General features: G+C 41.6%; 5 protein-coding genes across 6 annotated transcripts; 3 read left to right on the top strand and 2 right to left on the bottom strand.

Annotated features, from left to right (window-relative positions):
• Positions 1-19,113: 19,113 nt before the first annotated feature.
• LOC133450594 (zinc finger SWIM domain-containing protein 6-like) lies at positions 19,114-63,485 on the bottom strand. Of its 2 annotated transcripts, none has more exons than XM_061729341.1 (14): positions 62,973-63,485; positions 40,384-40,740; positions 39,008-39,156; positions 35,526-35,676; positions 33,898-34,077; positions 32,814-32,996; positions 32,578-32,724; positions 31,225-31,371; positions 30,439-30,699; positions 29,227-29,362; positions 24,727-24,884; positions 24,482-24,645; positions 23,009-23,090; positions 19,114-22,913 (listed from the first exon to the last, which is right to left on the bottom strand). In XM_061729341.1, exons 1-14 carry the CDS (start codon positions 63,403-63,405, stop codon positions 22,048-22,050), a joined length of 3,414 nt encoding a protein of 1,137 aa, XP_061585325.1. In that variant the 5' UTR covers positions 63,406-63,485; the 3' UTR covers positions 19,114-22,047. The 2 variants fall into 2 exon arrangements, with proteins under 2 accessions (XP_061585325.1, XP_061585326.1); XM_061729342.1 differs by having other exon boundaries at positions 32,826-32,996.
• Positions 63,486-68,889: 5,404 nt separating this feature from the next.
• smim15 (small integral membrane protein 15) lies at positions 68,890-72,288 on the top strand. The gene is made up of 2 exons (XM_061729340.1): positions 68,890-68,972; positions 71,573-72,288. Exon 2 carries the CDS (start codon positions 71,604-71,606, stop codon positions 71,826-71,828), a length of 225 nt encoding a protein of 74 aa, XP_061585324.1. The 5' UTR covers positions 68,890-68,972; positions 71,573-71,603; the 3' UTR covers positions 71,829-72,288.
• Positions 72,289-73,137: 849 nt separating this feature from the next.
• Positions 73,138-87,351, bottom strand: ndufaf2 (NADH:ubiquinone oxidoreductase complex assembly factor 2). Its single transcript, XM_061729339.1, has 4 exons — positions 87,152-87,351; positions 77,259-77,348; positions 76,249-76,289; positions 73,138-73,748 (listed from the first exon to the last, which is right to left on the bottom strand). Exons 1-4 carry the CDS (start codon positions 87,264-87,266, stop codon positions 73,506-73,508), a joined length of 489 nt encoding a protein of 162 aa, XP_061585323.1. The 5' UTR covers positions 87,267-87,351; the 3' UTR covers positions 73,138-73,505.
• Positions 87,352-87,449: 98 nt separating this feature from the next.
• Positions 87,450-102,540, top strand: ercc8 (excision repair cross-complementation group 8). Its single transcript, XM_061729345.1, has 12 exons — positions 87,450-87,799; positions 88,986-89,081; positions 91,289-91,390; positions 91,623-91,746; positions 95,188-95,269; positions 96,074-96,142; positions 96,753-96,819; positions 97,364-97,467; positions 98,274-98,398; positions 98,990-99,187; positions 100,842-100,937; positions 102,149-102,540. Exons 1-12 carry the CDS (start codon positions 87,723-87,725, stop codon positions 102,212-102,214), a joined length of 1,206 nt encoding a protein of 401 aa, XP_061585329.1. The 5' UTR covers positions 87,450-87,722; the 3' UTR covers positions 102,215-102,540.
• A 799-nt stretch (positions 102,541-103,339) lies between these two features.
• Positions 103,340-107,426, top strand: elovl7a (ELOVL fatty acid elongase 7a). The gene is made up of 8 exons (XM_061729338.1): positions 103,340-103,464; positions 104,299-104,386; positions 104,525-104,715; positions 105,200-105,280; positions 105,376-105,432; positions 105,519-105,624; positions 105,729-105,865; positions 105,965-107,426. Exons 2-8 carry the CDS (start codon positions 104,323-104,325, stop codon positions 106,211-106,213), a joined length of 885 nt encoding a protein of 294 aa, XP_061585322.1. The 5' UTR covers positions 103,340-103,464; positions 104,299-104,322; the 3' UTR covers positions 106,214-107,426.
• The last annotated feature ends 3,668 nt before the right edge of the window (positions 107,427-111,094 follow it).

The following is a 111,094-nucleotide window of genomic DNA, read 5'->3' as shown; positions in this document are numbered from 1 at the left end:
GTGTACTCTGGGCTCACTGAGCTGCGCGGCTCTCCTCTACATGTCTGCTAAATGACAGTAATTATTTTCCTGGGCTGCAGGCGACTCATGCATGTTTTATTTCCACCTCCACCTCCCCCATCTGGCTTCATGGTGATGCATAGCACACATTGTAGTGGAATGAAATAATAATAAAAAAAAAGAAACACCACATCCTTTTATTTCTCTCCATACCTTCCTATGGGTCCCCATTGGGTTCTCGGGCCTCGGATCTTTCAGTGACGAGGCCTGGCTTTTTATGTTACCAGGGGAGATTTTGCGGGGACTGACAGATGCTGTTAGGCTGGTCTCATGATGGTCTAGACACAGATAAAGACGCCTAATAGTTGTTTGCGTTCGCTGGCTGCTGTTGAAAGCATTTCGCTCAGAAATGGCCAACATGTCTCAGTACATAGGCAGCCGGCGCAGTAAGCAGCAACTCCAGGACTATAAAGTGTTCCCAGGTCCTAGTCCGGGCAGGGGACTGATACAGCTCAAAGCTTCCTAGTTTTAGCCTCAGTCTTCACTATACATATTGAGTCAACTGCACTGTTACACACACATAAAAACAATAACTGTCTCGACGATACTTGACTGAATTTGGCATGCTGGTTGAAGTTTGTCAGTGTCCTGAGTGGCGTCAGAAGATTTGACCAGATGCGGGAAATTCTTTGTGATTTACCACGTTCATGTCCTACAATTTCATAAGGCCTCTCGGTTCTTGGCTCTGATCTTGGCAACAAATCGCTTGTGAAATTCATCTTTGAGGTTATACTTTACAGCCTTGCATTTAGGCGTGGTTGAGATGGCACGGAGGTGCATCCCAGGTGGAGTGCCTTGTGTCAGTTTCACCTTGCCCCATTTAATCCTCCAGCAGGGTACCAGGGGTGCAAACCAAAGAAAATATCAGTGTTGTTCCGATTAAGATGCATCGCTGGTAATGCACCTAATTAAAAGCAGGTCATAGGCAATGTCATAGTTTGCCATTTTGGGCAACTCAAACCATTTCCAGCAATTTTATGAGTGTGTCAGCTGCTTCTGTTGCTCCTCCTATATACTAGGCACTTAAACAACTTCAGACATTAATTATACCACTTCATAGAGTATCTGATGTTTGATTAACATTTTGCTCATAGGCATGATTATGGCATCATGTGCAGATTTTGAGCCTTTGGTGATGTTAATTTTAGCCTTATAATTATATCCATGGTGTTTCTACTTATAACCCTTGATTTCATTTTAAACTATTATATCATGCAACAGATTTTAGTAGTTTGTCATGTCTACAGGGATGCTCTTTCATGTCTCATCAGTGTTTTTAACTTATAATGGCCCGAAGTGTCAGTGCATGTCATGACTACATGATTCAGATAAAAAATGATGTGATCAGCTTCCTTTAAAGCATTTAATGATGACACGATTCAACAGATCTCCTTTTTGTTTTAGTGCAGTGAATAAAAAAGAAACTTCATGTGGCTTTTGTGGATCATCGTGTTCCCCATATTGATTAGGAATAGTTATATATTGGACGCCCTTTCGGACACGAACCTAACAATTTCTCCGGGCTCCATGAAAACTTTGGCTGGTGATTCCCAAATGACTCTGCAGTCTTAATGTTGACATTGCAGCGTACTTCCAGTTTCCATCCAGTGTAACTGAAAAATCAACTAAGCCCCTGCTGTCTGACACTGCAATCGTTTTCAACTTGGAGCATATGTGAGGGTTATATTTGTAATTTTGCATCTTAGGGTTTATTGTTACAGCTGCAGCTGAGATAGACACATGCTAACTGACAGTAGCTCAGTAAGTCCAGTGACCTTTGTTTTTGAAATTTGGTCTTAAATTTCACTCATATTTTGATTGAGTTAGGCACCCAAAAACTGCTTATAATTTGAAAGAGACAAGGGTCTGTCTTAGAATAGAAATGTCCCCCTTTCTCCTCATTCCTCGCTAGTTGACTATATTCAAAAAGCTGATAGTAAGACCAATGTCACGGGTTGTTTCGGTTCCGGTTTTATTTTGAAACCCGTGTCTTTATGTTTCAGTTTTGCCTTGACTTCCCTGGTTCCCATCTGCCCTGCTTGTCTGCACCTGTGTCCCCTCAATCCTTCTGTGTATATCTGCTCTTGTCTTTCCCTTGCTCCCTGCTGGTCCATACTGTTTTCTACTCTCCCCGTGTCCTGTCAGGTATTTAGATTTTGGCTCTTGTGTTTCTTTTTGTCAACCCTGCTTTGCAGCGCTTATGGTTTTGTTTTCGGGATTAATAAATCTCCCTTTTTGGAACTCCTGCTCTCCTGCATTTTGATCCTATCAACAAAGCGACGTGACAACCATGCTCCTTTGGTTCAGAAATATTGACAATGTGTGTGTCTGTGGTATGTAGAAATGTAAACATTCTCACTGAGCTCAGGACCTCTTTCAGAGTTGTTTTTAAGAGAGACAAATGCATCTGTTGAGGGTTAGATACTTCTGCACAGCTCAGATAAACCTTTGGAAGGAACTCGTTGGTCATTACACCAGTTATCTTTCAGAAGCAAGACAAAGACATTGCAGACTACTATTTTCTAATATTGTCATAAACACCTGGAGCTAAACCCACTAAAGACTGTGGGATTTCCTGGGATCTGAAGTGAAGTTTCCACATATACGCTGTCCAAAACAGTATGGGAGCCAACCTTCCCTCCGTCCCGGACGTGTACTAGTTCAGGGTTACTTTGGGTCCGACACCTTGCACACAAACTTTTCAAACTCTGCTGTCCGGTAGCTGCTACAGAGCACTGTGTATCAAGTTCACAAGTCACGGTCACAGTTTCTTTCCCCAGGCTGTCACTCTGCTGAACTTGCAGTAGTCACATAGTGTCGGAGGAAAATTTGGGCACTATTTTCATGTCTGTAAATACTCATTTTAGTCGTGTGTAGTGTACTTTTTTTTTGTTACTCTAGCTTTTATTTTTTTTTATTCATAATATTTTTTTTATTGAACCTTGAGAGACAAAGTTTGTCGATTCGAATTCCTCGTTTGTTTGCACAAATCTGGCAAATAATGGCAAATAATTAACTACACTTAAACTTGCTATTTAGGCAACAACAAGAAAGAGCAGAACAGCAACCATTTTCATTCCCTCTGTTGATGTTGCCTTATTTGTGTCATCGATCCACAGTTGCATTCATAGCTTACTTGGAATTGGTGTGCTGAGAATTTACACAAAGCTAAGCTAGAGATAAGCCGTAAGAGAGCAAAGTTGATAAAACACTGGACCCTATCACGTTAACCAATAAGCAACGCCAGTGTCAACCATGACCATTCCCATGACCTTAGAGGCACCTGTATCAACGACAACTATGATTTTCAATCTTTATTTTTTTTGTTACCCTGTGGCTTTTTGTGCCTAAACATGATAAAACAGTGTAGAAATATCTTATTAAGGACAATTAGGCCCTGTCCCAATACTCCCACTACCTCTAGTTTTCAGCCCTACCCCTAAATTTTGCGCGTTCCCGTGAGTTTTGAGGTGTCCCAATTCCTCTTTTCACCTACGGGGAGTGAAGAAAACTAGTGTAATGGCTATGAGTCTGTCCCTACGGATCGAGGGTTTTTGGATGCACCCTAGGTGAACTAGGGCCAGAAAAATTTCCCAGAATGCTTTTCGTCGTCATTTGCGGACTGAATCAAAAAAAAAAAAACATGGCGGACATTTCTTATTTTTTAGTGAATAAAATCAGTATTTTGAGTTAGTTTCTGCATAAAAATGCGTTTTGAATACATTTCTAGCGAGAAATATATATTTTACTTTCCCCGAGCTGGCAGGCAGGCAGAAATCCTGACATTTTCTGAGCAAATTTCTTAACAGGCATAGCTACAACTGTTAGATTTCATCTATTAAACCAACATTTATCTTCCTAAATGATTTATTTCAACCAGCGGTAATTCTCCACAGAGCTGCAGGTTTCTCCCCGGGACGACGGCGCAGGTTGACCCGGCGATCACGTCTGCTGCTGCTGCGGCCCGGACCGGCAGCTCTTATCATCGCCGAAAACATCAGATCAAATTTCTTAACAGGTGTTATTTGGATAAACTGAGCCCAGGTTGGGGATCTTAACGGTTACTTTTACGCCTGAAAAAATATTAAAGCTTAATAAAGTGGCATATTAACAGCGCTACAGCTGAAATTAAAACAGCTTTTAGCTCTAAGCTTCCTGGTTTTAGGGGTGGTGCTGAAAGTAGGAGTAGTGGGGGTATTGGGACAGGCCCCTGGGAAGATTTCAAGTGCCCTAAAATCTGTGGCTTCTTTTTTAGGGGTGGTGGTAGTGAGGGAGGGCTAGTGGAAGAAATAAGGGGGTGTATTGGGATTGGCCCTAACTAACACTTAAACATGCTTCAATGGGTTGTATTCAAGGTGTTACACACACACACACACACACACACACATGCATGATCATATACATACACGCATACACACATAGACATACACACTGGCTTGTTCACCTGCATGCTGGCTCTGTAGTTTTTGGGGTTAGGTAGCGGTAGCGGTAGCTTAGCTCAGACTGCGATCAGATCTCAAGATTTGGGTCGATTGCTGTTTGTGTTTTGGTCGGCTCCGTGCCAGTTTCGTGTTTTGTTTGTGGTTTTTTGTTGCAGATTTCCAGTGCTTGATGTGTTTCTCCGTGTGTTCCTGCTTCCTGGATTGGCAGTGGATGTCGTTACCCCCCCCCACCCCAAAAAAAAAAAAAAAATCACTGGGTTTGTATGTGTATATTTATGTATGTGTATGCATATGTATGCGTATATATATGTATATATATTAAATATAGTAATAATGCACATATATATACCTTTGGTTTCTACCTTCAATCATTAATATGTGTGCAGACAAGGTAAAAAAAAAAAAAAAAAGGTGTTACAAGGTGGGGCATTCAAAAACAGGTGTTTCCTTTGCTGATGGCGTCATCCATCGATGTTGAGGTTCCTTCATTTCGCCACAGCCTCCAATGGCTTGAATCAAATGACAACTTCTCAACCAGCTTACAGCATGTATCCAGCTCTGGCGGAAGAGTTGATCATTACTGAAACAATAGAAAACCAACCTTGTCAGCGCTCAGTCAAGGTTTCCTGATGAATGCATCCTATTAAACTGGAGAAGGTTGTACCCCCCCCCCCCCCCCCCCCCCCCCTGCATGATACAGTTTTGAGTGTCACACCGTCCTGTGACATGAAGCTAGTTTGGCGTGACTCAGGGGATCTCTAATACCCCTGCAGCTTTCATAATGAACATGTGGCTTCTCTCTCTTGGGCACAATTTAGTGTAATTCATAAGCAGAGGACTGGCATTAGCCAGATGGTGCCGTGGGTGGTTTCCTTTCTCTGGCCATCCGTTAGAACTGTGTTGGTGACAAGATTCCAATGTGAGGAGACAGACAAGGTATCCACTTTCATTATCCATCCAACAGCATATTTGTGTGTATGTGTATGTGCAGTAAGAATATTAAACAAGGATCAGTTGGACGTCTGCCACACTGGCATTCAAGGGATGAATGTAAAATTAGAAAAATAATGTAAATAAATACATGAATGCATGATGTTACGGTGAAAATATTTTGAGATGTATCTGCAGCAGACTTCATGCTGTGCTTTTCTAGTCTGACAGACTGCTCAAAAGGCACAACAAACCACATTCATAAATGAACACAGTGTCTCAAATGCAGAGTTGTTTAAGTATATAACTCTATGGCCTGCTTGAAGTTAAGTTAGAGGACATGTACCATCCTTGCACTGCCAATATTTGCCAGCTGGAACGAAGTGTGAGCATTTTCGCTCTCTGATTAATGTGCATTTAAGGATCTTTGTCTTCTTATGGAGATAATTTACATTGATGGGGAGTGATGGACTTCTGTGTAAAATTGCTCTTCCAATTTATTGGTTTAGGTTTTTCAGCGCACGCACAGTTGTGTAAAACAGTGGCCATATGTCGGGTTGTATACTGAACTCATTAACCATCAGAAGCCTTGTAATGTAGTTATCATCCCTTTTTTGTACTCTATTAAAGGGCCGTAGTCATTACAAAATGTGTATATTATTTTATTGAAAATAAAGTGTGTTGCTACCTATCATTTTATTGGTATTGTTATTAAAAGCCATGCAGATTCAACACAAAATGTTATCTAGTTGCAATTGCCTTGTCTTCAAATTAAGTTTGCTGTTACAAACTATAATAATATATACTTTATTAATCCCCTTGTACATTTTTCTAGCACTTGGGGAGCAGTGGGAGGGTTAGGAGCATTACTCAGGGGCCCGTTGACTGACGTGGGGTGGCGTGTCAAGGTGGCCCGGCGAATAACTGCCCTCCGAGAGTACACTTAACTGCAGGTCAGGACTAATGTTAACAGAACTAACGCGGAGCGGCGGCTCGTGGGAGGGATTCGTTCGTCACGTAACCCGAGTACAAAACACCAGGAGGGTTTTTTTTTTTTTTTCCCAAAATGCAATAAGGAAACAGTTGATGGGAGTAACAGCAGCATCGCAGGTAGGGCCTATATGTGGAAGACGAGTAACTGGGGAGACAGGTAGACCTTTTATGGCACACCAACGGGGCCAAAACTCCTTAACACGACCCGCGTTAACACAACAATAAACTTCAGCCGTGGAGACTCCATAAACCGGCATATGTCTGGAACCACAAAGGATGGTCCATCTTACGTTGCTGTGGATAATGCCTCCCGACTCACTTTCAGGCACAGGATGGAAAATAACACGCCCTGGGTTTTTCATCCAGTGATGGTTCAGCTTCAGTTTCCAAGGTGGGGATCCTGGGTCCTTGAGCCCCCAAGGTTCAGGGCCGAGCCCTCCTCTGTCACCACTTGGCTACCACTGTGAACTAGTTGTTAATAAATGTAAAACCTGCCTAAAATCAAGTAGCTGAGATAAACACCGACGGATGGTGAAGTTTGCTGCCTCTCCATGTGGATAAGTGAGTTTACTCTCTGTACTTTAGTTTCCTCCTGCAGTTCAAAAACATCCATGCTGCATTTAATGGATGTCTGTGCACTTTGTGCGTGTGTGTGTCTATCATGATTTTATTTTTCATTTAATCTTATTTTATCTTAATGAATTAGGTTTTTTTTGGTGAGCCAAATACATTTTCCTGACTCATGATGAAATCTCCTTCAGTTTTTGAACTGGAATGTTTTTTTCCCTCCCTCTCTTTTTTTTCTTTAAATCAGCTGAACAGCTTGAAGCTTAAAAAAGCCCCTGTCAGTTTCACCTGTTCCTTAAAAGTGACACCTATGACTCACATAGAGCACTGTATGTGGGCGTGCACAACCAAACATATTTGTTACTGACACAAATGCATGTGCACGGTCACACATATACACGCACTCTGATCAGCAACTCAGTCTTGCATGGCTCTCACCTCGTCAGCGGAGGTGTCAAGGTCCCCATGGCAACTGTATAATGGGGCAGGCCTAATTCAGTCCCAGGGGCGAATGGAGGGTCTGACGGGGAGACGCAGAGGGAGAAATGGTCTGGGTCTAAAACCCATTCAAGTCGGCGCTGATGTGTTTTCGCTGCCACAGTCACTGAAGAGGAAACATTCCATGCACACTCATGCCCAACTTTCACATCCACTCTTAATCTCTTTGCTCTCCACCTCTTCTGTTCACTCTCTAATTTATTTTCACCATGTTCCATCGCAGACCTTGTTTATTCACTTGCTCTTCAGAAACTACGTTCCCTCCTCATGACTGCACTTCCATGCATTTCCCTTTCCCCTCATTTCCTTCTTCTGTCTTTGTCTCGTTTTGGTCTTTATTCAGTCAATGCACTCTCGGTTTTCTCACCTTCCTCTCTCCGGCTCTCTCACATTCAGGAGCCCAATAGGATTTCATTAGTACCTCAGGATCTTGTTGTATTATTGTTATCCCTCCCTGAAGAAGGCAGGGATTAGCGCTGGGGCTAGAGACAACTTAAAGTAATGAGCTTGGATCCGAGAGTCTGCAATCACACAAACGCAGGTACACTCACACATACGCCTGCAAAAAGTGTGCAGAAAACTGGAAACGATAGGCAAAAAAACTGCAATAGAACAGAGCAGCCATCGCACCGTTCCCGTGTTGTTATTACCGTACAAAACCAATCACAAGGGTTCATACATTGCAGCCCAGAGAGAGCCAGCCTTGTAGCTTGTTATGGAGGAAGCAGTTTGTTACCGGGGGAGAACAGAGCATAACTCCTGTCACTGGTTCTGCATATAGAAAGGCCTGGGACCGGCCTGGGGCTATCTGTGTTTGCAGATGGGGGAGGGGAGGAAGGAAGTGGGTAGATTTGCATCCCTTTGACTGTATATCTCTGAGCACCAGAGGAAGAGGAGAGAGGAGGGAGTGTGTGAAAACTCAGAAATTGTACTTGCTGTTGCTGATGGGTGCCGACTGTCAAGCGCAACTCATGCGCGCGTTTAATCCAATCTGATTTGCATACTGTAGTGTTCACCACAGTTGCACTTGACATAGAGTGTTTTTCACTAATGCAAGCCACAGTCATGAGAGAGAGAGAGAGAGAGAAAGAGAGAGAGAGAGAGAGAGACAGACAGAGAAACTGCTGAGCCAAAGCAGCCCTGTTCACACAGCCGTGCTCAGGCTCAGAGACTGGCCATTACACTGACTTGAATGGATTTCTTGTGTGCATGAATAGCTCTGTGAGAAGGGGGAAAAAAACTATGTTTCCTCTCCATGGGTTTATATTGATATTCATAGGGGCTCTCCACACCGAGAGCACAAATGTCAGTGAAAACGGCCTTGATATATGCTCTCATTCTCTCCTCTTCCTGTCGCTCCATCCTTCTTTTTCTCTGTCTCTCTTCCTCTTTCTTTGTTCACATTCGCCGGACGCATGCTGCCTGCTGCCTGCTGCCTGCTGCTGCCGGATAGAAAGGGTAGGGGGGGGTGTGGGGGGGCTGACGGATGATGGAGTGAGTGGGGGGACACGATGTTGGTACTCATTTAGGCTTTTAATCGACTAGCACTGGAATGTTGAAGCTATCTCTTCCTGTGAAGTCTTACCACCATGACTGTGGGGTTGTTTATTGCTGCAGGGCGCGCCCTGACATCCTCAGAACAAGTTGCACGTCGTCTTAAATATCAAAACCTGTGGAAACCGAAAGGCCTGATTAATGCTAGGGGCTATCTGCAAGCCTGAAGGAATGTGATGGCTATCTCTACAGCATCCTTAATAAATCCTAAACCACTTTTGTGTCCTTCTACACGTGTGTCTGTGGAACATATTACACAGGGAGAAGAGAAGTCAAGTGGGTTTTTCCTACATTTCTCAGCTCTCACATTGACATTATAAACACTAGTAGACAGATTTAGAGTCTTTGGACAGGCATCCGGCAAGTGTTGGCAACAACAGTGAGAGATGAAGCTAAAGTATTTTTGGGTGCAAGCATTCAAGTTGCAGGTGCATAAATCTCTGTGTATTTCATCTTTGTCTTTGGAAACCACCAAATGACAACACTGTTGGATCAGTTACATCACTCCGGCTGGGAAGCAGGTATGGAGTGAACCACTCTTGGCAAACTGAATTGTGCACAATGAACTGCTAGCTCTTCCACATTAAGAGGAACCAGTTTGCTGCAATGTGTTTCCGAGAAAAAATTCCAAATAAAAAAAGTGCTATCATTTTAGAGACAAAAGTGCACCTCAGAAAAAATGGCTTGCATAAAACAAATACCAGATGAGGCCCTGCAGAGTAGCTGCATATTACAGGCTTCCCCCAATCTGGTCGTCCAATGACACTTGGCTGACTTGTTACACATAGCTCAGTGTATTCCAATAGCTTATAATAATTACCAATATTGGAACCAATAAAACATTTGTGGGCCAGAAATTGTGAAAGAATAAAATTAAATGACGCGTGTAACTTTGTTCTAACATTTTATGTCCCTCGGAGGCTCATTCTGTGCTGCCTGAAAACGGCAAGAATGTCAGAAGTGCTAAAAACGATGGCACCGCAGTGTGTGCTCAGGGTGTAAGTTATGGCCTTAACTTTCTCACTCTGTCAGGCGCTTTAACCGTCTGTCCTGGAGGACACATTAACTTGGTATCCTTAAATAAAGTCCTTTAAATAAAGCTAGGGGAGTTAAATAATGAGAAAGCTGCTCTCACTGTCCTTTTCTGCTTTTAAATGAACCTCTGCCTCTCTTATTAATGTGCCCTTATCCCTCATCACGGCCACTGACCCGCTGCTGTAACCCCTCTCCACTCAACTACACGAGCAGCTCTGGCAAGTGGTCGGCACAGAAGTAATTGAGGGCAATTTTCAAATTAAAATTTAAACCCCTCGTCCATCTTCATGCGATGGGTCGAGGTGGAGGAGAGGCATTTTGGGGGGATGATGGCTTGATCAGGTTTTGCGAGGCAGGCAGGTACTCAGGCTGGGAGAGGTGGGATGATGAACGAGGGGCATTAATCTCTGTGACAGAGAGAGAAGAGTTAGCAGCGGTGATAGCAGCGCTAACGGCTTTAATTAGCATTTAATCAGACGCCTCGGGGCCGATGGAGGGGGAGTGGGGAGATCAAACTCTAACGGCCTTCTGTGAGATGAGGAGCAAAGGAAGACGGTCCCTGTGGTAGCCAGGCTGATGCTGCAGGCTGCGCTGAAGAATTCATGTCTATGATCCTCTTTTTGTTCTCTTGTAATGATAGCACGCTCGATGCACCACAAAGGCCCTGGACTTTTTGTTGAGGAGGTAATGCTTAAAGAACATAGACGGCACTTGTAGATACTGTACACCTTCAGGCACGGGGCTTTTCCTAGATAGACTCTGTAAGTAAAAAGATCATTGAAAGACAGAGGAATGATTAGGGTAAAATTCTGTTAGTTTTGGGGGAAATAAAGCTAATTCACAAACTGCTGTGTACTGTATGAATATTCTTGGGAAATGCATGTAGGCCAAACATAAAAAGTGCTTTAAATTATTTTTAAGGGCCAAGAATCTGGGACTAAGAGTTATCATTTTCTGTTTGGACTGTTCAGTGACTTGAGGTAAGCCTTTTTGTGAGGCTCTCTATGCTGCCATATCAGGAAGGGGTGGGGGGTAAACTTTTGCTTTGTAGATACTATATGAAACCTACAACAACTGAAAACAAGTCTTTTTAACATCCAGATGATTCTAGATGAAGTCTGCACCTGTCAGGATGAGTGTTTCAGCTCTGACAATTTTTCTTCATAGCTGGTGGAACAAGGTCACGGGTCTGGTTTAATGTATTATTTAGTGTATTTAGAGCAGTTCTCAAAGTTTTTTTATGACTGCGAGCCAAGTTCAGGAACTAGAATGTGACCGAGGACATCATAGTAACTGGTTTTAGTAGTTAGCTGCAACATAGCTTGCCTTTGTTACAAGTTCACTACTTTACACGACTTTTGTTAAGTGATTGATATGAATCCTTATTAATGAAACATTTAACCTTATGTCTGAAACATTTCTGCATTCATTAATCTAATCCTTGTGCTCAATGTAAAGTTCATTTGATCAATATCCATTTCTAACTAATATTACTACTTTTTATTCCCTTTCCATCCAAATTAAACTGTGATGAGCTCAAAATGTGTCCAGGGTGCACCCCCCGGCCATCTGCCTGGGGAGAGCTGGAACAGGTGCCAGAATATCCCCATGAGCGTATAGATAATAGATGGGTCAATGGATGGAGCCACATTACGCTGCCTAGTTTTGCATTGAGGCTACTATCTTTTGCTAACATGTTTCGGTGAGAAAATTGTAATTCCTATCCGACCTTGTATTTACATAAATGCTATCAAAGCAAATTTAAACTGAGTTTCTGCCATACTGCACAGGCCACCTTTTGTTATGTAGCTTTGTGTTAGATGTCACGAAAGGGGAGATCATTTTGACACGCTCGTCCAAGTACACATATGTAATAATATTGCAATTGATGAACAAGATTAGAAAAAATAGCTACCTTTAAAAGGTAGGGTAAGTGATTATATGTGATTTCTCACCCAGAACACTTTTTTTAACAGAAAATATCTCCTCCCCATCCACTTGCTAACCACCTTGTGAGTGCACTCTTAAAAAATAACCGCTCTTTAGTCCGAGCTCTGGAAACTAGAATGAAACAGAGTGGGGGTAACCTGCCAGCATGTAGTCAGGAAGAAGCTTGAGATAGTTTTTTTTCTTTGGAAGAACTGTAGGAAGGCAGAAGGAAGAGCTTGTTCTCTGTGTTTTATTGATGTTTTGTTTTTCATAAACAGATGTGGCATCATCCAGAAATGCGTATGTGTAATGTGTAAATTAAAACAAAATTTGATGATACGCAATAAAAAAAAAAAAATATTCCCAATAGAATATAAACAACAGATCAGATGTTGAAACTGAGACATTTTGCCATTTCATGGAAAATATTGGTGCATTTTGAATTTGATGGCAACAAAGTCGGAAGGCAGCAATATTCACCATTGTGTAGTACCTCCTATTCTTTTGACAACTGTAAACGTATTGGAAGTGAGGAGAGTAGTTGCTGGAGTTTAAGGAGAGAGATGTTGTCACATTCTTGTCTGATGCAGGATTGTAATTAACATTTTTCCTTTTATAATGCCCCAAATATTTTCCATTGGTGAAAGGTCTGGACTTCAGTCTGTTCTCCTGTGAAGCTATTTTATTGTGAAGGGTGCAGTATGCGGTTTAGCATTGTCTTGCTGAAATATGAAGGACTTTTCTGAAATGGACCGGAGCATATGTTGATTTAAAACCTCCATGATTCGCAGCATTGACGGTGCCTTTCCAGATGTGTAAGGTGTCCACACACCGTAGGCACCAGTGCAACCCCATACCATCAGAGATGCAAGCTTTTGAAATATTCGCTGATAACAAGCCAGAAGGCTCCTCTGCTCTTTTGTCCACAGGGCACAGCATTCACGGTTTTGCAAAACAGTTTCAAATTTTGACTCTTCGGACCACGGACCAGTTTTTTACTTTGCCTCAGACCATTTCAAATAAGCTTCAAAATGAGACCCACAAAAGATGGTGGTTTTTCTGGATCGTGATCTCTTATGGCTTGCAGCTGCAAGCTGCATTTGTGGGTTGCACGTTAAACTGCCTTCACAGACAGTGATCTCTGCAAGTGTTCCTGAGCCAATGCAGTGATTTCCAGTACAGAATCGTCTGTTTTTAATGCATTGCTGCCAGAGATGCTGAAGATCACAAGCATCCAGTTTTTACCATCAGCCTCGTGCCATACACGTAGTGATTCTTCCTGACTCTCTGAATCTTTTGATTATGTTATGCACTGATGGTAGGATCTTCAAAGTCTTTGCAATTTTACATTGAGGAACAGTTTTCTGACATTCTTCATCTTTTTTTTGATGTAGTTTGTCACAGATTGGTGTATCTCTACCATCTCTACCCCACCCCTCTGAAATACTCCCTTTATACCCAGTCACGTTGCTAACCTGTTGCCAATTAACCTAATTAGTACTCAAATCCTCCGCCAGTTGTTTTTGATTTGTGCCAGTTACTTGTACATGTTTTTTGTTTCCCCTGTTCCAACTTGGAACACAGTGTGTTATGCTGCCATCAAATTCAAAATGAGCTAATATTTTCCATCAAATGGCAAACGTCTCAGTTTCAACATGTGATATATTCTGTATGTTCTGTTGGGAATAGAATATGGGTTTGTGTTTTTATTTATATCTTACACAGTGGCGCAGTTTCTTGAAATTTGGGATTGTATGTAAAAACTCATAAAGCCAAGGTTTAGAAATGTATAATCCTTAACTCCGATTATGTTTTTTGGTGACATTTTCTTTGATCTCTCTAAGTTGGAGACTGAAAATCTATGTTTTGGCCTGAATAGTCACCACTCACCAGTTCTTACCGAAGTTTGCTGTTGGTCCCACTTACCATAAACCATGATTTAGAGCCAACTGCAAAACCAAAGTAAAGTATTTTCATGGCCCACATAAGAATATTCTACTTGCAAGGATGAAATGTTAACCCAGGTAGCTTTTAAATCTAATATTACTGCAAACCGCTGTCTGAAAATATGACTTAATGCATGTTTCAAAAATATACAACCTATTTTTCAAAAAGAGCTCTACTCCAAAGATTTCCCTGTATCAGCCATGTTCAGATTTGACATGAAATGTAAAATTTTGCAAATGATTAGCTACCTTGTGAAAATGTGATACATTATTTATTATCATGTCAGTGCAAAGTAAAATAAACGGATACATAGATAGAATGGGTGATGAAGCTCAAAATAGTTTGCTTCATTTTGTAAATATATCCTCAGGCTTGATCTCCAGCATAATAAAACTGACAGCATTCTCACCACTGGTAGCTCAGCTTTACACTGCAGTAATATTAGTGGTCCTTTATGTTTTTGTGCAAAATGAAACATGTAAAAATGCAATTATACCAGCAATGTTGATAAAAAAATAGGAAGGAGAAAATACATAGTTCTAACAAAGGTTGTTTACCCTCACCATATTATCCACTTCTTTATCTAAAATTATCTCAATCGAGATGACTATGAAAATAATTCAGGGTGACTTTTAATGCTGTTGCTGCAAGAAATAGTGATAGTGTTATCTTATTTTTTCATAAAGAACTACAATAACGGAACTAGGAGAAGAAGCTTTGAATCTCCACTGTGGTGTGAAGAGAAGGGTCCTTTCTGATTGGTTAATATTTCCTTGTAGATTAGATTAGACTTCATCCAGGCCAAACCCTGATTTGTGCTTCTAAGTAGCAACTTGGTGGTAGCCTACATGTGGGAACTATGTAGATATTCCCATTAATGCTTGTCCACTGTTGTTTGTGACACTGTAAAATGCTAGGTGGTGGTGTGGGTTCTTAGCTAACAGTGCAGAGCTTTCTGTTGTTCTTCTTACTTATTATATGTAGCACCCTCACCTAGCACCATCACCTTCAGCAGGGTCCTGGAAGTTTGCCCAACCAGTCTACACGTATCTTGTGGTCTTGGAGAAGGCGTTCGACCCTGTCCCTCGGGGACTCCTGTGGGGGGGTTCTCCAGGAGTATAAGTTGCCAGAAAGCTTTATACTGGCTGTCCGGTCCTTCTACATCCGGTGTGAGAGGGGTGATCCGCATTCTCAGCTGTAAGTCGAACTTGTTTCCCATGGGGGTTGGACTCCACCAAAGATGCCCTTTGTCACAGGTTCTGTTCATTACTTTTATGGCTTCTATGCTTTTTATGGTGCAGCCAAAGAGCGGAAGGGGTCCAGTTGGGTGAACTCACAATTGCCTTTTGCAGATGATGTGGTTCTGTTGGTATCATCAGGCCAGGACCTTCAGCTCTTTATGGAGCGGTTCACAGCTGAATGTGAAGTGTCTGGGAGGAGAATCTGCTCTTCTAAATCTGAGACCATGCTCCACAGTCAGAAAAGAGTGGAGTGCCCTCTCTGGGTCGGTAATCAGACACTACCCCAAGTGGAGGCATTCAAGTATCTCGGGGATCAGTGCAGTGTGCCATGATCCAGAATTTGCATCGGTCCATTGTGGTAAACAAGGAGCGGAGCCGAAAGGCGGAGCTCTCGATTGACCAGTCAGTCCACGTTCCTGCCTTCACCCGTGGTCACGCGCTATTGGTAAGTGACCGAAAGAATGAGGTTGCAGATACAAGTGGCACAAATGAGCATCCTCTGCAGAGCGTCCAGGCTCTCCCTTAGAGACAAGAGTGAAGAGCTTGGTCATCTGGGAGGGGCTCAGAGTAGAGCCGCTGCTACGCTGCATCGAGAGGAGCCTGATGAAGTAGCTTGACCATCTGTTGAAGATGCCTCGTGGATGCCTCCCTAGTGAGGTTTTCTGGGTATGTCCCCCCAGGGAGGAGACACCAAGGAAGACCCAGAACACAATGGAGTCTCTCATCTGGCCTGGGAACGCCTTGGGATCCCCCCAGATTAGCTGGACGAAGCATGGGGGAAGCTTAGGTTACTGCCCTCGAGAGCCAACCTTCCACAAGCGGAGAGAAAATGGATGGATGGATTATATGTAGCTCAGACATAGCAGCATACGTAGCGGGATGTAGCATATCTTCAGTGAGTTGGAAATTAAATGTTGAGAATCCATTCTTTTTACTTACTGAAGTCAAGTGAATTGTTGGAATATGTATTTTATGGACAGCAAAGTCTTTATTCTTACATAGAAGTATAGTTTTTATATATTTGGTTGTGCTTTCCAATAGTAGTTTGTGCCACCATCACCCCCCAGTAAACCTATGGTTCATATCACATTGGGTTTCTCCAGGTTTTCATATACAGTCCATGGTTCCAGGCTAAAGACTAAAAGGGAAAGCTTTCAAAAGTGTTAGCATACATTACACAGCACAATGTTTTGTTATCGTAAGCCGTGTTATCATTAGAGTTGATTTAAAAGGTAATGGTACCCTAAAACCAGGAATGTTCTAAACTAATTGGAGTACTTAAACTTTCAGGGAAACAAACTATTTTTGACATAACTTATTTATTCGCTAATTAATCAGATGGTTCAGATAGCATAGACTTGTATCTCACTGCAACAGACATCAGTGTTAACTTTTTACAGTTGTTAGTGCTCCCCCTGCTCAGCTCCTATCATCGGTGCAACAGCAACTCTTTTCATTTCACTCATAAACTTTCCCCAAACAAATGAATACAATGAAATGTATTCTATTTTTGGTGGATGACAATGTGGAATGCATAATTAAACAAGAGGGCATTCTGTCAGGCTACCCAGAATTTGACGCTGATCTCAAGTTGCATTGGATTTTCGGGAATTGAGCTCATTAATACACAATTTTGAAAGGAGTCCTGTATTATCATGTTTTTATATTAACTGTAATTCTAACCTCTAATATAATGTCCATATCTACTCAGTATAAAGGTATCTATTTATTGCAAGAAAAAAGTTTTCTTTCTTCATTCAACCATCTCTCTGCCAAACATACAGTGACTCACAGAACCTCCCGAGTATTACTGTAAAATGAACAAACAAAAAGCACCTTAAAGCGCTGTAATTGGTTTACTTTGTTAAATGGGGCAGAAAAGATGTTCGATTTTGCAGGAAATCAGATTTCGGCACTCTGTTAGCTTTTTAATTAATAGATCAGACATATGGTCACTGCAAAATTCTGAGTGAGCTTCACGGCGTACAACACTCCAGTCAGGGCTATAGATCACTGGAGTCAGTCATCCAGTCTGGTGCAGCCCAGTGTATACATGTTGTTTATCTTAGTTCTTGGCAGTATGCAGCTCATTTTGCATAGCCAAGGTCCATTTTCTTTCTCTTTTCCCGTTTCCAACTTATCCCACTCCACCAAACTTTTGGCATTTTGATTTTTTTGTATTTTCTTTTGGCAAAACTAAACAAAAGCTAACCAGACAACTGCAGTGACAGATGATAGGAGAGCATTCTTCCTATGATGGTGTCCCTGTCTCAACATGTAACCCAGTGTGACACTCCACATTTTCTGCTCCTTGTGGTGTTGCAAATCAAATTTGTTGCTTTGCTCACCTGCATTATCCAGAAATACTGTATGTGCAATGAGGGAATTTATACACAACAAAAAGATTAATATTTTAAATCAATTGATCATTGAAAACCTTTAACCAAAAATTATGTATATAAATATGACCACAATACATATTTTTTCTCAGTAGCTGTAGCTGATAAAAATATATGTATTATTTTAATATGTAACTCTGTAAAATGCTACTATTTAGTCTCAAAGGTGTGCATGACCTCTAGATGTTGTTGAGGGACACAGCAGGAAACTGCACTAAAGCTTGTTTGTCTGCACGAAGTGTTACAAGCACAGCACATTTCCAACTCTCAAACTCGTAGTTTGAGTTCTAAATATGCTTTCTATGAGTGAAAAAGTATAGCATTAAAAAAAAAATAAAAGAAAGAGCCATGGTCTTGAAGTGCTGTGAAGTTGTGGCGAAGTATGTGAAAGAGAAACTGATGGCAAATGCTCTAGATAGGAGTTTTGATGCTGATGGTGAGGAAGAGGGCTTTTGGCATGAAAGAGGGCCAGTGTGTGATCATGATGTCATTAGAAGTATACGGTAAGACAGACTGGAGGAGGCTGCTGTACTGCGCTGCACCCAGGGGACGTCATTACCAACTGGAACTGAGCAGGGACCTGAGTACAGGTCAGACCCACAGGAAGTGGGCTAACACACACAAACACACACACACTCACACACACATACAAAGGCATTCATCCATCACATAAGAAATGGACAGTCCTGTCTGACATCTGACAACAGACTAGTGCTTTTGCTGCTAAACTTGACGAATTCTTCAATATCTAAGTGGACACCTCTGTAGACAAATGTACCTCATTAATGGGGACACACACACAGATGGACGGCACACAGACACACAGATGTGCAGTTGTGGACTGAAAACTCACGCTGCGCTAAGTTCCAGTGTGTACGCCACTGTAGCCGACTGCGCTTCATTACTGTTCACATACACAGACAGTTGCAGTGTTTTTGTGTCAATGTTTAATGAGGGGCTGGGAGTCTGGGGACCTTACTGCTGTCAGGAGCTCCTGTAGTCTGGAGCTACCACCTGTTCCCATTCAGTCCCTAAAGGTTTTAACACACACACACACACACACACACACACACACACACAGGCATGCATGCAAACAAGAAGGAGCACACACAGAAACATGTCTACACAAGCGCACACACACTTGACAAACTGCATACACTGATTTAGTCATCCTGTGGCCCCACCGTCAGCGCTGCATCCATGTAAACAGGTTATTGTGGTTGGCTGAGCCCGGCTGCCTGACAAGCTACAAAGGCTATGGGAATATCAATTGATACATTTCAGGTTCCTCATCAGCTCGCCTGAGATGACGGCGTGAAAGCTGCTGCCGGCGAGGGCGATCCCGCTCTGCTTTTTTCCCTTCACCGCCCAGTGATGGAGGTCTGAAACATCCCCACCGATCGTCTCTCACCCGCACGCTCACAGACAGCATCCCACAACGATCCCCGACAGACTTTCTGAGACAAAAGTGAAACTGTGAAAAAATAAAATTCTTCAGCACTTCAGAGGGTGTAAATGTACATTTCAAAAAACTAACTTTTATTAAAACAAAAAAAAAACAAAAAAAAACAAAAGAAAAACAAAAAAAAAAAATCAATTATTGACTCATTAACAAGATTATAAAACAGTGATTTAGTTACATAAATAAATCGATATCGGTGTATCAAATCTTAATTTCATAAGCAAGTATACATGGGTCATTGTAATAAATAAAAAGGGAGAGCAGAAGATTCCTACACAAACAAAAAACATACAAATAAAATAAAAACAGCTGGAAAGACTCAAGAGGAAATCATTTCGGAAGAGAACAAGAGACACTGGACAACATTTTTTTTCCACCAAACACACGTGAGGAACTGCTTTGTTAAAGCATGAGTTACACAGCCATTCACTTACTAATTAAGGACACTAAAGCTGGGACCAAGGTTGGTTGTCTCTGACCTCTTAGAACGCGTTTGGTTGTTAGATAGATCTTCTGTTTGGTTACTTTAAAGCGTTAAGACAAGGCAAGAGAAAAGGCTGCTTTTATCTTTAATCAACACAAGATAGAAAAAAGTTGCACAGAAAAAAAAAACAGAACTAAGGTTTTAAAAAAAAAGGCAACTAATAAAGAGGACAGCTGAACATTGCAGAGGAGACACTGGAGATTCTGCAGTGAATGAAAGGAGAACTGAGGAGACTCGAAAGTTTTAAACCTGTGCATAATTATGAAAGTGAATCTTAGTAATCTTGCTTACAACTATATTACTCCAGCTATTGTTATAGTTTTGCAAAATGGAGCAGATTGAAGTCCAAAGATGTCCTTCAATACTTGTAAGGCTGGACACAAAATACACAGTTTCTTTCTTTTTTTTTTTTTTACCAGATTCACCTCCAAAACAACTCCTTTATAAAGCATGTAATAATTTTCCAATAGGTTCCCATGGAAAACTAGGCTACTACAATGACTTACATGCATAACATTTTTGTGTTTTCAGACATTTATCGACCAATGCTCTGAAGTAGACTACCTCCCTCTGCTTTGTATGCGTTAGTCAGCGAGAGTGAACCACGTTGTTCTTCTCTGCCTCCAACCAGACTAAACCTGCATTTCTGACTGGATCCAGTGTCTTCAGTGTGAATACTTGTGGCCTCTTTGTGTGAGCACAAAAAAAAAAAGAAGCCATCAACAAGGTCAGTCTAGTCCTTCTGATATGTTCCATTTTCAACAAAAGAGAGAAAAACGAGAAGACAAAAGAGAGAAAGAGATGGAGAGCCAGAGAGAGCAAACTACAGCGGCTTCAAGTATTTCACATTACATAGAATACTCTGTATAAATTAGTTAACATATACTTTCAGATCCTCCATATTCAGACATATACTATGGCATATATACAGAGTACAATAAATGCTTGCTCATGTGTCATTGTTTTTGTGTTTTTCCTGTAGTCAGTCGTTCATTTGTTCCACCTTTTTTTTTCCTTTTTTTTCTTTTTTTTTTTTCCTGCGTAGAGAAATCCCTGAGAACATTCTGGTTACTGAAGGTTCCACACAATGAGCTATAACAGTAGAAAGTCTAATTTCCGTTATTCACATGCACTGAGGGAAGTGACACTGGCCTAGTCTGAAAATACCATGCAGCAGTGGCTGTAGAGATGAAGAAGGCAAGGGGGGGCGGGGGGGGCTGATGCATCATCTGAGTGTTTTAGAGCAAACGTTTAGTGTTTTGGGCGTGTAAAAGTACCGCTGGCAAGGCAGTGACGTACAGCAGAGATGAACACGGAAACACTTAGGAGGAATCTGACTCTCAGCTTCCTCTTAACATTGGTCTCAACGTTTGAGTCCCCTTTTTAATTAACACTGCGAGCTATCGTAGATGATAAATATCAACGATAGCACAACTGGGAGCAGGCTCAATACCATTATCACGAGGTAGTCGTCTCCCTCCGCGTGTCTGCTTCAGCTTTAAAAAATAAGAAAAAGTCAAACGATATCAGTCAAATTTTGGCTGTTAAGATCTGCAGCGGTGTTACAATACTTTAATGAAGCAATAATAGTCCTTATCTTTGTCTAATGTGTCATCACTGCAGCGCCTGCACACCGTCCTCTGTCTAGAGCAGGTACTCATTATGGAGGTGGATGAGATTACAATAATAACAACACGAGTCGGCTAAGAGCATTGTTGTGTGAAATGGAGCTGATGCCTAGAACCCAGAGAAAGCTAATGGCTGCTCAAGTGCTGTCGCTGCTGCTAAATGTGGAGAAATGCTCGTGGCAGCTTTCTGTCAGTGCTAACCCGAGCCGAGCCGAGCCGTGCATTGCTGTTCAGTGCCCACCTGCGAGGGTCTGAACAGAGGGAGGCGCTCTGTGTGGTTTAAAGCCTTAGTTTCTCTTTGAGGATGCCTAGACATTGTTGTTGTTGTTTTTCTTCTTTCTTTCTTTCTTTTTTTTTTGTATTTTGTTTTTTGTTTTTACATGAGCATTATTGTACAAGGGCTTCAGCCACTCGACAACGTGTAACTCAATATACACTGGGAAAAAAAGGGGGGAAAAAATGCTTTAAGTCATAAAAAGAAAGGAACAAAAAAAAAATTTTAAAAGCCATTTCACTTTTCATTTTTGTCTCGCACGCATGTAGAGAAATACACAACATTCACAATGTGACAAATTTCCTCTCATCTGAAAAATAAAAACACTTCTGTACACATAGTAGTAATAATATTAATAATAATAATAATAATGGTAATAATAGTAATAATGTTTTTAACAATAACAACAGCAAGGACAATAATACCGCGTGTGGCTCTGTTGATTTTTTTGTCATCTTTTCCTTTCTCTTTTTGCTTCATTTCTACAAGTCACATCCCTCTTTTTACTTGTCCATTAGTCCAAAAGAAGTTCAAAAGGCAGAATCAAGTTAATAGAAAAGTACTAGAGCGGCAGGGTGGCGTTTGGCAACTCCCGGCCTCACCCTCAGCCGAACCTCTCCCTCACCAGCATCATGAGTTTCTTTTTGCCCTTGTAGATCTGTTTCAGGTTGTCTATAAACTGGGTGAACTGAATGTGTCCGTCATGAGCCATCATGAAAGTCTCCCGGGCCTTCCCCAGGAACTCGATGAACTCGCTGTAGTGGCGCGGGCTGATGTGCGTGAGCCGTGAGTGCGTGGTGTTAATGTAGGCCCCAATAGTTGCGTCCAGCAGCTGCCTGAGCGGCGCCTTGTCAAGCGACATCAACTTCCCAGAGTTCCTGCGACTGTGCAGCGCCGTCACCATGCCCGGTGTGGTCAGCGTGCATCGCCGCAAAATGTCAGAGAGCACGGTGGCGCACTTCACGCTCTTGACCACCAGGGGGATGACGGCGGCTAGCTCGTTTTTCCCCAGCGAGTGGCTGAGCGCGCAGGCCCACAGCACGTCGTTGATGGCCGGGTGCGTGTCCTGGTTGTAACTGAGGTTCAGGTGGGCCATGGCTAACGTCGCCAGCTTATACGCTCTCATCGGGTAACCGCGGTGTTCCATGTAGCGCGCAATAGTAAACAGCTGCGTGTAGCTCATTCCTGTTGCTGCTGCATCCAGTACAATCTGGTATGCTGTCTCGAAGGCAATGTGGTCCTTTTCACAGAGTGTAAGAGCGGAGAGGGCGCAGTTCTGGGGGTCCTTCATGGCGCACTGCAGGGCGAGGGTGCGAGCGGATGAAGCCAGGTTCTCCTGCTGGTGGCAGTCCAGGTGCAGGCGAACGATAGTGCTGTTGGACATGACGGTGGTGGCCACGATGCTGGTGGCTTCTGTGGGAGTGAAGAGGGTGAACCAGCTCTGCATGATGCTGTCCAGTGCGTACACACCTGGCGGGAACAAACCGGACACAAAGGACAGCAGTGAAGAGAAACGCCGGGCAGAAGCATGTGTGGGTGGTAAATCTCAGTAGACGGTGGCTTACCGACTTCAGTGGCACATGTGACTAACCAGCGCACCATCTCTCTCCTCCTCCAGTTTAATGTTGACAGAGTTATTCTCATCACCTGGTGGAGCATCGTGAACGACAGATAAGTTCCAGAGCAACCAGAAGATGAATTCAGTCACTTTTTGGTACATAAATAAGTACTTGTACAACTGACTGACGGACAGACAGACAGAACCCACTACACAAAAAATACCTGTACCTCAACGAATATATTTATAAAGTGCAAAATATTTAAATTATGCATGGTAAGTTTGTATTATTGCAAGCTTGATGTTTTGAAACAACAATAGTCTCAAAATTATGAATACATTTTCTCTGTTTCACTTAGTAAAGTACAATCGCAAGACATAGAGAAAACATAGTTCATTTAATAAAACATAACTTGCTATGCATCTAGTTTTTTTGTCCTCGTACAAGTGTAGTTTAGATCCCTGTAAACGGACATGTTGGAATTAGAGCCAGAGGTGTCAAAAGTATTCACATTCATTACTCAGGTAGAAGTATAGATACTAGAGTTTAGAAATACTCCTGTAGAAGTTGAAGTATCAACTCAAGTTTTTTACTCAAGTAAAAGTATAAAAGTACTGGTTTCAAAACTACTTAAAGTGTAAAAGTAATGTAAGGGGAAAAAAGCCATAAAGGACAAATGCCATTGAAAATGAATGTATCTTAGTATAATGCAAATATATTAAAGAACATATATGTGTACTATTGAGCATTAACATGTGTTTCAGAGAGCAGGAGATATGATGACTAGTTGCCTATAAGTATTGTAATGGTGCAAAAAGTCAAACTTCAGAGGCATGTTATCATTTATCCTAACCTTTATTGGAATGTACATCCAAGTTTAGTTGCAGGAATCTGAGGGAACGGATGTAAGAACAAAACTGGACAAGAACATCTGAAACAACCACAACCAAATTCACTCTATCCGGATGGAGCAATTTAACTGGATAGTTTTGTTTTAAAGGCCGAAATGAAATAGAGTAACGAGGCTTTTTTTTAAATGTAAGGGGTAAAAAGTACAGATAATTGCGTGAAAATGTAAGGAGTAAAAGTAAAGTCGTCTGAAAAATAATTACTTACTTACTTATTACTTTCTACTAATTTAATAAAACGCAATTTCTACTTAAGTAAGGTAACAAAGTATTTGTACGTTGTTACTTGACACCTCTGCTTAGAGCAACTGGGATAAGATGGCTCACTGCTAACTGCTTTCATATTTGATCATTAATCAGTCCTTATCATATGTCAATCACAACGGACCAACCGTCCCTCTGGTATGTGTTCACAGCAGAGCGCACATGGGAAGTTTCTGCAAATGACCTTGCAATGTGCGCGTCATTTCTGAAATAAGTGCTTCAATGCTTAATTAAAAATGCGTCTGTGTTACAAATGCAGAAAAATCAAGACTTATTTTGGCCAACACTGGTTAATGTGTCTGTGCACCTGCAGTCCCAGCTCCAGAGAAACTTTGAGGAGTGTGATGTCAGGGAGGCTGTCCATGAGAGTAGCGATCTTGAATGCATCCTGTGCCAGTTTGAAGATGTGAGACGAGGAGTGAATGTTTTTCTGGATGGACTCCAGGACTGTCTCCAGCCTGCGACTGTCACCTAGAAAAAGAGACAAAAGCAAGAAAAGGTTTAGAAGAGTAAAGTGAGTAGCGGGTCCACTGACTGTAAGTGTTTGTGTACCTTTGGCAGCAGTGAGCATGGTGGAGGCCAGCTCGCACTGCTGAGACTCTATGTGGCTCAGGGTGAACCAGCGAGGGTAGCGGTTGGGAACTACAGACACGATGTGGTGAGGACGTGAGAGATCACCAGATGAGGCTGTGGACTCCAACACTGGCAACCTGATGGGGGAACAATGAAAAAAAGTTAGCCATAACTTCATGTAGAAATGTTTGGACTTCAAATAACAAAGTTTCTCCAATGATCACTTAATGAATGGATGCACAGAGCACAGAGTAATGAGGGATGATAATCAAAGAGAGGCAAAGAGACACCAAACTTCCATAAATCCTCAACATCACAGTGAAATCACCTCTTTCTTCACGGTAACAAGCAGGCGGAGAGAAATACCACAGACAGACAAACAGTCTTCATTATGATAGTCTGAAAGTGACTTCAAAAAATGAAAATGACTTCAGCCGTCACCGAGGGGATTACAGTTACCCTGTCCCTGCAATTTACTTTCAACCTGGTATTTAATCACCTAGAAACCAGGGTATAATTAGTATTTTCTTCACTTTAATTGGTCGTAATGAAGTCAGAGCTGTGCGACACCTGCAAGTGGATGGAGGAGCTTCACAAGTTTCTGTCTCTCATTATAATAATACCGACAGGGCCAAGTTCTTCACAGGCAACCCGAGAGCACAACACTGTTACCACCGTGGCCGGCTCATCTCCTATTCTGCTTCACTTTTCTTCCCTCCGCTCCCACCTCAGTTTCAAAGGTCTTCTCTCCTTCAGAAGACAGCGCAACCTGGCCTCTCAGCCAATCACAAAGCTAATTGAGTCCACAGGGAAATTAAGGAATTCACCTTCCAGCCCTGTAAGGCTGGACACACATCAAACAAATACCAACACACATCAATGAGGAGGCCCACAGTACACTCCACACACACACACACACACACACACACACAGACGCTCACACCTGCCCTTTTGAAAACACATCAAAGCTGCCCAGTAAAAGCGATGTGATGCTAAATGCCAGTTTCAATTCCAGAGCAGAGTGCATGTGATACTGTTGCCACGTGGGTGAAGGCATGCACAGAAACAGCCTCATCTTTGCTCACTTTTGCCCAGGAGGGCACAAGCAGGGCTCAGCTCTCAGAGAGAGAAGGTGTTAAAGGAAAAAAAAAAAGGAGTCGCGATGCAGGCAAGTGTGAACACTGATGCTTGCTGTAAAAACCGGGGGAAGCTCGGAGGCCCTGGCAACAACAGGTTTCATTCCATAAACAGCAACTGAAGAGCTGCTAAAAGCTTCTACCACACTGGGGCCTTCGAAAAGATTCCCGGGGTGCAGCAAAGGAAAAAAAGAAAAAGAAAGGAAAAAGGGCCTTGGGTAAAGATGGAGACCTCATCAACATTCCTGTCTTTGTTTGGTTTTCACCAGAGAGCCGGAGGCCTCCATTGGATGGGAGCTCAAGAGGACAGACCTACTGAAAAATAGCCTCCTCAAAATGTTGGGAGGAAAACTCTGGACTGGCCTATTGTTCCTTGTGAAACAAAAACAAAACAAAGAAAAAAAAAAGGGAAAAAAAGGGGGACTTCTTTATCAAAGCATGAGTATAGTTTAAGCACTTCTGCGTTATTATGAGGACATTGCATCTACCGTTTATGCTTACGCGTTTTAACTCACTGCCAAACGAGCTTAAAACATCAAATTTAACCTTTTTTTTTACAGTGTGGCCATTTCAGGATATAAATACACATCATCAATGAAAAACAAAAAAAAAACAAAAAAAAAAACAGAGAGCTGTGAGAGGTAATCAATCCCTTTGTGAGAAAGGGGCCTTGAAGTCAAATGTCCGTGTGCCACACCGTCACATCTCAGGGGGACGTAGCAATAATACCAGAAATAACCAGGGGTGATGATGTGGCAGGAATCTACAAGAACTAGAGAGAATGGATCCTATCCTGTGAACAGATCCAGATGGTAATCAAATCTTTAGAAACTACTGAAGGCTCGTCACTTTACTCCACTTGGGGTTTGCTGAAAGACCAGTAGGATGAATACCAACTGAAGGAAATTCATATGAACATATAGGAACAATGCACAAACGAGATGAGACAAGGCAGTCCAGCCAGGTTTTACCCCTTTGGGTTTCTGGTCTGCGTCACCATGACTACTGACCTCTTTACCCTACTATCTTCTCCCCCTCTGACTGTAAACACCCTTCACTTTTACAATTTATCAAGCACACATCTATCAGCTGGGCGACACATCCGGTGGAAGCCCTCGATTCTTTACACAAACTCCTTCAGGGTGAAATATTCAAGACGGATTAGGTCGTACATCAGCGGAGAGGTAGCCCCGAACTTCATCTCTGGGTCGGGGGATGCTTAAAAGGATATTTGTTCCAGATGATGATGAATTATTATTTTCTCCCTAATTGACCTCTTTTATGTTTCTTCTGGATAGCAAAAAGAGAAATCACCAGTTTCTAATGTTTTGGTTAAATCAGTTAGCCGGAGACTTACAGTTGACAATGGGAGGCGTTTTATTAATTTTTATGTTGTTTTTTTTTAATCATTCTAACAAAATGTAGACTTAAAGGGATTTGGTTTGGATTTTAAAGTAATATTGAAACTCTTTGAAAATTAGGCTGTAACTTAACTTACTGACTGAATCTATAAATCCCCAGCATCTACATTTGAAAGTCAAGATATTTTATAGCAGTGTCAACAAAATCCAAGAAAATAAATATTGTAAAGTGCTTGTGAGCGTGATTGCCGGCTGTGCTTATCCTCATAATATAAAGTGCTGCATATTCAAATAGTTTCGATTATGCGGGGGATGAAAGGTTATGGATTACAGCGAAGATCCAGCTTTGGAAGACACTTATCTCATATGGAAATCTCACATGATAACAGGCGATTGGGATTTGTCTCTTTGGCTTCCAAAGGAGTTGAGATAAGCAGAGTCTGTGGAGAGGCAGCAAGTTTCTTCTTCTACTTCTCTGGCTGCAGTCATATGCTGGGCAGCCCGTGAACCAGTAGGCAGATAGAGCGTGAGTGTTTTCCCTTTTTTTTTTTTGCATTGGCTGATCGCATCAAGCCATTGCACGGCATATGCTGCGCTTACACACACTAATTAACCTCATCCCAGGCGCATAAACACACACGTACACAGAGTTTTAAATGCTCTTGTGGGTATGCATTTGCATAGTGAAGCAGTCTGACTTCTATTCCTTTCCAAAAAAAAAAAAAAAAAAAAACTACTTTGAAAGCAGCTGTGGCAGAGGAGACAAATCGAGAAAAGTGGAAAGAAAAAAAAAGTGTGTATGTGTGTGTAAGAACCAGACTTTCCATCTCTCTTTTTGTCAATGATGGCGTTATAATAGGTCCATTAAAATACCCTGGTTTCTTTACCTCCTCCTCTATATTTAACTGTCCGCCGCCCCGTGGGAGCAAGGAGGTATATGCTATCACATTATACTACGCTACATTACACACATTCATTATGTGCTGAGCAGACACCCCTGGTTCCCAGGAGCACCCATAAGTGGCCATATTATTCTAAATCGCTGGTTTCACACCAGAGGAGTGAGGATGGAGGAGGTGAGGGGACAAAAAAGGTGAAGGGAAGTGGCAAGGACAGGAAAAGCGCGGCTGACTCAGGGAAACCAGGTTTGGGAATTTGGTTTACTGGTTTAGTGGGAGGAAAGGGACACAACAGCTGGACGTGCAACCGTAGAGCCGTACAAGTGATATTTTGATTTTGATAGCATGTTATTTTCCTTCCTCATAAAGATTATAACCTATATAGATCACTGCAGAAAGGTGCTAAACATCTGTTTGTTGTCTTTTTGGACATATCACCAATCATTAGCCGGTTCTGCAACACAACCAACTTCTTCCCCACGCAGCCCTCTCCCTGTTGTCCAAATATGTGCACGTGTGTATATCTGTGTACGTACGATTCCTCGTCAGTACAGCAGTACTAATTACACTCTCATTAATGTAATTAATATTCACTGATCCAGCTCCCAAAAGTCACAACATCAAAACACAGCAGCGCAGACCAATTAACACACACGTACACATGCGCATCCACTGATGAATACGCGCAGGAGCTGATTATAGGAATCACACGGACCACGTGCAGACCAATAAACACAATGGACCCCCCCCCCGTCCACCCCCTCCCCATGAAACAAACAGTACACATGTAAAAAAGATGAAATGCTCTACACTTTTAATGTTCTTTTAATCATCATTCAACCATGAGGGCTTAAATGCTTGGGGAGAAAATGTACTAATCTTCACATTAATCACCAGATTTTTTTTAAATGTTAACATTAAATAATTAAAAGTTATGTTTAAAAGCTTAATTAGTCTTCATTTTGTGGGGATTTTCCGAACCTGAAGCCCAGCGATTAATTCTTCAAATAAATAGCTGTACATTTAAAAAAGAAAAAAGCAAGTTCCTGACATGAATACAGCACATCAACAGGAAGGACTTACCGCATGGCTCTCAGTGCAATTTTGTACGCCAGTTCAGCGTCATGAGGTAGGAGGGAGGTGAAGAGATAGCGGGCGAAGGTGTGCATGGGGACGCTCTCCCTGTGGACAATCTCTCCGAGGCCAGAGTAAGGACCGGCTGTTCCACAAAAAAAAACAAAAACATCCAACAAAAAGGTCTGTTGTTAGCGACTGAACAAAGAAGCACTAAGTAATATTTGTCTCATCAAGTCACTGAATTGTTTAGGATGTACATAATATGAATTATACATTTTCGTGCTCCTGAATATGGAGTCATGATTTCCTGATCGTGACTTTGTGGACCGACTTATCTGGTCTTCCCCTTCCAGCCAGGAAGAGACAAAGCCACGTGGCATTAAAATAAACCGTGACGTCAAAAACCATATGGTCGTGTGTGCAGGCTTGGCCCCGTGCCCTCCCCTTCCCTCTCCCCTCTTCCTGCACTCCCCCTCATCTCTGGTGGGTTATTTTAAACCCCAATGGGCCTCTAAGCCACAGACCACATCACACAGTGGCGCGCCTGCAGCCTCCAGGGGCCCGCAGAGGCCCCAGAGCCGGGCGCTCTATTAGCGATGGAGCCAGAGGTGGGTGGTCTCAGCCTGGGCTGAGGTGGGGCTGGGGTTTGGGTGGGGACAGTAGATCTCGACTGGGCTGGGCTCTGCAGGATGTGCCACCACAACCGCCCCCCATCCTCCTTCTCCCTTCGCCATAACCAGAGCTCATTCTGTTCTGGCTCCAGTTTCTTTAGATGCACACACTGTTGCGTGTGCGCGCATATGTGTGCTGACACAATACCCCTGGTGTTACTGTGTAAAGAACTCATTTTGGTCTGGCCCAGGGCAGCTCAGCCTCTATTTGCACCACAGAATGAAAGGATAATAAATAGTGAGACCGAGTCAAATGTGTTTTTCCTGTTTTAGCAAGAGTGTGTAGGCCTCTTGGTGTGTAGGTGGTTGAGAAATCACAGGGAGGAGGCGTATCTATGTATATATATGTGTGTGGAGACTTCTGGGATATTCGGTGAACTGAAAGGAAAATGGTAAGGAGATTTCACTTATATGACTGATTTGAACTTTAACAAATTGTTGCTTCTCGCACAACCTTTTGCAGACACTGATATGACTGTTTGGAGTCTTGCCCAGGTCATTTATATGTTGACAATGATCTTAAAATACAATCCGCTAGCTTCCTCACCCTCCAGCAGAAAGACGGCCTGTTTACGGAAGATTTTGACCAAGGAGTCATCCAGTTCCACTTCCCGCAGCTTGGCCAAAAGCTGCTCTTCGTTGCGACACACCTTTTCTTGAGCGTACAGCCCATCTGGCATCACCCGTTGCTGGCCCAAGCCAATCAGAGCCGTCTCCACCGCCAGTGCCACATACGATTCACCTTCTCCCAGCAATTGCTGCACGGGCATTCGCTGGAGGTCGGCTCGGCTCACGACACTAGAGCAGTCTGTGGAAGACAAAGGGGAAGATAAAACAGAGACGTAGAGTGGTGAGCGGACATAAAAGCCGTACCGAAGGTCTGTGTAGTTCTCTGACATATTGAACAATGGATGAATCTGGCTCCCATCAAAATCCACTGCATGTCACACAAAGGAGGTCTGAATGGCAAATGGCAATGCCAAAATACAGATGAAAACATCAGGAGATATCTGCTCTACCTCAGAGAGGAGGGCTATTTCTGTAAACAGATGAAGCAGTGAGGGACATACAAACCACCCAGCGTAGGAGAGACGGATGTAAAAAACATGAGGAGGAATGATAAGACAAGAGACTGAAGGCAAACCTACATTTAAACTTTATTTGTATCCTTATAATAGGGCTACACTGACTCAGAACTCCCCTACTGAGTTACAAGAAACTGAGACTTAGTGTTACCTTTGTGAGTTTGTGCTGCCAATCACTTTATTGTTCACTGGCCGTGTTCAAGTACACAAAGTCTCAAACTGAGTGGGTCAATGTGAGACATCATTACCTGAGAGGTCTAAGCAGGTGTTGGAGCCCTCCTCGCCCACCCGTCCCGACTCCGTCAGGGTGTTAAACAAGGTCCCGATAGGATCCAGAGGGTGTCCCACCCAGCCCTCCATGTTGGTGGTGGAGGTGTGACCTTTATGGAGCAGCTCTAAGACCAGACACAGCAGATAGAGACACAGTTACTCACAACACTTTACATTTACTTTTAAAGGAGACGCATTATGCCTTTTTTTTTCATAAGAGGACAATTTTTTCTAAGGTTGAAATGTCTATGACATGTTTTAGTCAACATACCACCGATAGGGAGTAAAACAGCGCCTTTATTTATTCATAAATATGTCTTTATAGCTCTCGTCAGAGCACCTTGCTTTAATGGACGTTATGAACAAATGCAGTTGTCGTATGCAATAAACATGGAGGGGCTGGATAAGTGTGCTCTGATCTGGGTCTGTGATGTCACATTTCCCCCTAAAAACTTTACAGAAGTGCTTATTTTCACATACACAGTAAAAGGACCATATTATTGTTGCAGCGTTTGAGTTGCTCGCCACTTCAGACAATCAAACATATACTCTGGAGCACATCTTTTTATTCTTTCTATATACGGTATGCCCACTTTAAAAACAACTTTTGAGCTGAAGGAGTTTTCCCCAAACTGGAAGATAGATTGATACTTAATCATTAGACTTGGCACACAGAACCCTGAGTGTTCTAACATAAACACAGAAACTTCAATAAATGTATATATTATACATCCTACCTCCCGTCTCTGGCCTGGAAAGCTCCAGGACGGGAAAACCAACATCCATTTATCCATTTCAGCTGTTTACAGCTGTTTAAGCTGTTTATTTTATCAATATTAGTAGTATAGAAAATACAAAACTGCAGTATTTGCAGTACAATAAGTGAAACAGCCTCTTCTTTGTCTTTTCATCCTCTTTTTTGTATCACTGCATTTATGATTTAAATCATACTAGTTATGAGAATCATGAAATAGAAAAGAAAATTGGTAAAAGTATTTTTATTCAATCATACACATGAATTCCTCATGTGGTTTACTTTTTCCAGGACCTGAGACCAAGCATCAGTTGTTCTACATACTTGAAATAGTTAGCAACTGTCAGACCCAAAAGATTAACAGACTGTTTGGATGTAATTTGTTTTTTACTCAAGGCTGAGCTAAAAACACCTCCGGTCTGTCCGAGTCAGCACGGTATGTGCACAGGTTGTTACTTCACTTTGGTTTTGCAAGCAGTGAATGATTGTGAGACAGCTCTGGAACTGGGAAACATCTCCCAGCAAGTCGCAAATCTCTCAAGATATTTACAGACTTGAATAACAATTTTCGACTCACCTTTTTTGTGCCGTCGAAAGTGCTCCAGTTGCCTCTGCTGCTGCCTTCGTAACGTGTTCACCACCGCGATGGCCAGTCGGAGGGCTTCTCTGGGGTAACCGTGAGAACGCAGGGCATCCACCCGAGCGCAGGCCGTCGGGACATGTTCTGAAAAAATTAAATAAATAAGTAAGAAATTGATATCCCTCCGTTTGCTGTTGGATAATTTTCGAGCCAAACTTCGGACACCTACGCACCAGTCAACTCACCGTGCCATAAAGGCCAGCCACGTGAGTCAAAGAGGGAGCCTTCCTGGTTGTCATGGTAACAGTAGTTGGCGTAGAGGTCACTGGCGATGATGTGCTGGAGGTGCCGGTCCTGCCAGTGCAGGTCGCAGGCCTCGATGGCTCGTGTGAATACAGTCCTGTGGGGGCGCATTTCTGCAGAGGAAGGAAGCGGAGGAGCAAAAAGTTTAATGCTTGGTCATCTCTGTATCCTTAGGAAAAAAAAAAGGCAGCTAAAGCCCACATACAAAATTATTCAGTTGATTTTTCTCTTAAAAAGCATCAGGGATATAAAATGTACTAATTACACTTATTCTTTTTTTAATTCACCAATATAATTGCTGACTACAAAGAAAGACACTATTTTATGCAAATTTAGAGAAAGCTCTAAGAACATCTCTTGAAAAAATAACTTTGAGCTTGCATTTTGTTTTGACTAAAGACACATATCATAAAACATTAATTTAGTCACTTTACTTTGGGCCACCTACATCCGACAGTCTCTGAGCCAAATCTGAACCGCTTTAGCGGGCGGCTCAGATTTGCATAAGATCACAGCCTGAGATTGGAGTAGAACTATCCATTTTTACCTCCATCCAATTTCACGTTATGGTGCATGTTGTACCTCCTGCATTTGGTGGCAAAAGCTTTGGTGCATCTGCACCGTATCTCTGTCGTATTTTGACTGAAGACACAGACATTTTATTTTTTCTTTTTAAGATTTTTTGTGGCTCTAGTGCAGACAGGAAGGGGGTAGAGAGAGAGAATGGGGATGACATGCAGCAAAGGTGCGCGGCCCGGGATTCGAACCTTGCTTAACCCACTGTGCCACGGAGCGGCTCGAAGACACAGACATTTGATTAATACACCATGAAATTATTGTCAACTCAGGGTATAAAAAAGTCACCTATCTCTTAAAGCAAAACTAAGTCACATACATGGAAAGTACTCTTTTGACCAAAGATGCAACCCTTAACCAACATCTCTCCTCTCCAACTGCGTTGTTGCAATGTAAATTGTGTTATTGACAGACATGCATAACTTGTCAATCACTGACCTTGGTTGCCATGAGCACCCTGAGGCAGCGAGTGGGTGAGGTTGGGCAGCTCATTGCCATGGTTACCGTCCTCCCAGGGGCAGACGTCCACGCTATTCCATCTGCGAAGCTGGCGCAGCCACGACGACTTCTGCTCTGGTTTACAATGGGGGTTCAGTACGATGCACATCCACAGGGCACCTGGACCCAGATCACACACGCTGGATTCAGTGACTTGCTCTGCTTCCCAGTTTGTGATGATGATGTAAGCCATGAGTCAAACAATGTGGGAAAGTGTGCTTTTTGAGCTTTAAACCCTCTTAAAAGCAACTATTGTGTAAGTCTGAAAGCTTGAGGCAGTTTTCATGGATGCACGACTCCTAAATATTGTTTCAAGTCTTTGTGCCCCAACTATCTTGCACTAAAATACAAAACTCTGGAAACAGAGAACTTAACTAGTCCAGCGGCAACGCTGCCTGCACACACATCATTTTGGAGTAAATTGGAACAAACAGAATATGAAAAGTGGCTACGTCTCTGGGGACACGAGTGCGTCCAGGGATTTTACTCTCAAGACCGCTGGAGATATGTGTGCTGTATAGTGGGTGCTTCAGATGCAAGTGGAGACATTTTAGGAGAAAGGACAAAGACAAGGACAGAGACGGGATATGAAGAAAGGGGGGAACAGATTAGAAAGAGAGCGAGAGAGTAAGGGGGAGAAGAAATTGAAAAGGAAGTCGAGATGATTTGCAAAGGGAGACATGGGTGAGGACAAGTGAATGAGGCTCATCTTTGTGTCTGGAGAAGAGTAGCTGCGACTCAAAGAAGAGAAAGACAAAAGAGGGAGAGAGCGGTGCCGAGAGGCAGCATTCACCACACATCAGGGGGAGCGATAAGGACTTGGGAAGAAGGGTTTGAAGTGTGGACTTCAAAGATACCGTGCACACACTTCCAAAAATATGTAGGACTGAAACAGATGAGATCACTGCGCTGTCCTCACAAAGTGCAGAACAAGACCAAAGGCAGGGAAAAAAAAAAAACTGAACATCATCAGCAACAACAGCAGTGGCAGCTACAGCATCAACCGAGACATGAGAGGAAAACAACAAAGACAGGAGACAACACGACTGATGTCCTGGTGACGGGCTTGTTGGTTTAGTTATCCGCGTGGAAGTGTTTTGTTGTACAGTAAGTCTGTCAAAAGAACTGCACACTATATCAAACCAAACAAGTGTGTGGTGAGCAGCTCTCTGTCACATCAACTAAAAATATAATTTGAAGTGTTTGAGACTATTGCAAAGGTGACACACGGTGTGCTGCATTAAAAGGCTTTTAATCCGCAAAGATCTCGCCGAGCTGCTGAACCCGCAGTCACAATGAGAGGCTGGGGCTGTCAGTGACGAGCTTGCATGCCTGAGACTGTGGAGTTGCATGGAGACAAGAGGACAAGTGAGCCAACGGTAAAAACTATGCGCGTGTGCCTTTGTGTCAGTGTCTGGGTTGGATCACACTCCATGCTAAATCTGTCAGTGCCTGAGCAGGCTGGGGGAGAGGTGCGTGTGGATGTCTCTGTACATGTTTATAGGACAATCTGTGTGTGTGTGTGAGTGTGTGTGTCTGTGTGTGTGGGGTGCATTTCTTCTCCTCACCCAGCTCGTCCCAGAGCTGTCTGTACTTGTCGGTCATGGTGGTGCCCTGCTGTCTCCACAGCGCCAGCCGAGGGTCGGCCATGAACTGCTCTGTGATCAGTGTTAACATCCTCGCTCCGTTGGAGTCACGCATCTTCAGCATCTCCCTCACCTAGAGGAACGGAGAGAACAGACACTTGTAGTTTACACCCGCAGATGCACAGGCTGCTCAGAAACATACACAAGCAATGGACACCGTTTCAAACATCTTACGCACACTTTAGTAAAATATGTTTCTGTCTGACAAGTGTGTGAAAGCATCGGCCTATGAAACAGTACGGGCCGTGAGGAAAGACATATACTGAAACATATGCAATTTTCAGCTTTGTATAACCTTAAATAGCATGTAAATCAGGCAAACAGATAGTTAAAAATAAATATAAATAATAATAGGGTTGAAGTGATATTGCATAGCATAATATGTGCATGTACTTTTTTCTTTATTTTGTGTGGGATCTGTTCAACAGGATTGTTAGTTGCTTAATTAGAGACGCGGATAAATGTTTTGGTACCCATACAGCTCATTAAAACAATACTTTACTCTTTCTGAAAAACAATTAAATTAAAAGAAATTGTTCCATGTGCATGTCTGTAGTATGTGACCGAATAAACCAATAAAAGTATGAGACGGGAATTTATTGCTTATTTTACGAGGATATTTTAAACTAGCCTGTGCAGATTTGTTGGTACCCTTAAAATGATCACAAATCCCTCTACTGTATATAGTTTCAAAGTAATTATTCAGCCTCAGCTGGTGACAAGGGTGTCTTAAATATTTTTATCGGCCTTTAAAAAATATTTAAAACTTGCTATTGTGTAGATGCTAGTGTGTGCAACACACTGAAGGTGGATGAGAGTAAGAAAAAGGGAGGTCTGTCCGAGGAGCTCAGAAAGAAAATTATAGATAAGCATGTTAAAGGTAGCCAACCACCGAGGATGTGGCTGAAGAGGAAAAATCAACCCTAGTCTGGTCGGAGGACACCATCCAAAAAAAACTGTGAAATACGTGATTTTGGAGTTCAGCTGATTGCAACCTTGGTCGTCTTTTAAACAACAATGTTCCCCTTGGAAGAAGACCCAGCAGGAATCCACTATTGAAAGAAAATATATTTTTTTTAAAGTCAGACTCAAATTTGCTAAATTGCTCACAATTCCTAAAGTATCTGGACAATGTCATGTGGATTAATGAGGCATAACGAGAGCTTTTGGCAAGTCATATCGGCTTTATCTGCATAAATGGAAAAATAAAGCTTTTGACGTGGACAGGGTTGGGTTATGTTTAGGGCTTAGACTGCAGCACTACTGGCTGCTAATTGTTTGCTGGTAGGCATTGTCTTTAATTGGACTCAGGTATAAATCACAGGATTCTTCCTTTGTGCAGGTGGGGGTAAATGTAACACGGCTCCTACAGGGGCTGCTTCGCTGCATCTAGATCAGGGTTCTTGAATCTGGGACAAATAAATATCAAGACTATCAAGGCAAGCTGGAGAAAAGAATGCTGCCCAATTTGAGGAAACTCCGCTGCAACTCCAGAGCACGATTCCTCTAACAGGACATAGCTGATTCAAAATAAATAAATAAAAATAAAGACTGTTCTTAATGACCCTCTACGAGCTTATGTGCTCTTAATCCTGCTGAACATATATGGAAATATTTTTAAAAAATGCAGTGTTTAGAAACCTGCATGCATGAAACAGCTATTAGCAGTATGTTAAGGACTACTGGACTTAAATACCCGCAGACGTCTCACTGAGAAATACAGACATCGCCTGTTGGCAATGACTATGCAACCATTTCTGGTTTCATTCATTTCATATATTTATCAAGTAAAATATTCTGTAATACCAAAAATAAAAAACAAAGTAGCATTTTTTTAATAGGTAATACATAATGATGGATGTCATCAAGTTTTTTCTGTTTCAAGTGATTTCAGAGATTAAGTAGTTTGTTTTTGATTGAAAGGTACTCGTAAATATGTCCTTGTGCGTAAATTATCTTCAGATTAAACAAAGTTGTGTTCAGATGCTTAAGTTGTTTTTTTTATTGCATACATATTTTGGCCTAAAGTGACAGTTACTAATGAAAACCACAGTCAATAGTCCCGAAGATTTACTTTCTGTGGTCAAATCATTGACGTTTTTGGAAAAATTGAAACTCACTCAAGTCTGAGGGCTAAATTTGTTCTTCAGTGTTAGCAAATAATCAAAGTTAATGGTTTCAAAGAGTTTAAATATTTTTCGAAACAAGATGCCACCATTCTTTTCCACGAGTAATTTTATTTAAAGTTGAATATTTGCAGAATTTCCCTTTTTTTTTTCAAAAGAAAATACTTACTTTGTAATCATCTACTATTTATAGATAGTCATGTGCAATTAAAATTCGATAGTATTAAAAATATGTGTTGAAAAGTAGGTTGTGTAATGCTGTCACTGAGTAATTTAACCCTGTTTTTCTTTCTGGCCCATTAGCAACAGCAGAGTTTTCCTCCATCTCCTTCACTTTTTCTCACTGGATTTTCTCACTCTGTAAATTGCAAGTGGGACTCGTTTACTGTAAACTTCGGTGGTCAGCATCTTCTCGTAGCAGGAAATATAACTGCTCTTGGGTGCAGGGGGATATAAAATATTAAACTTATCAGCTACTTTTAAAAATGGGGGTATTTTTCTGTAAAAGCCAGTAAAAAAAAAAAAAAAAAAAAAACAACAGAAAACAGCTACCCTCAACTTCTACAACTTTAGAGACGATGCAGAAACGTGTACACTAAGTATGCTTTATGATCACGAGCTACATGTAACTCCAAGTGTGTATGAGCCTTTGTGTGGGTGTGTAAGGGTTGATGCAAATGTATATGCAGTTGTCAGTGTTAGTGTGCGTGTGTGTGTGTCTGTGGATGTTACAGCCAGCAACGAAATGAAGCTGAGAGCTATTCTAAAAGGCCAGGCGAGCTGGATGATAATGGCCTGAGCTTGTGGTCTTTACATAGAACACAACGCATTAATGCCGACCTATCTGCCACTTTAGCACCAGACAACACCACAGTGAAGCATACAAATCTCACACAATCATTTAATCATGAGACGGAGCACCGAATACTGCAAGCCTTCCTACTTTCTATAACTCTTTCTCCTGTTGTTCTGCACTTTCACTCTCTCCTGCAATTAGCTGAGGCTATGAGACCCCGTGGCCTTTATTACATGTGCTTTATGTGTTCTCTTTTAGTCCCGTTTCTTGAGGGAATAAAAGATCATACAAGAGCACGAGAGAGAGGGAGAAAATACCTATGCAGAGGACACAAGGAAACCAGACAAGAAACCCCAAAGGGAGGGCAGTAAAACCGTGCAGGCTGAGTGTGTTCGCCGTCATGACCAACTGGGTTGGTATGTGCTGTGTGCATGCACAGTTATGTTCTGTATGCGGATGAATCAATGTTCCCGAGCCCTGACCTTGCTGAAAAGCAGGTTGAGCTGCTTGCCCGAGCCGTGGTATCCTCCCTGGGACAGGAAAAGCTTGACTTGCTCCTGGACCTGCTCCTCATCCAGGTGCCAGCAGTTCTCATCGTCCACACTGGCTCCCGCCGTGGGGTCCGGGGCCCCTGTACACACAGACACACACATGCACAGATATAGATGGCGTGCATCGGGTCCCTCTATTTTCTTATAATCTTTTGTTTTGATTGAACTTGTAACCGTATCACCAGGATGTTTTGATTTATACAGGAATAAGATATGTGTTGTATAACTTTCCATGTTTTTGTCTCAGAAAAGATAAACTATACACAATATGTAACAAAAAAAAAGACTCTTCTAAGACAATAAAACACTTCTACAAACACGAGAAGCCTCTTGAAATCAGGGGCAGGGATTCAGTACTAACATGTATACATAACACACCAGTAAAAACAATGACTTTTATATAAATAATACCTTTGAAGCATTTGTTATGGTACAGACTGCCCTGTCTTTTTGTTCAGCTGTAGTAAATAAAGCAAACTAAGGCCAAACTAAGAAAGTTATCCCTTCAAGTATAATCATGCACCTTGAATTCCCTTGTTGCTGAACTGCACTATACAAATAAACTTGCCTTGCCTTATTTATGTGGACTTTTATGTGCATTTTAAACTTTCAACGCCATTTCTTGCTCTTTAAAATTCTGAAAATGTATACAGGTTAATATATATGCAAATGCTTTTGACCCTGAGTGGACTCTCCTACTGTCTCCCTCCTGCAAAGCGCGCTCTAATGTCTGATGTGTGAATCAAGCCGGTAATTGTCTAAAGAACTCACAATGTTTGCGCGCTGATGATGTTTGATGCTTCATTCTTTCGCCTGCTCTTTTCCCTATTGGTTTCCTCGCTTCTGCTGGTATCGCAGATATGTTCAAATACGTTTAAGTGTACATATCAATACAAAACCAGTCTTAAATTTGGGTAAGGGGTTAGTCTCGTCTGCCATCCTGTAAACAAAACACGGTAGTTTCCACAGGGTGTTTCCTGAATCCTGTCCTAAACCCAGTTGACACACTTGAATGGTTCGAGAGGTGAGAACGTTTCTGGCCCACAGAATCTCCTGGTATCGAGCACCAAAATATATTTGGTTTGCATTTTGTCTCATATCTTTTCAGCCTTCTTCTTTTCTGTTTCCTTTCCTCAAATCTGTTTCCTGTGTGTCTTTATTTTTGTAAACTCTTTCGGCGTGCTTTATAAACTCCCTTCTTCACTGTCTGGATCCGATTAAAGAGCAGCATCAACTGTGCAACTGTGTGTGTGTGAGAGCCCCATGGCCTCTCACACACACACACTCACACACACTCGTGTCCTCACCGTGGACCTGGTTGATCTCAGAGTTCTGAGACAGGATCTCATCGGCGAGCTTCTGTGCCGTGGGCAGCACTTCCGTGTGGTGAACCGATATCAGGTACTGGACGAACTTCTGCAGCTGGTCTCTGCTCATCTGGAACAGGGTTTCCGAGATGGGCAGGTGCAGTTTGACCTGCTCGGGTTTCCGTACTCTATAAAGCGACAGCGCCACTACATGGGCGCAGTAAAAGATGTCCTTGTTTCCACAAGTGCATGTCACTGCGGTGATCTTGCAGCGGTCGAAGCTGACGCTGACGCTGCACACAAGCTCCGGGGACGAGGGCGTGGCGGGGTCCGTCACCGTGCCGCTCAAATGGAAACCTGCAAAAATAACACAACACATAAATGAATATAGCTATATATATAGTCACAACAAAGATCCTTTAACTTTCATTGTGTTCAAAAGTAGGGCTGGGGATAAAATGTCAAGAATCGATTCGATTCCGATTCTTAAGATTCAGAATCGATTATCAAGATTTGATTCGATCCGATTCAATTCGATTCCGATATTGATTTGGGTTAGTGTTATTAAAACTGTTTTTTGAGCTGTTGCATGAATTATATGACTGTAGTTATGTAAAATATTACTACTAGTATTATATTGAGATTCAACAGCAAATATTGGCAGCTAATGATGCTGTAAGGACCAATCAGCTCCCAGAATGCTGATAGAACTGCTTTCAGAAACATCATGTGGGTCAGAATTACCAAACAGATCCAGGGCAGCAAACAGAGACGGATGAACTCGGTTTTATTTTTTCCCACATTCCGTTTTTATTTGTTCCATTTTCGGTCTATTTTGGTTTTTAATTTTTGAGCATTTGGTTTTTAGCATTTTTTGCAAATGTAACCCCAAGACAGTATATAAAGTAATGAAATATAGACAATTTATGCAATTATAACCTAACACTTTAATGTTTTCATACCTTTAAACATATTTAAAGGCAAAAACATGGCACCAGTTATTCTCGTGTCCAACAAAACATTCCTTTTTTGGGGATAAACAAAAAAATAACCAAAAGTTGTAATGTAATGATGAAAAAAAAATACATAAATAAATAAAAGAAAAAATAAAGAAAGAAAGAAAAAAACGATCTTTAGACATATGAATCGATTTTTAGGAATTAATATGAGAATCGATTTAGAATTGGGAAATCGATTTTTTTCAACACAGGCCTATTCAAAAGGTATCAAAACAAGAGGTATCTATCCTTCACCCCATAATTCATCATTGCAAGAGTTCCTACTGCAAAACGCCAGCTTTGTTAGATATAAACAACTGTTGCTTCCTACTTGATCAGCTCATTAAATGTGCCCTTCATTACATGACATTGCTAAAGAAGTACCAGGATGTTTACCAGACCACAGTCACCTTCCAAAGGCCTCACGGTTTTAAGTAACACAGTAAGTGAGTGTGACAGAAATCAATCTCGATGCATGAAACTGGCAACACGCAGCGACAAGGAACTGAGAAAGTGATGAGGATGTGAGCAGGGAGCGCGTCTGCACCAGTATGAATTATACAGCCTCTTGTTTGAATCTGATGTTTGATCTTGTCCTGACTGCGCTATCCGGAGGCGTGGCTGGTCATTATGCAAAAATGAATATGAATGAACCAGGTGGAGTCCCCGACAAGTGCTTAAAACACACACTCATGCGCATATTAAAGATACAGGCAAGTGCGTACGCACAGAGACACAGCATGGGCTCGTGATTTATTAATAATGGGAGTGGTTAGGAAAGATGAAGAGCAGCTTATGAATGCATTTATGTTCTCAGGAGGGATGTTCAAAATTCATGTGGACCAGGCAAAGACATACATATCTTTAATGTGTTTATCAAAGGGCTGAGCGTACACATCCCTGTGATATAAAGCATGTATTAATGCATGTATCAAAGGGTTTTCTGGGCCTCTATGTTCGCTACGAAGGGAGGGGCAGGGGCTGAATATTTCATAGGAAATAGATGAAAATGGGATGATGGTTGTACAAGAAAACTAAACAGAGGCCAGGTCAGAGTAGCTTTCCTTTCTTCTTTGTGCTTCTGAGATCCAGTCAGAGTACAGGTGAACATAGAGTAAAAAAGAGAGATGATAGTAAACAGAAGCACAACCCTTGCATTTAATGTGGATTTACCCCTCAGGATGTAAACGAAAATAAAAACACACCACCTGAAAAGATTACTCCTCTACATTTTTACTGAAGCAGCTTAAAATCACAGTCACATTTATGTTATGAGGCCAACTTTAACTTGAATAATCAAAATTCAATTCGATTTGAATCAAATTCAAATCAAATCAGCCCCCTCCCAAAAAAAAAAATGGATCAAAGCAGAAAAAGCAACGTCCAGTAATGAGAGCCCTTTTGCAAAACTTTATCTGCAGAACTAAGACGCATTGGCTGCAAACCTCTTTCGGGGCAGATCTGCAAAACATTGCCATGGAGATATGCTTTTCCATTCTGAAAGCCAGCTGGCAGAGGAAAGTACATGTTCGTTAACAATATCCACAGAAAGAGGGGTGTGGATCAAATATGGCACCCGCTTGCATCTGCAGTGATCAAAGCCTATACGTCTACAGCTGTGGGACACGGAGAGGAACAGGGAGCCGCACCGAGACCATCTTAAATGAGACAAAAAGGTTTACACGCCGCAGCTGGTTGCAGAATGGTAAGCAAACTTATTTAGCTGCACTATCACACACAAATCGGCAAATGAGTTCTTAATACTTGCTGATACTTTTCTTTTGTGTGTGTGTGTGTGTGTGTGCGTGTGTGTGTTTGTTTGTATGAGCCAAGGCTTGTGTTTCAAGAGTGGCCCCTGGTCCAGAGGAAAAAACAGAGAACATCAAAAACATGTGGGGCTGAGAGAGCTCAAGGAAAAAATCCACCTTTGATGCAAACGCACACATGTGCATACGCTAGCTAGACGGACAGTTGTAAAAGCAGCTGTGCATTTTTTATTTATTTTTTCGCAAATTTTTAACTTTCTTGAAGGGGAAATTAACAGGGATACTCTTTATTTTTTGTAATTCCAAACATACAGAACATGAAAAATAAATAATGATAAGAGAACCCGCGTGTTTGAGAGGAAAGGTCTCTCGCGCTTCCCTTCGCTTTAATGGACACTCTAACTGGTTCACCTTCCGAGCCCCTTCGCACCTCAGCCCCTCCCTGCACATTCCCACAGCTCTTTCACTCTCACTCTCTGACAGATGGGTAGGTAATGAGTTTCGCCTTTCCCTGTCCAATCATCTGGGCACCAAAAAATGACCCCCGCGCCAAAAATGCCCTTTTAATTTAGCCAAGTGCTGAGTACAGGGATATTACTGTTTAGATACACACACTCACACACACACATGCACACATGCACACACACCTCCCATGACTCCTGGTTGGGTGGGTATGAAACCCTCAATGTCTCATGTGCTAGCTATTAAAGAGCCTGGTTTCCCCCTCACCCAGTCCACCCAGCGCCCCTCCCTGAGTGCTGTTCAGGGCTCTTTTCTGTGCATGTTCAAGAGGCCAGGATTGGCTTTCAAAGTAACCATGGTGGCCATTTTTAGAACGAGGCCTATGTGAGGTTGCCCTAGAAACCCCTCCTGACCGCCCTGGTGAAATCACACTTGGCCCGAAATTCTGTGCGAGGCAGCGAGAACAGACTGTGACAGAGTGAGAAAGAATGAGGATATGTATAAATGTGTGTGTTCGAATTCCACAAACGCCTGCGGACCACACACACACTCTTTTGGGGGGACCCACATCAAAGCATTCTTACCAACTGCCCTGCGCTCTAGCATTCGGTTTGAAATTGTGTAAGTGCTCGATAAGCCAGCATGCGCTCATGATCAGCTAGAGCCCCTTCTGTCTATTCAACAACAAACGAGAATGTAGGAATACTGGAGCTCTATTACTTTGGAGTTAAAAAAAATAACTGGACGGAGATCTGCAGGTCCTGCAACATACATCTGCTGTGATGGAAGAATGCCTCCTTTATACAGCTCCTTTAAAACAGGATTTAGGCCTCCATGTGAAGGCAGTCGGGAGGGATCAGGGCCGGGCCAGAGGAGGCTTGCTCGTCAAAGCACAAAAGTGCTCAGTGTACCAAAGATCATTGGACTAAATTAGATTGAGCAACATACATAAAATTTCGCAATCACATTAAGATTCCAAGTCAATAGAGAAAATTCGGGTCCAACAGTGGGAAGGTCATTAAGATTATTGGCTGAATTGGTTCATGACTTACTGTCACCTTAATCTAATACAGCACCATGTGGTCCGGACAGAACTCAGCCACTGGATTTGTATGCAGAACGAACGTTGCGTGCAGTAGATTCAGATTCGACGATAAAGTCTGGAGGGTCTAACAAGATGAAGTAAACGAGCTGGTTTCAAAGCAACAGAAGCAAAGAGGGGGAAACGGAGGGCGTGAAAATAGACCGTACGCCGTGTTGACCAAAGGCAGCCTGCTTAAACCTCACAGAGAGAAGGCCATCGGACTGGAATCCAATCCGTTTGGCTGAGTTGAACCGAGAGGCCCAAGTGAAAGGAGATCTGAACTACAACTGAAGAAAAGCAAGGCAGCGGAGCGGGTCGAAGAAGGGTCGAGAACTGCTGGGCGACCTCCCTCCACCCCGCCTCGAACACGCCATCCCACCCACCGCTAAAGGGGCATTTCCTACATAGCGGCTCCTTGAAACGGCTCGATTAATAAGGCTTTAAAGGCCAATACGAGGCCTTTCAGCAACGTGGAGGGTTGGTCTGTATGAGTAACAATATGTACATGCCTGTGTGGTCCTATAAGGAAGAACTCATACAGAGACTATAAACAGAGATCAGTGCTATTCGGCAGGAGACCTTGCTCCAGGCGTGTGTGTGCATGTGTGTGTCCTAGGTGTGGAGCAGACTGGAATAACAGTACTGAGCTCCAGGGATGGCCTTATTTATGTCTTAAACCCACCGAAGGACCAAAGTCTTTTTCCTCCCTGGGTGTATTCTCATCATCTGCACATTCAAACACACACACACACACACACACACACGCACCAACTCCATCATAATCTGAGTAATTACCTCGACAGTCAGAAGCAAGCATAAATTAATGTTTCAAGATATTCTATGAATTTCAATGTTTTTACTTCCGCTCAAGATTCTGACAGCAAAATCTGAATGCTAATCATGGAGATGGCAGGGAAGGCATATTTGTATGTATGCATGTGTGCGTATTCCTGTGTGTGTGTGTGCGAATGCTGACGGCTGAGTGGGTGATTGGAGTTGTCATCAGCTGGTGGTTAAAATGACAGTCGAGAACTGGGCCGCTGCCACTTGGTTGCCACGCGGTACATCAGGAATGACTTGCAATTTTCTAACTATCACTTTCAAAATGGAGTCTAATTTTGCTGGATTGGGCCTGTCAAGCTGCTGTTACTGCTCCACTGGCTGATCCCAAAGGTTAGTGCGCAGAAGAGAAAACCAGTTCCCAAAGACAGTGATGCCTGTGCTCGGATGGGACTGAGGCAACAGAAAAAAGGTTAAAGTGATAAATTATAGAATTGGCTGCAAGGGACATTAAATTCAAGAGTATGAATGAGTGTGTGGCGGTAGTTGTTGCGGGGGAGCCGGCGTTATAGGGGGATTATAGGGGGCAAAGGGTAATATTTCATGTAGCCTGACGTAACCAATAGCAGTTAACTATTTAAAGCGGCACAAAGGAACTTTCCCTTTATTTTTTTATTAACTCAAGAGTGTTATTGATGTGTAAACGTATGAACCTCAAATCAGTAAATCAGTAAGCAGTCGTCACAAGGGCCAACCAGGACATGTGCCTAAACTAGTGTTTTTGATACCAAGAGCTCAATAACAGTTCCTTAGAGTCATTAAAGTTTCCTCAAAATGAAACAAAAAACTGATATTTTACATTTAAAAGAAACCTCCTTTGTGCCACTTTAAATTACTGCAAACTACACATAGGTTTTAGCAATTAACTTTATTTGCACCTAAAACTGGCATTCTTGTCTACTGAATTAAGAACAGTTTTGGAACTATTTCGACTTTAAATCGAGAATCGACATTGAGTAAAGTCATGAACTGGAGCACTGGAATGCAAATTAATCATGTGATACCAGAACATTTGCAGAATTACAGTAGACTAACATTACTATGAATTTTAATTTCAGGCACCTGTGTGGTATTAGGTGAAATGTGCCTTTAAGTAGCGATTCAACACATTTCTGTCACTGGAGGGACCGACGGCGTGCTGACTCCGGCTCCTGTCTGTACATTAACTGTACATTATCCCAATCCATGTGCAAAGTTCATTAGTCAGAAAGAAATTACAGCTGGGTGAATGTGTGCAATTAGCAGAGGTCTGTCCCAGCAGAGCCACGCAAGCCATACATGGAGGTAATGGGATCCATTGAAAAGCCATTGTCTGCTACTTCAGAGGTTGAGTACTACGCCTTTAATGATGAACCCTATGCAGCCGAGGCCCGATGGTGCTGGTGTTTGCTTTCCAACGAAAGATGCAGGTCAGGGTTGAAAAGAGTAGATCCGCGACGGCTTGGTCAACAATGTTAAGACCAAACAAAGAACACACCATCCTCATTGCTTCTGGAATGTGTGTTGTTTGGCTCCTGCCTTAATTTGCATTTGGACAGCGCCAAAATGACATTTGCTGTGCTCGTCAAAAAGCGATCACAGATGTGCTTTTCTCGCTTAATTCAAACACTGACCCATAAATCCTTTGATCATGAATGTTTTTGATAAAGCAGATTTCAACAATTTGTCTTTACATGAAAGCTCGAGTAAAAAATAAAACCACCCTTTAAAAAGGGAGATAAAAACAGATCAAAATGCAGTGAAAAGATTGTGCGAAGCTCGCACGGTGCACACAAAAAAGCCTCTGTGAAAACTAATGTGGCTGAAAGTGAACAGAATTTATTTGCATATGAAAATAGCTGGGCGCTAACAGCACCAGACTCCAAATTACAACATGACTGTGCGCACATGTGCGAGGATGTGTGTGTTTTTAGGTTCACTTTTCCACACCAGGAAATAACCTACACTCTTTACCCTTCCCATTTCATTTGGAAAGTCACCCGACACACTCCACCAGACACAGACATGCACACAGACACAATTCCACCCTTTGACTCACACACACATGTACACTCGCGCACACACACACACACACACACGCGCACACACACACACGGTGCCCTCATGCATGCATACTGGCTTCAGTGACTCCCAGCAGTCAACCTCCTTCTGCTCACAAACAGCCCCTCCTCTTTTCTTTTTCTCTCTCCAATAACTGACTCCTCCTCTGTCCCCCAACCCCCCTCCCATGACACACACATACACAAAATGTTGCCTAGCCCTAAGCTGACCCGTTGTGTGTACTGACGTCACACACTAGACAAGGGGAGGCATCATTCCAGACAGACACACACACACTCGCACAGAGTAACACACACAGGCCCCGGCCAAGGGGGAAGCTGCATTCCAGCACACAAACACACATCACTGCGCCTGGCGGTGGGAAGCTTGGGGAGCGCTCAGCTGTAGCAGGCAGGCGGGGTGGAAAAGGGAGGAGGGGGGGGGTTCAGGGGAGGGAGGAGGGAGAGCGATGGCTCCGAGCCAGTGTTCCTCTGAGCTCAGCACTTCCCCTTTCAGCTCCAGCCAGCCGCCAGTTTGCGTAACCCAGCCCATGCAGCCGTGCTGGCTCGTGCTTAACCCCTTCCTTCCTGGAGTCACTGAGGTCACACTCGCTGCTGTCTGTTCGCCGTGGCATGCTACATCCTGGCGTGAGGCCGCCTATATCTGACATCAACCCAACGTCACACGGCGCAGCTCGGCCTTCTACGGTACCACCTGACAAAGATGGAGGCCGATACACAGGTCTACCATGTTCCCCAGCTTTACAGAGAAAGGGGATTCTACAGACACACACACCTATAAACAGGTTCATCTTCCTCACTTTCTTTCTCATCTCAATAGTATTCGTTAAAACTTGAAGACTAGAGAAGACAAAAGCAAAGCAAACACTCCTAAATTAACAATTACTAAGCAAACTAAGCAATCCTGTTTGATTAGGCTAGTGAAGCACAAGCACCAAAGCGTAAGAAATGTCCCCCCTCTATCATTTTCAACTCTATATTTTCTAAACCTTCATGAGCTCATGTAGGCCACAGCACGAACTCTGCAGGCAGAGGTTTCGCACATCAGACACAGCGCCTTTCCCCCTTAAAAGACCAGGTAAAAAGTGTTATCGCTCTCCCTAACCCTAGCAGACACTGTGGCAGGATAGGCAGAGATGGAAACACAGAGTTGGGAGGGGGGAATGAGGGAGGAAGGGAGTTCCTATCACGTTTAATATCACTTGACATGCGTCATCCAGCATCTCTCAAAGAGATGCTGAGCTTTTGTCAAAGCTGTGGCCCGGTCAAAGGATCCTACACACGTATGCGTATGCGAGACACACCTATACTGCACAAACACAGATATGATACAAAGGCAAATATCTTGGAAAACTAGTGGTCGGAGAACGGGAATAACCGGGATGAAGACAAGTGAGGGATAACTAAAGAAGGAGGCGGAGCGACAGAAAAGGTCGAATGCGTGTCTCTGCTGAATCGACGTGGTCGATTCACTTGCCTGCGGGCTATTCCTGTAAATATTGACATTGATGTTAGCATCACTCTCTTAAGGATAAGCGATAAAGCAAGGGGGTTAGATTTACTCTGTGCAAACTGAAAGCATCTGAAATCACACACTAAGCTCAGCTCTCTCTGAGTGTATTGAGAGGAAACGATGAAAGAGTTTCAGGGTGAAAAGCTGCAACCACACAGGGGAACTGAGCTGTCTCAGTAGGTTTGCAGCTCTCACTCTTCTCCCTCTCTAGATGGTTAAGGTTTCCACTCTCAAGCTAAAAGCAGGCAGCGGACATAAGAACCTTCAGAGAGACCTCTATTTCCCAGAAACGACTCTCATTTCATGTAAATAGCTGCCTTTCAAGGGCTACATTGAGATAAATTGCCCTCCGCCGGACAAGTAGGAGACAGTATTCCCCCTCTTTTGTTGTCATCTGCATGTGTTGCCATGACAGCACATATCTGCCTGGGGTGATTCTGTATTTATGCATGTGTGTGGGTGATTCTGTATTTATGCATGTGTGTGTGCGTGTGTGTTTTGCATTCAGAGGCTCTATTTGCTAGGGCACATTGCAAAGCGAGCAGGTCTGCACACATCACAACAAAAACACAAATACCTCTCTGGTTCTTTGTCAAACACTCACAAGTACAGCGGCACAAAAGTGAGCAAATAACACAAGAGTGTGACTAAAACCAAAATTCAGGTCTTACTTGCGTGCAAGCACCCAGTTCTTGAGGCTAGGAGTTTACTACCAAAACTGTTGTACCATTAAAAATAGGAAAACCAATCCATCTGTGACAACACCTTTTCCAAAAAAACCTTTAGAGGTTAACATGTCCAGTCGACCGGGAATTAACCTGCATGAGGGAAGCAGTCATGCTCAAATGAATTTAAATAGGTTAAAAAGAAAAAGAAGAAGGCCTCTGGGCCCTGATTGCTTATAAATGATCTCTTAATTTCTAAGTTAGCAAAAGCATTCAAGCAATTGTTCGTACACTCAAAAGCCTCCACAGATTATTTGAACAAACCAGCAGTTTCACAGATGACCGGAGAATAATCACACCCTTCCGCAATTTTGCTGATTATGTCTCACGAGTGACTTGTGAAGTGAAGGACTGTGTCACCTCTGAGGCCACATCAAACATAAGGCAACGGCTTTTGTTTATATTTCACCATCAGCTTGTACCTTGCGATCCTCATTACGTTCATTTGGGATGTCGGGTCGCTACAGCCGAGGGGGGGGCGGCAAGTTTGATAAGGGTTCAAGGTGGGGAGCGTGAGCCTGCAGTTCTACCAGGAGGCTGCTAAATAATCAGAAGGATAGACCGGACCGTGTTTATATGTGTGTGAGAGAATCACCTCCCGTGGGCTCGTCAGCATTCACCCATGAAGTAGGTCAGTGAAATTTGCCCAAATTAGGTCAGTGGCAGTCAATGGGTGCCACCCTGAACGAAAGGAACGATAAAAGGGAGGGACAGAATGTCTATAAGGTAAGGGGAGCAAAACTAGAGGCGTTTCTTAGTCTTAGCTTCTAAACTTAATTACGGGAGTACTCTACCATACAAAAACACACATTCAAAACCTCAAGTCCATTTGTTTCTCTCCTTTCACATCCCTGGTTTTAGAATCAACATGGATCAGAAGCCTGTTTTGATTAAAATAGTGTTTGAAAAGCAGTCTGACTACGTTACAGTGCTAACGCCTGATTATTTAGCACCCTGTTTCCCCACCCCCTTGAGCTGTTTAGATGGCAGCGTCTTTGTCACATGCCTCTCGCTCTTCTTGATTTTTTTTTTCCCCTCCTCCCCATTTTGAAGAATCCACTTTGCTAGAAAGGTTGCTGTGCTTTTTCTCTTCTAAATAGCGGAACATGTGAACTTTTGAAGTCTGTGTCACATTGTGATTTGTTTTTCATCTTCCCACATCTGTCAGTCAATGAAAGAAAACATGACTCCAAAAAAGGACATTTTATTGCTGCTCCCCAATTTCATATCCACACATATAAACTAAACAAAAACACAGCAACAACGAAAGAAGAAGAAGAAAACAAAGGCTGTAAGAGTGAAAAAAGCTGTAGTGGGCATTAGGCAGATGGGAATGGGCTCAATAACAATCTGTGAAGAATTGCAAGACTTTCCATGGAGGATTGTGATGAAGTACAGCTTGTGCTTGCTGGGCCCCCTTTGTCCAACTTCCAATCAGATGAAATGTGCATCCCAGTGTAGCTGCGGGGCAGACTCTAAACTTTAATCTGTCAGCCCTCAGTCACTCATTTCAAAGCAGTCGGATGTCAAAAAGGAGGAAGAGCTCTGACATGTGTCTTTTGTGTGCAACGTCTGTTCACAAGAGCGATGGTGGAACCTGGGCCTGGACCAAATCACTCAAGCCTACGCCCTCACTCTGACAGCCGCAGAGGTCGGGCTGGAGGGACAAAGGCTCTCTTCCCTGGGCAGCGATCAAACTTGAGCCCCCGGCTTGTCTGGAGATGTGACAAGGCCCATTCCCCCTTTCACTGCTTTTTTTTCTCCCCATCCTCCCCCTGCTGCCAATCATGTGTCATATGCTTCACACTCTCGCCGGATGCACTCCTCTGTGTGCTGAGTGAATGTGTTTGTGCTTGGGCTGGGCCTGTCTACTTAACTTAAAGAGATGCAGAGACAAAGCGACACATAAAGAGTCTGGGAGCTGTGAAGGAATTGTTGAGCCAGAATTGACCAAAATGTACAAGCTGTACGTTACTTAGAGTAAAGTGAGCCACAATGAGTTACAGTGACTAACACAACTAGCCAGAGAGAGAAATATGCCTGGCTATAGAGGCTGGGTATTGGAGCCAGAGAACTGAACTGCAGCCAACCTGGATGAGGCCTAAGTCCAGATATGTTGGGACAGTACCAGAGGCCCAGCAACAGCCTGTCAAAGCAGGGAGGAGGGGGGGAGCAAATGAATTAGCAAAAAGTAGAGTGAAAAAAAAGGAGAAAAATAAAAAGAGAGTGGGCAGGAATATAGGAAGAAGGGTTTTTGAGGCTTTTCAGCCACAAAGTGGGATGGAGGGGGCTGGTTGGAGGGAACTGCTGAGAGTCAGGAAGAGCTGGAACCGTGGCTCGCAGGCAGGGCCAGGACTGAGCCGGGGCTGCTGAGAGTGAAGCCAGGGCTGGAGGCCAGAGGAGGGAGGGATGGAGCGAGGGGAGCTGAGAATTGGAAGAGGTTGCAGCAGAGCTGAGGTTGGGGCTGGGGCCAGAGCCAGGGGCCCCAGCTTTAGATTTAGTCAGCTGTTCCCCTGGCCAGCAGCTGGAAGAACACAAGGAGAGAGTAGGAGGGGAGGTAGCACGGGAAGACGGCACAGAGACTTCAGAAGAGAATTTTGAACTAGTAAAAATTAAGAGAAGGACGGGAATAAGGAAGGAGGAAAAAAATAGCACAGCCATAGAGAGTGATAAAGAGGGAGAAAGAAGAGGAAAGGGGGAGCGGTTGGTGGAGGCTTGGAAAGAGTACAGTGGAAAAGCCATTAGATTCCTATGAGAGAGAAAACAGCGCTGAGAGCAGACAGACTGACAGAAGGTGGTTAGGGCTCACTGGCTTCACAACCACTCTTCCCTTCCTCCTTTACCGACTCTCCTGCACCCTAAACCGTTCCTTCCCTTCCTCTGTCCTCCATCCTCCTCCTCCTTGTGTTCCGTCACTGGCGAGCTATTCTCTGGCTACCGCCTTTTCAACCAGTTGTGGCTCGACAACAGCCCTGCTATTCATTACGCACGACCTGCAGGCATGACCCTAACCACACACACACACACACACACACACACACACACACACACACACACACACACACACACACACACACACACACACACACACACACACACACACACACACACACACACACACACACACACACACACACACCAAGATCCTGAACAGGTGCCCCACACTTGCACACATGCGCACACAGCAGCAGAGGGATCACACATAACTGGAGGGGGAAGATACGGAGAGGGAGTGCAGACAGCAGGGATGACTGGGATGCACTGCAGGATGAACAACAAGATATAGAAATTGAAAAGAAAAAAAAACATTGAGAGCAGAAATAAAGATGTAATTAAAGCAGAACGCATGCGTGCTTTGTTTCCCTACAAGAAGTGAAATGAGATTTAGAGTAGGTGAGCAAAAGAGTGAGGGGTGAAGGTTCGCCACAGGGCAAGCAGCCGCTGTTAGCGAAGCACTTTATGGCCTATTATATTCCATTCAGATGGACCAGGCGTCTGGGATAAAAGCATTTAGTCTGTGCCTTGGTGAGTGACTCAGCACTTGGAGCAATCACAGCTGGACCCCTCATAACTACACAATGCATATAAATGAAGTGGCCCACTCACTGCATATGGATACTCCTGCATCTCTACCTTGTCCTCCTACACTACTTTTTTTTTCCCACCTCAACCTTTCCGCTTTTCAAGTACTCTGTTATTTAATGTTAGACCGAAGTAACTACACCTGCTCCTCTACATGAAGGACTTAATCAGAGCAGCTTCCAGTAAGGCAGTAAATCAGAGGTGGTGGGGGACAATTAGTGGTACCAATGTGCTTCAAAAATAGATAACAAGTAGATTTCAGTACACATGCTATGCGCAGATTTTCCTCAAAATTAAGCAGACATTTCTGCTGCGACTGGAATAGCTGACCCACCTCCTCTCCTCTCTTCCTTTCATTTACTGTTGAGATGGTAGACAGCTCCCCCCTCCTCCCTCTCCTCCTTCTATTGCTTCCTCTCCATCACTCTCTTGTCTCTCTCCACGGCTCTACCTCCACCCTCCTGCCCTTTTCCTTTTCGTTCTACCTCTCTGCAGCTCCATCCTCCCCTCGGTGGTGGTTAATGGCACAGGAATCCAGCGTGGAATATAGATCAGTGTGAGATGGATGGGGCACCAGGAGCTTCGGCCAGTCCCGTAGGTCCCAGACCAAAGATTAACTAAATATTAGCTGACAGGAAGAGAGAGAGGCAGGGACACAGCTGCAGCTGCTAGTGCCACTGTTGGCGGAACAAACGGCAGAGGCTGTTTTTAACCCTCTTTGCTCTTGGGAAGAGAGAGACGGACAGATGTGATAAACACTCATGAGATGCAAAAAAAGGAAAAATACACAGAATGCAATGGGACAAACATACTGCCATGCATGCACGGGCTATCTAAGCACCCTGGGAGAAGAGGTCCACTAATCACATTCTCTCCTCCCCCTCCCTGCTCTGCCAAGGCGGATAGTGAGGGGGGAAAAAGGGAATAAATCTTTATTAGGCAATGTGTCCCTGCTTTATCGATCGTTTGGCTCCTTCCCTCCCCTCCTCCCACTCAACCCCCTCACTTTCTATCCCCTCCTTTTGTTATTTTAGGTGTGTGTCTGCCATCCAGTTCAATTGAGTCAGGGTGTACATCAGAGAGGACCATTACCCATGTCTCCCTGGGCTGGGGCTGTCACTGTGTGCGAGGGGGGTATGGGTTGAAATGATGTAGCCACCCAGGAGGGACGGCTAGCTGGTTTACAACTAGCCAGGCGGGCAGACAGACAGACAGATCGTAGCGTTTGGGTGAGAAAGCAGACAGGCAGGGTGGCAGCAACGCACAGTGGCAGGAACTCAACAGCACCAAGCAGATTTGTACTTCCCCTGCATGGAAGTCCTGCGTTCCTCGGAGAACGGTACTGACACCGACTGATTTCCCATTCCAGTTTCCTCTAGCCACTCATGACAGAACACTTTCTGCAGTAAAAACTTGACAATAAAGTGCCCCAACATACTAGAAAATGATGAAACAGCCAAACAAACTACGCATCTGATGTGCTGAACTGAGATCAGTGACTCGCATATAAAAAGCCACTGATAAAAAATTAATTTCTGAAAAGCAGAGCATGTCGAACGCTAAAATGTCCCAGGAAAACATTAGACTGGGGATCATTTGACAACTTCAGAGAAAGACACCACAGGAAATAGGCCAAGTCTTGTTTCTCTCATACTTCTATCTAGACAGTGGTAAACAGAGCTTCTAAATGTAGAAGCAGAGATAGCCCCTGAGGTTTGGATGCAGGGTTCCAGCTCTGCTCACAGCACAGGGAGCAGAAGCTCGGCAGTCATTCTTCTTTTGGGAGTTTTTTAGACACAGGAAGTGCTATCGTAATAGGCTGCATCGAGACAGAGGCAGGGCAAATACAAGGAATTTCTCTTGTGCTGTTTGGGAAATGAAACTGGAAAATTGTGGAGGGGAGAAACAGAGGCCATGAGAATTTGTAAACACAAAGACCGAATCCATGAAAGAAAGAGAGGATAAGCATAGGTGTGTAGTGATCGGGAGTACACGAAAAAAGGCAATAACATTGCAAAAGAATGAATGGGGCCAGAAAGCAAGGAGTAAAAAAAGAAAGAAGTACTTCAAGACAAAACTCTTTAGAAAAGCTAACGAAATTCCTTCAGCAATTGAAAGCCTAGCCCTCCTTGCTTTTGAGTCGCTCCCATTCTCTTTGTCTGCATCTCTCTCATGCCTGGAGAGCCTTTCTAGCTCTATTCAGCTCTGCTCTACCACAGAGCAATGAATGCGTGTCTCACATGCCACACAACCGCGACATCGTTGGACCAGGCACAGCCAGAGGCACCTTGCACTCTCAGGACTTCTTCTTCATGCCTCACATGGCACTTGAGCTTGCCTGGAAAGAAGAGAGGCCGGGATATAACACCTCTTTCTCGGTCTGGCTTGAATTCCAGATTCTTCCACAAAAGGAGATACTCTTTGTCCTCGCGCCTACCAATCTAGCTCTCAGGTGAGACGCCGCTTATGTGTTCAGAAACACACGTTCAGCCATGTATGTTATCTTTTTTCCTTTGGCCGGGTTCTATTTATCGGGAAACAATATTGCAAGCCTCAGCCCTTTTTCCACCCAAGTACCTCCTACTAGAGGGACACTCTGACCAGATTGACCTCTGACTTCAGAAAATCCCTATCGGTCAAGTGAAGGGGTCACCACTGGAGCAGCTCAATAAAGAGATGAGACCAGTCAATGAGTGAGCACTTCTGTGTGTGTGTGTGTGTGTGTGTGTGTGTGTGTGTGTGTGTGTGTGTGTGTGTGTGTGTGTGTGTGTGTGTGTGTGTGTGTGTGTGTGTGTGTGTGTGTGTGTGTGTGTGTAATAAGGGTCAGTGGCAGGTAAACCCTCTGCCTCCGCTGTTGTTTACTCTAAGGCGCCTACTTGGGGGCGCCTCCACGCTGTGTGTGTTTTAAAGCATGTATGCAAGTGTGTGCGTTCAAGAGTAGCAATAAGATAGGGTGGGAATGATGACAGATGGGAATGTCATCCAGCGTCTTATCACTAACATGCCTCACCTTTATTCAGCCTGAAACGCATGACCATAAACACCCTCACTCAGCCATTGACACAAAAAGCCATAGGCACACACATACTCGTAATCACACGCAGATAAAACAAGCAGACCTAATCTACCTTTACTCATAAAACTGTGCAAGCATTTGGAGGAGTTTGTCCAGGAAGCAGCTTCAGGAAAGCAAATCCACCCACCAGTCCTTTAACATTAACATTCAGATTTGGTTTGTGGGAATCTATAGCAACACGATATCAATAAATTGATGAAGATGGAAGAAAATGCACGCTCTAAACCATAGATAACCTTCAGTTCTGAGTGCACAGTGATTATGTGTTCACACACAAACATATACACACACAATGTTTGTAGCTTTTGGGCTGACCCAAAGCTGTTTGGCTTCTGGGAAAAAACAGCTGTTGGCCAAACTGTGCAGAGAGGCTCTTTTCATTAGCAACACTGGAAGCATATGTGCAGCAATCACATCCTTTATTCATGCACATACATGTAAGGCTCATGCACACTCTCACACAGACTCACACTGCACATACACCGAGCACTCCATGACTGTAAGCAGAGTGTTGGGATGCTTTGTGCTTATTTCAGCAGCCTATTGGTGAAAGAAAAAAAAGGGTAGAAAAGAGAGAATCAGATAGGAGAACGCTGAGTGCTGCATTCCCCTGTTGTTATTATTGCCAAATCGAAGGGAGAGCGGCGGCTGGTAATAAAAGTCATTAAATGAAATAGAAAAAATGTCTTTTAATAGCGGCCTTGTCATTGTGGATTTAGTAGCCTCTCTATCGCCTGCTCCCTGAGCTTCGTTCCCTGACAGAGAAGAGAGGGGCAGAAGCTCTGCGGAAGGAGGACTGGATTCCTAGACAGAGTCAGCCAGCCGAGGAGCTGTGCTGACGCACAACCAGCAGCCACAGTCTGGGACAGGAGACAAGTCAGGCTGGAACGGGGGACCGGGGCATACGCTGCAGAGCTCAAGCTGGAACTTTATTACTTTAACTGGTTTATTTAAACAAGGGCCAATGCCCGCTGATCCTGCAGCCAGTAAGAAATAATGCGTGGGTCATTTTGAAGAGAGAGGTCTTTTGGGCATTGGGGCGAAAATCCTGGCAGTGTGGCAGATGCAAGGCAGCTGGGGCTGGACCTTGGAATGATGATTTAAGAGGGGAAGGGAGGAAACAACTATGTCTGGGACCAGGAATAGGACGGGGACAGAGACTGGCTCCAGTCAGGTAGACTGACTGGAAAAAAGCCACACGGACATTAGTCCTCACTTGAGATGCCAGGAGCCTCTATTAGTACGTATTGGGTACAGTATCCGAAATGTGAAAAACAGGAGACAGTTGGAGCTGGGTATAGAAAATGGAACATGCCTGGGTGCAGCATGTTAGTCAGAGTTTGGAGCTGAGAAAAAGACAAGAAAAAGGACCTACTGGGAATACCAACGACCACTCAACAGGTGCTGCGTGACGCTGTCATGTTTAGTTTGCAACATGGGACTCATTGTTTAAGGATATACTTATAGCTCATAAACCACCATTTTTGTCAAACGTTCATGGCTACAAACCTCATGTGTGAACACACTGACAAGAAAGACTAAGCGGACATGTTTCCATTAAACAAAGGCATCCTATCATCTTTCCATTTAGGTAACATGGGATAAAGGTTTGGAATGTCCCACATACAGTCAGCCAGACAGAGAGGGCCTTCTGTCCAAAGATTCTTTATGCGCATGCTGTTGCTGCCCCTCTCTCTTGGACAGCCAGATGTTTATGCTTACTCCAGGCTCAGCCATGTTTCCATATGCCTCGGGGCAGACCTGAGGCACCGCATCCTGGATCATTGCTCGATCAGTACCCTCACCTTGGAGTTTGGTCCACAGATGGCATCTGTTCACCTGACTTTAAGGCTCATTTTCCTTAATTCCCACAAAAGAAGTGCTCCCAAACTCATCATTTAAAATAGAGTGAATCATTTCCGATTCTTCAAAGCTTTGCACTGCATCAGCATTTCTACAAATCCTACAGTCACCTAATAAGCCTCTGTACAACACTAACAACATGTTGGTAAGCTTTCCATCTCCTTGTCTTTAGTCTTTAGTGGAAGGCATGTGGGCCCATTCTCAACAGGCATTGTAAAAAGATAAAGGAACTCTCTAACCTAACAGGAAAATAAAACTAGATCCACCCACATGAAAAAAACCAGCCCACACACAAACAAGAAGAATAGGCCCTCACCCATCAAGAACTCAGGGGGGCTTGTTGGTGCAATGAAGATGACATGCAAAATCTGAGTTCTGCATCTTACATTGAGAGCCTTCTTGGACAACATGCTTGAAATGTCGATGTGGGCCTTCAAGAAGCCCTTTGATTTGATTGTGGGGGGAGGGGGGGTGTACGTGTAACTGTATGCGTGTGTGAATGAGCGTGTTCATGCACAAACAAGCTCAGTGTTGCTTCAACTTTGTAAGTGGCACAGATTTCTCCTTGGCATTTGGCTTACTGCTTTGTCAAACAAACAATAACCTAATAGTGTGTTCAAATCGACTTTGTTTAATCAGCATTTCCATTTTGTTGGTGTTGCCTGTGTTTTATTGTTGTATAAAGTCAGATATTTCCACAGTTGTGCCTAAATGCCAGGCACATACTGTAAGTAACACAAAATGGCGTGTGATTGCTCAAATTCTATTCTAAAAGGGTAATATCAGCATCACTGTCACGGCTGTATCCATCTGTGTTGCCCAAATAAACAGTCAAAATAAATAAATAAAAAAAACTAAATAAAAAAACACACCCGGGGAATCGATGGCCTGGTTGCTTATTTTACAGTTTCAGTGACATCGTGATGAAAACAGTGTGTAAGAGAATAGATGACGCAGAAACCCAATTAAGATTCTACAGAGCGTAAACAAATTAACCTGAGTTATGAGCATGCAGATGCAAAAGACACATCCACACACATGCCAGTTTGTGTCTAACAGAGGTAGGATGAAATTCACACTCAAACAGGCACGAGTGGCATGGGCATTCAGTGGGAGTTTCAGGCTGGGGAAAAGCAAAACATTATGGGCCGCCCGGCAGCTCCACCGTGGAAAAATACACCAAAATAGTCTTCAGGATATGCGCATCTACTTTTCATTCTAGCTGACTTCAAAGTAGCCTCAAAGTGTCTTCCTCATCAGTTTGATTTGGGACAGCAGAATGATAAAATGACATGCCGTCTCAAATGAAATATTAGTCTAACAAGGAGAACCAGATAACTAGGCTGTAGCATGTAGCCTATGCTAATGACATTGCAGAGAGCAACATATGCCAGGCATCAGTATGTCACTCCTTGGGGACATGGGGTTTATGGTAACAGGATAGTAAGAGTGAGGTAGTGCATGTGCGTATGTGTGTGTGTGTGTGTGTGTGTGTGTGTGTGTGTGGTGGAGGCTGTTATATCTTTTTTAAACCTCTAAGCCCTGGGGACAGTGGGGGTGGAAAGGGTAAGAAATATGGAGATGATGGGTCAAAAGGGGGAGGAGCCAGACTGTCAATATTCTGAATAAATTAGACAAGAGGGGATGAACTTGACCCAGACTGGAGAACTAAAACAGGAAGGAGGGTAATGAAGTGCAAACATGCTTTGTCATGCCATGCCAAAGCCATAGGATTAGAATTCTATAATTAGAGGACGGGGCTTCATAATGCTAGCCTTCCTTTCAGCGTGATGAGCTGCTGAGTGTAAATTATATAGAAGGACCGGAGAACAGATGCTGTGATCAGAACGGGCAGGTCTGGAAGCTTTCTATACCAGAAAACGATGCTCGGTTACTACACAGCACACTGTGATTGACAAGCTGCTGGAAAGGGAAATATGGCTCATCAGTGAGATTTACTGAAATTTCTGTGATCAGCTTGTAACGATGTCATTTTTGTAGCAGACAAGCTGCCATTATGGGCTGTTTTTCCAACTAGCATGCTCTTTAAAAAAAGGTTTTTGTAAATTCTATTCATATTGTTACACACATAACCTTTTGATACAATTTTGAGGTTATGTGCGTGCTCCACTACCTGACAAATTCATCCGTGATGTGGCAGGAAGTGCATTGAGGACTGAAGCTGAGTTGTATAACCCTGTTATAATCGAGGAGCAGTGGACTGCTAGATAACACTTGCATTCATATATGAATATTTATCCCGAAGGCTCGCATTGGAACAGATGAGCTGGCATGGGAGAAAGAACAAGCCATCCATCTCACTCTCTTCCCATTTCTGCGCTTCATTCTTTACTTTCATACATCCCCTTCACTTGCAATCACCATTTCAATGCCTCTTTCCTCTTTTGCATTTTCCACCCACATTCTCCCCCTAGGCTTCCCCTCTTTTCTTGATATCACCCTATCTATTGCTCTTCCCCTAAAATCCACCCCCCCATTCCTTCCCTTCACACCACTGATGTATGGAAGGAGATGGAGGAAAAAAAGGAAAGAGCATGTGATTAATGTCTTTGAGAAAAAGATAAATAATCACAGGAGACTGGGGGCTGGTAGTTGGCCTTAGGGGAGTAAATATGGAGAGTTTTATAGCAGCTCACTTGGGAGAAAGGGAGGTGGAGGAAGCGATGGGAGGGGTAGGAAAGGAATACAGCGACAGCAGATCCATTCAAGTATATTAGCTTTTCCTCCATACACAATAACCTCCTCGTCTATTCTACTGCGCTACTGTCTTTCATCATCAACACTGAATCCCATGCCACTGACAGCACAAACACACATAAGAACCCACACAAAGCAAAGCAATGCATGCATCCATGCATGCACACACGTACACACCCCTGACAATCACCCTGTACTTTTCTTTTTTTTTTTAGGCCATACCCACTGTATGTGTTTGATGGGGCAATACATGTGGTGTGTGATGTGGCTGACAGGCCCCCTCCCAAGCTGCCCTGCTTTTAAGCCCTCATCCTCCAGTGGCTGCCTGTCCCCTGGAGTAGATTACATCTTTTATTTATCATTTGCTCTTCCTTGGCTTTATCTTCCCCAGCTTAAAGAAAAATAGAAGAAAAAAAAAAGAAAGAGAAATTCTGGGGCAAAAATTGCAATCAGCATAACATGCCCTCCTCCTGCTGTGTACTGGGCTGTCATTCTCCACTCTCTGTGAGCATGCGGTATGAGACTGACAGCCCATGCAGACGAAGACACACAATCGTGCGTACAATCCCCCTCTGTGTTTATCAAATCCACACACACACACGCACATACCCTTTTACACACATAAATATGCAAATGGTCACAGAAAATGACACTGTTGCCCTCTTTGTCAGTATTTTTCAAAAGCATACACACAGCCATCAGCTCACCGATGCCTCATGCTTTTCATTTTACCCCAGGCTGAGTGTTTATCTTCCTGAAGCCCCAAAAGAGTGAGCACACAAATGAGCCTAATGCTGGGGAATCTGGTAAACAGGCCAAAGAGGGAGGGAGAGCTGCCTGCCTGTCTGCCTGCTCCATGGCTACTATTGTGCACTGCACATTCTCTGAACCCACAAGAGCTGAAACCATCTCCACACAGATTCTTTGGGGGGGATAGTAAGCCAAGAAGTGAGAGAGGAAAAGGGAACAAGGGAGCGAGAGATGGATAGGGTGAGGGAGGGAGGGAGGGAGGGAGGGAGGAGGAAGATCATGCATAAAATCTTGTTTGCAGAATGCATTAAGATTCAGATGAACCGGGGAGGGTAATGGGATTAGAATCCTGAACCGCTTCCAAGGGTGGGGAGTCGGATTGACAGCTGAGTCTATTGCACTGACGAATGCAGTGAAATATTGTGGCTCTGGCAAAGACAACCAGCCAGTCAAGCAAAGGGGCAAGCTGGGGGTTGCTGAGCCTAGAGCGCGTCTGTTTACTCCAAGCTGTACCACAATAATGCAGCTGGGAGACTAAATTATGCACATATACATATATAGAGATATATATATAGATATATATACATATATCTCAGCCTTTACCAGGTACATACAGCTTGGGCTTCAGGTGAACGTTGGGTAGGGAATAGAAAAAGGTTCAGTGTGCCTCACAAAGGTGATTGGCAAACAAAATAGAAGCACTGTGGCTTTAAATCACCGTCCCTCCCACCCTTTCTAAATATCGTCTATTTAGCCAGCGGTGAAAAGATATAGGGGGCTTTTGTCTGCGTACCCATTGGTGGGGGCACGGAGAGCTGGAAAGACACAAAAATAGGAACAAAGTGCTAAGCTTCCAATTGGAATTGCTCTGGGCCATACAATGCGCACAGCTCAGTGGGTAAAAACAAGGAGAAGTGGGCTACTATTACGGGCTTATCTGAAAACGGGCTATTCTCACACGGCTATAAGGTTGGCTGCTGTGGAAATACCCTGCATTGTTTATAATAGATAGACAAACACAACCCCCTCGCTCGTCTGGTATGTCTCCACGGAAAAAAAAAGCCAAACAGCTCGAGAGAAAGAGAAAGAGAGATGTTTGGTTGGACCATTTGGTTTTTCCTGCGTTATTGTAACGTTATATCGTCCACTCACCGACTTGCAATACGTTGTCCACCCAGCCGCCCTCCAGCAAAGTGACACCCCGCAGGAAAGGCAGCTGGGTCTCGTCATTATTGTCCCCGCTAGTTCCACTTTCCTCCGCTCCTGCGTTGAACGAAGAGTACATACAGATCTCCTTCTCGCTCCGGGGGAACGACCAGTACACGATCCGTCTCTGCACGGGCTCCGGGATCCTCTCGAAGCGCTCCTCCACCCTCTGAAACGGCCACTTCTCCGCGACCCTGCGCGCCGCGATGTCGAGCAGCGACTCGGGCTGGTGCGTTTTCCCGTTCCCCGACGCGCCCGGAGCGGAGCCCGCACCGCCGCACAGGACCCCTCCAGCCCGCTGCCCCTGTCTGCACGCCGGGTTGTAGCCGGGCCGGCAGCACAGCCGCTTGGCCGGGGGCTGCTGGACTCGCTCGGCCATGATCGCAGCAACCCGCTTCCTTCCAACCTGAAGCGCAGTTCCTCTCCGATCATATAAACTGGATAAGGAAGAGGAAAAAAGGCAATCTCGCAGCGATTGTTTGCCGTACATGGAGGGGCTGCCCTTATTTGGGCATGTGGGCGGGGCCTGCGAGTTCCGTGAAGTCCTTTGTGTTGTCAGAGTAACGGCGGTGGGCGGGGCCCTGGGACGCGGCCAGCGCACGAGTGGCGCTATAAAAGGAACTGGAGGCGGAATTCCCGAACGTCGGCAAATCCTTTGTGAAGCACGAGGGCGGCGCCCCGGCGGCCGGCAGCCTTTGAAGTTTCCCTCTTATTTGAGTTTAAAGGCGGGGACTTAATCCAGGGGCGGCCTCGCAGTTTCCCACAGGGGTAAAGGGGGCAAGAAAACTGACTTCTTTTTTTTTTTTTTTTTTTTTTTACTTTGGAGCCTAAGCTATCACCCCAGGCTCCAGCCTCTTCAATAACAAGTTGGTGGTTGTTTTTAAGACTTAACTCTAAAAGAAGTTTTGGCTGTCAAAAGACAGAAGACCGTGGGAGGAGGAGGACGACTGTGAAGATGGGGAGGAGGACATGTTCCTCCTCTGTTTTCACATCAGTCATTTTGGTCAGCTGTTTGGTTCACTCATCATGCAACCGTCTGTGTACTAGTAATCAAATATACAATGAAAATGAGAAGCATTTTTGTCCCATTAAAAGACTACTCCACTGATTGTACACATTATTATGAGGGTTATAAGCATTATTAAGCTTTATAAGCATTTTTCTCTGGTGCTGCAGCAGATGGCGGCCATGGTGACTTGGTGCGGGTTGTACATTTTTTCTTTTAATATTATTTGTTCTTTTGTATTGTACGACAGAGTATTAGGGCCAAACTAAGACAAAAAATAAATGGAAATTACGAAAATAAAGTAGAATTACCAGAATAAAGTCATAATGTTGTGAGAATAAAGTCATAATATTAAGAGAATAAAGTCGTAATATATAATATAATATATAAATATAACTTAACAAGATATTCCTCATTTTAACACAGGGAGAAGATACTCTTTCTGTTAGAGTTCTCATAAATTTCCACTTTATTCTTGTAATATTACGACTTTATTCTCGTAATGTTACGACTTTATTCTCGTAATGTTACGACTTTATTCTCGTAATATTACGACTTTATTCTCGTAATGTTACGACTTTATTCTCGTAATATTACGACTTTATTCTCATAATATTACAACTTTATTCTATTACGACTTTATTCTCGTAATGTTACAACTTTATTCTCGTAATATTACGACTTTATTCTCGTAATGTTACGACTTTATTCTCAGTAATATTACGAGAATAAAGTCGTAATATTACTTTATTCTATTACGACTTTATTTTCGCAACATTATGACTTTATTCACGCAATTTTACGACTTTATTCTCATTATATTATGACTTTATTCTCGTTATTTCAATTTTTTTTTTGTCTTAGTTTGGCCCTAATACTCCGTCGTAGTATTGCACCAATCACCACAACAAATTTCTTGTGTGTGTTAAACTACTTAGCAATTAACTTCTTTCTGATTCTGATTCTAATTCTGATTATGAGGGCTATAACATTATTAAGCTTTTTCTTTGGCGCTGCAGCGGATGGCGGCCATGGTGAGTTGGTGCGTGTTACTTTACATTTTTTCTTTTAATATTATTTGTTCTTTTGTACTGCACCAATCACCACAACAAATTCCTTATGCGTGTTAAACTACTTGGCAATAAACTTCTTTCTGATTCTGATTCTGATGGTACACAACCTATGAGAATATGTCTTTGTTTTTGGATACATTTCATTGGTGAACATAGAGAATAGTAAAAAAGAAGCAACATTTTACAGACATGATCACATTTTTTGGAATACATTTATGGTAGACTTAACCCATACTTTAGACTCTGGATCCAGGGATGTTAACGGGACTTTTCCCATTCCTCTTCTCCTGTTAAACAAAGTCACCTTGCTTCATGAAAGTGAGACTGAAGTCTGTTAGATACATTGTACATAAATATTACTCCCTTACGCCTCATCAAAGAATGTCATTCAAAATACATTTTCTTAACATCATTCCTGTATTATAAACACTGTAAAATGTCACCAACACAAACAGCCCTCCCTTCACATATTATCATGGTATAACCAATCCCTTAAGGAAACAACAGCTAATAGTAGTATTTATGAAAGATCTCTATTGTTTATATGCTAGACAATAACATTTACCTGGAAGTGCAGGGTAACTTTAATTTTAGAAATTGCCTTTTTTCTGAGCATTTCATTTTACATATCAAATCAAACCAAAAATGGTAACAACTGGAAACCAACAATTCTATTCTATTCCATTCTAGTAACTAAATGTGAAGTGATAAACAGTATTTTTTGTTAAATTTCAGCTTTCTACTTTGCAGTCTATTACACAGGGAATTACTGGGTGATAGTGATGCAGTCCGCTGCTCTAAAATGTCTAACTCTAGTCTGTCCTTTCAACTTGCTCCAACAAATGATATTAAACATTCCTAGAGATCCTATCAGACAATTTATTAATCTGTATTTTTTTAAACTATAACACAGAAACCTGAAGAGATTTTTTACATATAAATTCAGGTGTGGCCATTCTTTTGGTCATCCAACCCTATTTGCTGTCTCTTGGCAGTTTTAGATCTCATAGCTGTGTAATGAAAAAGGGGGCCTCTCGCTTCTACAGGAGGGAAGGATTAGGGTGTGGAGGCATTGCCCGCTCCCCAGAATTCCATGCTTGGTGAAACCTGGTAGAAGCTAATGATTATAAGCTTGTACCAAAAAAGCCATCAGCCTGGGGATGTTTTTCTAAATTGTCCTTAAAACTTGGCCAAAACTATGCTGGTAAACCAGAATGTGTGTATGCAATGTGTCTATCTGCTGCATGTGTTCCCAGCTGCCCCTCTCCTTCCTCTGTGAGTAAGTCCAAAAGGCTGGCCTTTGAACTGCTCTGAAAGTGATCCATGCTGTATGGACAGAGCAGATGTGGCCTAACCTGATTTGGTTTCAATGCTTCCCTACAGGAAGTTCACAAAGCCAGCAGGTCCTTCTTTGTTATGTTAGTCATTTTTCTCAGAGGGCCAAGAGAGCCCTTTTTTTTCTTACACAGTTCTTGCCTCATCATTTTCATTTGCTTTATTCTTCAGACAAAGCAGTTCCACACATGACCAGAAGATTCAGCAAAAGCTCAAAGCTTTCTGATTTAACATCCAGTAACAAAGGAAAAAGACAAACCCCCTCTCACCACCACCACTCTCCACCCGCCACCATATGAACACAAAGAAAGAAAGAAAAAAAAACAACTAAGTTTTGTATTTTTGAACTATTAGTGTTGTCTCCCACACTTGAGTATATACAGCAAGTATTGTTCCATCAGTGATCTAGCTATCATCCGTTACCTGTGTACCGGGTACTGTTATTACCAAACAAACAAAATGTATTTTCACTGACATTAATATATCAATAACAATACGTGCAAATGTTTTCTGCATTCCTATATTTATTACCTGTACTTTAAGCATCTGCTCTGTACATTAAATGATTCACAATGATTTACAATGCCTTTCTGAAAAGGATATCTTGTTCTGTTAGCATGGTAATGTTGAATTTGGCTTGGCCTAATATTTCATGAGAAGTTGGAGACAGAACTCAACAATTAAAAATCTTTAAGGGAATTTGCTACGCTGTAGAAAATAAAGTAGGTCTATATCGTGGCTATATAGCAATTTAAAACTCTATAAAGCTGTGATGACTATTTTAACGATTTATTTTTATGTCTTTAGGTATTGCGCTTTTCAAATCCAAAGGACTACATTTCCCGGAAGTTCAAACGTTCCTCCCATCCAAACACAAGAGACACAATAAAGTATACACACGTACAATTGTCTATATTGGAATTATTAAATCTTAGTATGATATAATTTTCTTAAATTTCCGAACATGTACATTTATTCCAAGAAGCAGTTCTGGTAATTAGAAGTAAGCTTATAACTTCACATACCGGTATCCAGGGGCGCCACTAGGCCCTTTTTGGGGGGGCTTGAGCCCCCCCAAAAGAAGTCTCAGCCCCCCCAAAAAAATAGAGACAATTTTTTTTTTTTTTTTTTTTTTTTTTTTTTTTTCCCCTCTGGTGGTCATTACTAGCAGTTTCTGATTCCACTCAATGCGCTGTGTGTGAGTTCCCCCCTCTATGTTCTTAGGGTGTGCTGACAAACATTTAGGGGGGTTCATCCCACCAAGGGGGCCCTGACTCAGCCCACCCGAAAAGTTTCTAGAACCGCTACTGCCAGGCGCTCCCTCCTCCATCTATGTGCCTAATCCCTTCACTTCACACAGGTCACACACACACACACACACAACGAAGTAGCCTTTTACAGTCAACAATCATTCTCCCCAGTCCCCACTCATGATGAGACTGTGAGGTGAGCATTGAGCAGTCAGAGTCGTTAGTTACTCAATTAGCGCATATTGATGTGCAAATTAGCGCATACCGTTGTAGTAGCTAAACAAAATAACTTGTCATGTGCCTGCCAGACAGGTGACGATTGGCAAGGCTACCATGACACACCAAGCCAGCCAGCCATCATGCTAGCTCGCAGTAAAGCGGGTCTAAATGGATGCAATGTCTTTTGAGAAACAATATGGGCATAAGTGAAGAACATATTTTCAAACGGGTCTCTTGTCTTCTGAATGAAATTAAGCCCTTCAGAATCGCAAGTGGCTGCTTTTCAACTAGTTGACTGCAAACTCCTGCTTTAGCTTACAGTATATTATTATCTTGTCGGAATATTATTCCAGCCAATAAGTTAGGAAGTTCCATTTGATTTGATTTAATTTTACTTTTGCCTACAAAGCAAAATATTACTTTACTTGAGTCTCCCCTGAAGTGATTTTGGTATTATTTATGCAAGCAAAATTCTACCATAACCTGTATGCAGAATATATATAGGGAAACAATTATTTTTTCATCGCTGTAAAACCACAGAACAGTAAAGAAGATATTGATGTGTATAGGTCTTCATAGATCTAGTCTCTTCATTTTGACCTCAAAGTGCACCAGATTGATCCATTTTTACTTAAAATCTACAAATTTTTCTTCCGGGGGGGCATGCCCCCGGACCCCCCTAGGGGTTCTGTGGTCCATGAACTTTGGTAGGCTGAGCCCCCCCAAAGCTCTGATGCTAAAATCGCCCCTGCCGGTATCCCCTTTCTAGGATTAAGGAATATCTTGAAAATTTGGCAAAAACAAACATTATAGTGAGGAAACGGAATGGGTATCTAACATGTGATTCCAGTGTAAGTTACGGCTGGTTTAACACATCGCTGACAAGCAGAAAAACAGTGAGCGACGGTGTTGTTCTGGTGTTTATTCCGCCGAGGGTCCATGAACGCAGCACGGGTCCATGAACGCAGCACGGGTCCGTGAACGCACCACGGGTCCATCACTTCCTGTAACGGAAACGGTCGCTCATTATTTTCCTGGACGGAAACAGCGTTTCTGCACTTTGGTAAGTGTGTGAATTATTCATATCGACATCTTAAATAACGCCAAAATAGAAATTCGACGTTTGTACATACTCAGGCACAGTGCTGTCTGCGCTGTTTGTCAGAAAGACAGTTTGTTGTGTGATTTGCTGCTCAAAGTTAGGCCGTCGTTAATGCGCGGTTTAGCTGTTGCGGTAGAACTGAAGCTACACCTTTCACCCACACCCCTGTAATTCAGATATAACCCTTCTGATAGTCCACCTAAAGTTGTTAGTGTGTTTTATTGTATCTAAGCTTCAGTTAGCGTATGTAAATGATAACTTAACCTTCAGATTGTTTATGAAATAGCAGCTATTGGAGCCGATGCTAGCTGGTTTGTTAGCAGGGGTCGGGCCGGGAGAAAGTGCAATAAACTTAGAAACAATCACATGAAATGGCTCAGCAGCACCGCGGAAATGACCAGAGTTACACTGGTGCTGATTTGTTTTAAAAAATAAAAATAATGTTGAAACGAGTCACGTGATTCCTGACGTGACTTGACGTTTTACCTTAACAGCAACATATTATTATTATTATTATTATTATTATTATTATTATTATTATTATTATTAAGCCTGATTTAAGACACACATGTGTGTGTTTGTTTAGAAAACATGTGTGTTTCTTCCACAGAGTTGTACAGTAGTCTGGAGAACCAGCTCATATTGACTACATATCGTTCCACTTGTAATGAAGAATCAGTTTTAGTTTCCCTGATTTGATTTGATTTATTTTATTTTTGTACATGTAAAAAAAAAAGAAACAACACTTCATGAAAAGTTTAAGAAAACAACAACAAAACAAAACAAGGAATTTCATCCTTTAAAACTTGCTAACTTTAATTACATGTGCCAAAAAAGGAGTAGGAAGAAGTGTAAACTTATTTAGTCCTACCCCCATTCACTGATCATTTAACCTGTATTTATAATTATTCACGCACTGTACTCACACTGCTAAGTAACAGTATTGTTATTATTAGTATTATTACTATTATATCCTGTAATTATACTCACACACATACTTATACATGCATACATACATACATATAGTTGAATATTTCTATATATTTGTACACATATGCCCATATAGATATTTATATAAATATACTTATTTACACTATGTACATATACATACACATATATAATTTGCTGCCCATTTCTGTACATAAATATACACAGATCTACCCATTCACCTAATAGTGTTATATTCAGGCCCCTAAAGCCCGCTAAAACCTTTCCTCTTTGTACCTCGTGAAAATCATGTTTTTATTTTTGTTTTTAAACTGGTTAATGTTTGGCTTTAAAACGCCTCCACGTCATTCACTCTTAGTTTTCAGTTATTGTTTACTTATACATCATGTTTGCTGTTCTCTTCTGACATCATGAGTCCAGTTGCCTTTGAGTCAGAAATAACAATAGTCATATTGCCGAACGGCTTTGATGTGAAATCACAATATTAAGATTTGGTTTAACATCACTTGAAAACTGATTTTACTTTTAATTTTACTCTCAATTACTATATTTCTTTGATCACTCCAATTAACTCTGACAGATTATATATCTGTGGACAACAATTTGTTTGTGGTTATCCAAATAAATAGATGTTTTGTTAACTCTACACAGCTTATGTGACAAGTTTGCAGGTTGGTTTTATTGTAATATTGGATTTATTTCCTTATTTATTCATCTGACAATTGGTCACTAAGGGTTGTATATTTCTGGTTAAAGGCTTTAACTAAGTTTTAATAAATCTGTCTTTTTTTTTTTCTTCGATAAAAAAGGTTAGTTTCAAAAAAAGTCTTAAATAAGTGCTAAAGTGCAGAGAACTCAGCTAAATGGGCTATCAGGCATTTTAACTTTGATAAGGGGATTGCTAGGTGTAATTAAATGTTTAAAACTAAAGATCAAAGATATTTTATTTACAAATACAATATAAAGAGCGACATTAATATCCTTCCTTCATTAAACTATTGATTATAGGTGTTGTCCCTTTTGACGTTTAATTGTAACTTAACATGACATTCTTCACTTGGTTCTTTAAATATACCATAGTAGTTTATCTTTCATTTACCAATGCATTGATCCCCTCCCACTATATACCTCCTTATAACTGATGTGGATTTTGATATCAAAGCGGGGTTATTGTTTTTGAAACTGATTGCTGGCCATAAAAGTGTTAAAACGGTAGAAGATAATAAACATATGCATTAATTATTAAGCACTTATTCAACAATGACTTACATGAAAAGATAAATCAATTAGAGATGAGTCCACAGGTTTTAATTTGACTTTTTTTGGTGTGTCCTGATAACCCATCAGTGGAAAACATCAGTATTTCTCCTCTGTGCTGATAGTGGATTGTATTGGTTACAGCTTTATGTTCAATTAATATAATATAATATCTATGTCACTCCTTTTTTTTATTATTATTATTATTATTATTATTATTATTATTATTATTAGTAGTAGTATCAGTATCATCAGTAGATGGTACCAATTATTGTTGTTTGTGTCTGTATGTTTTCTTTGTAACTAATCATGTAGCTTTTGTGTTGTTCATGGCTGTCTTTCACACTCTCTCTCAGGTCTGATTGAGCCTGGTCATTGCTGAACAGGATGATTGATGTACGAGCATGGGCAGAGTATGTAGTAGAGTGGGCTGCCAAAGACCCCTATGGTTTCCTCACCACTGTCATACTGGCGCTCACCCCTCTCTTCATTGCCAGTGCACTGCTGTCTTGGAAACTGGCCAAGATGATCGAAGCGCGTGACCGGGAACAGAAGAAAAAACAAAAGCGCCAGGAAAACATCGCAAAGGCCAAGAGGACCAAGAAAGACTAAACCCATTGGGAGGGTAGGATGAAGACATAAAAAAAATATATAACAGGGCGAGCAGTCATCATGGCCACCCCCGTCCTTATTCCAAATACTGACACGGTGCCCCTCCTCGGCCCAGCCTTACTGTCAACAGAGGGTTGCTCTGCCTCATGTCCAAGAGGGGGGAGGCTGGACCTACAGATCTGACAGTGCTGAGATGGACAGTACTGTCTAGAGGAGGCTTGTCCCAGTGGAACTTTGGTCAGCAAGAGCTCAGTGGCCATCTGTATGATGTTTTTATATAGAAATCTCTTGTTATAATATGCAGCTGTTGCAAAACTTTGCATTCCATTGTTAGCATCCCTGTTCTACTGAATTGACTTGATGTAATGAACATATTCGAAGTTGGGTTTTTTTTCACAGTGACTTGCAAGCTATCCACATAATTCTTTTCTGGTCAATAAACTTCTTCTTTGTAGATTTATTCCTGGACTTTTACAAAAACTATGTGTTTTTAAATTTAATATACAAAGTTACCACTCCTTTTAACAAAGCACCCAAGGGCTTTTAAGCATCTATTTGCAATAATCAGAAGACTTGTTTAAGAGAAGATAAATATTTGCAAATAAAATATTCAAATGCCAAATATTGAGAGACACAAGATGCAATTAAATTAAGTCAAACTCTTGAATTCACAAGCTCCCTTAGAGTTTCAGGCTGAAGAAAATTTCCAATCCAAACAGTAACCCTTGCTACACAAGAATGTAAATCACACAGAGAACACGTGGTTTGAAAATCAATAACCATCTAAACATTTTAATATGTTAATGTTTGTAGTTAAGGAATTCATTCCTCCTGTTGGTATCAAAAGAGGTTTCCCCATTCACTGTAACTTGGTGACATCTGACATTCAAAAGATCACTGAGATCAATATTCTTGTATGCACGCCTGTATATGAATTATAGACAGCTGAACAAAACATCATAGGTGTTCTCACTTATCAATAAGTCGTATTTCTTTCAATCTTTGATGTTTCTGGAGCAGTCAGAAGCATAGGGCCATGTTTTTGACCAAAATTTTAGTTCATGTCGCTGAATTTCTGAGTTTTCTGAAGCCACTTGTGCTGGATAGAAGTGAAAAAGGAAGAACATATGTACATTACTGGAACTGGTGATGTTTGAGCATTGACACCATCTCAACATTAACAAAAAACACCTTTACTGTGTGCAATATAACTAAAGTTACTTTTTTTTTTTTTTTTTCTTCTAAGGGTAATACATTGATTTCTTGCAGTGTCTCCCAAAACATGAGTTGTATTCGGTACGCTAGAAGTAACCCCCACAAAATTAATTTCAAATTTCCTTTTATTTACAGATATATCAGCAATATATTATCCTTCAAATTTCTAATTAAGGATGAATATTGTCTAATGTATACAGTATAGTACATTTAAAAGCAAGGGAAGTCGTAACCTTTTTATAATGTAATGATGTCCAGTGAAATTGCCTTGAAATAAACACCTCCTTTATGAAGACAAGACTTGAAATGTCTTAAAGGACAGTTTATGGTTTATGACTTAAATACATTACACTCCTACTGAGATAAGCTTCTGATATCAAATCTCAGCTACTTATGTTCACAAAGTTTATACTGCATCTTTTTTTTTTGTGGGTCTGAATGACATTACCCTGCAGTCTCAGTCTATTTTTTGGGAGTGGGCATCCATGAGCCAGGCTGGAATGTGGTTGCAGTGCTGGTTGGCTCCTCACTGATCTCCTGTTTGCCAAAGTCAGTGGCAGCAGCATGGCCTTTGGCCACAGTCCTTGCAGGAGTCGACACCAAACCCTCCTCGTACTCTTTGGCCTGTAGAGCCAGATCTTTCTCTTCAACTTCCTTGGCCTTCAGCTTGATCTGCTGCCTCTGGGACTCATTCGTCATTAGCTCCTGTATGATATACAAATGCATATTTATGATAGGGTTCCTGCATTGGATATCACAAGGAAATTAAACATTTCATTTAATTCATTTAATATCTTGTTCATGGTCACAGGATGAAATGACCAATCATGTATTAATAAGTGTGTCAGCATATCTATGCTACATATAAAAACAATCTACAGTAATTCAAAATTTCAAAAGATGGACAGATGGATGAATGAAAAATGTATTACATTAGTCAATATTTTGCTTACATCATGATTTAAGCAGAGTTTGACTAGCAGAGTTTGCTGTAGGTTTTAAGGCACACAATAAAACTAGAAAGGTTTAAGAGTTGAACTGAAAACAAACAAATTCAGCATGTAGTTTAGAAGTCTACAGCATCTCTCACAAACCCACAACCACACACGGTAAAGCTGCTGAGGCCTATGATATGCATCTTCACAGACTGAACTCCTGCAGATGCTCGAATCTTGAATCTTATAGCCTTGAGTGCTACACCTTCAATACAAATGAGTGAGCTGAGGTGGCTTGGGCATCTGTACCGGATCCTCCTGGAGGCCTCCCTAGGGAGGTGTTCCAGGCATGTCCCTCCTCCCTAGGGAGGTGTTCCAGGCATGTCCCACCGGGAGGAGACCCCGGGGAAGACCCAGGACACGCTGGAGAGACTATGTCTCTCAGCTGGCCTGGGAACGTCTCGGACTCCCCTCAGAAGAGCTGGAGGAAGTGTCTGGGGTGAGGGAAGTCTGGGCATCTCTGTTGAGACTGCTGCCCCCGCGACCCGGCAACGGATAAGCGGTAGAAAATGGATGGATGGATGTATTGCCTTCTCCAGTTCTAATACTACCCATCCTGAATGCCTGGTTGTGTTTAAATCACAACTGCCACAGTACACTATGGACGATTAAACACTTTTATTCTCATATTATTCCACCTACTTGACAGAATATAAATCTGGGAAAGTCTATCTAAATGTTGAATAGGTGGTTTCAAGAAGATCTTTAAGGATTAACTGTAACCACAAGATTAGTTGATGGAACTAAAGCATTCATTTGCCTTCATAAGCAGCTACCTCAATTATTGTGTGGAGCATCTACCCATTGAGCATATAGTTGTAATAACAGAAATATTAATAAAAAATAATTATAAAAAAAGACGCACGCACGCACGCACGCACGCACGCACGCGCACACACACACACACACACTAAGGGCGGGCCACATGATCCCAACTGGGGTTCGTTTCAATTTACTTAACACAAACACACTACACAACACTCTTTCCTTCTGAAAGTTATTTCAAATGTTTTTTAAATTTCAAAATAAAGTAAGATATTTGTTGATGATTCATTTGTCCTTCTCTGGTATATGTGTCTGTTTATTCAGTTGTAGGCTCTGTTTGTGATTTGTTGTTTGAGCTTGGAGTGTTTTTGAGGCCACAAACTAAATCTTTTTTAGGGCCAGAGTCCTAGGGCCAGCCCTGTTGGAACAGACTGGTGAGCTAACATGACAGGAGACATTTACAATATCAACCATTCCAACTCACGGAAACCATATCAAACTGAACAGTTCAGCGGTGGACGAGTTACCCACTTGAGCTACAGCTAGTGTCCAGTGTTGTTAGCCTCGCCCTGTCGCTTGAAGCCAAAAAGGAAGGGAGGACTGGGCATAATACTGTTGTGTGCTGGCAAAACTGGAGGACTGGAAAAGAGAGGGGGGAGCTGTGGCCAAAACGCTCTGCTTTGGGGAGGGAGACAAACATACTGAGCTGCTTTTCCAGCCTGTTAATGACAGGATTTAATCCAATCAATTTATGTTGGTGTGGATCATGAAGAGAGGGAGCGTGACAAGGGGTAGGGTAATGTGCTGGGAGTGAAGCCTTGGCCACATCAACAATGTTCAGCTGTCGATGGCAGCTATTGGGCAGACGCAAGGCAGAAAATTGGAAGAGAATGTTCTGGCAGGAGAGGCAGGGGATGGCATTGGGCACTGGCAGGGACTGAGGACAGAGAGACAGAAAGAGTGCCTGGGCACTGGCCTTCCAAGGGATTTCCTATAGGCCCGCATTCTACCGGCCAAATAATTTCCACCATTCTCACATTTAAAGAGCAATAAACCCAGTGAGAGGAGCACAAGGGGGAAAAAACTGCACGCCTTCACCATTCCTATCCCGGAGAGTGCCAGAAATAAACCACAAAAAGCTGAGATGCAGGCTTCTGCTGTGGAAAAAAAGAAAGTAAACTAGGACGTGGTGTCAGTGAGCCTCTTGTTCAGAGGCTGTTTCTGCTCTCTGCCTCGCCATCAATGCGCTTCAGTTGCTGTTTATTTTAACACCTGTCCCCCAAAGTTCTTGGATTCTGCACGGAACTGTAGGATAAAACAAATCAAAGCTTTTCCTTTCCATCTTTACTTCTTTCCCCTCCCTTGTAACTAGTCCCCCCCCCACCACCCACCCCCGAGTCCACCCATCAGCACAGTGGGGAGGCTGGGGGGGGAGGGAGACGCACCTCAACAGAGGGGGGCTCCTTCCGTCTGCCTCGGATCCACGCTGGAAGAGGAGAAGAGGAGAAAAGAAGAGTGTGAACACCCACACGAACATGTACTGCACAAACAAAACCTGCAGTCATATTTAAAGGCTGAGGCTGCAGCATCACTGAGTTTTAGGGCAGTGTAGCTACTGAGGAACACAACTGGATAGGGGATTATATCCAAGGACTTTTAGTTTGTTTTCTTTCATGCCGCTTTGCGAGCCATTGGGAAACAGGCAAGAACCATACGCATGATGAACTCAAAACGTTAAGATTGCTTTGGTCTAGGCAGAGCAGGGCCTCTGAGCATTGTGTCTCAGAAGAAAGACCGAGGCTCTTCTTTGATCTTGGAATTTGAAAGTACGTGTTCTGTCATTGCTCATCAATACCACTGTCCTCTTTATTCCTAAGAAGATATGTGTCTGTCATCTTCTTTTTTTATTATTAGTATTTATTATTTAAGAAACCCTATTTTTGCTGAGCTGCCTGCACACCAGAGCAGGTTAAATGGAGCCAGAAAGAAAGACGAAGACAGATTTGCAACTCTTCTTCCAGCTAGCGCAGGGATTCCGGACCTCTTTTATCCCTTTCTTATTTGCATCCTGATGAAAATGCATGAGGGATGGGGCGAAGTAGGATGAGGGCTTTAAGGTGGATAAAGCAAGTCGGAAACACAGGGAAACGCTTGTATCCAGTTGTAAGAAATTTGAAACACTATTTCAAGGCATGGTTGTATGGCACCAGAGGAAAGCAACAATCATAAGTTAATTCCCAAGCCCCATCGCGTCTTTAAAGATGTTAAAAAAAAATTAAAAATCCCAACTCAAAATCTGTAAAGATCCCAAAAGATGCATCCATGAATCTGTCATTCCATATTATGTTTGCAGCACTTTGTGCACTCTGTTGGATAAATGTTTGGTTAACATTGCAATTTCTCCATGTTTGTGATAGTTACAATATGCAGCATGGATGCTAGAGTCCAGACTTACCATCCCACTCCATCGGAATGCTGCCCTCCATATACTCAAGCTCTGTAGGATTGGCTGGCTCTACCAGCCGTTTGGCACGAATGTGATTTCCTGGGGAGAAAAAAAAAAGAGAAAAAAGGAAAAACACAAGATATGAGATGGAGATGCTCACCAAATGCGCATAAAATGTAGGAGTACAAACACAAAGAAGTGCAGACACAATGCTCTCCACCTCCTGCTCACAGAGGCACACAGATACAGACAGACACACAAACACACAGAGGGATGACAGTGCTGTGACAGGCCGTGGATGATTACCTCGCGGCCCTCGGGCCCTTCTCCTCAGATCTCGCTGAGTGGCTCCAAATCTGGGCTAAGCCTCTATGCAAATCAGTCTTCCTCTAACCCAACCAACCACAGCCCCCTTCACTTACAACCTCTTCCAATCACAGCACTCTGGCTAACAATGCCCTCCAAAATCAACGTCAAGCCATGCAGGAGACAAAAGAGGTCAGATATCACAGAGAACAGGAGAGGTGCGAGCGTGGAATATTAAGTGCTCCTTTTCCCTATCTGTACACAGCACAGCGCTCGCTAGCAGCAAGGCCAGCGCCAATTATTTTGGTCAAATCTGCTGATTAGACAAGTTTGGCTGGCACACAATGACATGGAGACGAAGGCTGGAAGGGGGGGCTATAGAGAAACTGTATAAGAGAAAGCAAGAGAAACAAAAAAGAGCCACATGTGTTACATCTTTGTGTGGTGATATGGAGCATCGCTCAGTGTTCACGCTTAGGAAGAACCGTGTTTTCATAGCTTCTCCTCACAGGTAGTCGGATGTCTATCCATCGCTTCCATCCCTTGGAGAAATGATGAGGCAAGGAAGGAGGGTGTAGAAGGAGGGGGGGGGAGAAAGTGATGATGCATGGCAAACATGGCAAAAAGAAGAGAAATGAATGGGCAAAGAAGAAAAAAAATGTTCCAAAACACAGACAGACAATCTGTCAGGATTCTATCACAGTTTCTCCGCAGCTGACTGGACATGGACAAATGGAGGCAACCACCTCCATGCAGGCTGCAGACTGATGGCCTTAATGTTTACTTCAGCCATAACAGATAGGTTTGAGGCTAGGGTGGACAAATGATGGCACGCTAAAAAAAATGGCAAAGTAAGGGCTGTGTAGGTGTTGCACTTGTTTGCCATCCATATGTTCGGTTTTCTGGTCATTTCAATGGAGCAATATCCGTCTTACCTGAGTTGCTCTGTTAATTTTCTTCTGAAGAAGATTCTTTTCTATACTTTATCCAGCCTGTGCGGTAATCAGGTCAGCTAATTAGGCTAGTATTGCTTTGGTTCTGCCCCGGTTCCCACTAGATTGTGACTATGAGGCCTCGCAGGCTCCAGCTCTGCAGCTTCACTTTTGTAATATTCAGGTCTAACAAACACTGCATTCCCACACCTAATCTGCAAAACTGGTCCAGAAATAAGCAAAACACATGATATGATCCTTGCAGTTGCATGCGTGCCTTTAAATATCCTCTGAGAAAGTGTTTCCAAGAAAACCCAACAAAAACAACTGCCAGCAAACACAAAGCTATGTTCTCTAGGCAATCCTGACAAATACATTTAAACAGGTATGCTAATTATAAGCAGATCATATCCATATTTACACAGGGCGTGGGTGGCAGCATACTGAAATGGTACAATTGTATTATAGTCCCCACATGCAATGTGCTTAGCTGCAGCTAATGACTAGATAATACGGATAAAAAGAGGAGCCTACTTTTTCCTCTCCTCTGTCACACTCAAACATAGCTCTGCTCTAGCCTTGTTGCTTTTGCAGCATGACTAAACCCTTTCCACTCCACATTTTATCTGTGTATTATAATGACAAATGCAGCATGTAGTTAGAAAACCTGCAGGTTCCTACCATCACATACACAGTGGGTGAACGCTCGAATTTCATGCTCTCTGTCATCTTTATTTTTACAACTCGAAACAGAAAGGATGAGACTAAACTGTTATACAAGAAGAAAAAATAAGAAACAAAAGGAACTGACCTGATATACACGTATTATTACAGATATGTTTATCAAAAACGTGATTATTGCATGTGATGTGAGAGAATTGGCTGCCCTGGCGAATTTTATTCATCTAATTTTCTCACCTCTCTTGACTTCCTTCTATCACTATGATTATCAGTGTATAGAACAGACCCTGCCACTTTTAGTTTCAAACATACCGTATTTTCTGGACTATAAGCCGCTACTTTTTTCTTAGGTTTTGAACCATGCGGCTTATGTAAAGGTGCGGCTATTCTGTGGATTTTTCTTCCACCGCTCGGGGGAGTGCTAACCGGAATTAGAATAAAAACTAAGACAAAATAAATGCAAAGAAGAATACGCTACTTCTTCTCTAGTAGATAGAAGTAGAAGCAGATTTCAAATAGATAAATAGATACTGGTTATTTTCTCTTGGTTCTGTCCAGTTTTAATCAGCAAAGTTGCTGCCATGTTAAAAGACACTGTTAGGAAAGATCTATTTAGGTACAAACATGTACATCATTTACAGTTCAGAATCATTCTGTACATGTAGTAAATATCTAATCTAACAACAGAAATATCTGCGGCTTCTTTTTCTTTTTTTTTTTTTAAATAGAGCGGATGCGGCTTATATACAGGTGCGGCTTATAGTCCAGAAAATATGGTATATAAAAAGAAAACCAAAAAACTAATCACAAATTTGTGTAGATTTGTCAAAGTTGATTCAAGGAGAATTTCAAAAACATGAAATAAAACGAATGCAAGAGAATCTTCGCATTGCAGAAGTATAACCTGCAAATGTTTAGCGTTTTCAAATGATTGACTAGCACATTTTTGTGACAGTCACCAGACTGCTTGTGAGCTACCTGTCTGCTCCGCTGTACTGAGCAGACCTGCCTCTTCCTTCTCTCCCACCTTGAGACAGAAAGAGAGGTAAGTAGAGTGTTAGGTGCTTTCGATCTCAGTGGGGCCCCTTGTGACAGGTTTGCTTTCTCATCACTCACGAGGGGGGAAACCTATTTACCAGTTAAATACACACACACACACACACACACACACACACACACACACACACACACACACACACACACACACACACACACACACACACACACACACACACACACACACACACACACACACACACACACACACACACACACACACACACACACACACACACACACACACACACACACACACACACACACACACACACACACACACACACACACAGATTAACCTGAGGGACAGGAGTGAGGACGCTGCCTCTTTACCGTGAAGGACAAAAACGCAGCACTGCGTTGGAACGGGGGAGGGGCCAGCGGCGGGAGGAATGAAATCCCACAGCATCAATATTCATGAGCCATCTCACCTGTCTGAGCGCAACTCATCTGTGAGCCTTGCTGTGAAACCTGAGGGGGGAGGGGAGAGAAACCCAGGGAAAAGGAGGAGACGGAAAAGCAGGATGGGTGAGGGGTTGCTGTAGAAGCCCCACTTCAATCCTTCCCATTCGTTAAAATAAGACAGGATGCGCTCCAAGGGCTGCTCTTTGAACCCTGAACACACCCTGCTAAACTCCATCACCTGCTTCGACACACACGTACACACAACTACATTTAAAAAAAACCCTCCAACATCGCACATCAGTTCCCAGGTGAGTACTAGTAGGGGCAACCTGAGAGGTTTTTCACCTCCACAATGTCAGTGCGGGCATCTTGTGCCGCGTCTCTTACGCCGTATACTTTTCTTCTTCACTCTTTTTGCACCACAGACATAGATATTACAGGAACAAGCTTAAGTCAGCAACATTTGGGGTCAGGAGAGTCTTTAAAACTCACAGAAGATATGGGAAAGAGCTCTGTACCTGAGCCCAGCAGGTGGACCGAGGCCCAACCTGCTTACAAAGATCACATCTACAGCCTATAAACACCATGTTTACTTGTATGAGAACAGATTTTGTGTTTACTTTTATGAGGACAGACAGTGCAGACAAAAGCTCCCAACTGCAACAGCGTTTCAATGGAGAGCAGCATTCTCAGTCGGAGGCAGGGTTTCAGGCCTCGCACCGGGGTGGAACAAAACGCAGTCTTGAAGCCGCAATTCCATCAGCCTGGATTCAGCCAAGTTTATTTCTCTCCAGCTGAGCCGTGCGCTGGAGGAGGGTGGGAGACCAATGCGTCCGTCATAATACACAGCTATATACACACACACAGTATATATATATATATATATATATATATATATATATATATATATATATATATATATATATATATATATATATATATATATATATACACACCGTATTTTCCGCACTGCATTATAAGGCGCACCTTCAATGAATGACGTACTTTTTCCATATATAAGGTGCACCGCATTATAAGGCGCATAAATAAATATATGGTAAAATACCGTACTATAGTGGCTGGGGTTGAGTTACGTATCTACCTGATGGAGCTGCGCTACAGGAAACGCTACAAAATCCTACAGCAAATGCAAAAAAAAAAAAAAAAACAACAAGAAAAGCGTATGTCAACTTTATTAACAAAATAAAAACCAGCTTTGCTCCGTCTCGTCAAAGTCGCCATTATGCGAGTCAGCGTCTCTACTGTTGTCTTGAACGTCTGTGACGATTCCTGACGTTTTTAGCACCATTACTTTGGCAACACCAACTACAGTAGCTACAATCCCCCTGACTACAGTAACAGAAATTACCGTAATGATCATATATAAGGCGCACTGCCTTATAAGGCGCACTGCCGGTTTTTGAGAAAATTAAAGGCTTTTAAGTGCCTTTTAAGCGCCTTATAGTGCGGAAAATACGGTATATATATATATATATATATATATATATATATGACTTTAGATTATTTTCTCTGTGATCACCTATCTTTAAGAGGTGTCCACTCTCCTACATCACATATCAAAATAGAACTCTAGTGAGCAGGAAGTCAGCATCCTTTCTGTAGCTTTGTGACAGTCTGGACCCCCTTCCTTCCTCTGTAGCTCCTCTGAGTCTCATGTTGTCTGATGTCCAAACACCAAATCCTACACCCTCTCTCTGTTCACCTCCATCATTCCCTTCAAACCCCCTTCTTCCTTTTTCCTCCATTGCACCTTAACCGCGCCCCTCCAAATACACACACACACCAGCAACCCCTCTCACCATTAACCTACCCCCCTGTCTGCCTGTTCCACCCACTCATTTCACCCTCAGTCTCAAACCTTCCTTTCACTGTTACTCGTTCCATTCTTACCCTGCTATAATTTCACCCCATATGTCAGCTTTGCTTTTGTTCTTTGTCACTCACTTTCTGTACCCCACCTTCTTCTCCACCCTCCAATCGTCTCCTTCGGCCTTATCTTTTCTTGTTTCCTTTCTCCCTTGCCTTATGCCTCTCTGCCTGTCCGCTTTATTAAGTTTTCTGGATTGAATAAGCAGCGACAGGCTCCAGGAGACGTTCCCGTGTGTGTCAGATTGTCTGTCAGCCCTTATGGTTGAGTTTCTGACCGACATAGACCCTCAGGTGTCAAAACATGTTGGACTTGAATCCTATTTAGGTCAAAATACTTTTTTTTATTGTTTTTTTTCATTAATGTGCCAGTTCCTCTTGATTTCATTATCAATGTCAAACAAAGCAAAACGGTGAGCAGAAAAGTTGAAACGGTACAATTTATTTTCAGTTAAATGTAATGTATATGGCTGCAAATCAGCTGCAGATTGGCACGGTTTAATAGACTTGTGTAACAATTGAACCGCTGACATTGGATCTAAGCCTATTTGAAATGTTCTGCCATAGAAAATAAATGGGCTCATCTCTCATTTTCAGAATCTATTTCTTCAAATGCATTTTTAATGAACTAGTTAAGCCACCCTATGATGAACCACAAAATACACATACTCGCTTGGCAACCAGTGTACATCTAGATGAGCTAAATCTTGCAATGATTAAACAACCTTCATTTAAACCCTATGCATTGCAAAAGCTGCTGATCAATTAGTATGATTTACTGTAGCGGTTCTGGACATAGCTGCTCCTCTAAACACTGACTTGGTGTTCCACCGTAGGATAGACCTTCCTTCATCACACCCAAGGGATGACTTGTGGCAGAATAAACAGCCATTTGGACCCTCGTCGCTTTCCAATGTGAGTCTTTCCGGGGAAATATGAGGCTTGAATCAACGCTCTGATGACACACAGCCATCTGTTGTTGTGTTAAGTGTGCTAGGGCATGAAGTGGAGAGAGCGCACAATTGCTGATTTCTGTTTTTTTTGTTAATGCAAAGTGGATACATATGCACATACAAACACAGGGTGTGCAGTTGATTGTCACGCTGTATAAAATTACATACACAATCCCACATGCATACTCTAAAGCAAAAGTACACACCTCCTTCCTGGGTCCCTAGAGTGGCTCATCCTGAAATAGCAGAACTAAGGCCTTTTCTGTCTTTCACTTCATAGAACAGAGCCCGAGAATCAAATAAATAATAGACAAAGAGAGCGGGATAGTGATAGCACGACAAGTCAATGCCTCTTTTCTCTGCAACAGCATGGCACACCTCTGAAGAACCTCTGAATCTCTTCCATTCTCCACACAGTGGAGAGAACCAATAGATTAAAACTGCATGGCGCACACCGCTAAAATGAATACAGCTAAAAATACATCCTTTTCACTGAGACATGAAAGGAAACTGCCTTTCCCCTGTCCACTATTGAGCAGCCATTGATTCCAAGACAAAGGCTACACCTCCTCAAAGAGGTAAGAAAAATAGCAATCATACGGGCAATTATTTTCAAATGTGCCTGCAGCAGCCGATAATGTCAGTGCGCCTCTCTTCCTAAATAAAGGGAGGGAAGGCAGGCGTCGGAGCTGCAGGCCCATTGCTCAAGACGAATGAGCCCATCCACAGAATGCTTGGCTTTCATCTGGGCAGCATGACACGGCGCCCCATGCAGTGTGAGGCAGAGCGGAGCCTGGGGGACAGAGGCACACAGAAAGAGAGGAGAATATAGATTCTCTTTTCAGCTCTGTGGGGACAACACCAAGGAAAAAACCTCCTAAGACCAGTGGCCATATTGCCTTGTAGCCCTGCCACAGACAGCACTTGCTGGGCCTCCATAGTCCCTAACACAGTCCTTTCTACAAGAAAGCAGCACACACAGTGGGCCTTTGTAGCTGCAGGACCTTTTGTAAAGACAGAGACAGAGATTCTCTCTTTCAAGAAGTGTACTTCATACCCAGGCCCTTTTCATTTTGATGAGGAGCAACATCTAAGGAGAGGGGTTTAGAAAAGTCTCTGCTGGGTCTATCCCTCCACACCGCTGAAATACTCCACTGTTTTGAATAGTAATCTTCACTGGAATTACTTCAAAGGAGGAAAATCCAGAGGCAGCAATGTAGGGGAGGGGCACGGGAAGGAAGGACTGTGTGAAGGCAACGAAAAAGGTCAACACAAGGAGATGTTAACATCAGATGGGACAAATTCACATAAAATGAAAAGTTTATTTCCTTTTCCATTAGTGTCTTGGCAAATGTTAACATGTGGGCCTACACTTGGCTGTTGGAGTGGCTTACGCCCCAGTTTTGTAAAGTTAGCTGACTGAGAGAGGTAGAAAATGAATGCAGCAAAACATAGATAAAAAGTAGAACGGGATGGAGTGTGCAACAGAAATGGACACATGAATAGAGACAGGCAGAGAGACAGAGGCTCCTCACCTATTTTAACCACTACTTGTGCGCTGCAGTGGAAAGCCCTGCGGTCCATGCCTTAAGGCACTGAGCCCACGCTTGGCCTATCAGTTCAAGATCAAAAAGTGCCCGCTTTAGCAAGACATATGGACTGAATAATGCATCTGCTTTATTTCCACAAGGCTGAACAGGGCAAGTAGCAGAGAGAAAAACAAAAAAAAGCAAATGTGTGCACCAAATTTTTCTTTACATTTGTTCTAAATTCATACATGAGCCTATGAATATGGCTGCCTGGTGTTTGTCTGCACCAATTTTTCTGCAGGCCAACTAACCTTTCCACAGTGTCAGTCATTGTGATGGGACAGAGCATCCTTTTTTTTTTTTTTTTCTTTAGTGTGCCAGAGAACCGCTTCTGTGATGTCTCATTTGAATAGTCTGTCAGCCAGGGGTTGAGGAGGCAGCCTTGTAATGAATTATAAATACAAGGTGGGTGCAAGATTCCCCACAAACTGCTGAGAAAAGGTGAAGCACAAAGTCAAGCTCAGTCAGAAAGAAAGAAAGCCTGCAACCTGCCAGAGGTCAGTACCCCCTTCAACAAAAATAATAAAAACAAAGAGCAAAACAAAACAGCTCATTTCCATCCACTGAGAAAAACCACTGAATGTAATCATTGTATGATATCTATTATGCTTTGCTAGCTTGGATGATGAGACTAAGAGAGAGATAGAGAGAGACAGGTATACAAATATGTACAGGTGGAATAAAATGACTAATCTTTACAAATTTATGAGGACTAAAAACATGTACACTTGGGAAGGAGCAAACTGTGCATTGGTTTGATAATTCTGGGAAACAAAACATTCCTTTAAAAACAAGGGAAATGTAACTTTTAACCAATTCTAAACCAGAAGAAAAGTCTTATGCTTTGAATATTTATGCCTCACTTACGACGAGTCTTTATACGAGTCTGACTACTGATAAATGAAAGTGTAAAAGAGGAAAAATGAGGGCTGGTTTGTGTATACAGGTTAAAATATTTAAGAGGAGACTAGTGAATAATGTGCATAATGCTTTACTATATGAGACAAGTTCATGAGAAGCAATTGATTTACTCAAATTATTATTATTATTATTATTATTATTATTATTATTATTAATAATAGTAGTAGTAAAAGTGACAGGTGTCAGTTATGCCTGCATGTAATCCCATTTCAACAAAGAAACCCATGCTATGGAGGGTCTTAGTCATGGATGTCCCTCGTCACTACTTCCTGTCCAAGATGCACATCAACGTATTATTTGAGTGAGGTAACTGAATCTCCAGGAGCAACAAGCACACCTTTGGCCTTTTACTTCAGACACAGTGTGAAGGACACTGCTGATGTCCCACAGTGGATTAAGCTGACACAGTTCCACTGGTTGGCTGAGCAGTACATACTGTTGAATTGCCATGTCTCAAAAGGGATATATGACCCCATTATACACTACCATTCAAATGAATGGGAAAACGTATCCAAACTTTTAAATAGTAGTGTAAACTATTATCGTAGACAAACAATAATTTGAAATACAAGAGTGGGAGGTTTATTTATTTTTTAGCACATAGAGAACTGGAGTTGTTTTCAAAAGTTATTAAAAACTATAATGTATAGCTTGCAATACATAGGTAGTAAGACATTTGATTTGACCAAAAAAAGAAAGAAAAAAAAGGAAAATCTAAGACGTCATAATTAAGACTGATGCGCCCTCTAGCGGCAGCTTTTCAACACTACATGGGTGAAAGGGAAAAGGTAAGGTCAAATTCAGCGTAGCAAGACAGCACATGGTTGCATATATATATATATATATATATATATATATATATATATATATATATATATATATATATATATATATATATATATATATATATATATATATATATATATATATATATATACATAAATAAACACAAAAGGGGTGGAATGCGAAGGGTTTTGAACTTAAATTAATTCAACAGTAGCAAAATAAAAACTAAGAGATAAGCTCATAAAATATTGTGGAAGGGAAAACAGTCACTGTCTGTACACAATATGACAATTTTTCTTTCAAGTAATCTGCATTTTATCCTCACGTGTTAGAATTGTAAACAAAGCCTTAACAACCTAACAATGTTACTTTAAGTCTTATTTTACCTGTCCACGCTCTCTGCTCAGGGATAAAGTAATATTTATTTCCCAAATGGTCCGTCCCGACGTGCTCGCGCACTAGTCCAAAGGTACGCCGCAAAATGCCAGCAATGCGGCTCATCTTTACAGGATAAGAAGTTTCTAGAGATCCTCCTGTGATAGTGGTCTTGTTTTTGTCTGTCGCACACTCTTGTTTATATGATTTAGCCAAGGGCTCACGGAGAGTCAACAAACCGCTCCCTGATTGGACGGCGGTTCTGGTTCAACCAATCACAGCTCAGCTAGAGTAGAGTGGGCGTGGCCAGCAGCTATCGCAGTCATTGTTGTGAGCTAATGCAAAGCTAACCAAAATAAATACACTGTAAGGAATACATATACAAATATGGCGATATAGAAAGATTTAAAGAACAGGTTTAGCTATATCCCAGTGGTTGGAATACTATAATGTATCGTCGGCTTCGCAAAGATTCAGCATTGATTAGAGATTTACTTCATTGTAGGTGAGGTTAGCTACCAGAAGAAGAATACTATCTATTCTTCCGAGTGAGAGGCTTTTTCTGTCAAACGTCTGTCAGAAATGTTGGGGTTTCTGTCAGCAAGGCAGTCTGGTCTAGATGACCCTCTGCGACTGAAGCGAGCAGAGTCAACGAGAAGGTGAGTGGAAAAGAGGAGTATTATTACTCAATAACGAGATAAACTCAACTTCCTCGAAAAGTAGGTGCATTTCTGTCTGTGGCGTAAGGTTATGGAACGCATTACCGGAAGAATTAAAATATAGCAAAAATGTGTTGAATTTTTAAAAAAGGTATAAAAACATGATGATGGATAAGTAGAGACTTGTTCCAGGGTAATGGAATTATGTCATAAAGAAAGGAAAAAAAAGGATGGGTACATTGAGTATTATTTTGATAAACAATAACAAATACAGGTAATCCTTTTTTTAACATATGTGTGTGCAGATACATGCATGTATGTAAGTGTAAGCATGTGTAGTGTACATATGTAGATGTGTTTGTATATATGTATGTATGTACATGTATGGATATATGTGTAGGTACGTCATAAGCAGATAGGTATGCATGTATATGTGCATATATCACATATACAAACATGTCAGACAAAAGACATTTTTGAAATGTAAGAAGGGGGGGCATTCACAAGCCGAGGCTTCAGCCCTGACCCTTTGGTCGTGACCTAAGTGTACATGCTTGGTGGTGACCAATACACACACGCACACACACACACACACACACACACACACACACACACACACACACACACACACACACACACACACACACACATACACACACACACACACACACATTCATTCTTCCCGCATAGATCAGGAAACAGTCTCTGTTCTGCTTTGAGTAATAATGGTATACATCTTCTTCATGTTCAGCCTCATATCTATCTATCTATCTATCTATCTATCTATCTATCTATCTATCTATCTATCTATCTATCTATCTATCTATCTATCTATCTATCTATCTATCTATCTATCTATCTATCTATCTATCTATCTATCTATCTATCTATCTATCTAGATTATGCTAAAGTATAGCCTACACAGTACATTTACCAACCATGTTCATTTCTTTACATCACAAACATACGAGGCTAAAGACTTCCTGCTTGACTAGTTGTCACAAAGCTTCTTGGTTTAAATCCATAATAAAAACACAATTAAACAAAAAGATACATTTTATATCATATATGAACTGACCTGGCCAGGGTTTGATAATTTAGCTTTATTGATTTTGCCCCCCCCCCTCCACAATTGTATTATGCAAGTAAAACATGCATTGATTTTTGTCTCTCTATATGTTCAAAGGGTCCTCAGTCTACACTTAAACCCTGACAGAGATGTGGATCGAATCCATGGAAACGGCATTAATACCATTGACATTGAAGCAGTGGAGGGAAGATAGTAAGTATGCTGCTAAGACTTGATTTAATCCAATTAGAGAAACTGCTACATTAATATTGTCTAGATTGTGAAAATCATTCCTACGTCAATTTAATATGTGTATTAGCCAGCATATTTTCCTCAGACAACATGTTTAGCAAAAAACCTTTGTCTGAAGACACCACAGGGACAGTTTAGTTGCAGAACATAGAAGAACCTGTAGCACACAGTAACAACACATAACACATTGCCATGTGAAAAAGAAAGTGCACAATTTTTCAGTCCCCCCTGAACTTTATTTATGAACATTTTTAACCAGTAGCATTAAGAAGTCTGATGGCAGCATAGATGAAGGACCTTCAATAGCGCACCTTCTTACAGTGAGGGAAGGAGCTTCTCGGTTCCTTCATGGTCTGGTGCAGTGGGTGGGAACAATTCTCCATGATGGAGGTCAGCGTGGTTGACATCCTCCCCTCCGCCACCTCCTCTACTGAGTCCAGTGGGCAGCCTAGGACAGTACTGGCCCTCGTAACCAGCTTCTTAAGGTTCTTCCTGTCCTGGTCATTGCAGAGTTGTAAAAGCTCTGCAGCAGAGGCCTGCACACCCTGAAGGACCTCAGTCTCCTCAGAATGTGAACGCGATTTTGCCCTGCTTTGTAGAGGGCGTTGGTGTTGTATAATAGTAATGATAAAAAAAAAAAACACTGGGTAGATGAAGTGAAACTAAACAACCCTACCTCCCAAAAAATCTCAAAACAAAACAAAAAAACCCCCAGAGAGTTGCATTTAACTCATGAGGGAGATTCAAAGACTACATGACGCATAAAAGTATCCCAAGTGGTATGAAAATGTTGCACTGACCCTTTGTGGGAAAACCTGAGCTTTTCCAGCTTGTATAACACTTTGTACACCCAGCGGACATGTAAAGGGGGATGGGGGGGCTTCCAACCCAGAAGGATAAGCCTTCAAGCAATAAGAGTGGTGAATTCGGGTGTGCTTCAATGACATGGGTAGGTCTGGAATAGGGGATAATACAAAAGAATGGCAGAAAAAGAGATTGTAACATCATATGTCCTGATTAATGTGTCAATAATGAATGACTTAAATGTTCCCAGTTTGAGGCAGGACCAGAACATGTGAGCATGGTTAATGGGGGCTAAATTACATCCGTTGTAAATGTATTTTTGCCAACCTGGCACTTGTATAGTGGATCCTAAAAACAACCTTGCCTGGAATCAGCCTATGGCGAGCACAACATCTTTATTCAGTATTTGAAGGTTTTATGCATCAGACAGACATTATTATTAGAAAAAAAATCTTAAAAATGGATGATAACATCATTGAAACAATCTTACCATGTATATAAATTTGCCAATTTCAGTTAAGAAGACCAAAAAACCTGACATGTTGAAAAACAAAGTAAAATCACAGAGGCAGCAGTAGCTTAGAGAAATGATTTTCTGAACAAACTGCCATACTCGTATGCAGAGCTCTCTCAAGATCCTGCCATAGCGCTTCATAGGTTGAGGACTGGGTTGTGCTGTACAGCACATTGAATATTTCCTTTGCAGGTTTTCCATTGTAGATTTGCTGGTGTCCTGTTACATGAGCCAGTTGAGGCCTTAGTTGAGCTGAGTGAAATCTGAGATCCAGTTGCTGGGATGTCCACTCCTGGGATTATTAGAAATTGTCCTGATTTTTTTCCCCCACACTTTAATAATCTCTTCCACTGTAAAAATATAAACAAAAATGTATTTTTATTTCTTGGCAATGGGTTTATCACAAACTTAAATCTTTCAGACCAACAAACTGCTTAAACCTGTGGTTTTATTGAGGTGGTCAGACTCCTTTGAAGTTTATTTCTTTTTTTATGATTGCATCTGAAACCAAATTCCTTAGTGTATGAATACATATTAAGAATAAATCAAATATATTTAAACTTCATTAACAACTTTTATGGTGTGACATGTTTAAAGTGACTGGTTTACTAACCTTTTGCAGAAAATAAATTAGCATTAGTAATTATTACCTATAAGTTTTGGTAATTTGTTGAACGGCATTAAAGTTAATTCATTTCTATCATACAAACCACATTAACTTCCCCTTTTTTTAGCTCTTTTCTTAGCTCTGAGGTTCCATTTGTTTCTGGTAATATTAATAAGTCCCTGTTCTTACGTTTCACTATTGGATTCCCAAACTGATCATAAGTGAACTTCTTTTGTTGGTTAGCATGTTGTCTGGAGGTGCAGATGGAGTAATCGTCATCTATGACCTTGAAAACTACAGTGGGAAACTGCAGTACACCTGTAAGGCAGTCTGCACGGTGGGCAGGTAAATGTTTCTCCATTTACTCCTTTCGTCCACTAGAGGCTATCACTCTGAAGAGAACTCACTGTCCTGCCTATGATAGTTTCAACCAGCCCTTTAGGATACAACAATAAACATATAAAAGAAGCAATTGTTCTTCCTACGATTGTTTTCATGTCAAGATAATATCCACTGAAACCTGTTTTTTCAAGCTTTAACATGTGGCCCTGAATGCTTTTTTCTTTTTCTGCCTCAGGTCGAGCCAGTATGTTCACAAATTCAGTGTAGAGACGGTCCAGTGGTATCCCTACGACACAGGGATGTTTGTCTCTAGTTCCTTTGATAAGACAATGAAAGTCTGGGACACAGAGACTTTAAAGGTGAGCCATGTTGCCTACAGGCATGTTTACCAAAGTAAGAAGTGCTCTAGTACAATACATTCAAATGTAATTTTTGAAGTACATTATTAATTCTTTGATTATGCAGATTGAACTGCATTTGCAATGCCGTGTCAAATTCAGATAATACTGTCCATGCTTCTTCTATTTTTTTTCCTTTCTCTCGCTCAGTGTCTCATTTTCTGTATCAGTATTTTCTGCTTCATGCTCTCTACCCTTCTATGGTGTATTGTCCCGTGTGGCAGGCCTAGAGCTGTGCTGGAGTTACACTGGCACCACAGTTACCTCCAAAGGTCAGGGAGAGGACAGAAAAGAGCCCTCTGACCTTTCACTTGCTTTACCCTGTTTCTTTGTTTCTTTGTGTCCCATGCAAATAAATATTCTCATAGCACAGAGTCGATGTTTAGTTTTTTTCTGTTCTTGGCATTTTTATGCAAACAGAGCCTCCTCTGTGTGTGTGTGTGTGTGTGTGTGTGTGTGTGTGTGTGTGTGTTTGTGTTGGTCTGTGTGTGTGTGTGTGTGTGTGTGTGTGTGTGTGTGTTTGTGTGTGTGTGTGTGTGTTTGTGTTTGTGTGTGTGTGTGTGTGTGTGTGTGTGTTTGTGTTTGTCTGTGTCTGTGTGTGCGTGTGTGTGTTGTTTTTACTACGGTATTAGGATCTCTTCTGGGATTTCACTGACATTGTGGGTGCCAATAGTCCCTTTAATTTCTGAGGTTCTGGTTAGGGTTTTTATTAATCTTAAGGTAAGGTTAGGGTTAAACTATGCACGGTGATGAATGGAAGTCAGTGCTGCGTGTGTGTTTGTGTTTCCATGTGCAGCCATGAGCCAAGTCCGTGCTGGTGCCGACACACACTGATAAATGGAGCACAGAGAGGCCTTTTCTGTTTGCAGAAGAATTTGCATTGTAGCCACCACCACTGCTGCTCGGGCGATCTGCCCTCGGAGCTGCTTTGGTCTCTCTTTGTGTTCATGGTTATAGTTTCTTATTCCTTAAATGTTGTTCTTCCTTCTCCTCTTGTGGCTCCATTCCGTTATTTAACTTTAAAGCCGCTGCTGCAAATTTATCTGATCAGATTTTATCTAGCACACAAGTGCCAATATGTACAGCCTTAGATTTGAGCTGATTGGTAATATTTTCATTGACATTTCAATGTTATTTGAAATGCCAAATCTTCTTTTAACGTCTCTGCACTATCTATGAATAACACAGACCCTGCAAAGCTTTGGAAGAAAGTCACATCCTTGTCAGATACCTGTACTTCATTCCTACAAAGTTAAACTTGTAAAACATTTAATACTATTTGAGCTAACGTTCATGAAATGTGTGCAGATAATGTTTTATTTTATCAGGACAGATCTTTGAAATTGATGGATCCTCTTTTAAGGATTATAAGTGCAGTGCTGGTTCTTGTGCAATTTTTACAATTTAAATGTTAAAAATCTTCCAGCATTTAATGTTCTTTCTATCACTGGGGTTGATTGATTAGAGTTAAAGGTGTTATGAACATTGGCACTACAACTGGTTGATAGCTTTATGTTTGACATTGGTAACTGGAGTCATTCCTGACATGGCGTTCTACCATTTCATTAAGGAGATAAATCCAATCAACTATTGACCATTCTCCAAATGATCATGTATAGGTGCAAGCATTTTTGTCTTAACTCTCAATATCAAAATCCACCCAATCTCATTTTAGGCCATATCATAGTGCTGTGACAGCAGCTTAAAAAGAAGCAATATGAAGTAATAACTTAAATAAAGGACACCAGCTGAGAGAACAAAGCTCAGCTTCAGGTTGGATGCTAGCAGGTTGGACAAGCCAGCTAAATAGTTCAAGACTAATTTGACATTATTCTCAAGGAGTAAAGCTTTCATTGGCCAGAGCAACCAGTTGAATCTACATTTTGATCCATCCTTAATTATGCTAAAATGATTTATGTTTTCTCCTAGTTGTAGTTATAAACTTGTTCATACAGTAGATGGTTGTGCTCTCAGGTTTATAACTCCAATCCCTTCAGAACACGAAACTGTTTTGCAGTCATAGCCAGTAAATTGTGATTGGATTCAATCCATCCACAGAGCTCTTTTTGTTATACTCACTTGTTATTTTACTTCTCTACTTGACTAAATATCCACTTCACACTACAATATCTTAGGTCCTAAAAATAAATCAACTGAAAGACTACTGTTTAATACAAAGATTTTAAAAGTTGACATTTCTAACCCCTTATAAATTGGGTTATGTTAAAATAATATACGGTCGGATGGGTTATTACTTTTTAACTAAATTAGATTCATCTTGGAACAGAGCACAGATGGAGATGGGTGTGTTTTAATTGAATTTTCCTGGATTTTAATGTATTGTTATCATGTCTATGCTTTAAAGAGGACATTGGGTGCTTTTCCATGTTTTTGGACTCATCCAAGTAGTTGCAACTAGTTTTTTAATACATTTTTTTTTAATCATTTTGTGACTAGTGGCTTTTATTCGAAAGTAAGAAACTTTAGTTTTAGAGAGACAGAGAAGACAGCAAAGGGTCACAGTTGGGACTTGAACCTGGCCTGCCTGCACGAGGTTGAGCTGTATATGCTGCGCCTGCTTAGCCAAGTGAGCTTTCCAGTGCCCACAACAATCAATGAGTTGCTGTTTTTTTTTCTTTCTTTGCAAAATAAACATGGTGTATTAAAGTTTTCCCAAACTCTACGGTGCAAGACTATATTTCAGGACTTTAGTTAATTACAGCATTCGGTAAGCTGGAGATTCCCTGCATCCTCCATCTTCTCATAGTTGAAAACGTAATGTCTCAAACTTTTGTTTGTCATAGCTTAATTTGGATCTGGTGTTGTGTTCTTGACCATCTTCATGAGGCTCCTCTCACCCCTCATGGAAACTTTCATATATTCAGTCCATCAGAAAATAGTTAAGACAATGACACATGTTTTCACAGAAGTTGTATTACTTGTAATATTTTTAACTTTTATCATTCTAAAGTAATGACAAACTGGAAGTATAATGGGTGGGAAGCTAATATAGAAGAACTATAGAAAAGATTAAATTTAATGTCTGCTATAAATGTTTTATTTGATATTTTAGGAATTGTTAACTTCAAATCCTTTTTTTGTTATTATTGTGATTTTCCTGTTTTGTCCTTATTACTGTTATCATTTTAACAACATTGTGTTTATACTTTTTGAGGGCACCATTGAAACTTAGAGATCTTGTTCAAAATTGTATGAATAAATAACAGTTACAGAATATATATATATATATATATATATATATATATATATATATATATATATATATATATATATATATATATACATATATATATATATATATATATATATATATATATATAAAGCTATCATAAAGTATCCTCTCTATTCCGTATCTCTCTTTCTGTTTTTGTCATTCTTTAGCCTGCTGAAGTGTTTGAGTTTGAAGGCAACGTCTACAGTCATCACTTGTCTCCAATTGCCAGGAAGCACAGTCTCATTGCAGGTGAATGTTAAACAGTCAGTTTTACTTTTTAAAACATTTTTTATTGACATTAATTACTGAGGACAAACTAAATTGGGAAAGGTGCTTGCATTTATATCATTGTGTCCTAAAAAGCTCTCAACTTCAAACAGAATTAGTCATCCTTTCTTTCATTATTTTGTTCCTCCAAAGCACTGCACTATGTGCTGCTGGATGTGTTGAAGAAATCAACCTTACCATGTAAAGTCGTGTGTGCCTGGTGGTGGGGGATACGCATGAAGAGACGTCATTTAAGAAACGGCGTCGGCATCTTGGTGCTTTTAGGTCACTGAACAAGACCAGCAAGTTAATCCTGTCTGGGGAGGGAGAACTGAGGTGTTGGCAGAAAAGTTCCTTGTCTTTTCAGCATGCTCGTTTCTTGCTCAGTAAGGCTCAGATTTTTCCTACTCATAGATGCTTGTTAGACTGTTTTCGGAGCTGATAAGATTTCCAATAGCTTTTGAATCCTTTTTGTATTGATATTAATGGAAAACTACCCTGCCCCCTCCCTCATGGGAGGAGGGCATGGGTGTGCGACTATCCTGATAACCACAAGCTGATATCTGTGAGATTTCCTAATTACCATAACTTATGTGTAAAAACCAGAATGTCCGGTTCTTAACCTTCTGAGGCACGTTTCCATTATTCTTCGCAGATTACACACTCATTTTTAAAGATAAAAGTAAAATTTGTTAACATCGATGGGTAGGAATGTTTCATTGAAGTTGTGTAACTGAACGGCTCTGTATTAATGCTGTCTTTTTGTGTGCCTGTCTGTTTTTTCAGTTGGCACTACAAACCCTAAAATCCAACTTTGTGACCTGAAGTCTGGCTCACGGATTCATGTTCTTCAGGGTCAGTGACGAAGACTATCTTTATTTTGTTGGCAGGGTGTACAGAGAGTTTCTTGATGCTTTTAGGCGTTGTTATATTTTAGACTTTTGCAATAATGTCCTCAGTTTTCCTCAGTTGAGACAAAATACTCCATTGAGGCAAAGCAACATCAATGTTTTGAAATTCAGAGTATATAAGGTCTCAAAATGTATAATATCAATAAAAGTGAAAACCATGACATTGGTTCTACAGAGAGCTAATTACCACCTTATGTATCCATCACTACTCTCAAATAGGCTGATTGCAGTATTTTGCTGTGTGGGGATTAGTTTCAGGCAGAAACTGAGACAAAGAAAGAAGCCAATCATGGTAGATGTAGGAGATTACACAACAAATCAAAGAAAACCTTCTTTAGTGTGTCAAGGCTGGGGTGAATACTTGAAACTTACCAACAAAAAAACAAAGGAGTGGCTTCCTAAAGAACACTTTGGTAGTCGTGTGGATTCTTCGTTCATTGTCAGATGAAAGAGTTGAGAAAACTTTTTTAAAAGCATGCAAACGTTGTATATGTTGTGTGTACATATGGTACTACATGTATATATTTCATAACCAGTACTATCTACCAACCCAGGTCACAGAGCAGAGGTACTATCTGTGCGGTGGTCCCCTAGATATGAGCATATCTTAGCCACTGCCAGGTAAGCACTGTTTTATTGCCATTCAAGCTGAATTTAATGTGCTTTTGAGCCACATAATTGTGATATTCCAGTTGTAATGCCACAATCACCATTATCTTATACACTTGCAGTTTTTGGTATCTCCCGACCTTCATATTAAAGCCCTGAGTCAAAGATATTTGTAAAACATCAATTTTACATAGGCACTGTGCCACACTAGAAGTCCTGTTGGTATAGCATATGGTAAATGCAGTCCCACCTGCTTTATGCCACATTACACCTATTAATTAACCCATTGGGATAGTTGTGCTTCTGTGCCTTTCGGGCTGTAAGTGATATGAAAAACAACAACAACACAGAAAGATACAGAAATGTGTGAGATTCTGGTCCAGTATTTTTATTCCCAATAGATAATTGACCTTAAAAAAGTCTCGAGTTGAGTAGATGAAACACATCAGTCTGGCTGAAGTTTGAACAAGTTTTTTTTGTAGGGTGGTGTCTGTTCAACATTAATAAAGAGAAGGTTTAAAAATACATAAATAAGCACTTAACTTCTCCTTCTAAGTGCAGACAGCAAGGTGCAAGTATGGGATGTTCGTCGGGCTTCAGGTAGTCTATTCACCTTGGACCAGCACAACGGAGAGAAGTCAAAAGCCTCCTCAGAGGCAGGTACAGTCACCTCTGCCCTTTTCTTTCTCATTCATTTTACTTTCTACCATTTATCATGAGAAGACATGGCATCTGTTTAGCTTGTACTGTCTGTTTTTCATTTAAGTCGCTCCATCATACCCTATGCCTTGCAGCGTAGACATTCTACAGTATATGCAGTACATACAAAAGAAACTAAAGTGTACAAAAGCCTCAAAAAAGCTTTTAGTACAAAAAAAGAGTTATGGGGATACACCCTGCTGAGTTATCTGATGAGAGATGCTTCCAATAGTATACTTAAAAAACGAAATGTACTATAGCAACCTTGTTGCTTCCTCAGTTTCATAGCTTTCAGGTTATTCAGGTTCTCACAGTCCCGGTGCATTGTTTCTGGAGGAAGGGTCAACATTCTTAAAGTTTCTGTATTTCCTGTTAGGAGTCTGCTTTTCCAGTAAAAAAAAACTTTGGAATTGCAATTAATCAGGTTTATTACAGCACACATGAGGGGGGAATTGTAGGATTTTTAAATATTTAATTGACAACGTGGACTAAGAAACAGAAAACAGTGTGCGATGGAGTCGGAGAATGAATCGCAGCAAAGAGCTAGGAATCAAAACAGAGACTTGTCATTCAGAGCCTTTGTCCCATTGTGCAGTGAGCTCCCTAACCACTCTCCTAACAAGCAGTTCTGACCAAAAACACCAGACGGGCAGTTTAAGATAATGTTAATATGGAAGGTGTACAGTATATAGTATGTATAGTATCTTCAGTGATGGAAGAAATAGATGATAAATGTACCATAAGCATGTGTTACCCTGTCTCCCCAGTAAACACAGCCCATAATGGCAGAGTAAACGGTCTTTGCTTCACTGCCGATGGCCTCCACCTCCTGACCACTGGAACTGACGACCGTATGAGACAGTGGAATAGTGCCACTGGGGAAAACACGCTGGTAAGACGCACGCGTCAGCGCTTTGACACCAAAAATGATGAGGTCAAATGTTGCAGCTGCAGATGACCTTTTTTCATAGGACTTCTCCCACAGCAAGTGAACACACACCCATAATGTTTAATTTAACTATAGAATCTGCAGAGAATCTCATTTAGGGAGTTATTAAGTTACGTTCAGATCAATAATACTTAATTGATTTCTAAATTGAAAGTACGTAGTATCTGAAATGAAGTCCCAGTGTGGATTCTGAATGTCAATGCTGGTTTTCAAATGTTTAAATTTATGATAATTAAAGAAAAATGAAGTTGTTTGATACATGGTCACTGCTAAAAAACATTTCTTAGGACTTATGGCATTTTCATGGTTAACTTCTTCAGCAGCAAATAATCACCACCTCATACATCCATCAGAAAAAGAACAATATTACCATTTATTTGAATCAGGAAAGTAAGGAGAAAGAGGGATGGATGACATGCAGCAAAAGAGCACAGGTTGAAGGTCTGGATCAGCTGTAAGGAGGACAGATAGATCTATATATTAAACTTTTACATGTCTTAATCCATGTGCTTTTTTTCACTATTTATTCTTCAGGTAAATTATGGAAAAGTCCCCAACGAGAGTCGTAAAAAACTTCAGTTCACAGTGTCTCGTGGCTGCAGCCCCGAGTTCGTGTTTGTGCCGTGCGGCAGCTCAGTGGCAGTGTACGCCCTTCACACGGGACAACTGGTCACTATGCTGAGAGGTCACTACAATAACGTTGACTGCTGTGAGATCCACCCAGACTACCAGGTGAGACAGAGTACCAGATGATGATTGGTATTACAGCCTTGGTTTGTATTGCTTTGAGAATTCCTTTCATGCTCTTTGTCTACCGTTTTTAGTTCAACTCTTCAGCTGTGCAGCTGATGAAATTCACAGGGACCTTGAGCCGTTTGCCTGACAGATAACATGGCAAAGTCATCATTTGCATCCATAAATTTAAATGCTGGTGTCCCTCCTGATAGTTATGAAGATATTGCTCCCAAGCCGTTATGTTGTTATCTGTCACTCTGTCATATTCAGAAATCAGATGGTAATACCATCTCTGCACAACAGTAGTTTTGCTTTTTTTTTTTTTTTTTTTTTCTCTTATCCAGCGCTGAACAATCAGGGCCGTCTATACTGGTCTCCTTGTTGTCTCTAACATACAACACTCTGCTTGTGCTCGGTGCCATTTGAGGATTGGACGATGGAACAGTCAGAAACCAGCGGGACATGGACGTGACACTAGTGCTTTATCATAGCCCTCTTAGCTGCATTGTTAAATATATAGCATGAGCTTTTCCATGTTAAAGTGATGAGTGAGAAGAATGATAAACTTTTACTCCAAAACAAAAATAAAGCACTATTACAGTTTTTTTTTTAAATATTTATTTAGGCTTTTACACTTGCTGTTATGGCACAATTCTGGAAACAAAAATGAATAAACTGTTGTAAGTCTTAATATTACTATTACTTCATCTTCACAGATATAAATGATGCAGGCTGTAATGAACGAAACAAAATATAAAGAAAGTAATAGCAGTACTGTAGCCAGTGGGATTAAAAACAGTAATTCAAAGAGCCATTCTTCGTTTTGAAAGTTTTTTTGTGCGTCTGTGAGGTTGTATCTTCTTTCTGTAAATATATACTGAAAGTTGATGTTCCTCCAGTAGACAGAAACTACTTTCGTTGTGTTTTTTATCATGCCAAACACAACATAAGACTCTTATTAAAGGTTTAGTCTGTGCACGTATCAATATGGAGATATTTTATAAGTTAATGAATCGATTTGAGTAGATCTGTTCATCATTAAACCAGATGTCATACCAACTTTGTAAAGTCCAAATATTGAAATAATGCGAGTCTTTGGTTGAAACAGTTCATAATCAAGCTGGACTTTACATGTTTGTTCATAAATAGTCAGTTTGAACTTGTGTTCTTCAACAATAATCCATAATGGTAATTATTAACAATATTTTCACTTCTCTATTTAATGTGATTAGCAACCATTTGTGCTGAAAAATACTTTGTCTATTATGCAACGTAAAGGAAGGAGGCTGACAAATGTCCAACCCATGCTGCCCATATTAGGCAGGTAGATCATCCGGTGACGCATGCGTATTATATTTGTGTGACAGCTTTAAGAATGCAGTTTGACAACATGTTGTCCCACAGTTTCAGGGAAAAACACCTGGCCAGGAAAAGGGCCTTATTTTTAATTTCTCTTCAAATGTTTTTAACATAAGTGCTAAAACACTGATGGTATTTCTTGTTAGATGAATTGCTTTGTACAGTATGAACAGTTCTAAGAGTATTAATTACTGTACTCATGAACCCAGCTGTGCTAGTTATCATCTGTTCTGGTTTGAAAGTCAATTTCCTTTAACACGTTGTAATGCTTCCTTTTGTTGTGTGTGGGCAGGAAGTGTACAGTGGTGGTAAAGATGGAAACATACTTGCATGGGTTCCTGTCCTCCGGACTTTAGATGTGGAAGAAGAGTCTGTTCGTGAAAACAAGGTACAGGCCACAATAAGAGGGAGATATGCTGAAGTGAATTTATAGTAAAAGCAGTAAAGGCTGACAAACGCAAATAAAAATGTGTTTTTGGGAGGTCTTTACACATGCAAAAAATGTCCTGGACACTTTTTTCTGCTAAAGATGCCAGCAAGCTTATAGAATTAAACAAAACATTTCCAAAGTACAGTATGTTTGGATAGAACTGCCAAATAGTATAGGATAATCTGAGTTGATTTTGCCATGCGACTGCTGATATCCTACAATTTCTGTTTTCTGCCGATTCATTTATTATATATTTGTTTATTGTAGGTTGAGTTTGCAGAGCATCTGGAAACCAACAAGAAACACTTGATCTCTATAGCAAAAAAACAATATGGAAAACGTGCCGATTGATTTAAAAAATAAAACAACAAACAAAAGACTGGATATCATTTGAATCCCATGACTGCCTTTGAACATTAAACATTGTCTTGGAAAATTTAGATTAATCTCTTTGTCCACGGCGTCACGATTCACCCAGTAAAGTTTGGGGTCCGTGCAAAAAGTTACTCAAATCTTTATCTAAAGTGCATTAAAACCTTCGGCTATTTAAATTTGTTCAACTAAGCCACTTTGGACTTTATTAACTCATTCAGACCCAAGTGATTATTTGATACAACAAGGGGCACTGCTCCAGGCTAGAAAAGTAAAAGCACACACATGACACATGGGGTCGTTTTAGGTTAATGATATACACTGGATTGGCATTAGTGGAAAATCTTTTTATAGTTTATTTGTAAAACCTCTTGTAGGGTTCAGTTGCTTTAAGAGAAGTAATCTATAATTTAAACTTCCATGTTATATTTTTGTCTGTAGATAAACTTATTTCGTTCAAGATTTTTAAATAATGACAGCTCAGCAGTACCTGGGACATAGTGACACCTTTATTCAACTCTAATACAATTTTTTATGTTCGAGAAGTACATGGTGAAATACAAATCTTTTTCTGGTTAGACGAGTTCAACGCTCGGTTTAACTCAGTTGTCATAAGTCATGAATACACTACTGTCAGTCAAATTTGATTGAGGTCCATGGTTACATTTTCCTGTTATTTTAACACACGCACATAGTTCTGATTTGTGCGGACATCTTTTATATTTTTTGTTTGGCTTTAATCAAAGTAAATCTCTGTTTTACATGAAACTAAGATGGATATTTTTTATTTCTCACAGGGTGCAGCTGGCCTGTCTGCTGTGAACCCTGCGTTTCAAGATGCCTGGAGCAGTGATGAAGACTAATGCAGATATTTTGAATGTGTGGATAAGCTGAGCATGCAAATGACATGCATTTATCACATGACTTGCATTTATCACAATTACTGTGTAGGAAGAAAGCAGGCGGAGGGACCTGTCGTTAATTATGGGTTTTGTCCTAATGCAATTTTGTCAATGGGATGAATGCCGTAAAAGTGAAACTGTAAATAATGACGTATGAACAATGGTTTGAATGTTTGTTTTCATACATCATTTTGTATTTGTTTATATGAAAGCAAATCCATCACCAGCTTTTGTAAGAATGGTGATTTCCATGTTTCTTTTCCAAACAAATAAAATGTTTTAAGTAATTTGTTGTAATTTGTTGTATTTTGTGTGTTTTGTCTGTGATTAATTTTGATAATTCTAATATGGGAAAAGTTAAGTGGTTGTTCACTGTATTTTCATTTACCTGAGCTTAGACATTGTGCAATATTGTGGTTACACAGATCTTTTAAAGTGCTAAAGCTGCTTCAAAGGGGTGTGGTGTCAGTCTTTCAGTGAGTGTGTGTCTGCGGCGGGGCTGAGAAACGTCCATAATCCTCACATAGGAGAAACCGCCTTCAGAAACCCAGATTGCCTCATTGTCATTCCCAGGTATATTTGCATTTGTTTATGATTTCTACGATCAATCACTGCTGAAATTGGCAGTAAGGTGGGACGCTGAAACCACTTTCTTGGACACACGCCCACTTAGTTTTACATATTGGCTTTGTTACCAGTGTAAACATGTGAAACAAACAAATTTAGTAGAGTGCAATTGGATTTTTCTTTTCCCCCCCTCTTCCAAATCAATGTAGTGTATTAACACTTAAGCCTGTAATCTAGCAGTGATGTGAGCAAATGAATAGAAAAGTACAGAACTCATCTTTTTTTTTTTTTTCGTCATTTCGTCTTTTTTTTTAAACCACATTTGTTTAAGTATTGTCACTAAATCGCGTATAGTTTTCTATGAGGCATTACTAAAGAATGACTAACATCACATCATCACATCCAACCTTGTTCAACTAGAAAACGAACCAATCAGCGGAGAGGGGCGTGGCTTGGGCTGGGAGCAGGCCCCGCCCCCGGCGGATGATAAGACCAGGAGGCGCGTGCACGGCCAGAGTCAAGCACACCTGGGGCAGGATAACAGGTGATCCACGGGAGATAACAGGTGATCTACAAGTGATCTACGAGAGGGAACTCCACGCTAACGGACGGGGTTTTCTTTTGTGGAGTATAGCTGCATTAAGGTTGGTGTGATAAACTCTCTTTAATGAAAAAATGTTTTATCCCACTAAAGTCTGGGTTATTTAAAAACTCCGCCGTGTATCGTTGTAGTTCGTGAACCTCTCTTTTTGAAGGGTGTATTATAATGGCTCACAATTAAAAATATATATTTGAAATGTTTTTAGTCTACCCTTTCTGTGTGTGTGTTTTTCCTGAAATGCTCAATTTTTAAGCAGTTAGTGCAACGAGGAAGTGCTGTCTCGCTGTGGGAGCCTTTGCTATCAGGATCCATGAATAACGTTAATTGGCTTGTCAGGGCTTGCTGTTGTTTATTAAAGCAAAGTCTCCAGACGGGCTTTTCTGGCTCCCTTTTTTTTTTCTTTCTTCCTCGTAATGAGTCTGACTATCCCATGTCACGTTTAAGTTCCTATTGCTCAGGTAGACACGCCTTGCACACCTGTAGTGGAGGGAGTGGGTGTCGCAATTTCAAATGATTCCTGGGAGCAGTTTTAATTGAATCTAGATGTCGGATCTTTTTCATGTGTAAAAACTGCTTCCTGAAACCAGATGTAATTTGCATGTGGGGGGGTGGGGGTGATTTTTGTCTGCTTGTTTCTGTGTACAGTTCATGATACATTAGCTTGCTTCCATCCCCAAACTGATTCGATGTCTCATGTCTTCCTTGTTGTGTTTAATATGTTCACTGACATGATCAGGCATATTGTATAGCTACCAAATACAGAGACTTGCCATTCTTGAACACAAATGTCACTGACTAATTTTATCCTGAGCTCTGTATCCAAATGTCAGCACTCCTATAGCACAGAACATCCTAACCTTCCCTCGTCTCCTTCCAGGTAATCTTCAGACTTTGTCTGAAAATGGAGTTTGACAGTATAAAGTCTACTGCTGCCCTTATTTATGATGAGTTCATCCAAAATGCAGGTGTGTCTTTTTACTCCACATTTAAAAATGACTTGAATCTGTGACATGAAACCCCACTTAATCACTCCTGAGTTCGATGCTCATATCTATCATACTTTTCTGTATCTGAACATTTGTCATTCCACAAACTTGTTGCAGATTCGAGGACGGAGAACTGGCTGCTTATGTCGTCTCCTCTTCCCCAAGCGATCATCATTGCGGTGTACATTTACTTTGTCACATCACTGGGGCCTCGAATAATGGAGAACCGCAAGGGTTTCGACCTGAAAGGGATCCTCATCGTCTATAACTTCGGTGTGGTAGCACTCTCACTCTACATGTGCTATGAGGTGAGTTTGTTTGGTTTTGTGTGAATTCATGTAAAACTGAATTGGAGTAAGACATGGGCACTTTCAACAGTTAATTTACTAATAACCATAACTAATCATAGGCTGCCTTAGGTGTGCGTGTTTCCTTCTAAACCAAGTTTGAACTGGACTGAGGATTTTTGGTCTAATCCCTGTACTTTTGTGACTGCCATCCTTTTGAACTGCTAATAAACTCCATCTTGCCTCCCACCATCATTCATGCACACATCATTCATACTTTTGCTATTAATCGGCTGCTTGATTAAACCTGTTAAGCCTTGTTATTGGAACAGGGTTACAAGATAAAACTTTGTGCAGGGTTAATGTATATGATGTTCCCATTAATCAGCTCATGTTAAATCGTATTTTCAAAGAGTTGTTGCTCCTTGACCTGTTGTCATTTTTCCCTTTGCGTTAACTAACTTTACTTGACTTTAAATTATTTTATTTTTTTTTTTTTTTGCAGTTTGTGATGTCGGGATGGGGAACAGGATACTCATTTCGCTGCGACCTGGTTGACTATTCTGACTCACCGCAGGCTATGAGGGTAAGTCGGTCTTTAAAACACCTGGAACTGAAATAACTTTTTTTACTCCATTTCATAGAATCTGTTATGACATTTTCTTTAATGTCCTTTTTTAGATGGCGGCTACATGCTGGCTTTACTATTTCTCAAAGTTCATTGAGATGTTGGACACGGTGAGTTGCTCACTCTTATTCCTTAAATTTAAAGTTCTAGTAACACCCTCTCCACCTAATTGACTAAAACTGTGGTCCTCCTCTAGGTCTTCTTTGTGTTGAGGAAGAAAAACAGCCAGGTGACATTTCTTCATGTCTACCATCACTCCATCATGCCCTTCACCTGGTGGTTTGGTGTTCGTTTTGCTCCAGGTACTTTTGCTTTACTCGTTTTTACTGTAAAATAACTGGTTTATGTAATAACTTGGATTTCTTGTGACATTTTCTGACGCCATTCCTGAAAACTCCCATTTCAGGTGGACTGGGAACGTTCCACGCTCTGCTCAACTGTGTTGTCCATGTTATCATGTACACATACTATGGGCTGACGGCCCTGGGGCCCGGTTACGAGAAGTACCTGTGGTGGAAGAAATACCTCACTACCATTCAGCTGGTATGTTGCATGTTCTGGCTCTTATTTCTTCATGTTCTTTAGATTTGTGTCCCATCTTGACCAAAGGTCATGCCTTTTTGTTTCTCTGTTTCTCCTTAGGTCCAGTTTGTTACAGTGACCACCCACATTTCCCAGTACTTCTTCATGAAGGACTGCCCCTACCAGTTCCCCATCTTTATCTACATCATTGGCTTGTACGGCCTGATTTTCTTGTTCCTCTTCCTCAACTTCTGGTACCACGCCTATACCAAGGGTAAGAGGCTGCCTAAAGTGCTGCAAGCTCAGACATGGGGACACCACACCAACGGCGTCATGAATGGAAACGCCAACCATGAGAAACATCAGTGACCCAGGATTCTTGGTTAATCAGACACTTTGGGGCACATGTCATTTATGCAAGCAAGCCGCTGGTAGTCTGAAATTCAACGCAAACGTTTGGACTATTTGTCTTGGTTGCTTTTCTGCTGGCAGCTGTAAAAGACAATCCTTTTTTAATTTATGACCAAAGCTTATGTTTGTATAGTTTACTAAACTAAGCTATAGGTGTGTCTCTTTTTTTTTTTTTTTCCTGTTTGTCCTGAAGGTAAAGCCTACATTTCTGAGTTTCAAATTCCCATCTTTTGTTACATGACTATAAAATATTAAGTCAAAGACACTGACATTTACATTAGCCGTAGAGCTTTACCTATGGTGATGAGGCTGCAGGGCCTTCAGATGTACAGTGGTACTGGGCTTCCTAAAAATCATTTAGACTTTTTTAAAACTTCATCTTGCTTAAGAACTTTATGGAAATCCAAAATACGAATATTTTTAACTTTGTGCACTGAAAATTTAAGGTTTGTATATTTCACAAGGTTTGACATGTCATCTGTTCTCAGGTGGCATTTCTTTTAATGTTGAGGCAACATTTGTGCTGTCCTTGTTGGAGGGTTGTGTGCATGCACAACAAGGTTTTTGTTTACTTATCATAAAACACACACGCCCACTTCTCCATGGAATGTCACTGCTGCTGATATGCAATAGCTCAATTTTCAAACGGCGGCATCATCTTTAACTTTCCAATGAAGCAATGTGTTAACTGCCAGAGGAAACTTGATGGGCCGCCGTGGTCCTTGTAGGATCCAGAGCAGGCTTACTGAGGCATATTGCAATATAGCATTGTTACATGGCTTGGTTTACAGTTTGCACATTTAATAATGTTGCTTTATAGTCATAACACTTGAACAACCTTGCTTTCCTGCTATGAGTGATGTGCTAATGAAGTCTTCAGATGGCTAGCGCCTGAGCTGTTGGCTCTGATACTTTGTTGTGTTTTTTTTTTTTTTTTTTAATATCCAAAGTAGTGTTCAACTGGGAAGTGATTGTAACACTCTGGTGAATGGGGACAGGATTGAGCTTTGTGTGGTGACTTTCACCTTTTCTTTTTTTTTTTCTTATCAGGCAAAAAAAAAAAAGTCAACCCTATAGGTTTACAAGTTTAATGCTTACAAATGTAATTTTTTTGAGTTCTTATACAATGGAGATGTACTGTAAAGAAATGTTATGTTTATACTGTTTTATATGTATTTATAAGAATAAATGATCTCTGTACTTTGCTTCTTTGTCTGCTTGAATTAGATTTAACTTGAGCCCTTTTGAAAAGGGCAACACTGAAAGTCTGTCTTGAATGAAGAATTTGATGTAAATCAACCTTAAAATGTAGTAACAGACTCAAGAGTCTTTACTTTGTCAGAATCTTAATGTTTGCCTTAAAATAATTTAAGGCAAACATTTAGACCTGGCATGTAATGAATTCCTTCCAGCTGTAGGGAGTGCTGTTTAACAGACAACTTGACTTAAAACTCAGACACTCAGAAATGCTGCGTCATTAAGAAAAAACTAACTTAGATTGAAGGCCTGGCACCATAGACTGTATGATTGGCACACCTGTACTAATCAGTTCTGTACGGCCATATTGGCAAGTGTTGGATATCGAGCTGTAAATTGCACAGTTGTTGCACATGTTCCATTTAGAAATGGCAAGGAATTTTTCATATAACCCACCTAAAGTCAGTTTCTTAGGCATTCTGAGAATATCCATGCAGACATCCACATCCAAATGCAACAGTGTGAATTTGTCAAAATTTGATTTTTCTAGCAAATACACTTTTGAAAGGTTTAATGTCCAGAGTCCATGTAACCTGATTTTTTTTTTTTTTTGTTTTGTGTTTAGAGAGGGATGCTTAAAGAGAAGGAAAACATAATCTGATGGTGACAAAAGCATCTAATTTGTAAAGGGTTGAATTTACCACTCTTTAAAGCTGTCTTAAGTCTATCGCTGGACATTAAAAATGACTGCAGTAAAGTGTGTATCAGCTCAACCAAATCATTCAGCCAAAAACATCTCTGGACAGGTTCCTTTCATAGCCTGCATCACGGAAGCTGATGCCAACACGGGGCATGTTTTGCTCCTCATATTAAATGTTATGGTTGGGAAAATGAGGACTGAAGCTAACTATTTGAATGTCGAAATGAAAATAGGCAGGAGGGCATGGATGATCACTCCACACCATGATGTGTTCCAACAATGCGCGTCTGTCTCCAAGCCAGCCTCGCAGGTCCTACTCTGGTTTTATTACACAAGAGGCTGCTGCCATAACTAGGTCATTATGGGTCTCAGTGTGTGGATGGCACATCAGCTGGAATGTACTGTATGTAACACAGATTAAGACAGTCTATTGGATTTTTTTTCTTTTTTTTTTATTATTGCATTCTTGCTTCAGACAAGCAATGCTTTAATTTTTCTTAAATATTAGATATTGTTTTTATTTAATGATTTTGGTATTCAATAAACAGCGAATGATGTTCGAGAAGTACATGGTGAAATCCAAATCTAGCTCAAGCTAATGAATCTAGCTTCAAGCTTTAGCTATACAAATTTCAGGCACTTGTTTTTGCAAGAAAAATATCTGATGTGTAATAATATACAAATATATTGGAGATTAAGTCTCACTTCAGCATGACTGTGAAAAACCCCCCCACTCTTTCCCAATAATATTTTCTGTGTCTGTCACATTGATTCCACAAACAAGTTCAACAAGCCCTAATTGCATTTGTGCAGTGACCTTTGTTTCGATTCCAACTGTCTTAGAGTTCAAATGAACCATTAAATGTGGCATCGCAGCTTTAAGTAGTGTAACTTTTTATGCACGTTATTCACCCACATACTTAACCATGTATTATTGATGGACAAGGATTAAATTTAGTGGGGATACATTTTTTTAATTTTTTTCACCATGCTATGAACGCTTGTATTATAAATTAATCAATACATTAAGTTATATGATATTCAATGGAAGCTGAAAATACTTAATAGATAAATGAGGATTTGGAAAATTCCTGTTTAATTCTGCAATAACAGATATTTGGCCACCTGAGGTCAGCAGAAGCAAATTGTAAAAATCCTGAACTCACAGGTGCTTTTGCTTTGCTTCGGTCCAGCGAATGGATGAAAGTATTTCTTTTTAGTTTTGTTATCTTGATTTAGATCTGTAGAGGCACCTTTTTTGACTTTAAGTAACAATGTTGGAGGAGAAAGTTGTGAAAAATCCCAAAACTCTTCACAGGTCTGAGGGAAACTCACATACTTCAAAATCTTGGTCGTAGCTGTATTGATTTTTCCAAATATGTAATTTAATACAGACATTTAGCAAGAGCTGGGACTTGAGTTTTGGAAGATCGTCCATGTGTGTCCTGCTCTTATGTAGGGTGGCTGACAGTAACTTGGAAACTTTCAAGTCAACAATGAAAAGTACAGACTGTGTGTGATGAAAGAGGTTGCTTGAATAAACAACAGAAACAAGTTTAAAAAAGCTCAGGCTCCAACTTCTGCTCTGGTGACATTAGGAGTTCACGTGCAATGGCACAGTTGATGAAGGCCACATATACCAAGAGATGGAATCAAGATAAGTAGAACGTAAAATGTTAATTGATGATTCTAAATTGCCTGTAGGTGTGAGTCTGAGTGTGTCTGGTTGTTTGTCTGTATATGTGGCTCTGTGATAGACTGGCGACCTGTCCAGGGTGAACCCTGCCTCTCGCCTGTAATGAGTTGGGATAGGCTCCAGCAGACCCCCGTCACCCTGCAAAGGATAGAACGGGTATAGAAAATGGATGGATGGATGGATGGATATGCAAATATGTTATAACTTTAGCTTGTATAGTTACAATAAAATGGCATGGATAATTTGAACTACATTGTTTTGACTCAGTTTGTCCCATTAATTATCACTATAATCTGATGTACGTGCAACTAGGATTTTATGATGCATAATGCAAAATTTGGATATCATCATAACGTGACTCAAGTATCGTGATATGTACCATATCGTGAGGTCCTTGGCAATACCCATCCCTATAATGTAATATTCCTTTTCTTTGTTTCCCTTTCTCCTCCTTTCAATACTGATTTATACTAATCAGTATAAAAATCCAAAAATAGGTATGGTGAGTTTCATAAAGTGAAAAAAAAACCATATAATTATGATAGGGAGAAAGTCATGTACTGCAGGGTGCTGCTCATTTTTAAAACCTCCAAAAATGACATTACAATCCACTTAAATGGCTCTGCTCATGCGACAGCCTGCTGCAATTGCTGTGTCAAGTTGTATTTTTCTTTCGAGTTTCTTGAGGTTTTTTAAGTCTTTTTTCTTTAAATCTTTATACTTTAAAACTTTTTTCCATACTGGTTAGAGAGGATGATGTTGGATATTAAACAAGGCTACACAATCATGTTCTGGACTCCATTGTCTTACATGGATATCACATGATACAAGTGGACAAAAAGATCCAGTCAAAGTCACATGAGCAGTAATCCTAGACATGTGACTGTGCAGGAGCCCCTCTGCACCGCTGAGTTGAACTGCTGGGTGTTAGTTCACCTGTGTTACCTGCCAATTACCTGTCTGCTTGTGACGTCATTAGCACAGTTGTTGCCATGCAACAAACCCAACTAAGGGTGTCAAATTAGTGCATTAATCGTGATTAATTAATCAAAGGCATATTTTGCGCGTTATGTTTATTTAATCGCTTATTCTATTTTTTAATCTCTAACTTTACGTTTTCTGTTTGCGAGTTACCTTTATTATGAAATTTGCGGTGGGAAATAATGGTCAGTCGCACCTGGAAGTGGACGCTGATTGGCTGTCCCTGCGTGTGGGCGTGGTTAGCTACGACATCGTAGCTGGACAG

This window comes from Cololabis saira, chromosome 9, assembly GCF_033807715.1.
Source record: "Cololabis saira isolate AMF1-May2022 chromosome 9, fColSai1.1, whole genome shotgun sequence".
Taxonomy (NCBI): Eukaryota; Metazoa; Chordata; class Actinopteri; order Beloniformes; family Belonidae; genus Cololabis; species Cololabis saira.
Note: the sequence above shows the minus strand (reverse complement) of the source record. Positions and strands in the feature narration are given on the sequence as shown.

Excerpts from the sequence above, each read along its gene's own strand:
- LOC133450594 (XM_061729341.1), bottom strand. The coding sequence starts at position 63,405 with ATGGCCGAGCGAGTCCAGCAGCCCCCGGCCAAGCGGCTGTGCTGCCGG. Across the intron at positions 34,078-35,525 it reads ACAGCTCTGGGACGAGCTGG|GTGCCCTGTGGATGTGCATC; the intron begins GTGAGGAGAAGA and ends ATCTGGGTCCAG. Across the intron at positions 29,363-30,438 it reads GGCCGTCTTTCTGCTGGAGG|CCGGTCCTTACTCTGGCCTC; the intron begins GTGAGGAAGCTA and ends TTTGTGGAACAG.
- smim15 (XM_061729340.1), top strand. The coding sequence starts at position 71,604 with ATGATTGATGTACGAGCATGGGCAGAGTATGTAGTAGAGTGGGCTGCC.
- ndufaf2 (XM_061729339.1), bottom strand. The coding sequence starts at position 87,266 with ATGAGCCGCATTGCTGGCATTTTGCGGCGTACCTTTGGACTAGTGCGC. Across the intron at positions 77,349-87,151 it reads TGAGCAGAGAGCGTGGACAG|GAAATCACATTCGTGCCAAA; the intron begins GTAAAATAAGAC and ends TTTTCTCCCCAG. Across the intron at positions 76,290-77,258 it reads CATTCCGATGGAGTGGGATG|CGTGGATCCGAGGCAGACGG; the intron begins GTAAGTCTGGAC and ends CTCCTCTTCCAG.
- ercc8 (XM_061729345.1), top strand. The coding sequence starts at position 87,723 with ATGTTGGGGTTTCTGTCAGCAAGGCAGTCTGGTCTAGATGACCCTCTG. Across the intron at positions 87,800-88,985 it reads CGAGCAGAGTCAACGAGAAG|GGTCCTCAGTCTACACTTAA; the intron begins GTGAGTGGAAAA and ends ATATGTTCAAAG. Across the intron at positions 89,082-91,288 it reads GAAGCAGTGGAGGGAAGATA|CATGTTGTCTGGAGGTGCAG; the intron begins GTAAGTATGCTG and ends TTTGTTGGTTAG.
- elovl7a (XM_061729338.1), top strand. The coding sequence starts at position 104,323 with ATGGAGTTTGACAGTATAAAGTCTACTGCTGCCCTTATTTATGATGAG. Across the intron at positions 105,625-105,728 it reads TGGTGTTCGTTTTGCTCCAG|GTGGACTGGGAACGTTCCAC; the intron begins GTACTTTTGCTT and ends CTCCCATTTCAG. Across the intron at positions 105,866-105,964 it reads ACCTCACTACCATTCAGCTG|GTCCAGTTTGTTACAGTGAC; the intron begins GTATGTTGCATG and ends GTTTCTCCTTAG.